The 144,179-nt window shown below is 42.9% G+C and overlaps 1 non-coding gene across 1 annotated transcript; it reads left to right on the forward strand.

Moving 5' to 3' along the window:
• Nucleotides 1-17,386: 17,386 nt before the first annotated feature.
• On the forward strand, nt 17,387-17,453 carry TRNAP-UGG (transfer RNA proline (anticodon UGG)). Its single transcript has one exon. It is a non-coding gene; the product is annotated as a tRNA-Pro (tRNA).
• The last annotated feature ends 126,726 nt before the right edge of the window (nt 17,454-144,179 follow it).

The following is a 144,179-nucleotide window of genomic DNA, read 5'->3' on the forward strand; positions in this document are numbered from 1 at the left end:
GGGGGAAATATTTTTTTTTCAATGTGGAAGTTTTCCAGGTATCATTGTCACTGCCAATTTCCACGAAAGTAGTTCCTGGCAATCCCCTGGTTTGAATCGGCAATGTTCATTCCCAGAACTTCCCCCCTTCCCCTCCCCCGCCTCTAAAGCAACGTTTGATTTCCCACTTCCCAACGGTTGGGTGGGTGTTCAATGAAACACCCTCCCCCCAAAAAATCACCATTTGATTGCACATGCTCCAAGAAAAGAGCACGATAGCATTGGACGTCTGATCGCTCAACAACAGGATGAGTCGCATTTTGGATGCTCGTCTGATCGGCTCCGCATTGAATCAATATTCAGTGGTTCAAATCTGAGTGCTACACACCTGCTTTTAATGTGATGTGTGATCACACCCTAACTTCTAAACTGGCAGAACCAGCGCCAAACAAGTTTACTGCTGCCAGATTTATTCTATGCAATGAATTATGTATTTTAAATATTTTAACTTAATTAACTGGTTTTTATTTTTAATTTCTTTAATTGTTAAATTTTAAAGTTTTATCCTTTGTTAAATATGTGAAATGTTGTTAGCCGCCCTGAGCCGCCTAGGCGGGGAGGGCGGGATATAAATGTAAATATAAATAAATAAATAAATAAATAAATAAATAAACTTGTTTTATGAAGCTGTTATAGATACTGAATGTATGCCTTACCTGTTGGCTCTGGTGTCTCCTGCTAGACCCAATGAGCTTGTTTGCTTCTTAGCTCTGGCAAATCTGAGAATGCCTTGGATTTTTTTGAAGTACAGAATAAAGGAATATACTTCAGGCGGAGCAAAAAATTTTCACATCATTTTTCTATAGGGATGGTTTTTTAAATAGTGGATAGCTAACTCTCTGAGTGGTTGAGGGAAGATGCTCTGAATCAGTGACTGATTTATGAGAGACACTAAGGGAACATTGATGTTGTCTTTACATGATTTTAGCAGCAAGGATGGGCAAGGATCCAGAGTACAAGTAGTAGCCTTCATGGATCCCAGGACCTAGTCAACTTCCATCATGGAAACTGAGTCAATATGGTTTATTTGTAACAATATTAATGTTCAACACTATATTATAGTATGCATTAATGTATTCATTATGCTGATGTGGGTGGGTGGGTACTGGCTTAATTAGGTTCACTTAGGGTGCATTCACACTACTGTGAAGAATAGCAAAAATCCACACTACTGTGTAAGAATAGCAAAAATCCAGTTGCAAAACACATTATTTAGTGAAGTGTGAACACACCCATGGATTTTTTTTACACACTATTTTTTATTCTTACACACTACTGTGTAAGAATAGCAAAAATCCAGTTGCAAAACACATTATTTAGTGTAGTGTGAACACACCCATGGATATTTTTTTCTTGCCATCATTGACTCTTTTCAAATGAAGATGATTACTTCTTGGTTGCTCTTCTAGTAGGATGCCCCCCCATTACTATATTTATAATTATACGTCTACTTTTTCATTTTTGTAAAACAAAGACATTTCAGTAACATCCAGCTTTTTAAAAAAGAGCTTATCGATGCTGGGAATAGGCTTATAAAACAATAACAAAAGTCATTTTTTTCCAGTAATGTCTACAATAATTGCATTTTGATTAAAATTTCCATCTAATATTGTGAAATAGTCTAACTTTGTGAGCAGATTTTTAAAGAAAGTTGGGTAGAAATTATTTAAATAAAGGGGAGGGAGCCTTGCTGACTAGTGGGTCTTTGTAGCCCAGTGGTCTAGCTAAATTTCTATTCATTTATTCATAATAAGATGTGTCTTAGCAATATTAAAGCTTTCAAGGCTTGTGAGTAACTTGCCTCTACCATCAAAGTAGAATAGAATAGAATTTAAAGCAAATTCATTACAGTTTCATAACTTTGCTGAAATTCATGACTTTATAACCACAATGGAAGTGGTTCATTGTGGCAATCACTCCTGGAGAGAAACACTACTTCATTATGTTCAAGTCAAAGATTCGATTTCATTCTCTCAAAGATGCCCCAAGTTAACTAATACCCAGCTCAAGACATTGCCTGCTGGATCATATTGTTTAATTTTAAGGGCCATTGATCTTGACAGAATGTCTTTTAAGAAGAAACTACTAAAGTGGGCACTGTTGTGCTATATTTCAGTAAAAGACAATTTAACTGCAGGGCTGCCATTGGCATCCAGACTCCCAGTGTGGAAATTGTAATTGTTTAGAGTATGTGCACAACTTGGACTACAGCTTTAAAGTGTAGTAGAAAAGTAGATTAGCTTGTGCAATAAAAACTCTTTTTTACTGTTAATCAGGCATCAAGACATATTGCATGTATGCTGTCAGTCACCATAGGTCTTGAACTGGTGTCCCTTTTTTTCTGCACATGGGAACTTAGTGGTCTGCCCTGGACTGGTGGCACCTGTGTTCAGGAGACCTCTTTAGGCTTGTACTGGTAATGATTTGTTTTACATTTTCTTCACTGATAGCCCATCTGGTTCACTAGGACTCAAGTTGAAGCATCAGCATTTCTGATGGATACACAGATTGGAAATCAGCTCTTAAATAAATGATCCCTGTTGAGGCAGTACAATAACAGTTTCCTGGTCCACTGTCTCAATTGTTCCAGGTTTATTGCAGATTTTTTGTCATATCATAGCTTTTTAAGGGTGCACAAAGTTCTGTCTGCTGACTCCAAAGCTATTCCCAGTATTCAGTTGGATATTCACAATCCCTTGTATGTGTAGGTTCTCTCATTTTTTTGAATGGGACCAGATCTGATTTTGTACTTCCATTTCTTTGCAAATGGCAGGGCTTTTTGTAGCAGGAACTTCTTTGCATATTAGGCCACACCCCCACGATGTAGCCAATCCTCCTGGAGCTTACAGTAGGTCCTGTACTAAGAGCCCTGTAAGACCCTGGAGGATTGGCTACGTCAGGGATGTGTGGCCTAACATGCAAAGGAGTTCCTGCTACAAAAAAAGCTCTGGATGGGTTCAAGCTGTTCCATTTAAATGAAAGGAAGCTGCTGTGGATGATCAAGCTATGTGCATGTGTCATTGTTTTCTACTAGAAAGGAGTTTCCTCAGGCTCTTGAGTGTGACTGGAGAGTTGCCTGCTACCGTGCAAAACTAACCAAGAGACAGACATTTCTCCAGTGAATTGGGCAGGTAGATAGTTTTATTGCAGTTTATTCTCTTAATTAATTGGGGCTGAGATACAACTTAGCAATTCATTCATGGCTATTCTTACCATTTTGATATTTTATAACAAAAATTAATACAATAATTAATAATATTTTATTAAGAATACATATGTGTATCATGAGTTTTGTTAAAGGGTGGGGATCAAAAGTAAATGGAATGAAATTTCCAGTGGAATGAAATGGAGGATTAGAAAGAGATGTGTTTCTAACCCTCTGAAGCATATGATTAAAGTCTATGTGCTAAAAGCTTCGGATGAAACTAGGGGAGGTATTGAGGTCATTTTATATTGCTTGTGTAGGAAATGATTTCTGTAAGTGGCATGGAAAATGCATAACTGCTAGAATATACTTTATTATTTTTATAATATTACAATGACTTAAAAGAATATCTAGATATCTGTAGTGCAGGTGGTATGTAACTATAGAAAACAAGTGAACACATGTTTATTTGCCATTTGCTGGCACTGATTCAAGAAATTAATATCCGAGTGACCTTAATGCATTGCATTTTAGGTTATGGATATTTTTCATCCATCCACTTGGTTTTCTTTGATAGTTGTTAAGCCATTATGGTTTCAGATTGGTTTCAGCTGGGGTAATAGGAAAGGAAGAGAAAAGGAAAAAAATGTCCATTTAAGATAACAATTTTCTGTGATGGCATAGCAAGTATTCTGTCTTTATGTGTTTTACAAATCTTTTTATAAGTAAGAAGACTACAGGTGAATCTAAACATTGCGCCTCCTGAAGTCCAAACACTGCAATATTCATATTTTGCAAAATGGATTGTGTCAAATCTTAATCACAAAATTCAATAAATGTTTTAGAATCAAAAACCACATGGACACATGAAGAGGAAGGAGGGTCAATGAGAATCTGGGAAAGAATGTCATACAAAATAGAAAAAGTTTCTTCCCCCTGGTGGAAGACAGCAATAGAAGGGGACAGACAGATCTCCCTTGAGAAAAATTCCACAATTTTGGTGCTGTGACATTATCAAATTGCTGCTGTCTAGTATCAGATGGCAGGGGCACCTTATCTAGGACCTTTGAATATAACCATAGTGGTCAGGTAAGTTCTTGCGGGAGTAGGGAGTCCTTAAGTAAACCTGGTCCTAAGCCATATAGGACTTTACAGGTCAATAACACCATTCTGGATTGGGCCCCAAAGCAAATGGGACAAGATTGGAGTGATATAGTTTATGATCCACTCCAATAAGAAGTCTGGCTGCAGCATTCTGCATCAAATGTTGCCTGCAGAAACTCTTGAAAGGCAACCCCATGCAGAATGCACTGCAGTAGTCTAATCCTGGTGTTACTCGTTCATGTACAACAGTGACACCATTTTTTTGCTCAGGAAAGGCCACAACTAGCTCACCAGGTGAAGCTGGTGAAAGGCCCTCTTGGTCACCTCTGCCACCAGCTTTTCAAGCAAAAGGTCCTGTCCAGAAGAACCCCCAAGCTACAAACCTATTCCTTTAGAAGGAATGCAACCCTGTCCAGAACAATATCTGAGTCAAGCCTTTGTCCACTAGTAGCACCTCTGTTTCATCAGGATTAGGTCCAAGCTTCAGCTGGTAAAATCATTGTGAAAAGCAGGATGCTGGAATAGACTGACCCCTTGTCATGATCTGAGGCCTAGTGCAGCCTAGAAGGCAGGGAGAAGCCTGCATAGGAGTTGCTAGTGGGCCTACATCTCCCAGGATTCCTTCTGTCCCTCTGATTGGTTGGCAGAGTTTTGGAGGGAAAACTAGCCAAGAAGGGGGTGGAACCTGGGAGGAACGCATGAAAGGCCTGATTGGAAAGGAAGGCTGTTATCTTTGGAAAGGTTGCAGACAGAGGAGAACTCTCTGGAAAAGCTGTGACAGGAGGGTGCCCTCATCCCAATTAGAGGGTGAGTTTTTGGCATTAGTAGCAGGGAATGTCCAGTTAGTTGCACCAGGGCTGTTTATTTCTTTGCACCAATCTTTACTGTTTCTTTATTGACTATTGCACTAAATGTTTTACAACCCACTTATTGCTTTGAGCGCTTTAGAATAAATTTCTTGTTATTGTTAAACTGCCTGGGTCCTCATGTCTTTTTGCAGTTAAAAGGTTTTGCTAAAAAAATGAAGTCATATGGGTTGGGTGGGTGCTGTGGGCCCCCAGACAGACCCTTACAGAGTGGTGGCAACCATTAGAAGGTCCTTTCTGGTCCCCTGCAGTGTGACACCCCTGATGAAATCTATCAGGGCCCCTCTTACAAATTCAGTTACTGTTAATAAATTATTTATCAGTACCTGTTGTGGACTTTTTCTTTTGTTTCACTCACTGCTGCATATCACATATTGTGAAACGCTGAGTGCTCCTGCCAAAAGAAGTCAAATGTTGACAGTTACATGATACAGTAGAAAATGCTGTCGACTGTCAAGATCTACATGTTAAGATACTGCCAAATGTTAGTTTGTACTGCAGATCAGGGGTCAGATATATACTAGTAAAAATCAAATCAAACACTATCAAATGTTAACTGTGCCTGCAAATTACTGTTGCATGTTAGCTGTTAAGTTCTATCAGATGTCATCAACAAATTAACTTCATGTGTCCAGAGATGTCTTATTCTGTTAATAAAATCCAAATATTGGCACATCCAGAGAATAGTTGCTGCCCATATTCTTGAGTGTAGGAGAGCAAATTTATGTTAAATTCTAATGGAGGCTCATTTTGCTTTAAGGCTACAATTGTATAATGAAGTTTGCCACCTTTCAGAGATTCATTCAAATAGCCCTCATGCTTTGTGTTTTCATAAAATTAAAGAGAACACAAAAATATTATCTTTGTGAATGATGATTATTAGATGGATAGACTTCAGACATAAATGCTTAAGAATGATCAACTTTATATTACTTGTTATCCATGTGTTTTAGTAAAAGATAAACAATTTAGTAAATAATTTAGTAGTTCTAGTTTTTTTAAATGAACTACAGTTTGGAGCCAAGATGATAAGTACGTTATCTGGCAATCCCCTGTGGAAATGGGTTTACTGGAGCTATACCATAGAAGGTTTAGGGAAATGCTCTCTGAAGTCATTTTGAATTAGCAGCTAATGAGGATCTTTCTTTGCTAGCCGTTTTGGAGCTGGTGCAGCTGGAAGAAAATCAACAGGAAGGGGAACTCATTTAGTTTATCGTTAAGTCTGACACTGATAGATTATTTCTAGATACCATAGTAGCTTCTGTAACTGCATAATGCAGAATAGATATCATTAGTAGATCTATGGCACAATCCTGAGGGCTGCTGTGGTGTCAGCAAGCAGCTGCTGACACAAAAGCAAGCACTGCTGGTCTATTACCTATGGATGTTCTGTGGGGGAAATAATAACATGTGACTCTCCACAAGACGCAGACAGAATAGCAAACACACAGGAGCCCATAGGAACTCTAGCGACACCCATCAATCAGATAATGGCAGCTGATGAGTGGCACACATTGAAACAGCCAATCACTGCTTGCTGATCCCTCCACTGGCCCTGGTTGCCACCCTGCACCATACACGTATGGAGAACCAATGGACAGGGAGGGAAAACCCAGCAACAACATGACCTCAACAGAGGCATGTGACCAGAGCACTCCCAGTCCATAGGGGACAGCACATATGCAGCAGACAGCACACCCACTTTACTGGAAATGTGCCCTATTGCAGGGGTGGCCAACGGTAGCTCTCCAAATGTTTTTTTGCCTACAACTCCCATCAGCCCCAGCCATTGGCCATGCTGGCTGGGTCTGATGGGAGTTGTAGGCAAAAAACATCTGGAGAGCTACCGCTGGCTACCCCTACCCTATTGCGTGATATGGGGCATGGTGCCAGGTGCCTCCCCCATATGCAGACACTGCTGGCCTCAGCTGTGGGAGCCAGCATTGTCAGGGCAGTTCCTAGGCTGTTGTGAGAGGTACAGGGAAGGATTCTGAAGCTAGGGCTGCTGGATTCTTGCCTCAGATGACCTGTCAGTTCATGGTCTCCCCTTCAATTGGAATCTCCAGAGGTGGGCTACCTATTAGGATTCTGAAATGAGACACAACCACACAGCATAGACTTTGCTCTTCCCTTTAGGTGTTAGTGCTAAGTGCTCCCTCAGCAGTGCTAAGTGCCTCTCTGTGCCTCTCCCATCTTTAAAATATGGCACTCCAGGTGTGCATGGCAGAGTTCTTTGAGGCAGTCCCATGCCACATGCTCTACTTACCAAACATGAGGTATCTTGTCTGGGTTTATAAAGTGCAGGGGAGGGCTGTGGTAGTGTGTGGAGGAAGAGGTTTGGCCATTGCTAGGTGGGGTTGTGGAGACTGATTGTAGCTGCAGTTAGCATTCTGTGCTCTGCATGGGCTTTTGGATGGAGTAGCATCTGTGGCGGGTGCTTGACCTTTTCTGTTGTATGGGCACTGATGAGCTATGCTATGGATTTTGATGGCACAACTTTCCACTGGATCTGAGGGGCATTCCTGGGCTGACACAGCTTAGGGAGTTAGCTCCTGTGAGCCGCCCTGAGCCCGCCTTTGGCGGGGGAGGGCGGGATATAAAAATAAATTTATCTTATCTTATCTTATCCTGCTGTGTCACTGAATCTACCCCTTTCCCTGCCAGCACTGCTCTGCAATGTTTTCGTTTCATTTATTTATTTAAAATCTTTTATTCTGCCTTTCCATCCAAACAGGGTCCGCAAGGTGGCAAACAAAAACGTTTAAACATTTAAGCAATTTAAAATAGTTAAAATTATAAAAGTCAATTTAAAAACACAAATACACATCACTAGGGGGTATGCCAGATGAAACAAAAAGATCGTCATCTGCTGGGAAAAGACACTAATAGAGGGAGACAGACAAATCTCCTGGGGGGATGCTGTTCAAAGTTCTGGTGCCACAACAGTAAAGACCCCTTCTCAGGTCTAGCCTCAGATGGTAGGGGCAACTGAAGCAGGTCCCCAAGGTGGCCCCTAAGGTCTACTGGTCCCAGGCTGTATAGGGCTTTAAAGGTCAATACCAGCATCTTTAATTGAACCTAAAAGCAAATTGGAAGCCAGTGTAGGTGGAACAAGACTGGAGTGATATGGTCCCTGTGACCCACTCTAGTCAGCATTCTGTACAAACTGTAGCTTCCAGACAGTCTTCAAGGTCAGCCCCACATAAAGCACATAGTAATCTAATGCCCAAGCTGGGGCAGAGTGCCTGTAGGGCATTCTACCAGCACATCTTGGATATATAGTCATATATCCTGGAGATATCTAGTAGGCTCCCTGTGACCTTTCACCATACCCTCCATATTGTGCTGTCAGTTTATTTATTTATTTATTCTTCGCATTTATATCCCGCCCTCCCCGCCAAAGCAGGCTCAGGGCGGCTAACAACAATTAAACACCAAACAATAAAACAGTGAGCAAACAATTAAAATTGACAATCAATTACTAGTTAAACAATTGAAAACAGTGTAAATTAATTAAAACATTTTTTGGTGCTAGAGTTGGTACCATACATTCAGCGATGTTGGTCATCTACTTATACTGTAGTTCACTAAAGGCAAGTTGAAATAGAGCTGTTTTGCAGGACTTGCGGAACTGGGCAAGGTCCCGCAAGGCCCTTACATCTTCTGGGAGTTGGTTCCACCAGTGGGGGGCAGCAATTGAGAAGGCTCTTTCTCTGGTAGCCTTCAGTCTCACCTCCCTCGGCCCAGGGATTGACAGTAAATTCTGCGATCCAGATCTAAGTACCCTCTGGGGAACATGTGGGGAGAGACGGTCCCTAAGGTAGACAGGTCCTCGGCCATATAGGGCTTTAAACCAGCACCTTGTAGCGAATCAGAATACTATTGGCAGCCAGTGCAGTTGCCGCAGCCCTGGCTGTATGTGCTCCCGTATAGAGAGACCCAATAACAGCCTGGCTGCCACGTTCTGCACCAATTGCAGTTTCCAGATCCGAGACATGGGCAGCCCCATGTAGAGGGCATTGCAGTAGTCTAGTCTCGAGGTGACCATTGCATGGATCACAGTTGCTAAGTTGCTGTGCTCCAGGAAGGGGACCAACTGTCGTGCCCGCCTAAGGTGGGAAAAGGTGGATTTTGCAGTGGCGGCTATCTTGGCCTCCATAGCCGATGTGGGCTCCAGTAGAACCCCCAAGCTTCTGACTTTGGACACCGATATCAGTGGTGCTCCATCAAAAGCTGGTAGAGGGATTTCCCTTCCCAGACTACCATGACTCAGACAAAGGACCTCTGTCTTCATCGGATTCAGCTTCAGACGACTCAGCCTGAGCCACCCTGCTGTTTGCTGTTTATGTTTGCTGTTGAATCAAGGTATCACTGTGAATGTTGTTGGCAAAAAAAACCCAGTAGTCTGTGAACCTGATATACATATATGTTATCAGTTAATAATTAGTGTTCTAATATATCAGTTCTAATACTAAGACTAAACAAAATTCTCCTAGGTTGATGACACTGCCAAATAATATTTTGAACATGAAACACTGATGGCTAATTCTGAGATATGAATTGTATACCAAAAGCATCTTTAACAGACATTTGTCTGTTGCTAAACACCCCAGGAAGGAGATTTCATCCAGAATTTTTCCATACTATTATGCTTCCATGAGGCAGCTTAGTTATCAAGCTTTTTTGGGGGAGGGGTGTGTGTGTCTGTTCTGAACATCCTTTGCTCCCTCTAGTGGTTGAATCAATATTACATCATATTATGTCCAACATATAAGACAAAACATGCATGAAACAGAATCCCCTCTTCTCCTAAGCAACAGACACACAAGCAAGGAAAATGAGAATGTGGAAAAGCTCAATAGACTAAGCTGTACATGAAAGCTCATACCTTGAATAAAACATTGTTGGTTTTAAAGGTGCCACTGGACTCAAACTTTGTTCTGCTTCCTCAGACCAACATGGCTATCCACTTGAATCAATCATATTTAGGAAAGTCAATGGGCTTTCCCCTGTTTGCGTTGGATAGCGTTGAATCTGAAGGTGCTATTGTTATGCTGCAACGTAGCCTAACAGAAGTGGGAGGTTTATTCCGCCCCCTACGTGGAGCTTTTTTCTTTGGCTGCAAATGTAATTTTGAAACTTTGTTTTGTCTGAATCATTAAATATTTGCTGTACTGAATACTGGGATAAATGGGATTAAATGTAAATGTAATGGAGTCAAATGTTGAAAACTTCAATCCTATGTCGGTTTGGAGGAAACATTGACTACAATAAATAGATATACCTATGGTCATATGGTAGCCACTTTAATACAAAAGGGTAGATTTTATTTATAACTAGGAATTACTGGATGATTTAATACTTATAAATGTGATGTGCCTCTTAAATGTATTGCATAAATAAGTCAGAACCGCAAAACAAACATATTACACTAATAACCGCATTCCATGAGTTGATGCCTTCATATAATATTTCACAATTAGTAAAATTAATAAATGATTTTATAATTCTTTTTGTATTTCTCTCTATTAAACCACTGCATAGAATTGATTTCCACTTTACAGGCCCTGAGGATACTGGCTGTGAGCAAATAACCCAGATGGAGTTGGGCAAATTCATCAAAGGACAGTGGGACTGAAGCCAAGTTCAGTTGTGCTCAGATGAATATGCATCATGATGAAATTGGCTGCACACACATAAGATGCCTTACAGCACAGAGCACCTTTGCTAGATCAGGGCCAGTGTGCTTTGCAAATTAGTAATCACTTTAGACAATGGGCCACGTTTATATACTGCTATATGTTTATTTAACTATATTTAATAACATTTATTTATTTAATCAGATTTGTATTCCACCCTCCCCTTACAGGCTCAGAGCATGGGGTTTTTTCTCTACTCTATGCATGTTTGGAATTTGCAGAACCTGTGCAGAATATGTGATACTATTTTACAACAATCCTAACTTGAAACAGTCTCATCTTGTTTGTTATTGTGTGTTTAAAGAACTAGCTGCCTGAGACCTAACCTATTTTGTTGCTGGGCTTTCCAGCATAAAATCGAATCTAATTCATTGCTGGCCTAGAGATTTCTTCTTTTGTTTGCAGAATCTTCCAATAATGAGTAAGTAAATCTGTACGTATATGTCATGCACAAAAGTGCCATTTTTATATTTTGCTCAACACTTACTACTGGCAACCTCCCCTCCCAGTGTAAATCAAAAGTTAGCAGGTCCCCCCCCCCATACTAGAAGAAAACAGTGATTGTAAGTGGATTTTTTTTTAAGTACATAGTGTTGAATTTATTGTTTTATAGCGTACTTGTAGCTGTTAAACTGTATTAGTGTGCCAGATAAGGGTTGCTTACTAGGCAGACTCTACACAGTTCCCTAGGGCATCAGAAGGGCAGGGGGCACCAGGGGCAGCAAGACACAACCCTGAGTGGTGCCCACAGGCCAGGCACTGCTGCCTAGAGCCTTCTCACCTGGCCTGCCTTCTCTCACCCCTGCTCCTGCCCCCATCTCCATGATGGAGGGAGGGACTGCAGGCAGCTCTGCTACTGCCAGGCTTTCCCACTGGCCAAGGTCACAGGGCAATTGGTGACTCCTTGTCTTTCACCCAGTTCTGACATGGCAGCTTGGGCCACACCTGAGTCCATGTACACCCATTGCTTGCAGCTTCAGCAGCTTTGGCATGGTGGCTTGAAGTGTATCCAGGCTACAGTGGGGGGCACAAACAGTGAGAGGCAGGGTGTTCAGCCATCAGTGTTCAGCCTATGACACTGAAATCCACTGGCCTTGTGCCTAGCTCTGAGTTAGACTGTGAGCACCACTTTTATTCCAGTGGTTTTCAGACTTAATGCCTGGGCAAAACAGCATCCACATATCCCAGGATAATCATAGGGTGAATGTAGAAACGGTGAAAAAACCCAAGATAAAAACAGGGTTGAACTTGAGTACAGTGTAGAATGTCAGTTTGGGGACAGGGTTGACCCAGGATTAAAGTCTAGTGTAGAAAGGGTTTATATAGTGGTAAATAGACTTGTCTGCCATTGCCACCACTTTCATTGAGGAATGGCTCTGCAGGGACTCCCGAGGTTCTTAAGGTTACTTTCCATGGCAATCACAATAATGCTGCATGTAAACAGGCCCTCAGAACTCCTCACCCCCAGGAAATATTTGGACCTATCTGGTTTTAAATGCAAAGTAATGTATACCACCCATGTTGCTTTTCTATCTCAAAGACACGTCAGTAACTAAGAAGCAGAATAGCAGTTGTTAGCAGGATTTTGTATGTATTAATCCCTCTACATCTCCAAGACTTAGCATACAATTTCTTGTGTTAAGTGGTAACTATGGAAACAGTAATTTTATTGGAAATAGAGCAGTGAAATATAAAGTACCATACCATAACAGAACCTAGCAGCCATCTCCACCTTGTATTTTTTCTTCTCATCAACATCCAAATTTTCATAGTGGGTTAAAAACATCTGAAAGGGTCCAGTCACAATTTGCAGGTCAATGAATATGCAGTGTGAATTCTAGCACTAGGCTACTGGTGTGTTCCTTTTTGCTTTCTCCTTGATTTGTGGGGCTGTAAACAACTTCAGGCTGTCATGGAAAGGTAAGCTCTTCTAAGCAAGGATTGAGTTAAGTGGTGCTTAAATATAAATGAGTTTCACCTGGAGAGTGAACAATCTCTGAGATCAGCATTTAGTAATATAATTGACTGGCTTTCATAGCAAATAACTTGGATGTGGCAGTGCATTCATTCTGGCTGCTGCTGGTGCCTTGAAAGTACTGCCACTTCACTGCATTTTGTATTTCTCCTTGATCGCATAAAGAAAATGCCTGCCTGAGGGACAATCTGTAGTTTGTTGACTCAGACAGGTTTTTCACATTTATCAGCATTTGTAAATTACAGATCTAAAAAACTATCTCCATGAAAAAAATGTATTGATGTTTGTGAGACATTGGAAATTCTAAGAGACCAATTCCCATGTGTAGCTGTGCATGAGATGAGACTCAATTCCTAAACCTGGAGCAAGCAGATCCTTGTTCCTTTCTCCAGTACTGAAAGTTTAAACACGTGAACACATGAAGGTGCCTTGTATTTACTCTGCTCACATGTCACCATCAACACAAGTACATCTTGCATGGGGATCCGGGTGATCCTAGGTGAGGTATAAATATTGTATATAAAGTAACGATAATAATAAATACATGCATCTGTTTGTAAGAAAGAATCAACATATGTTCACTTTTAAAATGAAACGGGAAACCATTACCTGGATAAATGTGTGTTTTAAATCACTAGTTGAGCTCTACTTGAGAATTTCTAAATGCACATATAAAGAAACTTGTGTATACTGCACGTGGATTGTATGTGTGTTCACTATAACTTATGAACAGGGCCAGGGGCGTAGTCTTTTCAATTTTCCAAGGGGGGGGGGCTAGGGCCCAGCCAGAGGCATTTGATCCAGTGACATCATAGGGAGGAGCCAGTGACATCACAGGGAGGGGCCTCCATTATCACGACCTATGAATTTATGGAGAAGCTCCCTCCCCATAAATTTAGGGAGCACCCCCCCAACAATGCCCATGGACCGGGCCAAACCCAGGAAAAGGTGGGAGTTGGCCAGTGGTTATAGTGGTATCTCAGAGGTCTCTTGATTTGTCCTGTTTTTGAAATTCACTTTTAGAATAGTCACTTTAAGATCTGCAGATATACATATCATGTAGAATTGGATCCCTTGGTCTAATGTTTTTGAAACTTGGGTGGTGTTTTGAAGAGAGGCACCAGATGCTATGCTGAAAATTTGGTGCCTCTACCTCAAAAACCAGCCTCCCCAGAGCTCCAGATGCCCACAGATCAATTCACCATTATACCCTATGGGAATCGATCTCCATGGGGAAGAATGGAGTGTCCAGCAGACATTTCCCTTCCCTCTGCTGTTTTCTGATGACCCTGAAGCAGGGAAAGGGTCTCCAAACTGAGGGATCCCCTGACCCCAACTGGGGATTGGCAACCCTATGCCTAGGTGGTGAACAATTGTCAATACACACCTACTTGACCAAGTCTTTAAGAGTGTAGTCATTTTGATAAGAAAAAAGGCTTGCTGGGGCCATTAATTTTCAAAAGGATCTGGTTCAGCATCCACTTAAATGAATGTAAACAATCATGGGCTTGAAGAAGACACAAAATATCTATCTGCCAAAAGAACCCCCAAATACTATAGCAATATGTATGCAACATAGTAATACAGTGTTCTTCCTCCCCCCTCCAATCATTAACTAGTTGAACAAAGTTTGAGTCCAGTAACACCTTTAAGACAAAGTTTTATTCTATTTATTCTATTTTAGCTCAATTAGCATTTCTAAGAAGCTGAGGTTGTAAAGTCATTAATACTACTAACTTCTTTGCAGCTCAGAGGGGAAATCACACATGGACTCTACCACCCTATTCATGCCTTTGAAGATAATGATCTCTCCTCCTTGAAAATTTAAATTGGAAACCTCCAAGTCCTGTGTTGGTTGCCCAAAGGGGGCTTAGCCCCCACTGGGAAAATCCAGGAGGGGCTCAAGCCTAGGAGCTCCCACATAGTTTATGCCTATGAACAGGGCTACGAAGTCAATACATGGATCTGTCAAAGTGAGTACTGTTTATTCAGACTCACAGCAGCTCTCCAGGGACTCGGGTAGAGTCATTCCATATCTCCTACTTCCAAAACCCTTTTTGGCTAGAGATTCTAGTGACTGAATCTGGGACCTTCTGTATGCAAAGCAGATGCTCTAGCACTGAGTCACAATTCCACCCTATATGTTGCCCCCTTTAATGCTAAGATAGAAGACTCATGGCATGAAAAGTGAGTATGAAGAGGAGTTGCCAGTCAACTGTTGTGCCCCATCCAAAGGCTGGTAAAGATTCCATAGACTTCCAGGGTTGGAAAATGCCGAGCTGAACTGCTTCTCAGAAGGGGAGCAGGCTGGAACTTCTGTTCGGGGTAGTGGAAGGCATTCTAATGCCTACTGCCTACTCTTCTCAGTCAGAGATCAGTCCAAGATATGCAGAAGAAGAAGAAGAAGATATTGGATTTCTATCCCGCCCTCCACTCTGAAGAGTCTCAGAGCGGCTCACAATCTCCTTTACCTTCCTCCCCCACAACAGACACCCTGTGAGGTGGGTGGGGCTGGAGAGGGCTCTCACAGCAGCTGCCCTTTCAAGGACAACCTCTGCCAGAGCTATGGCTGACCCAAGGCCATCTCAGCAGGTGCAAGTGGAGGAGTGGGGAATCAAACCCGGTTCTCCCAGATAAGAGTCCGCACACTTAACCACTACACCAAACTGGCTCTCTGCACAGGAAACTTTGAGGAGATTTATCTTGGCTAAAAGAGAGTCCCGGGGGGGGGGGGGGGGCTCCTTTGAGAGATCTCCAGAGATGAGGTGCATTTTCATCATCTGCAGAAGTTTCCAGAGTCATTTATTTGACATAAGCTCAACAGGATCCTAATCTTTTTTGATACTGCTAAACATCTAAAGCTATACAAGACTGGAGTTGATCCAGATAACTACAGAAAAGGTACAGATTGCTATCTTTCATTCTGGGACTAATTAAAGTTAAACAAAATAAAATCAGAAGGTGGGAAATTGAAATCTAGAAAGCTTGGAAGAAGAAGGGGCGAAGGGGGCGCCTGAACATAGAAGCTATTGAGATTTACAAACACCAGCACAACTTTAACAGAAAGGAAGAAGGCATTTCCATCCATCATTCTTGGTATCCAGCTCTGCAAAACACCCTACAGACTATAGATTGCAGAAATTCACAGAACAACCAGTACATTCCACAGAACAATCAGCACAGTCAACAACCATCTTCCTTATTTTCACACCCCTTCCAACCCTCCCAGCAATTAACACAGAAAAATGGTCACATTCAACAGCCAGTTTCCTTATCACTACCCTTCCAGGAAGCCCCACCAAACAATGGGCACATCCACAAACCTATTGCCCTTTCACCACACCCCCTCCAGCCTAGAAATAGCAGCTCTCCAGCAGCCCTGGCCTCACTCAATGCACAGCAGCCAAGAAGGCCAGAGCGCCTCCTCCGGCTGCAACGCCACTGAGGATGTTCTCCGCAGCCGAGAACGAAACGTCTGGAAGAAAAACTTTCTCCAGTAGAACACGGCACTTGAGCCCAAAAGATTCTACAAACCCTAATGATATTTTAGAAGCCTCTAGAGGAAAAAGGAAAATTTTTTTTAAAAGTGAGGCAGAAAGTCACAACCGCCATTTTGGAAAAAATAAAAACTTTAAAAATTAATATCTGAGCCCAGGAGGCTCTGAGGACAGCAAAATTGGGCTAATTGAAAAGAGCAAGCCTCACTCTTTTAAATCTGATAGTTGAAATTTAATTTGGTGAGGTCAAAATTTTCGGTGTTTTTACATGTCAGACCATAAACAAACCCGTGCAAGGACTGCTTCACTGGAGAAAATGCAGGTCCAATTAGATGCAATGGAAGCCAGGATAATGAAAGAGATGAAGGAGATGATAACTGCTTCCAAAAAAGAAATTAGAAAAGATATTGAAGAGCTAAAAAAAGATATAGAGGATCTCAGAAATGAGACTGTGGTGACATCAAAAAAAGTGCAAGAGGTGGAAGGGAGAGTGAAAGTACATGATTCCACCTTGTTAAAAATACAAGAAAAAGTGGCAATTCATGACTGCAAATTGATGGAGACCCAGATACGTCTGAGAGGAGTACCTGAGGATGAAGAAACTGATTTGAAAGAATATATAATAAAAATAATAGCAGAATTTTTGGAGGAAGATCCTGAAGGGACTAGAAACTGATTGACATGTTGTGGAGTACTAAAGATTTAGGCCTTATAACAAAGAAAATAGAGATTCTACCTAAAATAGCGGCTGATCATAACCCAATAATGTGGATTACAAAATTGTCTAAAAAGTCAAGAAGATGGAGATTGAATGAAGATTTACTACAGAATAAAGAAATAGGACATCTCTAGAAAATGAAACTAAAGCTTTATTCCAAATAAAAGATTGTGAAAGACAGTAAACAATTTAATAAATGGCAAAGGAAAATTTCAGAGTTTGTGTGGGCTGGGAAGAAACCAAGGATCAAAATGAAAATCTTAATAGATGCAAAAGAGAGAGGAGGATTCCAATTACCAGATTTAAAATTATATCATGAAGCAGTTATATCATGAGGAAGGACGGTGGCTCAGTGGTAGAGCATCTGCTTTGGAAGCAGAAGGTCCCAGGTTCAATCCCTGACATCTCCAAAAAAGGCTCCAGGCAAATAGGTGTGAAAAACCTCAGCTTGAGACCCTGGAGAGCCGCTGCCAGTCTGAGAAGACAATACTGACTTTGATGGACCAAGGGTCTGATTCAGTATAAGGCAGCTCCATATGTTCAGTTTGCTTAGTTTGGATAAAAGAATGGGTGACGCTGTTAAACTAAAAACTTTTAGTGTTGGAAGGTCATGGAAATAAATTTGGCTTGCACGCTTATATGTACTATGGGGAAAAAAGATGGATGGTTTTTTCTCTCACCATTATATAAGAAATAATTTGCTCAATACTTGGATGAAATATTAGAAGTATGGAGATGAGAGAAAACCGTTATGGATAGTGCCAGCAGAAGTAATAAAAATAACAGCTGATACGGGTGAAGAAAAGTGGTTGTCATACAATCAACTATTAAAAATACAAAATGGCAAAATAGAATTGAAAACTGCTGAAGAGTTGAATAATAAATATGATTGGTTACAAATGCAACAAATAAAGAGCTTGGTGGAAAATGATATTAAAATTGAGGGAATAAGAAGAAAGCAAACAGAAATGGAAAAAGTTCTGCTTGGAGACAATGAAAAATTAATTTCAAAATTATATAAATTACTTTTAAAATGGTCTACAGAAGATGAAGTAGTGAAATCTCAAATAATTAAGTGAGCAATTAATGTAAATAAAGAAATACAGATGGAAACTTGGGAATATTTGTGGAAGAATTCTATAAAGCTTTCGATGTGTCATAGTATTAAAGAGAACTGTTTTAAAATGATGTACAGATGGTATATGACTCCTAAAAAGTTGGCAAAGATGAACAATAAGATTCCAGATAGATGTTGGAAACGTAAAAAAACATGAAGGTTCTTTCTAACATATGTGGTGGACTTGTGAAAGAGCAAAAAAGTATTGGCAGATGATTCAACAATAAATTTCTAGGATCTTGGGATATGAATTTAAGAAAGTTGCAGAGACTTTTCTGTTGGGATTACAAATGGAAAAATTTCCAAAAGAAGATAGAACTATAATCTGGTACTTGCTTTCAGTTGCTAGGACACTATATGCGCAGTTGTGGAAGCAAGAAAAAATACCAGAAAAATGGGATTGGATGGTAAAAGTGGAGTGAAATGGACAAATTAACAAGAATTTTAAGAGACTATGACTTCGAAGTTTTTAAGATGGAGTGGAAAAAGTTTAGAAGATATGTAGAAAAAGAGTGGACATTAGACAATTTTTGATAATGATTGAGTTTTAGAAGGAAAAGAATATTAATCTTTGTTTTTATTAGTTAAGGGTACCTTTAAATGTTAGTATTTTAAGTAAATAACACCGGCGGGGTCAAGTAACGGGGGAGGGGTGGTTAGAAAGTAATATATGAGATAGATAAAAAGAAGTTATTGATGCAAGAAATAGATATTGTTACCATATGTTACTAAATAAAATTGTTTTAAACACGCAAAAAAAGACTCCATAGTTCACAAAATCTGTAGTAGAAGGATTTCAGAAGAAAGCAGGATGGAACGGCTAAGTTTTACATTCTAGCCATTTTGCTTCATCCCCTTTACCTGAACATAATTCCACAATTCATGGTGGGACAAAGACCTCTGTTTCCAACATAGCTGTTGTAAAAGGGAGTAATCAATCAGTCAGTACACTTTGCCAGTTCAGCACTTGAAAATCTTCCTTTGGACCAGTTAAGAAATTAGTTCCATCAAAAGTAAATATTTTTGGTAAAAGATATGCACTCTAATATCAGAAAAGTTCTTAGAATACTTCTTACCCAAACAAGAATTGTTCAATCAAGTTACTAACTTCCAATTTATTGTAAAGCTCCAGGGATATGTCAGAAGCCAATAATAAAAAATGAGATCTTGCCTAACATTACACTTGGGTATATTTTCCAAACCGATCAATGATTACTCAAAAAGCTGGTTCAATAAAATGCAGCTGCTACTTTTTTTTGTATGTTTATAATCATCTGCATGGAAAGATTTCCAGTATGTCACTGCATAGTTCCCCTTTCACTTGCAGTTGTGGATGGTCCCATAATATATATATTATGGTATAACAATATATAAGAACATAAGAAAAGCCATGTTGGATCAGGCCAACGGCCCATCCAGTCCAACACTCTGTGTCACACAGTGGCAAAAAAATTTATATATACACACACACACTGTGGCTAATAGCCACTGATGGACCTGTGCTCCATATTTTTATCTAAACCCCTCTTGAAGGTGGCTATACTTGTGGCCGCCACCACCTCCTGTGGCAGTGAATTCCACATGTTAATCACCCTTTGGATGAAGAATACTTCCTTTTATCCGTTTTAACCTGTCTGCTCAGCAATTTCATCGAATGCCCACGAGTTCTTGTATTGTGAGAAAGGGAGAAAAGTACTTCTTTCTCTACTTTCTCCATCCCATGCATTATCTTGTAAACCTCTATCATGTCACCCCACAGTTGACGTTTCTCCTAGCTAAAGAGTCTCAAGCATTTCAACCTTTCTTTATAGGGAAAGTGCTCCAGCCCTTTAATCATTCTAGTTGCCCTTTTCTGGACTTTCTCTAATGCTATAATATCCTTTTTGAGGTGCTGCGACCAGAACTGCACACAGTACTCCAAATGAGACTGCACCATCGATTTATACAGGGGCATTATGATACTGGCTGATTTGTTTTCAATTCCCTTCCTAATAATTCCCAGCATATATATTATGGTAATTGGAAAAAAGCCCACAGGAAAAAAGCTTACAGAAAAACCACACGGTCATAAATGCTCACAGGAGAAAAGCCTACATGGAAAAATGCCCACATGAAAAGAAGCCCGATGGAAAAAATACCATGTAAAGCACCATAGATAGTTATATTTTTGGATAACCATTCACCTCCATTTATGAGAATGAACAGGTATTATCAGGCCTCATTTTGGGCAGGAGCTCACAGGAGCAGAGCTCTGGAACCTCCAAATATTATTGTGCTCTTTCTTTCTTACCCCTCCCCCCCAAAAAATACTTGCTTCTTGCTGAACTCTTAAGATTTGACAAGCTTTCTAATATTCCCCCCCACAAAAAATGGAGAAATAACGAAAACATATAAAGCAGACAGATGGAAATCTTCCTCATGCCACTGTGGCCACATAGGAGAAAGTAATTTTAAAAGTATGATGGGAGTAAGATTTTATTATGACCATTATAATTCAAGAAGCATTTTAAGGTAGATGCTGAACTGATATAATGTAGTACACCTACTGGTGATGTCATGGGTGTGTGGCATATGCAAATGAGTTATGTAAATGTGCTAATGAGCTCTGGCACCTATTTTTCTATGAAATGACCCCTGGGTGTCACCTATACTTTATGTTGTTATTTTATGATTAAAATATGTCATATTCACATGCAACAATTTGTTTTGTGATTGTATCAAGTATAATTAAATACATGGTTGGCGCGTAGGGCACCACCTTGCCTATGGGGTGCCACTGGGTGCCCCCTTCCCCTGTCACAACACTCTTGGCTTCCAGGGTCACAGATCCAGGAAGCTGAGAGCGGCAGCGCGGCGCATCGGCACGTGCTCTCCTCTCAGCTGGGCTTCCCTCACAAGGGAGAACATGCCCCACCCAGCTGCTCTTGCCTTCAAAGTGAAAGCAGACAGGTGGGGTATCAGCACAGCTTCTCTGAACCAGGCTTCCCTTACAACTTGTTCATAAATGATTTGGAGTTGGGAGTAAGCAGTGAAGTGACTAAGTTTGCGAACGACACTAAATTGTTCAGGGTGGTGAGAACCAGAGAGGATTGTGAGGCACTCCAAAGAGATCTGTTGAGGCTGGGTGAGTGGGTGTCAACATGGCAAATGAGGTTCAATGTGGCCAAGTGCAAAGTAATCCACATTGGGGCCAAAAACCCTAACTATAAATACAACTTGATGGGGTGTGAGCTGGAGGAGACTGACTAAGAGAGAGATCTTGGTGTCATGGTATATAACTCACTGAAAATGTTGAGACAGTGTGCAACTGCAGTAAAAAAAGACCAGTGCTATGCTGGGAATTACTAGGAAGGGAATTGAAAACAAATCAGCCAGTATCATAATGCCCCTGTAGAAATCAATGGTGTGACCTCATTTGGGGTACTGTGTACAATTCTGGTCACCGCACCTCAAAAAAGATATTATAGCATTAGAAAAAGTGCAGAAAAGAGCAACTAGAGTGATTAAAGGGTTGGAACATTTTCCCTATGAAGAAAGGTTGAAACGCTTTGGGCTCTTTATCTTGGAGAAACGTCGACTGCGGAGTGACATGATAGAGGTTTACAAGCTTATGCATGGGACAGAGAAGGTAGAGAAAGAAGTATTTTTCTCTCTTTCTCACAATATGAGAACGCATGGACATTCAATGAAATTGCAAAGCAGTTGGGTTAGAATTGGTAAAAGGAAGTACTTCTTCACCCAAAGGGTGATTGCCACATGGAATTCACTGCCACAGGAGGTGGTGGCAGCTACAAGCATAGCCAGCTTCAAGAAGGGATTGGATAAACATATGGAGCAGAGGTCCATCAGTGGCTATTAGCCACAGTGTATTGTTGGATCTCTCTGTCTGGGGCAGCGATGCTCTGTATTCTTGGTGCTTGGGGTGGGCACAGTGGAATGGCTTCTAGTGTCCTGGCCCCACTGGTGGACCTCCTGATGGCACTTGGGTTTTTTGGTCACTGTGTGACAGAATGTTGGACTGGATGGGCCATTGGCTTGATCCAACATGGCTTCTCTTATGTTCCTATGTTCAGGCCTGGCTTGGCTGGAGCCCAACCAGCCCTCCTTCCATTCCACTGCACCTGCTCTCCCTGCGAGCGGGAGTGCAGTGGTGGGGCAGGTATGGGTGGGGGCACTGGAGGCCCTAGTGCTGGGCCTGATTAAGGAATAATTTTGCTATGTTATTAGTATATTTGATGGACTGCAGAGGGACATGGCTTGCCACAAACTAATGCACAGGCAGGTCACTTAGAGCTGAAAAAGAGGAAATATGAGGTACTACATGACATGGCTGCCATGTCTGTGCAGCAATATGAGCAGGTGGAAGATAAACTTAATTACTTAAGGAGACTGGTTAATTTGCAATGAAGAATTATATCTGAGTTATTGTTGTTCTTAAATAATTGTTGCTTTGACTATTAGGGTTAAGTAGTCTTTTGTCATGGTCACTGGGTGTGCTTACAAATAGAATGTTAAGTATTTTATTTGATTGGCTTCATGCCTATGGGGCAAGTTTAGGGGTGCTAAACCCCCCCTCCCAGTATTTTTGTTTTGGGTGTATTGAACCAACCCCTCCCCAGATATTTCCCAATATTCCCAAATCTCAATACCAATATGGTATTTGGATTCAGGAAATATTTGGGAAACCTGATTCCCTTCCAGCTCCATTATACCCTCTGGGACTCTCAGGGGCGCTGCTTTTTGAGGTAGAGGCACAAGATTTGCAGCATAGCCGCTGGTGTCCCTACTCCCCCTCCAAGTTTTTAAAAGATTGGATGAGGGGGTCCAGTTCTATTAACCCTTCAAAAAAGGTGCCCCTATCCCCCATTGTTTTCCATGGAGGAAGAAAAGTCAGCTAAAGAGACGATTGTCTCTTTAAATGCCTTCTGAATTCGCTTACCAAGTCATACTGCCACTACCGTGGGAGCAGCGCAGCTTGGAAAAGGCATGTAAAGACAGTATCTTTAAATGCCTTCTGAGTTCACTCACTGAGTTTTGCTACCACACAACGGAGAAGGCATTTTAAGGAGACCTCTTTAAATGCCTTCTCCTAGCGATGCTGCCACCGCCATGTTGATGGCATGACTCAATGAGTAAACTTAGAAGGCATTTAAGGAGACCATGATCTCTTCAAATGCCTTCTCCAAGCTGAACCCAAATAAAAGATAAATAATATTGGCTTTTATTCGGGCTCAGCTATATCAAGAGCCAAAATGAAACTCTCATTTCTTTTTGGTTAAAAATTCCCAAAATGTTGGTAAGGTATTTTTTTCAGGGTTTTTGTCAGATAAACTGAATGCACATCCCTTAGTTCTTCTAGAAAGGTAGGGAGATCAAGAAAATCATCAACAGTGTTTGTTCTTGTTTTCCAGAAATTATTTTCTTTTCCATTGACTCTTTGGTCTACCTTAAAATCTAATCAGAACCAAATATTTTGCCCATTTTGTGGAGAAGTAGATATTAATGTTGCTTTTTGCCAAACTCAGAATGTTACATATGGTTTTAAGATGTGTGTTTAATTCAGAACCCTGTGTGAGCAGAAGTTTTATTATGCTATTCTTACAAAAAAAGAGGAAAGAAAGTGTGCATAATTCAGTTCCTGCCTGCCTGTGGCTGTTGACCTATAGTGTTCATGTCATATGATCCATTGTATGTATTATCTCATTCCTCTGACAGTGAGAACCGGGTTGTTAGCCCAGTTTAAGTATCTGAACCAAACCAATGGCCCCATTTAGTCACTTCTGTATCTCATAGGACACTCTTGTGACCACTTTGTATTCTTCACAAGTTCTCTTCCTATCTAAAGTTACAATATTTTCTTTTGGTTTAACAATGTCTGCTATTCAAATTGCTATCCTGCCTGAAGATTATGAATGACCACTTTTCCTGTTGTCTAGTATCATCATTTCTTCTCTCATTAATCACAACTGTAGAAGTCATACTGATTGTTTCAGATTCATCTGAAGTGAATTTAAACCACTGTAGCTATACTTATAAATAAAACAGAAGAATGTAAGAAGCAGGCTTTGAGTTTAATTGACAGAAGATTTATTGTACTTGCACATGGAGATTCCTCCATCCAGATTATGAGCATGGTGGAAGGGAGCTCAAGTCCCTACTCCTTCACAGCAGGAGCAGGTTATTCAGTCCAGGTAACTATCTGAACAGGGAAAAGCATCACTAATATGTATTTTTTGAAAGATGGGGAAGAAACTAAGCATATAACATCAATGCATACTGTAAAGACTGCTTTCTCTATTGTTTGTTCAAACTGAATCCATGGTATTTGCATATCAGAGATTCATGTGCACTGTGTTCCAACATAAGAATTCTGTGAACCAGTACCTTTGAAGAGTCACTAGCTCCATCACAAAAAAATGTATATTTATTTCTATATCATCTTTACCCTTGAAAGTACTTCCATCTTGGCTGGATTAAGCTTCAGTTTGTTCAAATTCATGCCTCTCTCTGTCTCCAGTTCAGGATTTCCTTGGAATCAGAATGAAAGGAGATAAAAAGTTGAAAGTTATCAGACATGATGATTCCAAATCTTTGGATGATCGTTCACATTGGTGTAGTGGTTAAGAGAAGCAGACTCTAATCTGGAGAACTGGGTTTGATTCTCCACTTCTCCACATGAAGCCTGCTGGGTGATCCTGGGTCAGTCACAATTCTCTCAAAGCTCTCTCAGCCCCACCTACCTCACAGGTTGTCTGTTGTGGGGAGAGGAAGGGAAGGTGACCGTAAGCCTCTCCAAGACTCCTTGAGTAGTGAAGAGCAGGGTATAAAACCTCCTCTTCCTCCTCCTCCTCCTTTTCTTCTCTAGTAAAGATCGTGAGAGACCAAACAGAACAGTGTACTACTTCTTTACCAAGGACAAAGAAATTGAATAATCCATGACTGAACTATACTAAACAACAAGGGACAGAACCATTGCAAAGCAGATTCTTCTAATCATTCCATGACTAGGCTCTGTTGTGGATGGCCCAAACAAGTCTGATTTTGCCAGATCTTGGAAGCTAAGCAGGATTGGCCCTGGTTAATATTTGGATAGTGGAATATCAAGGAATTCCAGGGTCCCTACAAAGAGGCAGGCAATGGCAAACCACCTCTGGCAAACCACCATAACTTGGCTGTGACTTGATAGCATTTTCTATCAACACCACCATGACTAGGCAATCCAGAAGAATACAACAATCAGATGCACAGAGGTTCAGAAGAACCAAAAGGGTATTTACTCCTCCTGTCAGCTGGCATAGGTCATCTGTCAAGTTAATCAAGGCAATTTCTGCTCCATACCCAGGTTGAACATTGATCTAGTAGGCTCTACCCCACTAAAATAAGTACAATGATTTCTATGTTAATCTTGGTGCCCAGGACTTTTCTTGCAACAGTAACTTAGAAAATTGATTTTGATAAAGCAGCATCAGAAAGTCAATTCTGTTCTTTCAGTTATAACTTCCCTGGTATTTTCTTACTTTTGAACTGAATGGTGTGTGCCTGTATACATACTAAACTTAGAACATTAATTATTCCATCCCTCAGTGTTCAACACATTTTGTACTGCAAATGTAGACCTGACAAAGGATATTTCACTGAATATAGCTTTTGACAGATCACCCTGCTGTTTCTCTTGAGTCAATACAGATTCTCAAACCTGTATCAGCGAACGAAGTTAATTATGTACTAGGCAGGGATTTTTAATAGGACCCAGAAGACTTACATTTCTTGGAAATTAGATACCTCTTAAAATCTCTGCTTTTGTTCTTCATAGCCATGAGTGATAGATCAGAAATATGTCTTGAAATATGAGCAGTATTCTGGGCAGTAACAATTTAGAACTTTCAGAATCTCAGTACCTGAAAGTCTTTCTTTTAAAACCATTTTCAGTTTCCAGTGAAGTTCCGTAACAGTGCAACACTATTTAAATAGCACTTCCATTCATCCCAAACCTTTGATTTTCTGAATGCTATTAATGTCACATGAGCAACAGAACTCGATGTGGCTGCTGTATTGTGAAGTAACAGTGTTCTCTACACGTTGTCAATCATCAGGTTCCCCCTGACTTTGATGGTGCAACTTCTTACCAATCTTACCAATCTTTAGGAAAATCTGAAACTGCTGTAAAAAGTAAAATGAGAATGCATCTTGCATTGCTGGTTATTATATAAACCAGGAGAGACAATATTCTGTATCTTGGGAATGGGATTTCTGGATTCAGGGGCGAGGCTGCTACTCAGTTGCATGTATTTGCAGGTAGAAGGACACAGGTTCAATCTCTGGTAACTCCAGTTAAAGGATCAGGTAGCATTAGATGTGAAAAACTTCTCTTCCTTGAGACCCTGGAAAGTCACTACCAATCAATACAGAGATCTAGAATGAATTACAGTAATCAAGTCTGGAAGTTACTGAAGTTCAGATCAGACCTGTCCAGTAGGAATTATCTCCACATAAATTGCAAATGAAACAATGCCCCCTCCTGTTTCTCAAGAGCAGATCTGTTTCCAAAAGTACTTTTAGGCTTTAGTCATTATAATCAGTCAACTATCACCATTAAATCTAATCCTCCAAAACAGCCAGACTCCCAGTTACTTCTTCTGTATTGTTTGGATTAAATTTCAGCTTTATGATATATAAAGTGATGCATACTAGAGGAAAAATTCTAATTTTTATTATTTATAGATAAAGTCTGAACTGCGGATAGATCAGAAATACCAGTTTTGCTCACATCATCTATACCACTCTAAACTTTTTTGCTGGTTTGTCCATCTAATCGCTAAACTGTCCATGAAAGTTCACTATCTTCCATTCTAACAGTACAAGGCTGCTTTTGAAACATGCATATTTTCACATAGCCTCCTTGAGTTCTACTTTTCCTTGCAGCTCCAGTCAACAAAAATATCATCTATCTTCCATCCATCCATCCATCCATCCATCCATCCATCCATCCATCCATCCATCCATCATCCATCTATCCTTTGTTTAAAAAATACTACTGTCCGGTGTACAACTTAGCAACATGACTGGCAATCTATATGGACTGGCAGCATTTTCATGCATCCACAGTTTTGAATGTAGAAAATGTTCAGAAAGCTTTCAAGTCATTCAGTGCTGAACTAAATATACTGTGCAATCAACTCAGGACTGATCAACATACACTGGAAGATTAAACACATTCACAGTGAAATTCATGGCATCCCTAGCCTGAATTTACACTGACTGACTAGGAAACAGATCTTTGTGTCTTGATAGGTAGTACAATGAAAATGTCAGCTCGGTGTGTGGCAGATTCAGGCTGACAAAGGAAGGTACGTCTTCACATAACACATAATTTATGACATTTTCTGCTACAAGATGTGGTAATAGTCACCAGCTTAAATGGATTTTAAAAGCAACTAGACAAATTTATAGAGGTCAGATTAGAGCTATTAGTCATGTTGACTAAATGAAAGTTCCATGTTCAATGGCCTCTGACTAGGGACTAAAGTCTGATGAATTTTGGCCAGTTTATGGTTCATGAACTGAAGTTCATGGTAGGTCAACTTTTCACAAGCAGTTTGTGGAGGTTCCTGCTGGTTTGTGAATGGGTACATTTCCAGACAAACTGTCTCTGCTCAAAAGCTATGTTTACCAAACTTCAAAGCAACAGGGGAAGAACTCTACAGCCTTGGAAACACTGTTGTCAGTTCAAACTAGTTATGCCAGTTTCAAAAGCCACCCCCTTTGCTAGGGTACCTTTCTTGCACAGAGCTGTCAAAATCCCACTCCCTTTGCTTGATTTATGATTCTGTGTTTTGAGATCTGTCCTTTTCAGTTTGGAATCCCAGTGGCACTGGGTTCTGCTGGGCATTCTGCATATTGTAACTGGTTGTGCTGGGCTTGCAATATCCCTCCTTCCCCCACCCACACACATACACCTGCTTGGATTTCTTGTGATGCTGCTTTGAGATCAGTGCTTTCAAGTTTTCAGTGTCACAGTGGAATTGGGTTCTGCTGGGCATTCTGTACACTAAATTGGTTGCACTGGACTTGAAAAAAATGCCCTCCAGTTTTTACTTCAGGGATTCTCTGGTTTGACGTTAGTCCTTTTTTTACTTGCATTGTTACAGTGGCACTGGGTTCTGCTGGACATTCTGTACACTGAACTAGTTGTGCTGGGCTTATAACGCCCCTTTCTTTGATCATGATTCTGTACTTCTCATGTCCTGTTCAGCTGGCTTTGTCACAATGGCCCTGGGTTCTGTTTGACATGAGTACATTGGACTGGTTCTACTGGACTTGCACTGCCCCATGCTTGGAGAGGGATTTTGTGCTTGACATCAATCCTGTTGAGCTGGCATTGCCACATTGGTACTAGGTTCTGCTGGCCACTCTGTGATTGCACTAGTGCTGCTCATTATTCTACATTGTACTAGTTCTGCTGGACTTGCAGAAATGCCCTCCTTGCTTGGATTGTGATTCAGCTGGCATTGGCACATTGGTGCTGGGTTCTGCTGGGTTCTAGTACATCACAGTGGTTTTGCTGGGCTTGCAACCCCCCCCCCTTGCTTGGAATGTGATTCTGTGCTAGACATCAATCCTGTTGAGCTGGCATTGCCAACTGGCACTAGGTTCTGATGGGCACTAGAATAATGTACTAGTTCTGCTGAACTTTGAATAATGCCTCACCACTTTCAGTTTCTACTGTAGAGATTCTCTGGTTTGACCTTAGCCCTGTTAGGTTTGCACTGCTGCAGTGGCACTAGTTCTGCTGGGCTGGTTCTGTTTGCACTGGTTCTGCTGAGTTGTGATGTCTAGCACAGAATCACACTCCAAGCAAGGGTGGGGGTGTTGCAAACCCAGCAGAGCCAGTGCAATGTACTAGAGTTTTGCAATCTGCCACCCTTCAGTTTCTACTGCAGAGATTATCTGGGACTTTGATACTGTTCTGCTGGGCTTCTATTGTCCTTGCTTCCTCCCCCCCCCCCAATTATCCCTTCCATTGGAAACCATGGTGGATGGGGCACCTTCTTGGGGCTGTAACCCAGACCCCATAAATCCAATCCTCACCAAACTTGGAGAACAGGTAGAAGAGAGTCAGCTGTAGATCCCCTGTGAGTTTTTAGAACACCAGGACCCATTCTACTGTATCACAGACCTCATAAACCAAACTGATTTGTTTGACTCTTTAAAGTTTGTGATTGTTTGTGACCACAGACCAGGCATGCCATAAACCATGGCACAAACCAAATGAACCACCTTTCCCCAGTTCAAGCTCATACCTACCTCTGACTAACCTGTTGCTAGGGAAGAAAGAGAAAGTTAGAAAAAAGAGGAAGACTCTGGTCTCTAATGCTTCTGAGCCAGCCATTGTAGGAAACAGGATTAAGCTCTACATGGACCACTGCTCTGATCCAGTCAAGGTTTTTCTTATATTCTTATTTGATTCTCTTGGTATATATCTTTCTAAGCATATTGATGAATTTGCTGTTATTAAAAGTTATTCTGTAGCAGAATAGCAGATTCTATCACAGACTCACGGTATGCCTGTGACTGTGTTAAGTAACAGCAGTTGCATCAGTTGAATTCTGTACCAGACAAACTACTTCTGCTGATGTAGTGTGAGTGGCTTATTAGGTCCTTGCTATTCTGATAATCAACAGATATACCAATCCTTTAGTTCACAAGCAAAGAGTAGAGTATACTGTGGAAGATGGCAATGCAGCATAATAGGTTTAAATTATTATGCAAGAGATAAGAAAAATCATTAGCAATTACATGTTTTCAAGCAGTCATTCTAGCATGTACCTCTTTGCATTGTCAATTAATTGACTGAAAACGTTTTAGTGATATAAGGAGACAGGAAGTGCTTATGTTGTCTGAGAAGTTGTTTTGTAAAATGAATTGCAATAGAAACAGACAATTTCATTGCAAACCCTACCAATAACTCTGCTTAAACATGAGTTTATCAATTTATCATATTGTGGATAGGCCAAGCCTTTAGTCATTAGTGAGTCAAAATGAATAGGACATCAATATGCTTCTTGTAGTGTAAATACTGTATATGTATTTATTTCTGATTGTTTTTAAAAATTCATCTGGTAAAACAGCACTTTGAATTGAGCCAGAGAAAAAACTAGAAGCCAGTCCAACTTGTATGGGAACCAATGCCAGATGTCCATGTCAGAAGTCATATTTTGGAAGACCGTACCCCACAACCTATTTTATCTGGGTTCATCAAAAATAGTCGGTGGAACAAAGCTACAATTACTCTAGATTAAGTATCATAAATTGCAACCAGAATGAATAAACCAAGTGCTAATTATAAGCTTTTGGGAGGAGCAGCTTTTTTGTTGTTGTTGCTGCTGCTTTAACCGGGTAATCATATCATCATGCAGACTGATTCATCTCCTGCTTTAGTCCCCCAAATGCAGCATCTGAGAGTTAGGGCACTCTCCAGAATAATGCTGAGTAGAATATGCAGATCTGCTGCTGGGCAGCTATACTAGAATCACAAGCAGTCCAGCCAGTGCAATGCAGGAGGCATGATCTTTTGAAGTCTTCCCAACCATGGCTGTTGCCTGAAACCAGTTTCTGTGACAGTGATTCATGCTTCTTTCTTTTTTTAATTGTGCAGCTGGTTGAGGAGGACAGTTTGGTTTCCAACACAGTGTCACATTTAGGGATGGGCACAAACTTCATTTTGCGGTTCAGTTCATGGTTCATGGCTGAACCATGATCTGAAGCACAAATCAATATAAACCGGGAGGTTGGTTCATGAAAGGCTTCCTTCTCCCCACAGCTTTTCGCTCCCTGCTGCTCAGCTGTTTTTGTGAAGATCTCGCTGCACTCAGCTCCTTTGCACAAAGAGCTCCCTGCTGCTCAGCTGTTTTAAACCCTTGCTTTCTGCTCTTCACAAACTGCATCAAAATTTGTGAAAGTTTGTGGTGGATCTTCAGTTTTAAGCACTGCTTCTGAAACCATGAATCAGCCGGTTCATGCCCATCCCTAGTTACTTTATTTAGATCCAGTCCATCCATGTTATAACTTCTGACCCCAGAAAGTATTTGCCTTTAGTCAATAGGTTACTTGCATGCACCTCTCCCTCAACGCACTGGTAAACAGGCAGTCCAATCCTAACATACACGGTGCCTGGCCATGGCATAAGTCAGGTGCCGCTTGTCGAGTCCCAAAGGGGATTGGCACACTCAGGCATAGGGGCAGAGGGGGGGGGGAGAAGTGTAAGGTGACTGCATGTTGGACAATTGCCATGGCAACCCTGCTGGAGCACGTGGACGAGGCGGATGCAGGAGGAGGGGAGAAGCAGCCTAGGCCCCCCAGATTGGCACGGTGCCGTGGCAGATGACAGTCAGAGGTGGGAAGAGGCAGCGCTTTCCCCACCCTGCCTCCTGACAGAGACCTGAGCCAATCATGGCCAGACAGTCACAGTCAAGGGAGAGAAGTCCCACCAATGTGGCGAGGGGAAAGGAGTCGGGCTGGGCATGCATGCAAGAGAGACAGAGAAGCCTGGCTTGCTGCCACAGTGGGGATGCGGGGAGGAAAGGGGAACTGCAGAGCTGTAGGATTGGTCAGTCCCGCGGCCTCACCCACTGTCAAAGACTCATGCTAATGGCAAGCAGGCGAGCAAAGCCATGAGCCGCCCTTCTCCCAGTCATAAACACACAGGGAAAACATAGTGCAGGAGTCTGCAGTCGGGGAAACCAGGCAAAATGTGTGCCTAGGAAAGAGGAGACAGGGTCGCGGCTTGCCCAAGTCCCACTGGGAAGCGCTTCCCAGCACGGACACAGAGTCTTACTGCCCCCACCCTTGTGGGGAACCCCACCCTTGTGAGGAATCCCCATAAGGGGGGGTGGTAAGACTCTGTGTCCATTGGCAACAGAACATAGAGTGTGAGGCGCCAGCCAGGTGCCCAGTGTATGTCCTCCCCCCACACTCTCCTCTACTCTGTGCCATGGGATATAGGGGGGTAAAGACCCCTGGGCTCCCCTGTCCATTCTCTCGCAGAGGTGGCTCATAGACTCAGCCCCTCCCCACGAAGCATGCAAGCCTGCCCTCCGAGACAGGTCCTTGGGGAACCCACTGACAGAGGGAACACTTCACATGGCACACTTGGAAGGGGGTGGGGCACGGGGAACGTGCAGCAGACACCATGCACGCAAGACAAAAATGGCACATCTCAAGACTTTATTGGTCAGGAACCGAGTGCAACAGTTACCTAGGAACAACTCAGTATTGCCAGGTGCGAGGCTTCACTCTGAGAGGAAGGTGAGAATAGCTGATGTAGAGGGGGGAAAGAAGCGCCCCACACAGAAGCCTCTCTGTCACATTCCCACCTGCAAAACAGAAACAGAGATCAAAAACAGCTGAAGGGGCAGCAGCTGTGGCGTGCGGCTGTGTTCTGCTGAGGGAATCTCTTAAAGGGACAGGCCCTAACCCACTTTCTAACAGGCATCAGAGCAGCTGCCAGACCCCCCCTCTCCCCGGTGCCCTGCCAGGGGTGGGAACGAGGCAGAGGGCAGACCGAGGGGGGGCCTCCAATGACATGTGGGGGGAGTGGCAAGCGCCCCTGTTTGGACTTGCAGCCTGGATCAAGTACTGAAGACACTGTCACTGTGAATGAGGGGGGGAGGAGGCGAGTTTGGAGCATGTGCTCACACTTACCCATCGGTGCGCGACCAGGTCTGCACACCGAGCTTTGGGAGGTCGGAAACCTTTTCAGATTTGGAAATAAGAGGTTAGCCACAGAGGAGAGACCTTGCTCCCCTCCTCACAAGCCAAAGAGCCTGCCCTATACTGTCTAAGTGACCTCACTGTGCAGTGTCCTTCACCAAAGTGCCCCCCTCACTCTAAGTATGCACGGCAGAGAGCTCCCTGGAAGAGCCCCATGCTGCCTGCCTGGCCCTACCTAAAGAGTGTGTGGGGCAGGACCGGCAGCCTTTGTAGGAAGGGGGGCTATAATTGGGTGCTAGACAGGGGGCTCACCCTGTCCAGGGCATGCAGGGATTGGTTTACCATCTTGTCAGCTTCCTGAGAGGTTCTTAGGCTGTGCCAGGAGCATTGGAAACCTTTGTTTTTGGGACACATGGGTCTCTATGGGATCCACCACGATGTACCTCGCTGTAACTTTACGCCTCTCACAGGAGGTGTGCCCGGGGTGAAAGGTCTTAGGAAGCTGCCTAATGCCAGCCATGCCCCATTGTGCATGGGCATACCTTCCTATGCCCCAGTTGTGCCGCTGGATGGGCAGGGTGCCATTCCGCTGGTGGCCTGGGACAGACACAATCTTTAAGAGTGTTAAACCCTTCTAAGACCATTGATTTCAATGTAGACAGTTGGGATATAAAGATTCTGGTAAAATAATAAATAAATATAAAATGTATTTATCAATTCAAAGATGAGCAAAATTGGCTTTAGAACTTCAAATATACTTTTAAAAGTTTAAATCTTAACTCTTGGTGAATTTTAGGCAAGTCTGCCAATTTTCAGTTTGCCAAATTAAATTGTTAGCTATTTGGCAAAGTGGTTGCTTTGATCATACAGCAGCTGATTGTTCTTTCTCTAATGTTGTCAAACTAATTCGCAGAACATTAAGAGGCAAGTAACAATTAATGGATGACTCCATTCTCATCATGAAGTCACCTCTGACTGTCCATTCCAATATCTATTTGGGATTGAGATTCAGCTATGTTAAATAGCTCCTCCAGTGTTGGGAACTATTCCATATTTGAAGTAAACAAAACAAGATGAAAGCATCAGGTAGTTTAGTATGCTGTGAAACAGCATATAATTTTTTGAGTCAGAAGTGGCAATCTGCAGTCATCATGTCAAAAATAAATTTTGAAAAGAGTTTTAAAGATGGAAAAATGGAGCTTTGGGTGACAATAGCACTATAGGAACCATAATGGCTTCAAGAAATCATGATCCAGCTGTTAGGCAACTTTTTTTAATAATTGTTCAATTTATATAGTTTTCCCTCATTTTCATTTGGTGGCACAAATCTGGTATCATGTTCTGATGATACTGTCATGGGATCACTTTAGATGGAGAACATTTCCTATACAGAAAATAAATATGATTGCTGCAGAATGCATGCATATCTTTTTTACAGTCAATGCACAGAGAACACACAGTAGCTGTGATGTCTAAGCAAGTTACTCCGTTGTTCCATTCCTCAGCTAAGCACCATATTCTGCAGAAACAACATGCACAGGTAGTTTCAGAAGGTATCCATGTTGGTCTGCAGTAGAACAGCTAGACTGGAATCCAATAGAACATTATAGAAACCAACAAGATTTTCATTCAAAGCTCCCTTCATCAGACATGAATAGGAATGAAGATCCTTGAGTTTACCAATACTGCTGAAGGCTTGGAATACTACTAGTCTCTAATTATGACTTTCACTGGCTACAGTAGAAGGTGAACATTTCATGTTCAGGACCTCTTTTTGTAAATTGGACAAAATCTGGCCAGGAAAAAAAAATTCTGCTTTCTTTTTCTTCTCCCCCTCCCCACTTTTATACTAATATGTGCATGTTTGCACTGTTTTTGGACACCTCCGCTTGCATTAGCACATACTTTCCTCTAGGTGGTGCCTAGAATGCTATTAATAGCAAATTAAAATATAGTATGGATTTAGGACTCCATAAGGAATTTGAACCCAGTTGTGCTTCTGCTGATATGAAGAGGGGTTTTTTTTTATTTGTGGAAGGGATAGCTTTGTTTTCCAAAGTCAGCTATGAATGGGTGGGATTTGGATTGCCAGGTCCAACTCAGAAAATATCTGGGGACTTTGGGGGTGGAGCTGAGAGACTTTGGGGTGGAGACAGGAGACTTTCCCATTCCCTAAAATAAATAAAAATACAGCACTGCAGTTCCCCTGAATAGTCTTCATTTCCTCATCCCCCTTCATTTCCTCATCCCTCATCCAACAGCTAAACTTCCACTAAATGAAAGTGAACACACTCTCACAAAACAGCCAAAATAAGCACAGGTAACAAGTACACACTTTTGTGATCTCTCTGCAGCAATTTACTCACATTGCTGAATATAACTAACTGCTGTATTTCAGCCAACTTCTTCAGACTAATAGGAAAATGAAAGAACAGCTTAGGGTGTAGAGTTTTCCTCCAAACAGAGGAACTGAGAACAATGTGGCTCTGTTTGTTTGCCCCACTCCCCTGCAGCTTTCCTCTTGAGAGATTTAAAGGCACACATACATTCAGAAACACAAGCAGTTGAAAACCTCTTCTAAACCTTGAGGTTTGAAGGTGCATTGTGGCTGTTGGGATGGGGCTTCCCCCACCAGACAGTTGGCTGCTGGCAGGGGGGAGCCTGAAAAAAAAAAAAAACAGGGAATCCCCTGCCTGGGTCTGGGGACAGGCAAGCCTAGGTGAGATGATTACAAATAATTCTGTTAGATCAGAACCTCTAGGTATAGGTATTATTAATCCACTGATCTGAAACATGTGCTTCACTACCTTTAATTGGTTGTTTGTTTGTTTTAGATAGGAAGGGTATTTTGGTTTTGGAAGATTTAGAAATTCAATTGCCATACCAACTGTTATGAAAAATGCCTATTCTGTTTTAGAGCTGACTTCCCCTTTTGGTCAGCACAACAACCCTGTGATGTAGATTAGGTTGAAAGTCTGTGAGTGGTCTGAACTCACAGTGTGGACCAAAGCAGGAGGCAAGCAACCTCAGCAGTGTATAATAACACAGAGTTCAGCCTGCAAAGCAGCCATTTTCTCCAGGGAAGCTGATCTCTGCCATCTGGAGAGCAGTTGTAATTCTATCTCCAGCCCTCACCTGGCAATGGTTCTCCAGGAGGAAGTGGCTGGTTTGGAGGGTGGAATCTATGGCATTGTACCTGTCTGAGGCCCCACCTCTCCTCAAACCCCACCCTTTCCATTATCCACCCCTCAAATCTCCAGGAATTTCCCAACCTTTAGTTGGCACGCCTATCTCCTTTCCAGCAGCAGTAACAATGTTCTGGATCACAGTTGTAATTTTCAGTGATCTCTAGCCCTCACCTGAAGAGTGACAACAATGGTTCCCCATGAGGAAGTGCCTGGTCTGGAGGGTGGAGTCTATGGCATTGTATCTGTCTGAGATCCCACCCTTCCTCAAAACCCACCCTCTCCATGCTCTACCCCTCAAATCTCCAGGAATATTCCAATGTGGAGTTGGCAACCCTGTGTTCTTCCAAGCAGCAGTAGCAGTGTTATTACACAGGTCCAGGGGTTTGGGCTGGGTGTTGATGAGTCAGTCAGGACACCTGTTCAACTGTCTGCAGTCTCCATTAACTGATTTTTACCTCAGAACACAGAACCACCGAGCAATCAAAAGAGAGGGGTGTCCTTCAACTGTCTGGAGTCTGTATTAACTGATCTCCACCTCAGAGCACAGAGCTCCACACCTGACCAACCTGGGGGGGGGGGGGGGAGGGCAGGAGAGAAGCAGGCTGATAGGCACACAGCAAAGCTTTACCAGTTTGGTGTAGTGGTTAAGTGTGTGGACACTTATCTGGGAGAACCAGGTTTAATTCCCCGCTCCTCTACTTGCAGCTGCTGGAATGGCCTTGGGTCAGCCATAGCTCTCGTATGAATTGTTCTTGAAAGGGCAGCTGCTAAAGAGCTCTCTCAGCCCCACCTGCCTCACAGGGTGTCTGTTGTTGGGGGAGGTAAAGGAGATTGTGACCACTCTGAGATTCAGAGTATAGGGTGGGATTTAAATCCAATATCATCATCTTCTTCTTCTTCTTCTTCTTCTTCTTCTTCTTCTTCTTCTTCTTCTTCTTCTTCTTCTTCTTCTTCTTCTTCTTCTTCTTCTTCTTCTTCTTCTTCTTCTTCTTCTTCTTCTTCTTCTTCTTCTTCTTCTTCTTCTTCCCCCATTGGGAAAACACAGTTTACTCCTTTTCACCAATTTAGGGGTCAAATTTCTAAAAAAAACCACCTTCTTAGTGGGCATTGATGTCATGGAAGGAATGCACTCCCCAAGTTTCAGGTTTCTAGGTCCAGGGGTTTGGGCTGGGTGCTGATGATTTATCAGGACACTGCTCTCTCTCTCTCTCTTTTATATATATATAGGTACGTATAAAAAGGTTATATATATATAGGCACCTATAAAAAGGTAAAAAGGTAATATATATATAGGTACCTATAAAAAGGTAAAAAAGTAAAGGTAGTCCCCTGTGCAAGCACCAGTCGTTTTCAACTGTGGGGTGATGTTGCATCATGACATTTTCACAGCAGACTTTTTATGGGGTGGTTTGCCATTGCCTTCCCCAGTCATCTACACTTTTCACCCAGCAAGTTGGGTACTGATTTTACCAACCTCAGAAGGATGGAAGGCTGAGTCAACCTTGAGCTGACTACTTAAACCCAGCTTCCGCCAGGATCAAACTCAGGTCGTGAGAACTCAGACTGCAGTACTGCAGCTTTACCACTCTGCACCATGGGGCTCCTCATATATATATATATATATATATGTTCATACTAAACATATATATAAACTTTGCTTTGTGATGGTTATTGATATACTGTTTTCACTACATGGAACAATTTTCACTCTTCATTGGAAAGAGTAGCTTTGTTTTCTTTTTTATTGAAAATTTGCAATAACAGTGGTAGAAAATTAAGAAGGTCAGAAGACCTGGTTGCTAAGGAAACCTCTGTAGAATAAAGCCAGATGAAAAGAGGTAGGAATGTTGATTAGAACTAATTTAGCAAAGTACGTATACTAATTGTCTTTGATTTGAAGACATTGATTCTTTCTCCTCAGTCTATAAGGATGTAAAAGAAATGCTAATCTTCACCAGTTCAACTCAAGTAAATATGTTTAAAGTTGGATCTTTTGTGCAGCAGAATGTAAGCACTGAAAATGTTCAACCTCAGCAGAAGTTTGAATGAAAGCATATTTCTGTTTTATTTCTATCATCTGGATTTTTTATTATCTGTCTTTGTCTTTTTTATTCTCTGGTATTTTTACATTCTTTCTCTATTTTTGTTGTTTTGGTGACATGAGATGTCATTATAATGTTCCATATGTGCTCTGTTTGGAGTTCGTACTAATATTTTATTGGTGATACGTAACAGTTTGTTTTAGCGGTCCACTCTTACATGTTAGATTAATGGCTCAGAATGTGTGGCTCAGAATGTGTGGCTGATGTTTTTTTCAATAGGAAGGAGGAAGGGGTGTGCCATGATTAATTCAAATCTTTTGATGCCTAAAAGAGAATTGGCTGATTTCTTTTTAAAAAGATAAAAAGAAGAATGGCATGGAAATGTTCATTGTGGGCAGGTGGGGGACTCAATTTGCAATTATATCCACTGACACTTGGATGTAAAACAGGAACATTCCTTTTATGCTCCACTTATTTTCAGATGAACAGTTCCCCTCCCCACCCAGTAGTTTTTCATAGGGATGGAAACTAGAAGAAGAAGAAGAAATTGGATTTATACCCCGCCCTTCACTCTGAATCTCAGAGTCTCAGAGTGGCTAACAGTCTTCTTTACTTATTAGGGTTTGTAGAATCTTTCGGGATCAAATGCCGTGTTCTACTGGAGAAAGTTTTCCTTCCAGATGTTTCGTTCTCAGCTGCAAAGAACATCCTCAGTGGCGTTGCAGCCGGAGCAGGCGCTCAGACCTTCTTGGTTGCTGTGCATTGAGTGGGGCCAGGGCTGCTGGAGAGCTGCTATTTCTAGGCTGGAGGGGGTGTGATGAAAGGGCAATTGGTTTGTGGATGAGCCCATTGTTTGGTGGGGCTTCCTGGAAGGGTAGTGATAAGGAAACTGGCTGTTGAATGTGACCATTGTTCCGTGTTAATTGCTGGGAGGGTTGGAAGGGGTTTGAAGATAAAGAAGATGGTTGTTGACTGTGCTGATTGTTCTGTGAAATTCCACAGAACAATCAGCACAGTCAACAACCATCTTCCTTATCTTCAAACCCCTTCCAACCCTCCCAGCAATTTACACGGAACAATGGTCACATTCAACAGCCAGTTTCCTTATCACTACCCTTCCAGGAAGCCCCACCAAACAATGGGCTCATCCACAAACCAATTGCCCTTTCATCACACCCCCTCCAGCCTAGAAATAGCAGCTCTCCAGCAGCCCTGGCCCCACTCAATGCACAGCAGCCAAGAAGGTCTGAGCGCCTGCTCCGGCTGCAACGCCACTGAGGATGTTCTCCGCAGCTGAGAACGAAACGTCTGGAAGGAAAACTTTCTCCAGTAGAACACGGCACTTGATCACGAAAGATTCTACAAACCGTAATGATGTTACCAGCCGTGAAAACCTGAAATCTTTGATAGTCTTCTTTACCTTTCTCCTCCACAATAGACACCTTGTGAGATCAGTTGGGCTGAGAGAGCTGTCACAGAAGCCGCCCTTTCAAGGACAGCTCTGCAAGAGCTGCAGTTGATCCAAGGCTATTCCAGCAGCTGTAAGTAGAGGAATGGGGAATCAAACCCAGTTCTCCCATATAAGAGTCCGTGCACTTAACCACTACACCAAACTGGCTCTCTGAAATCTGAATCATGCAGATACATCTCATGCCAGATTGCTACTCTTTGGGTGCGGTCACACTTACCATTAAATCCATCTTTAACGCGTCTCTATTATAATCCATTGCACCAATTCCCCAATCAGACAACAGTTGGGTTCCCATGCTATCCCGTGTTGATCCCGTCACTGGTCGATCAGAGCACTCTACCGGACCTCTTTTCAAGAGACAGCGATCCGCATTAGTGCAGGCGCAGTGATGCCCGCTATCACTGTTTGGTTTCGTTAAGAGGAAGTAGAATCAGCATTTCAGCACATGCGCGTTTGCACTGGCTACTCCGTTTGCACTACTTTTTCAGAATGAGCGCTTCGCATGCTGCAAAAAGTGCAGGATTGCAAAGCAGCTCACATCCATAGTTCATGTAGTTAACATTTATTTTCAAAATTGAGTTTTATTTCCGTAAATAAGGTCAAATAAGCGATTTATCGAGCCAACATTTGCTCGATCGTTCAATTGCTCAATGATATCCCTTGTGTGCTTTTGGCGGGAAGCGCTGGTGCGCTTCCGACGAGTCGCCACCGATGGCGCGTTCAAACACAGAAAATCTGCTCAGGAACCATTTTAAGTGTTCTGTTCTGGATTTAAAGCAGTATCAAAGTAATCCACAATCAAGGTGCATCAGCACGGGACTTGCACGAGCTAACCACCATTCGCAGATGCTAACATATGGACAACCACTGAAAATCCGACATGCTTCCGAACTCCACTCATGCCAGTAACGGGATATAATGAACGTCTGACCTCACCCATGCTGAGGTTTTTATGAGGTAACATATGAAAATGTGTCCTTATTTATTATCACCAAAACATCACCAAATGATCTAGTGTTGTTGTTGGGAGACATACTGCAGTTTAAGAGACAAAGGAAGTGTATTGCATAAAGCTGTTCATTATTTAGTCTAGATTATAAAACCTGGGAATATTGTACTCAGTGTTGCAAATTTTAAACATGAACACACAAATGCCTTATATTGAATCAGACCCTTGGTACATCAAGGTAATTATTGTCTATGCAGACTAGTAGCAGTTTTCCAAGCTGTTAGGCAGAGGACTTTCACGTCACCAACTATCTAGTCCCTTTAGCTGGTGATAATGAGGACTGTCTGATCCTGCATGGAGCAGGGGGTTGGATTTGATGTTCTGTATGGCCCCTTCCAACTCTTTGATTCTGTGACTGAACCTGAGACTTTCTACATGCCAAGCAGATTCTCTTTAACAACTACACTACATTATCTTTCATAGGGTGGCTATTGTTGAACAATATCCAACAGCTGGATCTGAGTGAGTGATGTAAATCCCATAGTATCAGCTTCTCCAGTGGTTGACACCAGGCCTAGCCATAATGAGTCTTCCTCAAAGGGGTTATACAGTCCTAGTGTATTTTTTTTAATGTCAGGTTTTTCTGCAAACCTGGGGCTTTTCTCAGGCTTGTAGAAAGATCTTTCAGAAAGATTTTTCTGTTCTTGTCTGTTTATGGCTCCACTTTCTGAATTTAAGTTTTCACAGATTTTTGCCATGTTGAGAATTAGAACTAAGAAACAACTCACATAAAGACATTCATACACACTATTTCATCTATATCCAAAATGAGATATTTTAATATATAACCATTGATATCAAGATAAAACCTCTTGTTATTACACACTGTCCTGTTCCAATAAACAATACATTTGAATGAGTTTTCTAGTTCCTGTTCTCCCACTGGCTATTTTGCATTCAATGATAAATGAAATACCAGCCATAAGCAACAAGTTCAAAAGGAAGTATGAATATCCTATATTAAGGCTAAGATCACATAACAATTAAAAAACAGAGATAACTATGTTTAAAGCAGATACTGCAGTCTCTGTTTAAATTGCATAGGAAAGGCATCCCTATGAAACAGAAGCTGCTCTCTTTTACAAGATGCCCTTTGAGAAAAAAAAAATTGGTTGACTGAAATGATGTGCCTTGGTTTTGATTGTTCCTTGAGGTTTTTTATCCACAGGCAATAGGACAGGCTGTTGGTAGACTTCTGGGCAGTTAACAAAGCACTCACGAAGCAAAGTTTTCTCTCTGAGCTTGCTCGGCAGTTTCTGGATCTGCTAGGCCAATATCTTTTTAAAATTCTTTGACCTTGCATGCCCAGATGTTATCCCATTTATCAAATGGCCCCATCAATCTATCTATGAAGTGTGTGATTCTGTCAGTTTTCTTGCTGATATATGAATCTTCATCTGAAAAGATTGTTTCCTACACTTTTGCCCAACCTTCTTACAAAAATATAGCAGCTTACATATGGGTTCCAGGTGATCTTGACTCTGGACCAACTCTTTAACAGGAGCTGTTTACCCAATCTGACATCATATTGATACTTTAGTTACAAGGTACTTATTAGTTTTGCATGTTTCAGGCATAACATGGTGGGTGGGAGGAAACACCAAGGACTATTCTTTATGTACACCTTCCTGAATGCATTCCTGTGATATTTAAGCAAGCATAGCTAAATCATGTTCATGTCAACAAAGTATCATTACAACTAGCATCATCAACTGACCATGCATGTAAAGAATTTAAGAAGAGCCCTGCTGGATCAGTACAATGTGGCCAGGCAGTTTCTCTGTATATAGAGACTGAGGGTTCCCCTGATGTTGCCTCCTGGCACTGGGATTTAGAGGTTTACTGCCTATGAATGTGAAGGTGACCTATCCTCCATTAATCTGTCTAATCCCCCTTTAAAGCCATCTATACCTGTGGCCATCACTACATCCTCTGGCAGTGAATTCCACATTTTAATCACTCATTGTATAAAGAACTGTTTCCTTTTGTCCATCTAAGTCATGGTGTACCACCAATTCATTGTATGCCCCCAAGTTCTAGTATTTTGGGAAAGAGAGAGAAAAGTTATCTCATTCTACTCTCTCTAATCTGTGAATAATTTTGTAAACCTCAGTTGTGTCCCCTAGTAGTCATCTTTTCAGCTAATCTGCAAAATCCCAGACTCTTCAGCCTTACTGCACAGGAAGGGTGCTCCATTCCCCAATCATCTTGGTTGTTCTCTTCTGTACTTTTTTCCAGCTCTGCACTGTCACAGGTTGGCTGCAGCTTCAATGTATGAAAATATCCATTTGTATGTCAATGATAAGAGTACTGTAGTGTGGTAAAGTTCTTTATAATTTCAGAATGCTGAAGAATTCCTTAGTTACTTTGGCTTTCAATAGAGATGCCACAAATTTTGTGCCAAATATACTGTTTTCAACAGCCACACTCACTTGTGTCATGAGCACTGGATTTCCTCCCCTTGCTATCATTCCAACAGCTGTGTTTAGGATTTCTCTGAGTCAAGGAAGAGGAGATTGGATTTGTACTCCGCTCTTCACTCTGAGTCTCAGAGCAATTTACAATTTCCTTTGCCTTCCTCTCCTCATAACAGACACCCTGTAAGGTAGGTGGGGCTGAGTGAGCTCTTTTGAGAACTACTCTGAGAGAACTGTGACTGACTCAAGGTCACTCTGCAGCTGCATGTAGAGGGGTGGGGAATCAAGCCCACTTCTCCCAGATTAGAGTACATGTACTTAACCACTACACTAAATTTGCTGTTACTGTGTTGTACTGTTTGAATAAACAGAAAGCAACCTGTTGAACAGGTTTGAACTGCTCAGAAACTGCCAGCCTGCTCACTGCAAAATTGACTCTGAGCTCAAGTACAGCAATAAGAACCTGAGATGCAATAGCCAGTGTTCAAGTATACTTAGTTTTTAGTTGACTGATAAAGCCCCCCAAAATCTAACTAGATAAATAGAGATCTACAATTACTGCAGAATGGGAGAAACAGATTATATTATGCAAATAAATGTTATCCATATTATGAATATGTTCAAAATTGTACTGATGTTCCTTAAGTGCTCAAATGGGCTCTAGAAAGAGACTCTAGGTGAGTGCCCCCCCATCCTTGTTGTCTTCCCACCCACCCAAGTGAAGGCATTCACTCTCCCCCCTACTTCCAGGAGAGCTCATCTCTGCCATCTGGGGAGTAGTTGTAATTCTAAGTGATATCTAGCCCAAACCTGGAGATGGGAAAAAGTGGTTCCTCCAGAGGAAATGGCTGGTTTAGAGGCTGGAGTCTATGGCATTGTATCCCACCCTTTACTACCCAAAGTGGTCTCAGCCCTCCTCAAACCCTACTGTCTCCAGGCTCCAACCCTCAAATCTCAGGGAATTTCCCAACCTAGTGTTGGCAACTGCTAAGTCACATTGGCTGTCATAGGGGGCTGTTGCTAAAAGGAGCAAGCAGCCAGGCCTAGTTAAGGCATGCCAGTCAGGTGACATCAAGTCACCCAGAGGGTACTGCAAGGTAGTCAACCTCTAGGTGAAGCCTGATGATCTCTTGGGATCACAACTGAACTCCAAACAACAGATCTCTCTCCCCCTGGAGAAAATAACTGCTTTGGAGACTCTGTAGCATTATATTCTGCTGAGGGCAATATTGGTTGCCTAGCAATATCCTCTGGCTTTCAGCTTCCCCAGTGGGGAGGAGGGAGGGAGTGACAGGAAAGAGGCAGCCTCTGAGGAAATGCTTCATGAGGCCACATTAGAGCGGCAGCCCTTTCTGAGGCCAGTTGACAGAGGGGACACTGAGAAGCATTAGAGATGTGTCTGTCTCTGAGGTAAGACAGTTTGGGCAATTTGTTCAGTGTTCCTGGGCCTGCAGTAGGCAGGGGACAGGGGAGTCAGCCAATGGAAACCCAGAGGTGGTGATTGATGCATGATGGGCCTGTATAAATAAAGTTACTTGTAAAATTGAGGAGGAGGAGGAAGAGGAGGCGATTGGATGTATACCTCACCCTTTATTACCCAAAGGGGTCTTAGAGCAGCTTACAATCTCCTTCTCCTTCCCTTTCAAACAGTAGACACCCTGTGAGGTAGGGGGAGCTGAGAGAGCTCTCACAGAAACTGCTCTTCAGAAGAACAGCTCTGTCAGAACTTGTGACTGACTCAAGGTCACATCAGCAGGTGCATGTGAAGGAGTGGGGAATCTAACCCAGTTCTCCCAGATCTGTGGGTTTGTGCACTTAACCACTTAAGTCTGTGCACTTAACCACTACACCAAACTGGCTCACTCTGAGAGATTTAAGATGCACTCTGAGCATACTTCAAGGATGCCTTACATATTCTCTGATTCAAAATTTAGACAGTTTATAACCAAAGCCCTTTTAATACTAAAAAGATAACAGAACTAAAAACAACAACAAAAACATTAATATGGTGTCTGGTGAGACTGATGGGATTAGGATATTTGACTGATTTGTCATTACTTTTAAGCACAACATGATTTTAAGGCTACTATATAAAATTTATAGGCACAAAATGTCCATATGGTCTGCTATTTTTAATTAATGTACTAATATATTTCCGTGATTCATTAAGAGCTTAGTAATTTTTGGTACCTAAGAAAAATTTCAGAAAACTCCCTCAAGGAGTATCTTATGCAGGGCTTTTTTTGAGCAGGGACACGCAAGAACACAGTTCCAGCTGGCTTGGCATCAGGGTGTGTGGCCTAATATGCAAATAGGTTCTATAAAAAAAAACCCTGATCTTGTTGGTGTTGGAAATTATTTAAACTTTCCCAGAGTTTAAATGGACCACTGGATCACAAAAGAGTTGAGAGATCTTTAATATTTAAAAATATATTTTATTTCTAAATGGGTAGTGACATCGGGATGAAAATAATAACACTATAGACTACATTCTCTAAGCTATCACTAACAAGGTGTTACTCAGTCAGCTCACTCCAGATCCTAACAGAACTGTCAACTGCTCTTCTTTAACCGTCATTTTTCAAGCCTCTGCTTAACATTCCATCAGCTCTAGTCTGATTGACAGGTAAACATATTTAACACTATAATGGCTGAACTTTAGATATTGCCGAGACATACAATATACATATTCAAAACTCCAACACCCCTTCTCAATGTCTAACGTGCAAGTCATTATACATTCAGCAATTATTGCTATTCATTGTTCGCTGTTTCAGTTACATATATAAAATTTAACATTTCCGGTAAACATTTAAATCTTGTATGAGATAATGGCTTGGTGAGAATATCAGCCACCATTTCTTCTGTACGATAGTATTCTATTTCAGTCAGCCCCTTCTGGAGTAGATCACTCACTAGATCACAATTCATGCCAATAGATCTGCTTCTGGCTTTAGCTTGGTCTTTAGGTACCAGTGGTGTAACTTCTGTAGACATAGACTGGGAGACACCTTCTGAAAATGAAGCTATATTGCTGTGTGGTACAGGGATCTGTTTCACTCCATTCCGAATTTCTCCCTGGATCAGTTGTTGCTTCAGTAGTTAAATTTCTTTCTTCAGTTTAGCATTTTCTACATGAAGCTTCTTTTCCTCCCTCAAAGATGTGTGCAAGATGGCTTTTTCTTTTAGAAGAGCAACTGGTTGCTTAAGGTATTCGATATCTTGATCTGTTTCTGCTTCCTTCTGCTATAATCTGTTCACAACTGCATTGTTGCTAGCCATTTTGGGTTCTTTTATAGATTGCACAATTTCACAGTATCCATATTTCTTTGGTGGTTGCTCTTTAATGCTCCTTTCTGATCGTCTGAGAGTTGGTGAGGATTCCGCTGCTTCCTGATGTATAGCTCCCTGCTTCCCCTTCTGGCTTAGTAGTGTCTTCAGAAGGTAGACCTGCAAGATCTTCTTCGTGGTCTCTGTGCAGTCACACTGATGGGAGAAGGCGCCGGCGCCGATCACGATCGGTAACTTCAAAGCCATGGATTTCCGCGCCCCCGTCCCAGTGCGCATGCGCAGACACTCCCCTACCCTGCGCATGCCCACCAGGACAGGAGCGGACATCCCGCCAGTTCTCTTCTGACCGCTGCTGAGATCAGTCGATCCTCGCTACGGTCGGTGGATTTCTTCATTGCTTGCTGGATTACTATTGCTATCTACTTCGTTTCTTTACTTCGTGAGTGGGGAGAAGTAGGGCGTTTGTTATTTTTCCCAATTCCAGTGTTCCCTTTCCCTTCCCCCCCCTTCCTCTCTCCCCCTCGCCCCGCGCCTTCCGCGTATGGAAAAGCGCTGGGGATTTTTCAAAAGGTGCAGGACGTGTGGTAGTAAAATCGCCCCTCCGGACGGCCACACACTGTGCCTATTGTGCCTGGGAGAAACGCATAAACCGGACTCGTGTATCCATTGCGCAAAATTCTCCAGGCAGACGAGGAAGAATCGGGCGGCTCGCCTTGCTGCAGCCTTGATGGAACAAGCGCTGTCTCCTCGTAAAATGGCAGCGTCATCAGAAAGCACGCCAAAGTCTTCGGTGTCGATGGTCGATACTGACAAGACCTCGCCCGACGCCGATCGCCCCCTAAAGAGAGCGGGCTCGGCTTCGAGATCGGATGCCTCCACACCGCCTAAAAGACTTAAGGAAGCCAAGGGAGCTTCTTCGGAGCCGAAGAAGAACAAGAAAGGGGATAAGCTGAAACATGCAAAACCCACTTCTCGCTCCTCACCGACATCTCCACCGGAACTGACAGACCTCATCATTCCGCCACTAAAACTCCTGGCCTCTCCCTGTCATCGACAGAGCCCACCGATGCTGCAGTCGATGTCGACGCAAATTGCGATCTCGTCCGACTCCGACCGCGACCTCGATCTCGCCCAACGTTCGGGGAGAGAGGAGAGTCCTTCGGACATTGTGCACGTCGACAGGGGCAGCTCGCAGGACCGTTCAGACAAGGTCCAGAGAGATCGCCCCCGAAGCCCTTATAGAGTCTCCCCCCTTGTCCTCAGACGTGAACCTGAGCGCAGAGACCGTTCGCGCAGCTCGCATCGAGACAGCTCCTGGAGTCCTCGGCACCAACGGGACCTGCGGGTATCGGGAGACAGGTCACCTGAAAACCGCTCTCCCAGAAGGCACCACGACAACTCCCCAGGGCGACGGGCGCCATCTTCGATGCCATGGGACCAGCGCCAATGGCAATATTTGTATGGTTCCTGCCCGATGCCGTCAATGTTTCCTTGGTTTCCCCCTAGACAGTCGGAATGGGACCAGCATTCGGAAGCGTCTTGCCGATCGAGAACGTCATACCGACCACAGAAGCGTGCTCCGTCGGCATCGGTATCGAAGCCATCGGTGGAAGAGCCTCCCAAAAAGAAGCCATCTCCTCCACCTCCGGTCCAGCGACGTACAACTCCGGACCCGGGTCGGGACCGACCCTCGCACCTCTCCGAACAATCGGAATCCCCCGAAGCCTCACCGAGGTCGTCGGGAGAATCGGCACTGGAGGAACGGGCACCATCCTCTCCGGAAGAGCGCTCCCCTTCCAATAAGGTCGGAGAGGACCAACCTATCTCCCCATCAGAAGACTTAAAGTCTTATGGGGATCTAATCAGAAGGATGGCACAGTCCTTATCCCTTTCCACGGTGCAGCCACAGCCCGTTATTACGGACAGCGTATTCGACATCGTGCAAAGGGATACCTCGTCAGCAATTGCTCTTCCTCTGACAACGGTACTATTGCACACAGCTAAAACATCATGGGACAAGCCTGCGTCGACACCTATATCCTCACGCAGGAATTCAGGAATCGACAGCGGACTTCTTATTTAACCACCCCAAGCCTAACTCTGTTGTTGTGGCATCGTCGTCCAAGGCAAGGAAGACACATGCTACCCCCCCCCCCCCCCCCAGATAAGGAAGGCAAGAAGCTGGACGGCCTGGGCCAACGAGTCTACTCGGCTGGGGCGCTGGGCCTGAAGGTCGCCAACTACGCCGCATGCATGGGGCGTTACCAATACGCCCTATGGGATCAGCTGTCCACACTGTTGCCGGATCTTCCAGATCGGACCAAGAATGCTATCCGAAAGCTCCAAAACGAGGGCATGACGCTGGCTAAACAACAGTTGAATTCAGCTAGACACGCTGGCGACATCGGAGCAAAGACCCTCACCACGGTGGTCACACTACGAAGGCATTCGTGGCTCAGATCCACAGCGTTGCAGGCGGATACCCAGGCATATATCGAAGATCTGCCATTTGATGGGAAGGGACTGTTCAGCTCAAACACTGACACAGTCTTGCAAGAATTGGATAAAAGCATCCGCACTTCCAGAAACCTCGGGGTCCCAGCTACGTCCAGACAACAGAGCAAACGCCCGTGGTCAAGGCCTTGGAGTAAGAAGCCCTTCCCCAAACAGTCTGGGGAACAGCAGTGGAGACCTAAGACCACAACTCCCTTCACTAAGCCACAGTACGGCAATAAGTCCAAGTACTCCCCAACCTCTTCACAGTCCTCTCGACAGAAGGGGAGTAGGCAGCCCAAACAGGGCCTTTGACTGTGTTTCCCTATGTTTCCCCCACCCTTCCTCGCCTTCGGACCGCACCCGACTCTGGCCCTTCCGCCAGGCGTGGTCTATGATAACAACAGACCAGTGGGTGCTATCTATAGTCCGGCTGGGCTATCTCATAGAGTTTCAGAGAGAGCCAGAGGCTCCGACCTTCGTGTACACCACTCCATCACCACCTCTCCAAGACGAGGTGAGTGCCCTGCTTCAAAAGGAGGCCATAGAACCGGTCCCGTCAGACCAACTGAAACTGGGGTTCTACTCCCGCTATTTTGCAGTCCCAAAAAGGGATGGGGGCCTACGTCCCATCATGGATCTTCGCGGCCTCAACCTATTCATACCGCACCAGAAATTTCGGATGACGTCACTACCCAACATACTTCCGCTGTTGAACCCGGGGGACTGGATGGCCACCCTAGACTTGCAGGATGCTTATTTCCATATAAGCATCCACCCATCCCACAGGAAATTCCTCCGGTTCGCCATTGGGACTATGCACTACCAGTACAGGGCCCTACCATTCGGCCTGTCAACGGCCCCCAGGGTGTTCACAAAGATGATGGTAGTGGTAGCGGCTCATCTGAGACTTCAGGGCATAGCCGTATACCCGTACATCGACGACTGGCTTCTGGTGGCCGAGTCGGAAGCCACACTCCTGCAACATATTTCCATCACTCTGTCCCTCCTACAGGAGCTGGGGTTGAAGGTGAACATAAAGAAATCGTGCCTCCAGCCCTCTCAAAGGGTTCAATTCATAGGGGCAGTCTTAGACACGCAGCTCTGCAGAGCCTTTCTGCCCATCAACAGAGCAAGGGACATTATGGACCTCGTGCAGACGTTCCTAGAGAGCCAATCGGTCTCCGCCCTCCAGATACAGCGGTTGTTGGGCCTGATGGCGTCTACGACGGCAGTATTAACCTTTGCCAGGTTCCATATGCGAATCCTTCAGTTGTGGTTCCTGAAGGTCTTCAGGTGCGGCCGGGATTCTCCGCTTCGCAGATTCTCCATGCCGGAGGATGTTCTGGAGACTCTGAAATGGTGGCAGCTCGAGAGCAACCTGGTGGAGGGCGCCCCCTTTTACAGGCCACGTCCGAAGATAACTCTGACTTCGGATGCGTCCCTATGGGGATGGGGCGCGCATGCGAATGGTTTATGTGTGGGACCATCTGCAGTACCACATCAACTTCCTAGAGCTCTTGGCGATCCATCACGCCATCATTTCCTTCCGACCCCTGCTGGCAAGCCAGACAGTTGCGGTCCTAACGGACAATACGACGGCACTAGCCTATGTCAATCGGCAGGGAGGCACGGTATCGCGGAAGCTCTGCCTACTGGCTTTGCCCATCTGGGAGATCTGCAGAGAGATGGGCACACACTTGATGGCGGCTCATCTGCCGGGAGACCAAAACGGATGTGCGGACTTCCTCAGTCGGGGGGTGCTTCCATACACGAGTGGGAGCTCAATTGGACCTTCTTGCAACATGTTTTCCAGAGGTGGGGGACGCTGGAAATCGACGTCTTTGCCACCCGCGACAACAGGAAATGCAAGAGGTTCTGTTGTCGAGGGGGAAGGGACCCGCTGTCATTAGGGGACGGACTCCTGTTGCTTTGGGACAGTCGCCACCTCTACATGTTTCCTCCGATCCCTCTCATCACTCGGGTGGTACAGAAAATATACAGAGAACACCCGAGAGGGGTCTTGGTCACCCCGTGGTGGCCCAGGCAACACTGGTTCGCTCCCATCCTGAGGCTGTCTGAGGGCATCTTCCACCACTTTCCCTCGGCACCGGACTTGCTGCTCTCCCAGCAGGGGGCTGGTAGTCCACCACGATGTTCCTCACCTAAAACTGACGGCATGGAGGCTCGGGTGAACGCGCTCTTGGCTAGGGCTCAGCATGTGATTCTTAACTGCAGACGGGAGTCTACAAGAAGGTCGTACGAGTATAAATGGTCTCGATTTGAGCAGTTCGTCCTAGGAACTGGGGTGAATCCAAGGGAGGCGGGCCTTCCCAGCATTCTAGACTTCCTCCTTACCCTCTTGGACAAGGGGCTAGCGGTGTCCTCTGTGCGAGTTTACCTGGCGGCCATTTCGGCTAACCATGAGCGCATAGAGGGTTGCTCTGTATTCACCCACCCTACTACAAAGAACTTCCTAAAAGGCCTGCTGCGGCTGTACCCCCCTGTCCGGAGTCCAACTCCGTCATGGGACCTGCCGGGGGTTCTGGAGGCCCTCATGGGGAAACCCTTTGAGCCTATGGCCACGTGTTCGTTACAATTACTTTCTTGGAAAACAGCGTTCCTCGTGGCTATCACCTCGGCCCGGAGGGTTGGAGAATCGGCAGCCCTACGCTGTGATGACCCCTACCTTCAGTTTAGACCGGACGGGGTATGGCTACGCCCAGATGTGACTTTCCTACCTAAGGTAGTCTCCTCTTTCCATCTGAACAGGGACATTTGCCTACCAGTTTACTTCCCGAATCCGTCCACGGATGCAGAAAGACAGCTTCATGCTCTGGATGTAAAAAGAGCGCTCTCCTTTTATTTGCACAGAGTGAGACCGTCTCGTAAGGACCCACGGCTCTTCGTTTCCTATGCCTCAGCCTCTCTGGGGCAGAGGGTTTCTTCGCAGAGACTGTCAAAGTGGCTGACAGAGACTATTAGACTGTGCTATCTGTTGCAGAAGCGTCCTCTACCAGGCCCGATTAAGGCACACTCCACGAGGGCGATGGCCACTTCAGCGGCATTCATGAAAGGGGTGCCGTTACAAGATATCTGCAAGGCGGCCACCTGGTCCTCCCCGCATACGTTCATCAAGCACTATGCGCTGGACCTTCGGTGGAGACGTGGTTCGTCCGTGGGCCGTGCAGTTCTGCAGTCGCTGACCCGTTGACGGACCGTGCAACCCTCCTCCAGGTAGGCTGCTAGCTTGCTATTCTCCCATCAGTGTGATGCACAGAGACCACGAAGAAGATAAACAGGTTTCCTACCTGTAACTGATGATCTTCGAGTGGTCATCTGTGCAGTCACACTACCCGCCCACCTTCCCCACTGCTGCTGGTCCGTCTCGGGGGCTCATGCAGCGGTCAGAAGGAACTGGCGGGATGTCCGCTCCTGTCCTGGTGGGCATGCGCAGGGTAGGGGAGTGTCTGCGCATGTGCACCGGGACGGGGGCGCGGAAATCCACGGCTTTGAAGTTACCGATCGTGATCGGCGCCGGCACCTTCTCCCATCAGTGTGACTGCACAGATGACCCCTCGAAGATCATCAGTTACAGGTAGGAAACCTGTTTTTTCACAGTGGTCACTACAGTAACCAAGCAAACCAGTCCTCAGGAGCGGTCTTAGAAACCTCATGATCAGATACACAGAATAAACTTGGCAAATTACTGTCATCAACAAACACCACATTGCAAATCTTAACTGTGCAGGTTTGTGGATCATAAATCCTGTAGCCTTTCCCTCCAGTGGGGTATCCAATTACAAATCCAACTTGAGCTCTGGCATCAAGCTTTCCTCTGTTCTCTTTAGGAACATGTGCATTAGCTTTGGAACCAAAAAACTTTGATGTGCTTAAGTCCAGACTTCTTGCCAAACCAAGCTTGAAATTGAATGACATTTGTTGGTTTTGAAGGTATTCTATTGTGCAGGTACACTGCTGTATTCACAGCTTCAGCCCATAAACCTTTAGGCAGTCCAGAATACATTAACATAGCTCTGGTCATTTCCTGCAAAACACGATTAAGTCTCTTTGAATACCTGTTCTGTTGAGGGCTGTGTGGAACAGTCACTTTATGTTCAACCCCTTCAGCTTCCAAAAACCTTTTATATTCAGCATTGCAATATTCACCACCTCCATCAGTTAACAAACTTTCTGATGTGCACCCAAATTTGTTTTTAACTAGAGTCACATAGGACTTGAATTTATCAAGGGTCTCATCCTTGCTCTTAAGCATGTAAACAATGCTGGACTTTGACTTGCTTTCTGTAAAGGTTCCAAATTATTTATTTTGTCCATTAGAGAGCGACAGAGGACCTATTAGATGACTATAAACAGTTCCCAAAATTTATGTGTATCAGACCTCCCAGTGTAGCTGGGTGCAGTTCCTTTTGCTTTGAGACAGGTATCACACCTTTCTTTAGACTTCTCACAATTCACAACAGCAATTCCACATTCCTTTAGCAACTTTTCAACACTGCATGCTGCGATGAGCAAATTTCATATGCCATGCATAAAGACAGTTTTTGTGATCACATTGGTTGCTGCTAGTTTGATGAACTGACTCTTTACTAACATCAACAACATTTGAGTCTTCAGTAAGATCGTCAACATAATGAAAGCCATTTCTCTTTGTCACCTTAAAATCAATACAAGAAGCTTTCCTATGATTTTGCTTTCATCAACAACATCAAGCAACACTGCATGCTTGGTCTTCATAAACTGTTTACTTGATCAGCTGCTCCAGGTGCAAAAACAACATTTTCCAGCTTAGCATTTATTAATTTTCCTTTAGCAGTAAATAACTTGAGTCTTACTTTCCCAGTGCCTAATACTTTTAATGGTTCTTTGTTAGCACCTAATAGTTCAGACTTTTTATTTAGATCTAGTTCAGAAAACTTTTCTCTGTATTTACAAATATGCACTGAAGATCCACTATCAATAGGGAACAATCTTGTATCATCAATATCATTACTGTTATCATAAATCCTGAGACCATAATCATCATTATGATTGCTACTGAAGATTCCAGACCTGACCAATTTGGCCAACTATTGACCGGTGTCAAACCTGCCCTTTTTGGGTAAGATTATAGAAAGGACAGTGGTGACACGGTTACAGCGCTTCCATACTGGACCCATTCCAGTTCAGCTTCTGCCCAGGCCATGGGACGGAGATGGTATTGGTTGCCCTCATGGATGACCTCCTGAGACATCTGGATCAAGGCGGCTTGACAGTACTGCTCCTATTAGACCTGTTGGCTGCATTTGATACAGTCAACTGCCAGCTGCTGTCCAGCCGTCTTGCTGATGTGGGGATACAGGGGTCTGCCTTACAGTGGCTTTCCTCTTTTCTCCAAGGTGGGAGACAAAGGGTGATGATTTGGGAAATGTTGTCCCAGAGACACCCACTTATTTGTGGGGTGCCCCAGGGGGCAGTTCTTTCCCCAATGTTGTTTAATATCAATATGCGCCCCATCACCCTGATGGTCAGGAGGTATGGACTGAGTTGTCATCAATATGTGGATGACACCCAACTCTATCTATTGATCGGTGGCCAGTCTGGCTGCACCCTAGAGAACTTGGACCTGGCACTGCAAGCTGTGGTATCATGGCTCAGGCTGAGCAGGCTACAGCTGAATCCAATGAAGATGGAGGTTCTCTAAGTCGCAGTGGCCCAGGAAGGGTGATCCCTTTACCAGCCTTCGAAGGGACACCACTGATGCCAGCGTCAAGGGTTAAGAGCTTGGGAGTGCTTCTGGAGTCCTCCTTAACTATGGAGGCCCAAGTAGCAGCCACTGCCAGAGCTGCTTTTTTCCACCTTTGGTGAACACAGCAGCTGGTCCCATACCTTGAGTGTGGTGACTTAGCAATGGTGATCCATGCCTCGGTCACTTTGAGAATTGATTACTGTAACGCTCTCTACATGGGGCTGCCTTTGACTCAGATTTGGAAGCTGCAGCTGGTGCAGAATGCTGCAGCCAGGCTACTAATGGGGCTTCCCTGGCAAGAACACATTCAGCCTGTGCTGAGAGCGCTGCAGTGGCTGCCTATTGCGTACCGAATCCATTTCAAGGTCCTGGTATTAACCTTCAAAGCCCTATATGGCCTAGGACCTACTTATCTGCAGGACTGCCTTGCCCCACATGTTCCCCAGAAAGCATTTTGATCAAGCTCTCAAAATCTTTTGGCTGTCCCTGGGCTAAAAGAGGCTAGGCTTAATTCCACAAAAGCAAGAGCCTTCTTGGTTGCAACCCCAATACTCTGGAATACCCTCCCAGAAGCCATCAGGACCCTGCGGGACTTATCACAGTTCCTGCAAAACTGAACTGTTTTGGATGGCATATGACATCTAATGGGAGACGGCTGCCACCACATCTGGATCTATTGCGCTTTAGTACTAACTGCCTGGGATCTCTATGCGTTGAGAAAGGAAAATATTATATGATCTGCCTGAAGTATCACCATTGCAATTATTTGATTGTTTTATTGTTTTAATATTGCTTATTGTTTATTGTGTATTTCATGTTGTTAGCCACCTTGAGTCTGCATAGAATGGGTGGGATATAAATATAACATAAGTAAGTAAATAAATAAATAAAACAGACATTGCATTAGATAGTTCACTTTTCTTAGACTCACATGATGCTGAATCCTCTCTCAGGGTACTTAGGAGTCCATCTAGAGTCAAATTTTCTTGCTGTCTTAGAACCATTGTTAGAGGTGCATAGCTTTGTGGCAATTCCTGTAAAATTGTTGTAATTATGTCTTTTTCAGGAATAATTTCCCCCAGTTCCTTTAACTGGCTTTGGATGCTCAGAAGCTTTTTCAGTTGCCCTAGCATAGGCTCACACTCTTTAATTTCAAATGCAAATATTTGGCCTTTTAGAGCATAAATTGTACTTGTGGGCCTTTTCATACTTTAGTTTCAAGCAATTAATCATTTCTGTGGCTGTTTTAAATGTGTGTAGATCTGGAATCTCATATGGGGTAACTGACTCCATTATTAATGCTTTTGCTAGGCCATCCAGTCTCTTAAAAACAGATTTCTGAGAGTCTTGGACTGGGCAATCTTCTGTTAATGTGTCTTCAACCCCATATATCTGAAGAAACAAATACCAATAGATATAATTATGTGGGGTCAGCTCAGGCAATAAATATGGAAATACCCCATTTTAAACAAATATTTTGCTGGACTGAAACAGTGAGTGACTCCCATCTTTTTTTTGGTCATTAATTTTTTTTTTAATTTTCATCATGTCTATTGTCTTTGGGAAATCCTCCATTTCATTCTTATGGCATTCTCATTACATTTTTATGCTCTATTCAATTTTAAACCATGTTTATACCATTGATATGCAACTGACACAACAGGTTTTCAAAGTAGGAGTCAAGTATCACCTTTAAGACCAACAAAGTTTTATTCAGGATGTAAGTTTTCATGTTGAATCCTTACCTTACTCTTCCATGGCAGTTTGTTTGGTGACCCTGGACCCAGTCACACATTCTCAACCTAACTTACCTGACAGAGTTTTTGTAGGTCCAAGGTGGGGAAAAAAGAGATGTATAAATAAATGAATTAATAAATAGTGCTGTTGTGACAGTGCGGTCTTAAGCAAAGTTGACATCAATGGAAAGGTGTCACTCTGCTGAAAACTGTACTGTGACCTTGGCATTATACTTTACACTTTTTAATGACTTTCTTTTATAAACTGGAATTTCTTAACAAAGCAAAATTATCCACTGGCACCTGAAGAAGAAAAGTATGAGGCAAATCACTCATCATTGAAGCATCGTGTGTGTCTATTTAACTTCTGCTTGTAGAAATAAGCTCAGTAGATGGTGGCACACTTAAATGATTGTTTTCTTGTGCTGATTCTGTCACTAGGCTGAAGGAGCAATCAATAGGACAGGCTGCTAAGATTCAGAACAAGTGAGCCCTCTTATTGATGTTCCTTTCTTTCTTTTTAGTCTATTTAGGGATATGCTAGTGTTGCTATATGCCCTGTTAATCTCATTCATTCTTCAGTCTAGTTTATAAAACCTGAGAATATTGTGCACAGTACAGTAAATTTCGTACATGGACACATGAAGCTGGTCAGTCAAGGTCAATATTGTCTGCTCAGACTGGCAGAAGCTCTGCAAGGTCCCAAGCAAATGTCTTTCACATTACCTACTGCCTGGTGCTTTTCACTGCTAAGGACTGAACCTGGGACTTTTTCCATGCCAAGCAGATGTTCTTCCACTGAGCCATAGCCCCTCTTGCAAACACCTGTTTTTTAAAAAGAAAATTCAAAGTATCACATAGATTGGACCAATCATGTACTGCTGGAAGATAGTGGTTCTCAATCCCATAGGGGGGGAGAGGACATGCATAGTTAGACACGCTTATGACACACATCCCAGTATAGCAGCTTATGCTACTTAAGCACCTCATGCAAATGTAGCTAATTGACCGAGTGAGTCTTTTCTTGTTTAATTTTCAAGCATTATAGGGGAAAATATACTGGAAAAGATACCTTTTGCTCTCACTTGCTAAGTAAGACTTTGCATGAATCACAATTAGCCTACAGAGTTTTTAAAAAAAGAAACACCAGAAGGTCTGTCTTCAGGAAGCAGTAAAGGGTAGTTTTTAAGGAGAATACATATCCTTCCAAACTCTTTTGCAAAATAGCTTAATTGAAGAAGTCAAACTAGATATCAGGGAGAATGAAGGTGTGCACATAATACATTTTGGAGGCTCATGCATTTTATTGTCCTCCTTTGCAGAGACATAGTGTAATCAATAAAAGTGGCAGGTGGACAGTAGCTAGTGGGGGTGGGAGAACTAGGTGTACAATGGCATTTGAGTTGCTCTAACACACTCCCCACTGGCACAAACGGGACTTGCGCCATTCTACACAATCCTCAGTGCACACCTGTCCCTGCCTGCCAGTGAAGCGGCAGCCCGCCCAGCCAGCAGCACAACTGGGGTGTAGGAAGCTACGCCAGCGCACGAGGGGGCAGCCCTAGGGGTGTGGCCTGCATTAGGTGGCTTCCTAAGACATTTCAGCCCGGGCATGCCCCCTGCAAGAGGCGTATAGTTACAGTGAGGCAAATGCTGCCAAATCCCATAGAGCCCCATGTATCCCGGAAGCCAAGCTTGCTGTTGCTCCTGGTGCAGCCCCAGAACTTCTTAGGGAGCCAACTAAATGGAGCACCGATCCCCACACGCCCTGGATGAGACAACCCTCCTGTCCAGCACCCAATCACAACCCCCCCTCCTACAAAGGCTTCTGGTCCTGCCCCACATGCTCTTTAGCCGGCCCCAGAGATCGAGGGTATTGAATGTGCCCGTCTGGCATGGGAGGTTGGAGAGGGGTTGGCGATTTGGCTGGTGTATCGTCTGCCTAACGCACCAGCCAACGCCTTACCGTCTCTGATCGAGGCTGCAACAGGCTGGGCATTGGAGTACCCAAGGCTGGTGATCCTGGGTGACTTCAACGTCCATGCTGATGACTCGGCCTCTAGTCAGGTGACGGACCTAGTGTCATCTATGGCGACACTGGGACTCTCTCAGTTTGTTACATACCCCACCCACCAGGCGAGGCACATGTTAGACTTGATCTTTGCGGCCGGGATTATGGTGGACGATATAACTGCAGAAGCGGTGCCATGGTCGGACCACTTTGCCCTCAGGGCTCGTGTTGATGCTCCACTCCAAACCTGTTTAGGCGGCGAGCTTATTATGGCTTGCCCGCGGAGTCAGATGGACCCGGAACGGTTCCAAATAGCTCTACGGGATCCCTGGCGATTCTCTCGATGACCTGGTTGATGCCTGGCATGGCCGGCTCTCCACAGCCTTTGATGAGATCGCACCTCGACGCCCTCTGCGACCTCGCATTAAGCTGGTCCCGTGGTATACCCCAGAATTGTGCCAGCGGAAACAAGGACTCAGACGGCTAGAGAGGCAATGGCGGTGTACTCGGGACAAAGCGACTAGAACATCTTATAGAGAGTTTATGAGGTCCTATGAGATGGCAGTCAAAGCCACAAAGAAAATATACTTTGCAGCTAAGATTGCGTCTGCAAATTCGCGCCTGGCACAATTGTTTAGGACAATTCGGAATCTCACAACACTGCCACAAGGCAGGCCAAATGTTAAGGATTTAGAGATAGGCTGTGAGGCTTTTGCGAAATTTTTTGCAGACAAGGTCATGTTGCTCCGCCACGACTTCCCTGCCACATTAGATACAGTATGTGAACTTGAGGCTCTGTGCCTGTCTTCCGGTTTGACCCTGGATCGCTTTGACACACTCAGCTTGGAGGAAGTTGACAGAATCCTCTCTACTACTGTACGTCTAAGTACTTGTGATCTGGACCCATGTCCATCCTGGCTAATTAAAGCTTGCCAGAGAGAGCTAAGATGTCCTATACGGGACATCATAAATAAATCGCTCTCAGAGGGCCTCTTTCCAACATCCCCTAGAGGCTGTGGTCCTCTGCCTCTTGAAAAAGGCTACATCAGACCTGACCGAATTGGCGCATTACTGGCCAGTCTCAAATCTGCCCTTTTTGGGCAAAATTATAGAGAGGGCAGTGGCGTTGCAGTTGCAGAGTTTTCTGGATGATGCTTCCACCTTAGATCCATTCCAGTCCGGCTTCCACCCGGGCCATGGGACAGAGACAATACTTGTCACCCTCAAGGATGATCTCCAGCGGCATCTTGATCAAGGTGGTTCGGCAGTACTGTTGCTGTTAGACCTATCGGCCGCGTTCGATATGGTCGACCACCAGTTGCTGACCCACCATCTCGCCGATGCAGGGATTCAGGGGCTGGCCTAGCAGTGGCTTTCCTCTTTCCTTGAGTGTCAGGGACAAAGGGTGGTGATTTGGGGGAGAACTATCCCAGAGACACCTACTTAATTGTGGGGTGCCTCAGAGAGCAGTCCTCTCCCCGATGTTGTTTAACATCTACATGCGCCCCCTTGCCCAGATTGCCTGGAGATATGGCCTGCATTGTCACCAGTATGCTGATGACACCCAGCTCTATCTATTGATGGACGACCGGACTGATGATGTCCCTAAAAATCTGGACCTGGCGCTGCAAGCCGTGGTAGGTTGGCTTAGGCTGAGTGGGTTGAAGTTAAATCCAGCAAAGACAGAGGTCCTTTGCCTGGGCCGTGGCGGTCTGGGAGGGGTAATTCCCCTACCGGCTTTTGATGGTGTGCCACTAGAAGCAGTGTGCAGGGTCAAGAGCTTGGAGGTGCTACTGGAGTCTTCTCTGACAATGGAAGCCCAGATAGCCACTGCTAAATCTGCCTTTTTTCATCTTAGGTGGGCGAGGCAGTTGGCTCCCTTCCTGGAGCGTGACGACCTAGCAACAGTGATACATGCAACGGTCACCTCGAGGTTAGACTGCTGTAATGCCCTCTACATGGGGCTGCCCCTGTGCCGAACTCGGAAACTGCAGCTAGTGCAGAGCACGGCAGCCAGGCTGTTAATGGGACTCCCTAGGTGGGAACATATATAGCCTGTGCTGCGGGAACTGCATTGGTTGCCAATTGTGTACCGAGTTTGTTACAAGGTGCCGGTTATTACCTTTAAAGCCCTATATGACCGAGGACCTGCCTACCTTAGAGACCGTCTCTCCCCATATGTTCCCCTGAGAGTACTGCGATCTAGCTCACAAAATCTGCTGAAAATCCCTGGGCCAAAGGAGGCCAAACTAAAAGCGACAAGGGAGTGGACCTTCTCGGTAACAGCACCCCAATGGTGGAACCAGTTACCAGAGGAGGTACAGGCCCTATGGAGCCTTAATCAGTTCCGTCGAGCTTGTAAAACCGTCCTCTTTCAGCTGGCCTTTTCAGGTGGAACCATTGCACCATCACCATAAAAACTATGTTTATATGCATATCAAGACTATAGCACCATCTTATGTTATATTGTAATTTTAAACTATTAATTTAGATGTTGTTTATATGTAATTGTATTTTAATTGCTAATTGCTTTGAATTTTATTGTTGCATCATGGTACAATGTACTATGTCATGTAAGCCGCCCTGAGCCTGCTTCGGCGGGAAGGGCGGGATATAAATTAAAATTTATTATTATTATTATTTAGGTAGGATAGGGTATGTGGCATGGGGCTCTGCCAGGGAAGTCTCTGCTATATGGACTTACAGCAAGGGCAGGGCACTTTGGTGAAGGATACTGCACAGTGAAGGTGCTTAGACAGTACAGGGCAGGCTCTTTGTCTTGTGAAGAGGGGAGTGAGGTCCCTCCTCTGTGGTTAACCACTTGTTTCCAAGTCTGAACAGGTGGCAGCCTCCCAAAGCTCGGCATCCAGAGGTGGTCACACATGGATGGGTAAGTAAATATGACTGCATGACCCAAACTTGCCCCCCTCCCCTTGTTCACAGATTGACAGCATCTCTGGCACTTGACATGGACTACAAGCCCAGAGAGGGGCACTTGCCGCTGCCCCCACATGTTGCTTGAGCTCCCCCCCTCACTTGGGCATGCTGCAACTCAACCTGCTCTTTCCAGGATACACATTTTGCCTGGTTTCCCTGATTGCAGACTCCTGCACCATGTTTTCCCTGTTTGTTTATGGCTCGCAGGAGGGAGTACATGACTACACTCACCTGCTTGCCATTGGCATGGGTCTCTACCAGTGGGTGGCCACAGCCACGAGACCGGCCAATCTTGCAGCTCTGCACTTCCCCTTTCCTCCCCCACCCCCACCTCACATTGGTGGGACTTCTCTCCTTTGACTTGGGCCATTTGCCCATGATTGGCTCTGTTCTCTATTAGGGGGCAGGGTGGGACAGGTGATCAGCCTCTCTTGGGCTGCCTCTTTCCACCCCCAACTGTCATCTGCCACTGCTTCTGCACCAACACTTGCCAATCTGGGGGGGGGGGGGTTGGGCTGACCCTCCCCTCCTGCTGTGTCCACCTCACCCGTGTGCCAGGAGTCCGCACTCCAATAGAGTTGCCATGGCGACTGCCCAACATGCAGTGACTTATACCTCTTCCCCCCCTCCGCTGGAGCGTGCCAAAGCCCATAGGAAGTCAGTGAGCAGTGGCCAGGTGCCACAGAAGTCAGTATTGGGCTGCCTGCGTGCCCTGACTTACATGACCTGGTCTAGCCCAATCATTAGATCCTGAAAGCTAAGCAAGGTTGGGCCTGGTCAGTATTTGGAAGAGGAAACAACAAGGAATACCAGGGTCATGATGTGGGAGCAGGCAATGGCAAATCAACTCCTGCCTTGAAAAAACCCACTGAATCATCATAAATCAGCTGTGATTAGATGGCAAAAATACCAGAGAGAGAAATCACCAGGGAGCCAAGAAAATTGCCACTAAGGAGCAGTAGCAGCATTTCTGTTGAAATCAAACCTCTTGTATGTGCTTTTTTTTTTACGTGTTTAATCTTTTTATTTTCTCCAAAAAACCAAATACAAAAGTAACAAACAAACAAATGAAAACAAAACAAAACAAATTAAGATGGAGAGTGCAGCTTCCATAAATGACAATAATACACAACCATATATCCTTTTCACAATTATTTTTGATCCCTCTTCACTTTACATACTATCTTCCTAACCTCTTAACTGGCATCACTCTCTATAATAATCCACATATTTACATTATTTATATTTACATCATCAATCATGAACCATTCTATACTTCATATTAATTCTGATTATGATATCTTTAACAAAGAATCTCTCTGTCTTTTCCCTTCCTCTTTTTTTTGGGGGGGGGGGGAATTGAGATCATTTGTATAGACTAGGAATAGTTTTAATCTTCGCTTCCTCGTCAGCCATGGAGTTTCTCTTGGCTTTGGAAGACTTTTGTTGATGCACATAGAAGTGGGCACGATGGCCTCCATCTTGATTTAGGTCTAGATGCCTGGTCAGTGGTTTTGATTTGAATACCACGAAATAACTCTTACCACTTCCAAAATTTCTAAGACCTGTCATTCTGGTTCCCTTCCTACTGTGCTTCAGCTTAATTTACAACAACCAGGACAGGAAAACTGTATTAAATTAAAATATAATACATATGTGGAGATTTTATATTAAAAAGGCTGAACTGAAAGACTCCTCCTACACATTTTTGTTGAAATAGAACATTCTTAATGGGAACTGCAGGGCATTCATCATAGAAGCACATGAAAACCCCACTGCAGGAACATAATTTTAACTTATGATGTATGCAGTGAAAAAAGTGGCTTGATAGGCTGAAAACTTAACTTAGTGTATGATTGCTTTCTACACAAAGAACCTTTTTATTGGCCTACACATCATGCTGCCAGGCAATAGCTCTTTTACCCCACTGAGGAGAATCACAATTGCCGAAGATTAAATGAGCTACCTAATTTTTTTTTGGGGGGGGGTGGATTTAAAGGGGACACAATGCACAGGAGAGGCATGCAGGAATATGAGAAGGTGGAGAAAGGATATTTAATGCCTAACAAAATAAGAACCTAAAATGCTACAAAATTGAAAAAAGAATTTCCTCCAAATAAAACAAAGATAGGAAACCTTAAAAAACAAAAGATGCGGATGCTCTTTCCTGTCTGCAAAAGAAGTATTAGAGGCTTGAAGGTGCAGTCCCTACAAACCAAAACAGGCATCATGTGATAAATCCATGATCAGATCTTTCAGTGTTTTTAGAAGGTGAGTAACAGCTGTATGGAGCCCTGATTTGGGTCAGTATTGTGATACAGGGAGAACCTTCTTCCCCAATGTGTTTCTATTAAAGCCACCTTCCTTGTAGTTATTAGCTATGGCTAGGTGGGAAAGGCAGGCACTCTCTTTGTACAGTTTTATTTTAATTTCCTTTATAAGAATTACTTTGGTGGAGTTGCATACAACCTTTCTACCTTAGTAAGACATCCAACAGGGCCCACCATTTTAAAACTATAAAGTCTATGTAATAAATACTAGTCCTACCGCACTGCAATGTACAATAATTGCTATTGATGTAATCTTGCAGAGGCTTCCACAAGAAAATATACTTTTCATTTCTTTCAAAAGACCTACAGTGATGGGTGTCAATCTAGCTTCCCGGAGAGGGAGGTTCAGGGCTTGGAAAAAGCAACTTGAACAAGCCCTTCACAAGTCTTTGCCAATCAGACATTGTGGGTTCCAGCCTAAAGGCCTTAGTCAAAGATTGATGGGAAAATGTAGCCTTTTAAGTGTTTTGTGCCCAAACCATTTAAAGCTTTAAAGGTCAAAGCCAACAACTTCAAGTTTTTTGCTCTGCACCCCTCCCCCAGGGCCGTAGCCAGAAAATCTTGGATGGAGGGGCCCAGGCAATAAAACTTCAGGTGAGGGGGCCCAAAAAGCCACCAAAGGGGGGAGGAGGAGGGGCCACCGCGAGAAACACTCTGGCGTTAATAGGAGCCACTATAGCCACTAGGCCCGTAGCCAGAAAAAAGTTTGGTGGGGGGGGCCCAGCAAATAAAGTTTAGGTGGGGGGCATAAAACACTGCTGCAGCTGCTGCTGCCCCCTCCTCTTCTGGAGCTCTGTGCACACCACTCCCCCAGCAGCACCTCTTCCTCCCTCCCTTCACATTTTTAAGGCTCAGGGAAGGGGCGGTGAAGCACTGCTTCAGGCTGTTTAAAAGCCACACACACACCCCACTGATCATCTGATCGGCAGGAAAACCAGTGTAGAAGGCTGGCCGCTCGGCTCCTATGCCCTTCTGGCGCACTCACGATCAACGCTGGGGACAGCAGCAACAAGCAACTCATGGAAAAAGCGGCACCACCCTTGCCTCCTTGCCCCCAGTGCTGATTGTGAACGCGCCAGAGGGGCATGGGAGCCGAGTGGACAGGAAGGGAAACAATATTGCTGCAACACTACAATGCTACTTGTAGTACACACCTGAAATTGATGTAACTGCATCAGGACAATGATCTAGGATTCTAAAGTATCATAGTGACATGGTGACATCACTTCTGGGTATGCACCATAAGTGCAAAGGTCTGCCTTTTGCAACTTGTAGCTATTTCTCTGAGGGGATAGGGTGAATAAAAACCTGATCCCCAGCTGCTCCCCTAATCAGCTATGAGTTGTCTTATGACCAACAGGGAGCTGCAAACTTGTTTGGCAGCTGTTTGAGTTTCTCAGTGTAATCCAAACATATCCCTGATCATCTCATGGTCTAATCATGAGCATCAAGCAAGATAAATTTGTCTGACAAAGAGATTTACTCAGAAATTCGTGGCATCCTAAATTGCCTCTCTATTGACTTTGTTGCCTAAGGCAGTAAAGTAAGCCACAAACACCCATACCTTGTATTCTCCTTTGAATACGGGTGATGGGGGGAACTACTATCACTTACTCAAAAAGGGTGGGATCCAAACATCTACAAGGGCAAGGGGAATAACATGTATTTACCTTGTTCTGCCATTTTACCAGGTACTGATCCTGCCTCACAACTAAGTTAAACTCAGTGGCATTGTACTTACTTCCATCTCTTATCATATTTAATGTGCAGTTTGCGTTTATCAAGTCTTGGAGAAGAGAGTACTAAAAGCTGTACTTTAATGGTAGAGTTCATGCTTTGTGGTCCCAAAGGTCCCAAATTCAATTCCCAATTAAAATGATCTGAGTTAGCCTAGCTAGGAAATAGCTTGTAAAACTGCTGCCAGCTGGAGTAGATTCAACTGAGTTAAGCAGCCTGACTTATTACAGAGTGGCTTCACATGTTCATGAGTTGGGGCCTCCAGGCACCACATCACTTTCAAAGATACAGTCTTTGATTTCACAAACCACACATATTCTTAAGAACATTAACAGTCTCTTTGAAGTGTGTTCCAAGTAGGATGACTGAAATACACATCTCCATCATATCTATATCTGTCTGGGGATGGATCACAGGGCATTTTACATTAATAATGATGATGCCTTGTCAGACATCCCCGGCACATGGTGTCCCATTTACTTTATTTATACCCATCTTATAGTTGTTGCTTTCTCTGTGCAAGCACTAATAAAGTGCTCAATTTGGCTCTATTACCATACTTCTCACATTGCTCTTGAACAACTCACTGTCCTTTCTTGTCAAGTAACTGAAATGGTGCAGTGCCGCAGAAAAAGCCTATCTTTGCCAGAAAGCTGCACCCAGGTACATGTTCAAAATGCATTTGGCAGAGAAGTTCATTGAATTGTCTCAATACAAAAAACAACACAGCAATGTTTCCTTGATGCTAGAACAGGATATAATGTCAAACCATAAGTGAATTTGCACCTTTAACACCTCCAGACTAAAAAACTCTGTGACCTCAATCAGGATGTAGTTGCTGAAAAATTCCTGCTCATCTGCTAAAGGGAGGAGAAGGTGGCTGTGGTGGAGGGCAGAAGCGGTAAATCTGTTTTGCAGCACTGAGAATTTGGACTGACACTTAAAGCTTCATAAGATTAGGACATGTTAGTTGAAGAACTTGCAAGATTTTGGGCAGAACGTGAACAGAGTTGTAAAATATGGTCACTCAGGTGTATGAAGGAGGTTTTCATCATATGAATATGATGAAAACAAACTAACATGAGACAGAGAAAAGAGAAAGAGATCCATCAAAGCCCTTTGTAGCAGTTTAATTAGATACAGTCACCACAAATAGTTATAAGGGTGTTTTATTTATTTTTTTAAAAAGATTATTTTGTTGTTCAGTTGCACAGTCGAGTCTGACTCTTTGCGACCCCATGGACAAAGTCACTCCAGGCGCTCCTGTCTTCCACCATCCTCCAAAGTATGCTCAAATTCGTGTTTGTTACATCAGTAACACTGTCCAGCCATCTCATCTTTTGCCTTCTGTCTTTCCCAGCATCAGGATCTTCTCCAGTGAGTGCTCCCTTCTCATTTGGTGGCCAAAGTATTTGAGCTCAAAGCGCAAAAAAGATTCTAGTAAAAGGTAAAGGTAGTCCCCTGTGCAAGCAGAGTTGTTACTGACCCATGGGGTGATGTCACATCACATTTTCTTGGCAGACTTTTTACGGGGTGGTTTGCCATTGCCTTCCCCAGTCATCTACACTTTACCCCCAGAAAGCTGGGTACTCTTTTTCCAACCTCAGAAAGATGGAAGGTTGAGTCAACCTTGAGCCAGCTACCTGAACCCAGCTTCCGCCAGGATCAAACTCAGCTTGTGAGCAGAGCTTGGACTACAACACTGCAGCTTACCACTCTGTGCCACGGGGCCCTGGAATAAAAAATGGAATGGGGGTCTGTATGTTACAAGAAACCATAAGATCTCTCTTCCTCGAACTTTTATGTGACATGTGTAGATGTCCCATAATATCTTGGGGCCTATGTATGAAGCAAACCATAATCTCAATGTGGTATTCTGTTCTCTTCAAATACAAGAATAAGTCTAAAGGGGGGAGGGGATTTCAATCTGGTAATGTCATATCTAGACCATTACCTGATGGGGGTTTAGACTAGTAAGAGGAGATGTTAAAATATTTTAAATAAATAACCTGAATAAATGCTGTTATTTTCCAGTTAGCTAATTAATTGTTCTCTTCTATCACAGCTTTGGTAAAAAGATGCAGTTAGAAGTAGGAAAATACCATAAATATGAACAGAATAACATCTCAAGTGGGCATTATTGACTGAGATTGAAAGTTGAAAGAAACACAAGTGCAGATGGCTTTTCTATGGTTATAAAAGTATAGTATAACCAACATGTTTGTAGACACTTGTAATGAGGAACCTACTTCCTTCTAAGGTGTCTCTTCCTTCTAAGGTGATAGAAACAAGTCGCCCAAAGTGACCTGAGCTGTATCACAGGTTATTGCAGTTGATTATCCATGTCAGTATCATTAGTCATCGTGATATGAACTATTTTTTGCAAACAAGTCTGAACATATGCATGCATGATACGTTCTCCCAGTAAAATAATCTTTCTAATCTTCCTTTTGGAGTTCACTTCTTTATTCCCTTCTGACCTCAACAGCAAGTTAATTATTGGAGGTGCTCATTTCTATCTGCATTGGAACGTGGATAGATGCCTCTGTTTGAACTGTGTAGTATAAATTAAATTTATATAGGTTGAGCTACACATGCATATACACTGAAATGCAGATGCAAATCCAAACATTTATTACTTTTCAAAAACAGACATATGAAATGTAAACTTCCTGTGTCTTTACTCACAACATTAATAAATAAAACATTGTTTGGAGACTGCAAACACTAGTTACAGCTTTTTTTCTTCCACTGCAAATAGTTGGTTACCAGCCTACTCTGTAGCCAAGTTAAATATTAGATCTTAACACCAACAACAAAAAAGCATGCACGTATAAGCATTCTAAGTTAACTGATTTGTGGATCAAAGAAAGACGTGATGACATGGCATTTTTATAGGAAGGCTTTAGAAGTAATTAGTGAATACTCTGCAAATGATGCTAAACTAGCTGAACTGAAAATGCAACATATGGCTTACTGTAAGCATGCAAAATATTATTCTCATGCATTTAATTGGTTGGATAGTTTTATTCTGTCCAGTAACCTAACAATTAAATTGTGTAGTTTATGACAAAACATTTTTTGTATGAATGTTTAAAACGGACAGATTAGTAAACTTGTTTAATACAAGTATTATTATTGTAACTTCTCATCATTCAGAAATTGGGCTCAATAATACAGTCCTCCACTATGAAATTTCTAGCTCCAAAATATTCAGTAGATCCTAAGAAGGAGCTCTCCGTTCTTTATTCCCATCACAATGACTTCCTGCTTAATATCAGCTTCCTCAATATAATGCCAGAGGCACCCACTCACTGACAGCACATTTCTATGAGAAACTGATCCAGCCCCCATGCTGCCAGTAAAATACCTATTCACTTTAATGGGCCTCCAGTCAGACTTCAAATGTCTAGACCTGATCAGCTGTGACTCAAAAGGGGTTTCACACTATTCTGTTAACAACTGTGTCAAATGAAACTCCATTTGAGTGCAGCTTAATAGACTCATTTCAGCTATAAACTTCAGTTGATAGAAGTGGGCTTTGTTCTGAGTAAATCTTTCTCGTTTGGCTATTAAAAAACCCAACATTCTCCCTCCAGTAATGTTGTGTCGGTAAAACTTGCAAGTACTGCACAGTTCAGTAACAGAAGAAAGTACCGCTAGCATGTATAAATTGCATGAATAATCTACTCCTAATATGTAAATTAGGTGCCCTAGGCATGGAAGAAAGAGATGTCTGCATGCAACAGTGTGGAGCCTGGAACTGTAATACATGTTTCTGGTATTAAAGCAGGCCTCACAGAAGGGATTGCATGGAATGGCATGCCATCCAGTTTTTTTTTCCAGGCAGACTCAAAGTGTGAAAACTAACATAGGATGGAGAATGGTTACACCAATATTGTGAACATTCACAAAGAAAAATGTTTAACTCTTACACCCAGGGCTTTTTTTGAGCAGGAAGGCACAGGAACTCAGTTCTGGCTGGATTACCAGCAGGGGGTGTGGCCTAATATGCAAATGAGTTCCTGCTGGGCTTTCTGTACAAAAAAGCCCTGCGCAAAACTATGGTGACATCAGAGGGTGTGGCCTACTATGCAAATGAGTTTCTGCTGGGCTTTTTCTGCAAAAAAAAGGTCCTGGGCAATTCTAGGCATGGCAAGGCAAGGAAGGAAGGAAGGAAAAGATCTGATGGGCTTGCCCTGTCCCAGAAATACACAATCATGTAACAAAGTAGGAGTTAAGTAGCACCTTTAAGACCAACAAAGATTTAAAACTAATGAAGTTTTATTTAAAGCTTACAAAGAATGTAAGCTTTTGTATGCATGCATACTTCTTCAAGCACACAACAAGAATGTCTGGAAGTGTTTGAACATATGAAAAGTCTAAAATTTGGCCACATGGATGAATAATTTCAACTACATTTATAGTGACTCGCTATTTAGTAATGACTGCCTGCAATGATTTCAAAGTGTAAATACTTAACTCAAGTGTGCTAGCAGTTTACACAGTAATTACGTACCTAAGAGTGATAAACAGATCACAGACAATATTGGTCTAATTTGAAACAAATTCCTCGCACTTTTTTTCTTTTACTCTAAGCACTAGATCAGAGTATTAGAACATACATACAGTGCCGTTCTATGCAGTTACTTCAATCCAAGGCCATCGTCATCAGTGGGCTTAGATTGCAATAACTGCATAGAATTATAGTGATATTGATGGAGCATTTCCATATCTGTTTTTGTAAATATATACAAATCAGTAAATTAAACTGTATCAGATCTGGAAAGGGGGTGTGGCTCAGTAGAAGAACATCTTGGCACGCAGAAGGTCCAAGATTCTATTTTCAGCACCTCCAATTAAAACGATCATGAAAGACCTCTGCCTGAGACTCTGGAGAAGTTCTGCTGTCAGAGTACATAGGCCAGTGGTTTGATTCGGCATATGTTCTTTCATGTGTTGTATATTTATCTGAAGCTAGAAAATAAAGTCTTCTGTCAGGAGTAGGTCAGGGCCATTGGGGGATTGTATCTAAATCAATACCTAGGGTGTGTATTCTCCAATCCAGAGATCTCTGAGCTATCATGAGTGAAGTATAACACATAAAAGGTGGGATAACAGCCTCCATTTTCCTGTGCAGGAAATTTATGCAGAAAGCCTGGTCCCAAGTTGTTAGATGTCAATCTGGAGAGGATTCCTTCCTCCCAGATTAATTCCTCCACTCACAGAGAATCAAACCTTAATAACTGCAGGCAGCAGTTAACATATAGCACTCTTCCAGGTATGATATTCATCCTGTTAACTAAGCTACCTGTTTGAAATATTTTAAACGTTCCTTGAATTAAAGTTCGCAGAAATTTTTCTACCTCCTTTTACATGGAATACAAGGTAAATCTTTGGAATTCTACCTTGTCTCGTTAAAGTTCAAGGTAGGAATTTCTTCTCCCTGTCCCTTGGAAAAGAGCCTCAGGGAGTGACTTTGCTGCATGGGCCCATCCACCCAGGCTTTTGCAGCAGTCATATTGTCCTTTTCTGATGTGCCTGTTACCTTTTGGAATTTCTTCCTTCAAGAAAGAACCATGGTATGATCTCTAATATCCTTTCAAAGACACAGAAAACCTATTTCAGTGAACTTTTTGAAGCTGATTTATTGGTATTTTATATATTCAGCTGTGCCTTTTTAGTTAGATTTCAGTAATGCCTTAGAGACCAATAAACGTTTCAGAGTATAACACTTCCCATTGTTTAATTGTCAGATTTCTGGTTTTAGGTTTGTAGATATGTAAATATGTTGACTAGGCATGAACCTAAAATACCTGGTTTGGTTTGGGGTTCAGGGCAGCCCCCAAACTGAACCAAGCCAAAAGCCCCCACTCAAACCAAGCTGGTCTGGCAAATTCAGTTCCCCTTTTCTTCTGGCTGTGGCTTGGGAAAAAAGAGGAATCACCCAAAAAGAATTAAATGTCTGGCAGTTATTTAACCCATCCATTTCACTTCCACTCTGCTTTGAAGGGGGAGGGGAGAGAAAATGATGGGTTTAATAGCTTGTAGCCATTTACACCTAACAGATGATGGGTGGACCCACCCCATTGTTATGTTTAAACAGCTCACAGCCATTTTAATCTGACAGCAGGATGCCATCAGCTATTAGGTTTAAATGGCTGGCAACCATTTCAACCTAACAGCTCAGTTGCAGACTCTGTGCCACTCATCTGTTAGTTTTAAATGGCCCTGAACAGCTGAAGTCGACAAAACTCTGCTAAATGTTTGGGAAGGCAACTTCCCCGAACATTGGTTCAGGGACTTTGAACTGGCAGAAGTTCATGCTGAATTTTGGCTTGTGAACCAGTTTATGCCCATTCCTATTATTGACAGTAAATATCATTGAGTGTATATTTTACTAAAGGGCAATATACCATTTTTCCCCCTTTAAAAATGTTCAGTAAGGTTGCCAGGTTTTTTTTTGTTGTTGTTGCTTTGGGTCTAGTCCCAGCAAAAGCAAAGGGTAATGAGGTTTTGTTTCCCTTTTCTCCTGTTACTTCTAGGTGAGTTTCTGAATAAGTTCTGCCCCCAGTCTTACCAAAGCTGTTGGACCCACAAGCCATTGGCTGTTTACCAGATGTACTCTGGGTACAGCCCCCACCTTGACTCATGCTGTTGTTCTGCAAGATATTATTTAGGAACTAAGAATTGTCCTTATTGATTTTGATATTATCATAGCTACTTGATCTGTCCTTTACTTTTTATATATAACAATTCCAGAAAAGTTGTAGGGGGCAGTGTTTTTACCAGCTTACTACTATCTTTACATAGGTCGTTTTCGCACTCACCTTCCGCCGGCGCAACCCCCCTCTTCACCGCGCAGGATCTGCGCGGATTTCGCACTAAACGCTGCGGAGCAGCCAGAAAAGCCGGAAGCTCCCGGCGCAAAAGCCGCTCAAACTGAAACCGCCAAAAAGCAGTTTGGCGTTTGCGCGGCTTTTGCGACGGGAGCTTCTGGCTTTTCTGGCTGCTCCGCAGCGTTTAGTGCGAAATCCGCGCAGATTCTGCGCGGTGAAGAGGGGGGTCGCGCCGGCGGAAGGTGAGTGCGAAAACGACCATAGTGATATTTTCCCCATAAAAATTATATTCTATATTTTGAAATGGGAGAAGAAGAAGACTGATTTATACCCGGCCCTTCTCTCTGAATCAGAGACAATCTCCTATATCTTCTTCCCCCACAACAGACACGCTGTGAGGTAGGTGGGACTGAGAGGGCTCTCACAGCAGCTGCCCTTTCAAGGACAACTCCTGCGATAGCTATGACTAACCCAAGGCCATTCCAGCAGCTGCAAGTGGAGGAGTGGGGAATCAAACCCAGTTTTCCCAGATAAGAGTCCACACACTTAACTGGTACTGGTACTTTTGTTTGACAGAAAAACAAGTATGTGTTGCATGATTTGTATATGTTTTAAAATATAGGTGATATTTTTCTATGGCTTAGTAAACAGAATGAAGTGACAGGTGAACTGTATTTTCTATGGTACCCGTAGTTTTTTTTTTTTTAAAAACCATCCTCAAAAGTAACAAACCCTACCACATGGGAGACAAATGCTCTAGGTCAGACCTCTTACTTGTCCATTTGCAAGTTGTGGTATTCTACACCTCCCCCCCCCCCCCCGATACCTAGGATAGCATTCCAAATTTGCATTCCAAAATTTGCTCCCTTGCCAGCATCCTCCTCTCTTCATTTTGCTCCATGTGTGGGCCAGCTTTAATATGCCAAAGCCTAATCTACTCTTCTATGATATCAGAAATGCCTGTTCAATTTCAAGAAACAGCTTATTTTCCCCAGTTTTATACCATGATGTGAAGGACCTGTCAGTAGAGCAGTCATTTGCCAATACTACATAGATTTAAAAATGGAGGAGTTGCTTGGATGGTGCTAAAAAAACTGACAGTTAAGGAGTCATTGGTTTTCAGCCTTGTTGAATTTATCTAAGAGTGGCTAACTATCTTGGGAAAGACCCAGAAAATGCTGTCTAACCATGCATGCCAATCTATACATAATAGATGGTTACCATTTATCTGGTATTTGGTATTACAACCTACTGCATTCTTATTGCACATTAGATTTCTTCCTGGAACAATCTTTTCCATCAGTGCTTGTTATTTCCTGGTAAGATGCTTTCCCCGGTGAGGCTAAACAACTATGTCTGCTGCTAGGAACACAATGTCACAGAGTTTGTTGGGCTGTGTTGAGAGGTTTGAATAATCCATTATGTTCCAAAGTTCTTGCAGAAGGGGCATCAGTTCCTATTATGGCCTAATAAGGGTGTGGGGAAGGTTAGCAGGAGATAAGACATTCTAGTTGACACTGTCACTGAACTATAGGGAAAGTATAAGAGATAAATTAAGGGGCCACCATATCCACTGTGGTCCTTTCATAACTGTGAATGTATAGGATTTATTTTAAAAAGTATTAACCACATGGAAAAAATCATTAGTCAGATGGCAAGGTAGCAAAAGGAAGGACAGATGTAATTTACTTTTGAATCTTCTAAAAGATAGTAATTAGTCTGGTCAAATGCACTTAGCATTTTAAAGGACAACTTGTGTGCATGTTTAATTATGAGGTGTAAAGAGTGAGTGTCCTGCCTAATACTCTACTTGATGTTTTAATTATAGATATCTGTAGGCTGTGGTGCTAATGCAGGCTTCCCCCACCCTTCAATGGAGTTGTGCCAGGATTACCAGGATCCAGATGGCACTTTAGACTGACTCAATACAGTGAAAATACTTACTAGTAATAGCAAGAAAGAAACCCTCTTCCATGGACTTCATCTTTGTTCAAACTCAGCTATTTAAGAAACATTTGGAAAATGGGTTTCTGTTTCTCAGCAACTCATGGAAGATTCAGCTGCTGAGCAGTAGTGTCCCCTTGAGGCCAGTCCAGGAGGATAATGAGATGGCACTCCAACCTGTCAACTGACATAGCAATGTAAGTAATGAAATGTATTTGTACAGGAGGAAAAAATCTATTCCAAGGTATGTTAACAAGCCTGGTTTGACTATAGGCATGCAAGCAAAATTCAGGCATTTGGCAAAGGATTCTGGGTGAGAGGAGAGGTTGGCAGGCCTCCATTTCCAAATGCTTGTTCTGTTTACAAGTATGAGAAGACATCTTTACCTCTCTTATTTGAAAAAAGGAACACAAAGGGAGCTTCATTCATGATTTTTAAAGCAAATAAAGAAAATTATGCCCATTATTTTAACTTGGACTTGTGTGCTCAATGCACATACTTGAAAGTCTATGTCATTTTAAGAGAATTCTCACTAGGGTGTAAGCACAGCAAGGAGTACACTACAGGAAATTGCCTTCACACAGTGGAGCAGCTCTCAGATTTTACAAGGCAAATTTAAACAAGTAGAAGGAATCTGTCCTGCTCTGTTGGCCCTCCCATCTCCACATTTAATTATAAATCCTGCTGACCTATTAGCTCTTCAGAACAAAAAATCCAACATACAAATGTGTGGCAACAGGGAAGAGGAAGCCTTTGGGAACCAAACCATGTTTTACTGGTTACTGTATAGGCTGAACGAGTGAATTGTCATTAAAAAGAAGAACACGGAGTACTCATCATTTCATTTCATTTATTTTATTTATTAGGAAACGTAATTACCGCATATCTGTGATTCTAGATAAGAAATAAATGGAAAGCCATGCATATTGTTAAGTAAATGGAAGATGATTCTAAAGGCAAGTGTTTTTTGTGCGTTTGCAATAAAAAAGGCCAACGCCATGCTGGGAATTATTAGGAAGGGAATTGAAAACAAATCAGCCAGTATCATAATGCCCCTGTATAAATCGATGGTGCGGTCTCATTTGGAGTACTGTGTGCAGTTCTGGTCGCCGCACCTCAAAAAGGATATTATAGCATTGGAGAAAGTTCAGAAAAGGGCAACTAGAATGATTAAAGGGCTGGAACACCTTCCCTATGAAGAAAGGTTGAAACGCTTGGGACTCTTTAGCTTGGAGAAACGTCGACTGAGGGGTGACATGATAGAGGTTTACAAGATAATGCATGGGATGGAGAAAGTAGAGAAAGAAGTACTTTTCTCCCTTTCTCACAATACGAGAACTCGTGGGCATTCGATGAAATTGCTGAGCAGACAGGTTAAAACGGATAAAAGGAAGTACTTCTTCACCCAAAGGGTGATTAACATGTGGAATTCACTGCCACAGGAGGTGGTGGCGGCCACAAGCATGGCCACCTTCAAGAGGGGGTTAGATAAAAATATGGAGCAGAGGTCCATCAGTGGCTATTAGCCACAGTGTGTATGTGTGTGTGTGTGTGTGTGTGTGTGTGTGTGTATATATATTTGGCCGCTGTGTGACACAGAATGTTGGACTGGATGGGCCATTGGCCTGATCTAACATGGCTTCTCTTATGTTCTTATGTTCAAGTGTTTCTGATTATTGTCTCTAAAGCACCATTAGGAATCTCCTTTATCCTGGCCATGTGACAATGAAACCCAAGCTAGCTTGCTCTTTCTTTCTTTCTTTCTTTCTTTCTTTCTTTCTTTCTTTCTTTCTTTCTTTCTTTCTTTCTTTCTTTCTTTCTTTCTTTCTTTCTTTCTTTCTTTCTTTCTTTCTTTCTTTCTTTCTTTCAAGACAGCTTAAAATAATAATTCCAACATCTCGAATTAAACCAAAAGGTAAAATAACAAGTCCCAAATCCCTCCTACTCTCCCCTTAAAAGATGCCTGCTGTTCAAACACCCTCAAATACACTGGCAAACAAACTTTTTTCAGTAGTTCCTGAATATCTCCAAGCAAGGATCACATTTCACAAGAGCCAGAGCCACAGTGGAAAATGCTCAGTATCTGGTTGATGCCAGAAAGGCTACACTAAGTGGTGGTATAGTCAACAGATAATTGTAGCTGGTGCACAGGAAGATATGAAAGGAGAGAGTCCTTCAAATATGTGTGTTCCAGGACATGAAGGGCTTTAAAAATCATAATCAGCACTTTGAATTGAACTTGGAAACATACGTAGCCAATGAAGCTGTCTCTAAAATGGGCAACATGTTCCCAGTGGCTAGTCCCTGACAGCAGTTCAGCTGCCACATTCTAGACCAGTTGTCATTTCTGGGTTGCCATCAAGGGCAGCCCCTTGCTGAGTAATCCAACCATGAGGTTACATAAGCATGGATCAGCATGAACAGATCAGATGAATCTAGGTAATGAGAAAGCTGGTAAATAAGATGTGGCTGATAGAAGGTGCTCCTGGCCACCATGTCAGCCAAGGCAGGATTTATGAGCTGCCCCAAGTTTTGCTCTGAAAAAGACATCTCTATCTAGGAAAAGTGCATTCAGTACCTCTAAAATATCAGCCTTCCCATCCAGCATTACTTCTGTCTTATCTGATTGTTCTACCTTAGCCACCTGACCACAGCCTCAAAACACTTGTTCAGAACTAAGACAGATGCATCTGGGGGCTTGAATAATGAAATATGGAGCTGGGCAGTGGGGATAAGCTGCTTACTGGTGACACCCCACCCCAAAGCTCTAAACAATCTTACTTCTGCTCAAAAAATCTTCATTGACAAGGGATGAGGTGGTCAATTACAGGCCAGTCTCCAATTATATATATATATATATATATATTTAATATATATTAAAGAGCATGGCTGAGATAACAGAACCCTGTGGAACTCCACATAACATATTCCACCCAATTGATTCTGCACCTCTGGTGGAGACTCTGTTGTATCCAGTCGACAAAAAAGAGCAAAGCCACTAAAGGGCTATGCTCTTAATACCAGCTCCATATTCAAGCTGTTGGATAAGAATGGAGAGGTCAAATTTATCAGAGGCCACTGAGAGGTCCAATAGTATTGATAGGGAAGATTGTCCCATGTCCATCTCAATATGAAATTAAGCCTGAAGCCAGGCTGAAATGGGTCAAGGGCAGCTGTATCATTTGGGAAACCCTGGTGCTACTCTGCCACCGCATGGTCACAGGGGTGTCAAACATGTGGCCTGGGGGTCGAATCAGGCCCCTGGAAGGCTCCTATCAGGACCCCATGTAACTGGCTGTCATCTGCTTCCTTCTCCCTATATCTTGCTTCCTTCTGCATAACAGCTTGCTTTGCAAGGTTTGCTCAACTGCACAGGAGCTACTGAGCAAAACCTCTATTTTCTCAATTAGCTGAGGCTCCTCCCTTGGGAAGCAAGGGGGGGAGAGGCAGAACTTGTTTTTTCAGGCTCTCTCAATCACACAGCAGAGCTACTGAGCCAAGCCTCTTTTCCTTCTATTGTCTGAGGCCCCTCCCCCTCCTCAAACCCTGGGGAAAGAAGGAAAGAGCCGCAGCTTCATTTGCCCATTTCCCTGGATCCCATGGGAGAAATACAAAGAAAGCACCTTTAAGAGCAATGAGTGCTAATGTTTTAAGCATGTTTTAAATTTTATAAAAATATATATTTAATTGTGTTTGTCTGTGTCCTGTATATCTCTGTTGCCTAATCTTAAATAGGTACACACATGGCCCGGCCCAACATGGCCCAGCCCAATCTGACATGGCTCGGCTCAACAAGGCCTCATTTATGTCAGACCCAGCCTTCATAACAAATGAGTTTGACACCCTTGGTCTAGCACCTTCCCTAGAAAAAGTAAATTGGAGACTGTCTGTAACTGACCACCTCATACCTAGTCAATGAAGATTTTTTTGAGCGAAGTCTAATAACTGCCTCGTTTAAAGGCCTAGAGAGAGCCCCCTCAGTCATGGAGAAGATTTTCACTAATTGCTTGAATACCTTTTCCCAGAAGATTTTAGAAGCCATGATAGGCATGAGTTCAGAGCACAAGTGGTAGCCCTCACACTTCCAAGGACCCTGTCAACATCCAGAGGCATAATCAGTCTGAAACTATCTATAATAAAAGGACAAACGGGCACTTCTGACACCTCAGCTACTGGATCTGCCTTCACTCTGGCCTCTTGGGGGAAAGCCGACAGGAGATGGAATCTTGGGGGAAAGCCGACAGGAGATGGAATGTCTCTGGTTCGGGAGGACTCGTCTCAAAGAGATGAAGGGTTGGCTTCTATTTTTCTACCGAGTAACGGATCAGAGTTGTCCACTGTGATGGTGACAAACAGTATGGACTGTCTGCTAGAGTCTCGAGGCGGCAGGAGAGAGGTGGCGGGCCTAGCTTGCTTGGGAAATTATAAATGTTTGTATGCAAATGCTAGAAGTGTCTGAAGTAAAATTGGTGAATTGGAATGTTTAGTGTTGGGAGAAAACATAGACATTGTGGGAATTTCAGAAACTTGGTGGAATGAGGAGAATCAGTGGGACACGGTGATTCCTGGATATAAGTTATATCGGAAGGATAGGGAGGGAAGGGTTGGAGGTGGGGTGGCTCTGTATGTCAGAGAGGATATACGGTCCAGTAAGACTGAGGTCAGAGAATTAGATTCCCTTTTAGAAATGCTTTGGGTTGAAATAGAGGGCCCAAAAGGAAATTTAACTATGGGAGTTTGTTATCGCCCACCAAATCAAAAGAGAGAGGACGATTATAATATGATGGAGGGATTAAAGATAGCGGCTAAACGTAAAAACTGTGTCGTAATAGGTGATTTTAACTACCCGCAGATTGATTGGGTCAATATGTGTTCTGGTCGAGAGAAAGAGATTGAGTTTCTTGATGCTCTCAATGACTGTGCTATGGAGCAGATGGTCTCAGAACCTACCAGGGGTGGGGTGATCCTGGATCTGGTCCTAAGTAATGCCCAAGACTTGGTGAGAGACGTAAAAGTGATTGCGCCGCTTGGGAACAGTGACCATAATGTTATTGATTTCACCATTTGTATAAATAGGGAGTTGCCCAAAAAGACCGCCACAACCACATTTAACTTTAAAAGGGGTAAATTCTCTGAGATGAGGAGGCATGTGAGGAGGAAACTGAAAGGAAAGGTAAATACGGTCAAAACCCTTGGGGAAGCTTGGAGACTATTTAAAACTATAATCCTAGAAGCTCAGATAAAATACATACCACAAGTTAGGAAAGGCACAAACAGGTATAAGAAGAGGCCAGCATGGTTAACAAACAAAGTAATGGAAGCTGTAAAAGGTAAGAAGGACTCCTTTAAGTGGTGGAAAACCAGTCCAAGTGAGATTAATAAAAGGGAACACAGGCAGTGGCAAATCAAATGCAAGACTGTGATCAGGCAGGCAAAAAGGGACTATGAGGAGCATATTGCAAAAAACATAAAGACCAACAATAAAAATTTCTTCAAATATATTAGAAGTAGGAAACCAGCCAGGGAAGCAGTGGGGCCCTTGGATGACCATGGGGTAAAAGGATTACTGAAGGAGGATGGGGAAATGGCTGAGAAGCTGAACGCATTTTTTGCCTCCGTCTTCACCGTGGAAGATGAGAAGTGTTTGCCCGCCCCAGAACCACTAATATTGGAAGGGGTGTTGAAAGACCTGAGTCAGATTGAGGTGACAAAAGAGGAGGTCCTACAACTGATAGACAAATTAAAAACTAATAAGTCACCGGGTCCGGATGGCATACATCCGAGAGTTCTGAAAGAACTCAAAGTTGAACTTGTGGATCTTCTAACAAAAATCTGTAATCTTTCATTGAAATCTGCCTCCGTTCCTGAGGACTGGAAGGTAGCAAATGTCACCCCCATCTTTAAAAAGGGTTCCAGAGGAGATCCGGGAAATTACAGGCCAGTCAGTCTGACTTCAATACCGGGAAAGTTGGTAGAAACCATTCTCAAGGACAGAATGAGTAGGCACATTGATGAACACGGGTTATTGAGGAAGACTCAGCATGGGTTCTGCAAGGGAAGATCTTGCCTCACTAACCTGTTACATTTCTTTGAGGGGGTGAACAAACATGTGGACAAAGGAGACCCGATAGATGTTGTTTACCTTGACTTCCAGAAAGCTTTTGATAAAGTTCCTCATCAAAGGCTCCTTAGAAAGCTTGAGAGTCATGGAGTAAAAGGACAGGTCCTCTTGTGGATCAAAAACTGGCTGAGTAATAGGAAGCAGAGAGTGAGTATAAATGGGCAGTCTTCGCAGTGGAGGACGGTAAGCAGTGGGGTGCCGCAGGGCTCGGTACTGGGTCCCATCCTCTTTAACTTGTTCATAAACGATTTAGAGTTGGGAGTGAGCAGTGAAGTGGCCAAATTTGCGGATGACACTAAATTGTTCAGGGTGGTGAGAACCAGAGAGGATTGTGAGGAACTCCAAAGGGATCTGTTGAGGCTGGGTGAGTGGGCGTCAACGTGGCAGATGCGGTTCAATGTGGCCAAGTGCAAAGTAATGCACATTGGGGCCAAGAATCCCAGCTACAAATACAAGTTGATGGGGTGTGAACTGGCAGAGACAGACCAAGAGAGAGATCTTGGGGTCATGGTAGATAATTCACTGAAAATGTCAAGACAGTGTGCGTTTGCAATAAAAAAGGCCAACGCCATGCTGGGAATTATTAGGAAGGGAATTGAAAACAAATCAGCCAGTATCATAATGCCTCTGTATAAATCGATGGTGCGGTCTCATTTGGAGTACTGTGTGCAGTTCTGGTCGCCGCACCTCAAAAAGGATATTATAGCATTGGAGAAAGTTCAGAAAAGGGCAACTAAAATGATTAAAGGGCTGGAACACCTTCCCTATGAAGAAAGGTTGAAACGCTTAGGGCTCTTTAGCTTGGAGAAACGTCGACTGAGGGGTGACATGATAGAAGTTTACAAGATAATGCATGGGATGGAGAAAGTAGAGAAAGAAGTACTTTTTTCCCTTTCTCACAATACAAGAACTCGTGGGCATTCGATGAAATTGCTGAGCAGACAGGTTAAAACGGATAAAAGGAAGTACTTCTTCACCCAAAGGGTGATTAACATGTGGAATTCACTGCCACAGGAGGTGGTGGCGTCCACAAGCATAGCCACCTTCAAGAAGGGGTTAGATAAAAATATGGAGCAGAGGTCCATCAGTGGCTATTAGCCACAGTGTGTGTGTGTGTGTATGTATGTATATATATATATATATATATATATATATATATTTGGCCGCTGTGTGACACAGAATGTTGGACTGGATGGGCCATTGGCCTGATCTAACATGGCTTCTCTTATGTTCTTATCACAGCTGAAAGCCAAATTTTCATTGCCTGCAGGATTAGATTTAGGTGTTATCTAGTCATGTACCACTTCGAACAACTGAGCTGGACAAAGGACTGTTACTGCAATGGTGGCAGAGAAACCGTTGGCGCCTTCACCACCACCTTATAGGCCTGAACATGGGATTTATGTCATGTTCTGTTTGATTTATTCCAATTCTTCTACAATGTTACTCTAGTAGTCTTTAAATCTGCTGCATGTGCCCAGATCCCTGGTAATCCAAGGAGCTGGAGGCCTCACAAAGCACAGAAGAGGATGCCAAGGATCAACTCTGTTTATGGCCCCAGTCAGCCCATCATTCCATGTGACTGCAAGGACCTCCACAAAATCACCAGAGAAGATCTCAAAATCTTCCATAGCCACTAGGAAACCAGCAGGATCCATTAATCTCTGATGGAGAACCATCAAATTGGTCCACCACCACTGCAGCAAGGAGGCAGCAAGCTCAACTATACCTTCAGAAGATAGTGATCTACAGGCCTGGCACATCCATTAAGTAGCAGTAGGTGGCTGCCTAGAAGTGCAAGCCTTGGGGAGGGTGCCTATTTTGGTCCTCCCTCCTACCCTTGCCTCCAAGCCAAAGGAAATATGCTGGCACAACCCACACCTGTGTGCTGGCCAGCCACTGTGGCTCTGCCTCCTGTCTGTGCTTCCAGTACAGACATGGGAGGTGGAGCCACGGTGGCTGGCTGGCACACACGCTCTGAGGCTCAGGCACCAGGCCGCTGCAGTCGCACTTGCATGGGGGAGGGGGGAGAGAAAGGTAGGACAGTGGTGGAGCCTTGCCTGGGGTGCCGGCCTTACATTGGCACCCTAGCACCGCTGCTGGTGATCTGACACTACAAGGGCTGTGTTTAAGCATCCCTAATCACAGGCTCAATTTGTACAAGGTGAAGTAAAATCAAAATAGTAGGAATAAGAAATTCAGACTTATCCCTGGATTATAGAAGATGGATGTAAAATTTGGGAAAGTTAGAGTGCACATGACAGTGGCAGCTGCTGCTCTGTGATATCAAAGCACTTCTTCCATCCAATTTTTAATCTACTAAACTCAGTAGTGACTTCTCTGAGATTTGAGCTGCTGTGACTTTAAATCTAGAGATCTTTTACCACAAACCTCATAGTTCAGGGGTGGCCAAAGGTAGCTCTCCAGATGTTTTTTTGCCTACAACTCCCATGAGCCCCAGCCAGCATGGCCAATGGCTGGGGCTATGGGAGTTGTAGGCAAAACATCTGGAGAGCTACCCTTGGCCACCCCTGACATAGTTATATGACAAATTACATCTTGCTTTTGTAAGAAATTTATTTTTTAATTTCGTCAAGAATGCCTTAACTATTGAGCGTCTGCAGTGGTTCTAGAACATTCTGTGTGGATTTTCATATATCAATTAGGAAAGATGAGTAATGCCAGGGCTTTTTCTGTAGCAGGACCTCCTTTGCATATTAGGCCACAAACCCCTGATGTAGCCAATCTTCCAAGAATTTACAGGGTCTACTGTAAGCTCTTGGAGGATTGGCTACATCAGAGATTAATGGATCCTACTGGTTTCCTAGTGGCTATGGAAGATTTTGAGATCCTCTCTGGTGATTTTGTGGAGGTCCTTGCAGTCACATGGAATGATGGGCTGACTGGGGCCATAAAAGAAGTTCCTGCTACAGAAAAAGCCCTGAGTAATGCATTGTGGAAATATGCAGATTCACATTTACTCCTTATCTACATGGTTATATTTCCACAAGGCCTGTCCTGATATGTATTCCTCTGCTGTAAAATACAGCTAGCAGTTTATTATATCTGTCGCGAAACATCCTTCATTATTTATAGAGATTGTACTTGTAAAGATGAATAGCTTCTATTTGTTCTAGAAGCAATAATAAAGTGATAATACTTTCCTTTAATAAACAGCTTCTCTTTTTACCAGTAGCCTACTACTTACTCTTCTAATTCTTTGGCTTCCTATGTAAGAACAAGCCGATTGGCTGACACAGGTAAAGGATGGCTTTTTTGTTCAGTTCCATTGTCCTCTCTAATGTTGTTTTTGGCCACAGACAAAGCCACATTTAAATGGATGACTTAATTTGGAAAACAAAAACAAGTTGCATGGGTATTCATGAACTTTACAGATGTTGTCTTGTTCCTGCATTCTTTTTTGATTCACACAGCCCCCAAAGAGGGGGGGATACCTTTTCCAAGGATGGCTGGTTAGAATTTTTGTTAGTGTGTCCCAAATGACCCCGGCTGGGACAACAACCTTGAAGACTAGGTGACCAAAACACTTAACGGTCAGCTGAACATGTTGTTGGAAGAGAAGCCACTGCCCCACCACAGAACCACTGTGGGAAGCTTAGGAGCCTCCCCCCAAAGCTGCCAAGTGAGGCCATGACCCCGGGCAGCTTGCAGACCCATTGTCTCACCATGGGAGGAAAATGGGGTGGCATGGTGCCAGGAGAGCCCAGCTGACCCCCAACTGCTGGCAGCAGCAGCACAGCAAAGTGCATCAGCCCCTCCAAGGCTTTGGCAGGCTCTGTGGGCCTGTCGTGAAGAGGGAGAAGGACACACCAGCAAGGAACAGCAAGACATGAGGTGTGGCTGTCCCATAAGCTCTGCCCCAGCATCTGAGCCAATGAAGGGGAGCAGGGCTGCAGAGGGAAGCTGGGGGGAGGGGACTTGGGGGGCCAGGAGGGATATAAAGGGAAATGGCCCAGAAGAAGATTGATGAGGAGAAGGCTGTAGATCACAACAGCACACAGAGAGAGCAGGAGTGAGAGAGCTGATCACTACCCAGCTAAAGGGCAAGAGCCAAGAAGGATGACATAATCCAGCCTTCCACCAGGTCTGAGACCTCTGGCTGCACCCTCAGGGCCAAACATCAGGGGTGAGAGCAACAGCAACCCCAGGAGTGGGGCCACCAGTAGAGGTGGGGCATGACATAGTGATACAACATGAGTTTGAAGAATTATTTATACAACTTTCAATCAAAAGTTCATCCAGCTATATAAAAAACATGATGGAATTGGGAAAATCTATGGGATACAGTCATTCCTGGGCATAAAGTCTATAGGCAGAACTGGGAGGGATGGGTTGGTGGACATGTTGTGTTGTACTTCTGTGACAGACTACACTTTAAAATCTTAGAAGTGCTATGTAAACAGGTAATGAACTGTGAAGGGTTAATTCCTCACAAATCCAGAGAATTTTGAGTGACAGGCTGCTCAAAGGAATTTGATTGGTTAGCATCAGTTGAGCAGAGAAAGGTTTGAGAACTGAATGCTGAGAAGAAGTCTGAATTCAGCCCTGACAGAGAAGAGTCTAGTACTGATGAGTCTTGAGTCTAGCCCTGACAAAGAAGGGTTTAGTGCTCACAGGGTTTGTGCTTAGCCTTGACTGAGAGCAAACACCAATGGAGAACTGGGGAGGCTGAAAGGAAAAGTGGGCAAATCTAGGACTTTTTTTGAGCAGAAACGCACAGGATACAGTTCCAGCTGGCTTGGCACCAGGGGTATGGCCAGGCCTCGGATTCAGTGGGAGCTTACAGGAGCACAGCTCCTGAATCTTTTTGAGAGTTCCTCCTCCTCCTTCTGAGAGTTCCACCTCCTTGTCCATTGAATAGTATGTGCAGCTGCATAACAATCCCTGGATGAGCTCCACCACCTTTTTTTCTACAAAATGACCCCTGGGTATGGCCTAATATGCAAATGAGTCCTGCTGGGCTTTTTCTACAAGAAGAATCCCAGAAGAATCACATTCAGGCCAGAAAAAGGAATAGATCTAGTGAGAGAGGAAATTCCCTACCCAGTAGGAAAAGGGAGCATTGAGGAGTGATCCTTGGTTAGATGTGTTTTGAAACTGCATTATAAATCCTGAAAAAGCAGTTTTTAAAAAACCTCAAAAAAGTACTGGTGTGCTTAGTGAAGGAGTTTGGGTACTGGACAGAGTATCCCTGCCTTCTGGAAGAGAGCCAAATACACTCAAGAAAGCACATTGGAACATTTAGGAAACACTGAAACAAAAGCCTCTCACTTTAAAGAGTCTATGTAACTGTGGGAAACTTAAGAAACTCTCAATTGCTTAAAACATATGAACTGCTTATATTGATTTACCTGAAATTTCTTTATTGAGTTACATCAGACCTTCTACTACTGATTTCACCTGACCTTTCCTCTCTATGTTGGATAAAATATTTTTATTTTTGAACTTTACAAAGCCTCTTGAGTGCCATTCCAGAAATTTCAGTTAAAGAGAGAGACCTTGTCCCTTCCCTCAAGTTCCTGGGTTGAGCCAGCAGCAAAATATCATACAGTGATAGGTGGGGGAGCCACTGTTTTTCACAAAAGAAGAAAATAAATAAATAAAGACTTCTTAGTCAGAAAAGGAGAGAAAAACTAAGGGAACATCTTGCCTCTCAGGAATCAAAGTGGGCAAGGTCATCATAACTTAGGTCATAGAATCAAATGAGTTAGAAATCATCAGGGACTTAACTCCCCAACAGAAGTTATATGGGTGGAAATACTGGTACTTAAGGGTTACTTAAAACTAGGAGTATACTATCACCAACCTGATCAGACCCTTGAGGCTGATCTTAAGATGGAGAAGAAAATAAGGGAGGTGACTAAAGCAAATAATGTCATTATACTGGGAGACTTCAACTACCCTCACATTGAATGGATAAACAATGTGCTCAGGTCATGCTGTAGAGTTTCCTAGACATCACAAATGACTGCGCTGGAACAGTTGGTCACAGCACCAGCTAGAGAGGTAGTAATCTTGGACTTGGTTCTGAGTTTATCTCAACAGTTGGTGAGAGATGTCGAGGCTTTTGCACCAGTTGGGAACAATGACCACAATGTTATTAAATTCAGCATTCAGGTAAATGGAAAGTTACCCCTAAAGTCCAAAATGGGAACATTTTGATTTCAAAAGAGGAAACTTTACAAAAATGAAGGGAATAGTTAAAAGGAGACTGAAAGGGAAACTTAAGAAAGTCAAATCCCTAGTGGATGCTTGGAAGCCATATAAAATCACACTGAATGAAGCCTGGATAGAATGTATTCCACAGTTTAGGAAAAGTACTGCAAAGTCTAAAAGAAGGCCTGCATGGTTAACAATGCAAGTCAAGGAGGCTATAAAAAGTAAAGAGGCTTCTTTTAAAAAGTGGAAAGTCTCCCTCAATGAATTGAACATAAGGGATTACAGGCTCTGCCAAAAGAAATTTAAGTCAATAATTAGGCATGCAAAAAGAGATTTTGCAGAGCAGGCTGCTTAAAGCATCAAGACAAACTATATATATATATATATATATATATATATATATATATATGGGGGTGGTGGGGGGTGGGCTCCCTCTGGGAATCCTACCCCCCCAGGGAAAGTGCATGCGCAATACATAGCCTCTCCTCTCCCGGTGTAGTGAACGCCGCGTGGTCACTGTCTGGATATGCCTGGCAGATGGTCACTGCAATGGCCTCTCCTGCATTACTGCATCCGTAGCAACACCTTCTCGCTGGTCCCCCCCCCGTTTTCACAGAGTTTGCTACGTCATGGTGCGACCGAATTGTCCTGCGGTATAACCGGATGGGCAGGCTGGGCCCACCAACTTCGTCAGCCTAAGAGAAGGAAAACTCTAACATCAAACCCGGGCAGATAGAGCTCGTTAATGTAACACCTACCACCTGGAGGACTCACTGCCGGCGTCCCGGCTTACTGGGCCATGGCAGATGACCCCCAGGTGAAAGGGTGGAGCCAGTACCGCGCACACTGCGCTTCACCTAAAAAATTCCTCTGCGCAGGCCTGAAGGGCATATCCACACACACAACCCACAACGCATCAAGTCCTGCAGCGATAGGCAAGGGGCGAAACGGCAGGTGGAAGGTGCCACTGGAAGCCGCAGTCCCGATCCTGCATGTAGGCGGTTCAGGATATTGGTCGCCTGATGCTAACCCGGAGACGAAAGCATCTTTCGGCAGCACCCTGAACGACCAAGCAGCCTTATCTAGGGACAGCACTGCTTGCTCCACACGGAGAGGGGCCTAGAAAAGGTGGCCTAAACAAAGCTCGTCTCCCCCACCCCAGTTGGCTAGCCGCGGTCAACGGGCATCCTTACTTGCGGTCGAAAAATAACAACAAAGAAAAGGCATGCACCTGCCTCACAAAGTGTGCAAAGACTAAAGCTTGCGTGTTGGAACATCAGAACCATGCTTGACACAGTAGGCAGTGGTCGCCCTGAACGACGCTCTGCTCTAGTTGCCCACGAACTTCTCAGGTTGAATATCGACATAGCAGCTCTCAGTGAGGTCCGTTTCCCTGAGGAAGGTAGTCTTCAAGAACACGGTGCTGGCTATACCCTCTACTGGTCGGGTAAGTCAAAGGCTGAGAGCCGCCTTTCTGGCGTTGGCTTCATGGTCAGGAACTCCATTGCCTCCAAACTCGAAAACCTTCCAACAGGTCACTCAGATCGCATCATGTCCATGCGCCTCCCACTTCAAAACAAGCAGCATGCAACACTCTTTAGTGTGTATGCCCCAACCCTTCAAGCAGATCCTGCAGAAAAGAACAAGTTCTATGCTGATCTACGCAACCTCGTACGGAAGACCCCTACAGAGGACAAGGTGATCATCCTTGGCGACTTCAATGCCAGAGTAGGTAAAGACTCGGAAGCCTGGAAAGGAGTACTTGGCAAACACGGCATTGGCAACTGCAATGACAACGGGCGCCTCCTGCTAGAATTCTGCATGGAGCACCAGCTCACCATCACCAACACTATCTTCCAGCAGAAGAACAGTCTGAAGACAACCTGGATGCACCCACGGTCCAAGCATTGGCACCTTATCGACTACATTCTGGTGCGCCAGAGAGACCTTGGAGATGTCTTACACACCCGAGTAATGCCCAGCGCAGAATGTCATACGGATCATCGTCTTGTACGCTGCAATCTCCGTCTTCACTTTAAACCCACACCCAGGAGAGGAGGTATCCCTCGGAGGAAGTTTCAGGTTGGCAGCCTCCAGTCAGCCGAAGTTAAAGCTGCCTTCCAGGCAAAACTCCAGTCAAGAATTGAGGACCTCAGTTGCCCCACAGACCCTTCTCCAGAAGCACTCTGGGAACACCTAAAAACTACCGTCCTGCAGATCTCTGAAGAAGTCCTCGGGTTCTCCACAAGGAAGAACAAGGACTGGTTTGATGAGAACAATCAAGAGATCCAAGAATTACTGGCAAAAAAGAGATCTGCCTACCAAGCACATCTTGCTCAGCCCTCCTGTCCCGGGAAAAAAGCAACCTTTCGCGCTGCATGTAGCAACCTCCAGCGCAAGCTTCGAGACATTCAGAACGAGTGGTGGACCAAGCTTGCAGAGAGAACCCAGCTGTGTGCAGACACTGGTGATTTAAGAGGGTTCTACGAAGCCCTGAAGGCAGTATATGGTCCATCATATCAGGCTCAGAGTCCCTTGCATAGTGCAGACGTCCAAGTGCTCCTCACAGACAAGGCATCCATACTGAACCGGTGGTCGGAGTATTTTCAGGTTCTCTTCAGTGCCAACCGCGTAGTTCAAGATTCAGCAATCCACCTCACCCCACTTCAACCGGTGAAAACAGAGTTGGATGAGATCCCCACCCTAGAAGAGACTGTTAAAGCCATCAAGCAACTGAAAAGTGGCAAGGCAGCAGGAGTTGATGGAATTCCACCAGAGATCTGGAAGCATGGGGGCACAGTACTACATAGCTCACTTCACAAAGTACTTGTCACCTGCTGGGAACAAGGCAAATTACCACAGGACTTTCGCGATGCAATCATCATCACCCTATACAAGAACAAAGGGGAAAAGTCAGACTGCTCCAACTACCGGGGGATAACCCTGCTCTCCATCGCAGGCAAAATCCTTGCCAGAATACTCCTGAACAGACTGGTGCCCACCATTGCAGAAGAACTCCTCCCAGAGAGCCAGTGCGGCTTCAGAGCTAACAGGAGCACCACCGACATGGTATTTGTTCTCAGGCAGCTCCAAGAGAAATGCAGGGAACAGAACAAGGGTCTGTATGTGACTTTTGTCGACCTTACCAAAGCTTTCGATACCGTTAGCAGGAAAGGCCTGTGGCAAATCTTGGAACGTTTAGGATGTCCCCCAAGGTTCCTCAACATGATCATCCAGCTACACGAAGACCAGCGAGGCCAAGTCAGACACTGCAACGACCTCTCGGAGCCCTTCCCAATAGGCACAGGTGTAAAGCAAGGCTGCGTTCTCGCGCCAACTCTCTTTACGATCTTCTTTAGCATGATGCTTCAAAGAGCCGCAGTAGATCTAGATAAGGACGATGGTGTCTACATCCGCTATCGCACCGATGGCAGCCTGTTCAACCTGAGGCGACTAAAGGCACACTCCAAGACAATGGAAAAACTCATCCGAGAGCTACTGTTTGCTGATGATGCTGCACTCGTCTCCCACTCGGTATCAGCTCTGCAGCATATGACGTCCTGCTTTGCAGAGGCTGCCAAGCTATTCGGCCTAGAAGTTAGTCTGAAGAAGACAGAAGTTCTCCACCAGCCTGCACCCCAGGAAGATTATCACCCTCCCTGCATCACTGTGGGTGAATCAGTTCTGAAGACAGTCCAGCAGTTCAGCTACCTGGGGTGCATCATCTCCTCAGATGCCAAGATCGACAAGGAGATTGACAACAGACTGGCAAAGGCAAACCGTGCATTTGGCCGACTGCACAAAAGAGTGTGGAGCAACAAGCATCTGAAAAAAGGCACAAAGATCAATGTTTACAAAGCGGTTGTGATGACAACCCTCATCTATGGCTCCGAATCGTGGGTTTTATACCGTCATCACCTGCGACTCCTTGAGCGCTTTCATCAGCGCTGCCTTCGCACCATCCTCAACATCCACTGGAGTGACTTTGTGACCAACACTGAAGTCCTCAAGCGGGCAGAGGTTACCAGCATCGAGGCACTGCTGTTGAAGACGCAGCTGCGCTGGGCGGGGCATATTTCTAGGATGGAAAACCACCGCCTTCCCAAGATTGCCCTGTATGGCGAACTCTCCACCGGCCATCGAAATAGAGGGGCACCAAAGAAGAGGTACAAGGACTCCTTGAAGAAATCCCTTAGCACCTGTCACATCAACCATCACCAGTGGTCTGACCTAGCCTCAGATCGCAAAGCATGGAGGCACACCATCCACCAGGCTGTCTCTTCCTTTGAGAACACACGCATAGCTGGTCTTGAGGACAAACGGAGACTGAGGAAGAATCGCACTGCTACAGGACCAACCCTAAATCAGACTTTTCCCTGCAGCCGCTGTGGCCGGACCTGCCTGTCCCACATTGGTCTTGTCAGCCACCAGCGAGCCTGCAGCAAACGTGGTCTATTGCACCCTTCTTAAATCTTCGTTCGCGAAGCCAAGCCGAGAGAGAGAGAGAGATATATATATATTGATTTCAAAAGAGGAAACTTTACAGAAACTTTACAGAAACTCCATATATATATGGAGCAGGAAACCAGCCAGAAAAGCAGTTGGACCTTTGGATGACAAAGGAAAAAAAAAAAAAAGATTGCTAAAGGAAGATGGCAGAGATGTTCAGTGAATTGTTTGCTTCTGTGTACACCAAGGAAATTTTGTCTGAAGAACTAAGTCAAATTGAGGTGACCAGAGATAAAGTTGTAGACCTACTGAGGAAATTAAAAACTGATAAGTCTCCAAGTCCTGATGGACATACACCTGAAAGTTCATGGGGAACTCAAAGGTGAAATAATTGATCTACTAGTCTGTATATGTAACTGTGGGAGTCAGCTTGAGAAGGTGACCACTATGAAATTTTTCCTGTCACCTCCACCCAGTACACCAAAGAAAACTGTCAGAAAATAAACTAAGCACCAAATGTTTTCAAATTCAAAACCAAAAAGTTATTTATTGGATTACAAAAGGCAAGGAAGAGAGTGAAAATAATATTAATTGGTTTGATTAAAAACAAATCAGTTGGCAGGCAGGTGTTTAACAAAATAATCAGTCTCTAATCGCCAGAGATTGGATAGGCTAAATTAATATCAACAAGCAGGCTTAAGAAAAATAAAAACACTATAAAACTGGCAGAAGATTTATACAACTAACTAGCAGGTAGTCTTTAAAACAGGCAGACAGTGCTTACTTAGCACTAGTAACACTCTCTGTGCAGAGATGGATATACCCCTAAACTTGGGCTTCCCAACCCCCAAATTAAAAAAGAATGGTCACACACTCTGCCATTCATGTGGAGGATTTCTGACTTTTGCCAGATAAATTCCCTCACAGACACTCCTTCACTAGCATACAGCTCACACCTTTTGAGTGCTATTACCAAGCCCCTCAATCCTGTGTGTCTCCGTCCCACCCAAGCTATTTTCCCTGTCTGTATCCTGGGATTTCCTCTCAGCCATAAGAATCTGTGTGTGTTGGTGTTCTTAATTGAACAGGAGTCTGCTTTGATGTGCTGACAGGGCTCCTCAGCAGAGCCTTCTCCTCTACTTCCAGTCAGAGAGTTTCTTCCAATAACTTTCTCACTCTCCTACAGAACTCCAAAACCAGTTCTGCCTCTCAAGGAACTCAGCCCGCAGGCTGTCTCAGCCCCTTCCCAGTTGATTTTCACAGCTGTTTTCCTCAGTCCCCAGACTGAACTAGCACCAGAGCTATCTCCCAGCTCTGAACTGTTTCAGTACGCAAGCAGAACTAACTCTGTGAGGCATTTTTTTCCTCACTCTGCAAGCATTCTTGAATTTGATACATTTTGTAACCATGGCTGCTGCTCAGCCAATCAATGCAAGCTGTTATTAAATTCAGCCATTGTACCAGAAGACTGGAGCGTAACAAATGTTACATCATTTTTTAAAAAGGAATCCAGGGGGAAGCCAGGAAATTTCAGACCAGTTAGCCTAATGCTTGCCCCAGGCAAATTAGTAGAAATTGAAATCAAAGACAGAATGGAGAAACAAAGTCTGCTGAGTGAAAATCAGCATGGCTTCTGCAAAGGGAAGTCCTGCCTCACTAACCTTTTAGAGTTCTTTGAGAAAGTGAACGAGCATGCAGACAAAGGTAACCTGGTAGACATTATATATTTGGACTTTCAAAAGGCTTTTGACAAGATACATCACCAAAGTAGGGTTGCCAAGTTCAATTCAAGAAATATCTGGGGACTTTGGGGGTGGAGCCAGGAGACATTGGGGTAGAGCCATAAGCAAAGTTGTGACAAGCACAACTGAACTCCAAAGGAAGTTTTGGCCATCATATTTAAGGGGACCACATACCTTTTTAATGCCTTCCCTACATTAGAAATAATGAAGGATAGGGGCACCTTCTTTTGGGGCTCATAGAATTGGATCCTCTGGTCCAATCTTTTTGAAACTTGGAGAGCATTTTGAGGAGACTCATCAGATGCTACGCGTAAACTTTGGTACCTCTACCTCAAAAAACCCACCCCTCCAGGGCCCCAGACACCCCAGGATTAATTCTCCATTATACCCTATGGTCCAGCAGACATTTCCTTCCCCTCCCATTTCTGATTACCTTGAAGCTCTGGAGGGCCTCCAAACCAGGGATCCCCCACCTGGGGATTGGCACCTCTACTCACGAGTTGCTGAACTTTCAAGTTTTTCACAGTAACACAGGGCAACCAAAGGTTCAAGTTTACCTTCACACTATGCAATCAACCTCTGCAAGGATTGTGCAACAAACAGAGGATCTGGGCTCCTTTCACAGCCATGTTGTTCTGCCTCCTCCCCCACTCCATTCTCCTTCAGACTTAAAGATGCAGACACACCATCCAAAGAGGAAGGCTTTCTCAAGTAGAGACTGAAGCCTCTGGAAGGGGAAAGGCACATGATGGCTGGGCTTCCACCCACCGGCCAGTTGACTCGGGGCGGGAAGGAGCCTGGGAAAGCGGGAGAACCCCCGCTGGGATCTGGGGATTGGCAAGCCTACACCAAAGACTCCTGAGTAAACTTAGTAGTCATGCGTTCTCCTATGGATTAAAAAGTGATAAAATGACAGGAAGCAAGGAGTAGGAATCAATGGATAGTTCTCACAATGGAATGAAGTAAGCAATGGAATTCCACATGGATTGGTATTGGGGCCAGTACCATTTAATTGATTCATAAATGATCTGGAACTAGTGGTGAAGAGTGTAGTGGCCAGGTTTGCAGATGTCACTCAATTGTTCAGGATGGTGAAAACCAAGGCTGATTGTGACCTCCACAAACTGGGTGAGTGGGCAACAATGTGGCAAATGAAGTTTGATGTTGGTAAGTGTAGGGTGATGCACAATGGGACAAAAAATCTGTTTATTTAACTCCTTCTGTACCATGTTATAAAGCACTGCTCAAACTGGAACCCTGGTATACACCAGTAAGTGCCCCCCCACACACACAATAAAGATTGCCCATAACTGCATGTGTTTGATCTGACATGTGAAGGGAATGCTCCAAGTGTGACGAGCCCTACACATGCAGCCCATTTGGATAACAAAAGCATCCTTGGGATCACAGTTCCTATGCAATTGTTAATCTAATTAAAGTTATTGTGTGCCTATAAAACAGATCAGTTAGTTGGACTCAGTTTGGTGGGTCAAAAGTTAGACAGTCCTACTGTACAAGTTTGTGTCTCTAGTTCTAGGTACTGGACTTCTAACTTCATGTACACAGCATATTATGACATATTATGACATACAGACAGAACTATGGCAGCTGGCTTTTTCTTAGACTTGTCAAATTTAGTATTTGTTTGCAGAAGGACTCTTAAAATTAACAATGCCTGGATTAATAGAAACAACCATGTATCAACTCACCACAATGGGCACGTGACTGCAGCTGCCAAGGGTAGAATTTTTTTTTACCATGGCCCAGTTTGACTTAACTGCTAGTTCATTCCTTGAACATAAACAAATGACAGAGAGAAGGGGATTCGGGGTTATTGCTCCTAGGAACTGTTCAGATAAACAGGCCCTCAAGTGTATACAAAACCAGCTGCAGTGCGAAGAGGTCACATCAAACTGCTCCCTGTGGCAGCTGTCTTCATGCCACAAGTCATTTGTGAGACTCACTGCATCAAACAACTTTCTTCATGCTGCCACAAGTGTTTTTGGTGAAAGGGAAAGGTCTGTGAGAGAATAAAGGACTTGTAAATTCTATGTTCCACTGCCACTAACCATGAACAGCTTGCTACACAGAGACAGCTGCCATGGGGAAAAATTTAAACAAACTGCTGGCTAGCTCATGGATACCAGCCCTAAATCTCTCAAGCTTTTGCTGAGGGAGAAGCCAGCTGGGGAGGAATCAGAAATTGTAAAAAGCAAGGGGGAAAAACACCTTTTCCTGGGCCTCAACTTCTTAATTCACCATCTTTTCAAAAAACAAGGAAGCATGAATGAAATGCACAAATTAAAATGTTAACATATAATGGATTGTGACTTAAAAAATGCAGAGGTGGGAATCCAATTACTAAGGCTTTGGAGGAGATTAGGCACATATGTCAGTCTTTTTCTTTCCAGCAGAAGGTAGGGTACCCTATAAATTTTAAACTTCAATCACCAGGATTTAATTATAAGATACCTCATACAGAATACATTGCATAGTTGTTTCAGAAGGGTTTTTAGCATCTAGTAATTTAGCCAATTCACGAAGGGGTGCCTGGCATGCTTTCCTGAGACACTGGGCAATAAGTCGCTATGTTTAAATGTTACACCTGTACTATTTTCTATGAAATATGTTCAATATGAATACAGATAACTGCAGGGCTTTCTTTGTGCAGGAACGCACAGGAACAAAGTTCCGACTGGCATGGCATCAGGGGATGTGGCTAGTATGCAAATGAATTGCTGGTGGGCCTTTTCTACAAAAAAACCCTATATGAAACAATGGTGAAATCAGGGGGTGTGGCCTAAAATGCAAATGAGTTCCTGCTGGGCTTTTTCTACCAAAAAAGCCCTGGATAACTGAATGAAGAAATTATTAATTTCCCGAGTTTCAAACAAAGGTTCACAATAATTAATCTCATTTCTTTTTATTATTAAAACAGAAAATATAATATTTAGTAGTACTGATCTGACAGAAATATTTTTACATAGAGAGCACATTACTTGGTTAGGTACACAGCTGGATCCACAGAAAAATCTATTATTGCCACCTCATACAGATTTCTTTCTTGAAGCAAAAGGAAGTTTAATTTTCTTGCAGGAAAATGAAGTAATTAGGATACCAGGTGAAATATTCTGGGATTGACCACAGGTCCTGTGCTATGTATGAAGGCATCCAATATTTTCATTGTAAGCATCAGTGTTTGAAGATTGCTTTTGACCTTTCCAAAACTGTAAATGTTTTCAAGTAAATGTAGTGGTGAACACAAACACTTTACACTAAGCCCTCTAAAGGAGCCAAACTGTAGGTCCACTTAGAAGCAAGTCTCATGATACTCAATATGGCTTACTTCAAGGAAAGTGTCCCCAGAATAAAGCCCAGGTTATCCTGTGTTTTTACCTTATTCTAAAGCAGTTTTCATAACCTGCTTTCTTTCCTCTGTAGTTCTTAGAAGGAGTACTTCCAGCAGAGGAGCCTCCAAAAGTATTCCAACCAGGATAAACCAAGGAGAAAAGGGAAAACACAACTAGCACTTAAAAAGATAATGAGGTCAGAAACAAAACAATAAGGCAGTACAAGCAACATGAAAGGAAAAGGGTCATAGGACTAAAGTTGAGATGGATAAAATTTCAGATAAAATTTGATTATATTGTGTTCTGATATGATTCTTATGCATTTAGTCAGAGGAAGTGCCTTCTATTCTTAGAAGTGATTTTTTCCTGCTTATCCAATTATATAAATTTATTGTCAAATTATTTTCTTTTAGGGCTGTCTTCCAAGAAAGCCCCTTTCCTTGTTCATAATTCTCATCAAAAGAATCATTTTAATTGGGGTGCCCCTCATGAACTTTTAAACATTTTTTTAAAAAATTTGTTTCCATTAAGAGGTTCCAGAACTACATTCTACCATGTTTCCCCAGAAAAAAGCCCTGTTTTTTTAATTGTATGTCCCATCTTGATCACAGATGTGCACAAGGCTGTTGACTCATCATACAAGCAATGGTTGCTCTTCAACTTTGTCATCTATTATAAAGCCAAGATGTGCCTCTTTTATCTTCTTTTTAAATAAAATGTTGAGTACATCTCCAAACACCTGAGATCGCATTATTAGAGTTCTTCTAGTCTGTCAGAGGCCAAACAGGTCTTTGCACAGTAAATTCAGGTCAAACTCAGAGTCTGGACTTCTTCTGGTTCAGAGGTCAGGTTTGTGGATTGGATTAACACATGCATGGGAGGAACCCTAAAATGATCATGTAAATATAAGCCTTTAAGATTTTCTGTTGTATTATCTTAGTAGTTTTGTTCCCATTTCTGCATGGCCACTTCCCATAACTTTCTGATTTGTCAGAAAAGACAACATAGGAGAGGCATATGAAGTGGTTGCTCTCCATATCAGCAATACCCCCAAGAAGAAAATGTTTTTCAAAAGTAGTGGATTCACGTGGCATGACATCAAAGGAAACCCAGAAGCATTGTCACATAGCTCTAGGAATCACCAGTTTTACCATAGAGATTCCAGCAATTCCAACAGTTAAATTACATCCCTTCCAGTTTTCCCCAGAAATTATGTCCTAGGTAACACAACATACGCAGTTCCCACCAAATTGGTGCCACTAGGCTCCCAGCAGTTGCTGGTCATGGTTTTAGTAATCTTACCGATTTTATTGAGATCCAGATATACATTCATTTGCCCTAGAGGACCACTGATGGCCCAGGTTCCTAGGGATTCCTTCTCTGAATGATTTTGCAACTGTAAATCAGGAAATCTGGACACTATCTTTATTGACTAAGAAGCATGAACTTGCTAGAGATAAATGGATCGCAGTATACATTCATAAGTGGGAACATGTCCTGAAACAAGAAGCAATTACAAAGCTTTTGGCTGATACCAATCCATGGCCTTTTTTTAGCAGGAACGCACAGGAATGCAGTTCCAGCTGGCTTGGCACCAGGGGGTGTGGCCTAATATGCAAATGCATCCCTGCTGGGCTTTTTTTAGAAAGACCTTTGTAATTAATATTTCTGGTGGTTTGGTTATCTTCTGTATTATTGGATTGTATTATTCTGTACCATTGAACTATTGAACTTCTTTGCTTATGACCTGTTGATCTGTGAACATGATGTATATATAAAGTATATATATAAAGTAACAAGCACATTTAAGTCCCAGCTAGCACCTTGGGGGCTTCATGGTTTAGACCCTTCACCAGCAACAGTAATTTGTATCAGTTGACCAATTGTGTTTTCCCTCATTGTGGTCAATTTTCACTAGGAAGCAATGGGTAAGTTAAAGTTCACTGTTTGTGCTGCCCAGCTGAGTCTTCTGCAGCACTAGCTTCTAGAGCCACGGGGGCCTCTCAGCTTGGCTTGTTCTGAAGCCATTTTTGCTTCCCATTCTGTTCCTGATAATCAGGTTTAATATTGCTTAATCATTAAAAATTCTATGTGCATATTATGTACTATCAAGTTGCTTCAGATTTATGGGGAGTCAGGGATTCCAGCCTTGCTCAGGTCTTGCAAACTGAAGGCTGTGCCTTCCTTTATTGAGTCAATCCATTTCATGCTGGGTCTTTTTTTCCTGTTGCCTTCAGCTTTTCCTAGCATCATTCTTTTCCAGTGACTCTTGTCTTCTCATGATGCAAAGTACGATAACCTCAGTTTAATCATTTTAGCTTCTAAGAAGAATTCAAGCTTGATTTTGTAGCAGGAGGTCTCCGCGTTATCAATTAAAACCGGATCAGAGACAGAGGAGGCCTGAGGCGAAATCAGGAAAACAGCTTTCTTTATTACATACGTACGTACGGGCCCAGACAAAGGTGGGAGTCTGAGCAAAGGACACAGTGAAAGACAAGCCTTTTATATCATTTTCAACAAGCATTACATAGCTGCAATACATAGGTCACCTGGTTACATGTGACCGCAAACTACTAAACATGAACTGAAAACATGAACTGATGGTTACTGGTTACAAATCAGTGGTGTTACTGGTTACAAATCAGTGGTTCCAGGTCCGGTACATTACATGCAGCAGCATAGGAGAGTACGGGACTTTCCAAGCAGGCATGGAAAACAGTCCGTTGGTATTACAGTTTCCTATTGATTGGTATTACAGTTCCCTATTGGTAAAGCGGGGTGCTTTCCTCGGCCATAAACCACTAGTTCAGCTACTGAAGCCTATATGGTAAGGCCCCTACTGATGCGTATGCAGTAATTTACCAGTAGATAGCTTCTTGGCTAGAGGCCTGTCTCTGCCTTGGTTACAATAAGCCTTTTCTGCCTGTCTTATTGATCCTACTTTTGTTAGCCCCAACTCCCTTTGTATTGACATAGATATAGCCCCCAAACACATCCTAATATTTACTTTTTGGCCTGCTGCCACAATTTGATCTAGAATTCATTTGACTTTTCTTTAGTGGTCCATGAAATCAGTAAAAGTCTCTCCCAACACCACATTTCAAATGAATCAACTTTCTTCCTGTCAGCTTTCTTCTTTGTCTAACTTTCACTCCCACGCATAGTAATGGGAAATACTATAATATGAATTTTCTTGAGGTTGGTCACTATTAAGAAATAGAAACTTAGAATTAGGCTGATTTTAAAATTATAGATGAATTCCTATGCTCAGTCTTTGAAAAAAATAATTGTGTGGTAACAGTTACAAAACTGAATCTCTAGTTTTTATATTACCTAATATTGAATATCCTTTTTTGCAGCATTCATATTCCAAAAGAGAGTGGTCAAATCTATGGCTATAGACCATATCTATACTCAATTCTGTATATATTTAATTAATTTATATCCCAACTTTCTCCCCAGTGGGACTTAGGGTAGTTTACTTAATTCTCCTTTCTTCCATTATGCTCTCACAATACCAATGTGAGGTAGGTTTGTTGAAAGTTTGTGAATGAGCCAAAGTCACCCAGCAAGCTTCTGTGGCAGAATGAGGATTTAAACTTGGGTGTCTCAAATCGTGGTTGAACACTCTAGCCACTTTGCTATGCAAGAATTGGTTTCTGATGTACATCTCTTTTGCTGTATGTTCAAGAGATTTGTGGGATTTGGGTCATCGCTTGATCCAACAACAAGAAGAACCAACTGTGAGTACGGTAGGCTCCCTGCACCTTCTTTTCTGTTTGGAAAAATAAATCAATGAGCAGATACCCTTTTTCCTTTCCCCACTACTCATCTCTTTGATAAGCAGAATGGAAGGCTCCGCAGATCTTGACTGCTGATTTCAAAGGTGTCTCAACAGAGGCAAATGTGGCTGGTCAGCAAAAGAGATTTGGAAAATTCCTTATCTAACTAAAATGGTAATTTAATGTGAATTGCTTCCATTTAAATAATCAGAAGGTTCTTGTTCTCAGTAATTTGGATCTCCAAGAGAAAAGGGGCAATTATATTACTACCTGTTCATCTGACTTGGAAATAGCATTGATGTTTTTGAACACTATAATCTTACATCACTAATGAAAGTATAAATACCCTCTAAATTGTATCCATCAATAATTTAAACACATAGATCCCCCCACACAAATGCATAGTTTGCAGAGAGAAAGAAAAAAGTGGACTAGACAAGGATTGTTGATTCAAGTTTGAGTCTCCAGCCCAGTATTTGCTAGTTTCAAGCAGTAACATTTCCTTTAAGCTATTGTTGTTCTCATGGTAATGGAGCATGAAAAGTTTTAAGGATTCAAGCAGCTCTTTAAAAAGGTAGATAGATTTTTCAAGAAAAAAAACACCCACACAATCCTCTCTCTCCAAAACAACATGGATTTTCTGGTTTTTGACCTGTTGCCTATAGCAACAAATCCAAAAGTAAGCCTCTGTGATGTCAGATGGTGTATTGGTCGCTTGTGTGCTTGAGAAATGCTGCGGTGCGATCAAATAGGGGATCATAATCTCAGGCGGCAAGCATGTAGGTCATAGCCTGAAATCTGATGAAAAGATGACCATTATTCCATGCAGCTGACACAAAGTTTTGTGATTCTGGTATCTACTATCAACATAACAGCACCACTGCACAATACTCCTCCTTGTACAGAGCCACCAAATGCCAGAGATAAAATATTTTCTAAAGAACATTGAGTATATGCATGTATTAATATCTTAGTTCAAGACTTCCATGCAACCCTTTGCAGCTGTTTCTCCCCCTGATGTCAGCCAGCACTCATTTAATGCTGGAAAACAAGTTCCATCTTTATAACATTGGGTAGAAAAACTCTCAGGTTCTTCAATGAAAAAAGTATATGTGGTATGGGTAATTTTGTAAAAACCTTCTCAAAAATTTGAAGGTTTTTGTTTTGTTTTTTTATTTTTTAAAAAGTCATATTTTTTACTGCTGTCAATATAGTAATGTACACAATATTGCAAGGCAGAAAAACACCTTAAAACATGATTTGGGAAGAAGCAGATGCACAAGGATGATATGTTGTCCATGAGGGGAAAATGAAGCAAAGAGCATAAAGGGCTGTTGTTTTTTTACAGTACCCATTAGGAAACAGCTTGTAGGGTGCACAATCAGGCTGCGATCAGATGAGCACTTTGATCTGTTGTTGCTGCTTCTCCCCAATGGATTTAAAGTGCTCACCCAGACAGCAACATCTATCTCCCATCCTGCAGTTATCAGCACCCCACCTGTGCTCACCCCAGACTTCCCTGACACCACAGAAAATCCAGCATTTATGTATCCTACTGGTTTCACAGTGCTTCTATGGATGTGTGATTGCTCTTGTGTCAAGAAACTGTTTGGGAAGTCAGATTGCGGACTTCCTGTTTTGCCACCTTTTTTTCTGTGTTACCAACATACACATAAGCAGACATACACTTCAAGCAGTACTTGTGAGTTTCTTTGCCCCCCCCCCCCCGCTGAACTGGAGAGAGCTCCCACCTAAGGATGAGGCTTATCTCTTTCATTCCCTCCCTGCTGGCTTCGAAAGTACAGTTTAAAAAACACTTCCTCATCCTGAACTACAAATCCCAGAAGCCTCCTCCAGCAATCCCACTGGCCACCAGCTGCTGCCATCCTGCTAGGAGTCTGAAGCACTGTTTCTCATAAGCACCTGTGCATATGCCCAGAAGACAAATTATTAATAAAAACTGCCCCCGCCCCACCTGTGGCTGCCATGTCTGATCAACATAACAGCATAACATGTCTGATCAAACATGGGGTGAACTCGTGGTTAAAGTGGGAATGTTTGATCAAAACTCTTCACTTAAAAGAAACCCAGATAAAGTAGAGGCAGCTCCAGAGTGCGGTAAGCTTGATGTCTGACTGCAGCCTTAATCTTAACTCTGTTGAGTGTTAGTACAGGCATTCATCTATTCCCAGCTAGCTAAAACAGCAGCCCATGTGGTGGTGTGAAATGCATACCAGCAGCCACTGTGGTATGCAAGGCATGGAAGATGAATGACGGGATTTTTGCACTGCAGGTGCTGCAATACTCCACCTGCCTGTAGTGTTTTGTTCTAAACACGCTTAGGCTGATACAGGACAATAGGTAAGGCAAAAACAGTTAGTTTGTCCCACCTGCAAAATTTTTGAAAGCAAGCTTTTTAATTTGTAACTTTTGTGCTTCCATTTAAACAACTAGAACTTATGTTTAGAATATGAACTTATTTAGTTCAATTTCTCTTGAATTACTTTGATGGTGATCATAGCAGGGTGGTCAGTAACTAGAAGTTTTTGAATTTAAACATAATGGCTCTTATCCATCTTACTTCTTTCTGAAGTGAACAATATGTACTTATGGATCCACTGCAAGAGTTCAAGGAAGGAATATAAATGAAGGGCAAAAGGGTTTTAGAAGGCTCTGTTGCTTAGAAGGAAATTACTGATTTCCCATTCATTTCTTTGATGCCCACCTGAAAATGGAGCAGTCCTACTTAGTGAGGAAGACAATCTGTGTTTCTGAATTGACAGAGCTGCTGGTTCATGTTGACACTGGCAGTGTGCATTGCTGCAGGACACACCTTGCACTCCCTCCATTGTAGTAAAGGGCTGCCCTTCTTTTTTCAACTACTGCTTAGGAAAGGTGACTACAGTTACAGTACAGTGCCTTCCATTCCAGACCATCACTTCTGCAGTCCCTAAGCTTCAGTCTAACTGTGAGGAGATGTCTCAAAGTATCACCACATAGGGAATTGTCAACAGGCAGGTTTAGGAACAATGAAAAGAGCAAGGAGGTGCATCGTGGTGCAGTTTTGCTTGAAGTTCATATTAAAGTTAGGTGACAACAGTTACTAGACTATTAGTTTTTTTTTTTTCAGGAGAAGAACTCCATTTTGTGTTTTTCTCTTTTTTTGCTGTTACATAGTCCTCATGACAATCACAAGTAGCTTTATTTTCCACCTTATTTTAAAACGTGTTAATTATGTCATTTAAAAAAAAAAACCTGTTTAATATGTCATGAGAAATTAATCCATCTACACAGGGGCTCTTCCACTAGAATCCTTGAAAGGAAAATGCATTGCATGGAAATTTACTTCTATAAAAGAAGTTCATACAAAAAAGCCAGAAAAAATAAAGCAGATAAAAGCCTGTGAACCAAAGTACTATGGATTATATCTTAGACCACTACTCATCTAAGCATGGAGCCTTCCTTCAGCACAAGAAGCCTTCTGGAGGAAGAGCCTCTTTTGCCAGAGCAAAGGCTCATACTTAGCTGGCCCGAGTAGTAAGATACAGCCCTGTGTTATGAAATAACAGGATTCACTTTCACATAAAAGTATGTAAACGTGTAGTTGTTCTCAGGCCTCATTTTGGACAGGAGCTCACAGAAGTGGAACTCCGGAACCTTGAAATTTTACTGTGCTTTCTTTCTCCCCCCCACCAAAAAACCCCCCAACCTTGCTTCTGGACTCCATTATCCCCCTGTGATAATTTTGCTGAACTCTTAAGATTTGACAAACTTTCTAATATTTCCCCCCACAAAAAATGGGAAAATAACCAAAACATATAAAACAGACAGATGGAAATTTTCATCATGCCACTGACCACATAGGAGAAAGTAATGTAAAAAATATGATGGGACAGGAGTAAGGTTTTATTATGACAATTCTAATTCAAGAAACATTTTAAGGTAGATGTTGAACTGATATAATTAGAACACCTTCCAGGCTGTGTGGCATATGCAAATGAGTTGTGCTAATGAGCTCCGGCACCTCTTTTCTATTAAATGACCCCTGGTTGTTCTAAATATCTGATCAGAAGCCAGTCTACTGACCCATTTCAATGTAATACTAGCAGGCTCAATAGTACCATATAATGATATAAACTGACATTTGATGTTTAATATTTACAAGCAGATGACCCAAAAGGACTTGTAGGGGGTATCTTATTTCCCCCTCCCCCATGATTTCATCTTTCCCTTCCCTGAAGGTCCCCATAGCCTCTCTCATTTTCCTGCTTCATTTTCTCTTCACCAACCAACCAACCAATCTAAATTTATCTTTTCCCCTGTCTTCAGCTTTCCCTCCATCCCTCCCCTCTGGCAGACTGTACCCAGGAAAACTATAGCCCAGTTGTGCTGTGCTAGCTGCCAGACCAGGCCCATTTTTGGGCCCAGCTGTACAGTAAGAACTCTCAGAAACTTAATTTAATTTAATTTTTGGATTTATATCTCATCCTATCCTGCAAGCAGCCTCAGGGCAGCTTACAACAGTAAAACAACAGAGTTGAAATAATATAATAAAAACAAACATTACAAAACAGGAGCAGCACAGTAAACAATCTTATAGACATAGGCGGCAAAACCACCTAACAGCATGTGGCTGATGGCTAACAGCGTAATTTAACACCATAATGGTGAAATGCTGGGAGAAGTGATGACTTTCAAAGGATGCCTGCTGGATTAATTAAAAGCCTGGCAGAAGAGCTCCGACTTACAGGCCCTGTGAAACCTTGATAAGTTTCACAGGGCCTGGATCTCCAGCAGGAGCTCATTCCACCAGGCAGGGGCCTAGATCAAAAGGCCCTGGCCCAGCCAGGCATCCTTAGGACCAAGGCCAACCCTAGACTGCCTAGTGCCCTATGCAAGGCTAATTTCTCCCCCCACCCCGCTGCACTGATAATGTCACCGTCACATGGGGGTGTCCAATTATGCGCCCCCAGAATACTGGTGCCTGAGGCAATTGCCTAGTTTGCCTAGTGGTAGGGCCAGCCCTGCTTAGGACCAGGGATTATGAGAAGATGTTGAGCAGCAGACCTCAGAACCCAGGGGAGGGGGTTCATATGGGGAGAGGCAGTCCCTAAGACATGCAGGCCCCTGATGATAAAGGGCCTTAAAGGTAAGGACCAACACCTTGAACTGAATCCGGTACTTGAGAGGTAGCCAGTGCAGTTCACGCAGCACTGTATGCACCCGCACCCGCGTAGGCCTCAATGCCAACAACTGGGCTGCTGCGTTCTGCACCTGCTGGAGTTTCCGGATCAGGGTCAAGGGAAGCCCCATGTAGAGAAAGTTACAATAGTCTAATCTGGAGGTGACTTTTGCATGAACCACTGTGGCTAGATCATGGGAGGTAAGGTAGGGGATCAACTGCCAGGCCCACCTCAGATTGTCAAGCATTAGATCTCAAAATAACCATTCATTGATTTTGAAACAAAGTATTGGTTTATTGATAATCCATTGTGCTCGGGTAAACACCAGATTGGAAGTGATACAGTGTAACTCAAGAATACTAATTTTAAGGGGGCACATCAAAGGTATCTTAGGAATTCTAACATAGGCGGGTGAAACTAACACTCTAGCTACTTTATCTGTTCTTGCAGCATCCTGGGTCCAGGTTTAACCCTGGGAAAGTGTCCCAGGAGACCTTATCTTCAAAGCGGACATTCCTGCATCTGCTACTAGTGAGAACTAAAGAATAGGTTATATGGCTTTGATGTGCAGTACACTAGAATAACAGTTAAAAATACAGTTTTACAAAGAAAAAAATCACAAGCTTGACACAGATGGAAAAAGGCGGCCCTTGCAGTGTCAGTGACCTGTGCCTCCATAGATAAAGAGGCATCCAGGAACACCCCCAGATTATTCACCTATGTCGATGGTGTCAATTGCATGACCTCAAAGGGTGGGGATCTGATCCCATTCCCCACCCCCTTCTGATCCAGAAACAGGACTTCTGTCTTTGATGGATTCAATTTCAGCCAGCTCTGATGCAACCAACAAGCCATGGCCTGCAATACCTCACCCAGTTCTTCAGGGGTAGAGTCCGGGCATCCGTCCGGATAGAGCTGGGTGTCATCAGCATATTGGTAACAACCCAGTCAATATCTTTGGACCATCTGGGTGAGGGGGGCGCATATAGATATTAAATAGCATTGGGGAAAGGATTGCCCCCTGTGGCACTCCACATTCTAGTGGGTTCCGCTGGGACAATTCCCCCCCTGAGAGCCACCCTCTGTCCTTGACCATGGAAAAAGGAGGTCAGTCACTGCAAGGTTAATCCCTGAATCTGTGTGTTGGTGAGGCGGTAGGCCAGCACCTCATTATTGACCGTATTGAATGCTGCTGACAGATCTAACAATGTCAGCAGCACTGAATGGCCACAATCTAGATGCCTCTGGAAATCACCTACTTAGGTGACCGACACCATCTCTGTCCCATGGGTGGGGTGAAAGCCAGACTGGAAGGGGTCCAGGGCATCAGTTTCCTGAAAGAAAGCCTGGAGCTGCATTGCCACCACCACCTCCACTACCTTGCCCAGGAATGGTAGATTCAATATTGAGCAGTAGTTTGTGAGGCCCGTAGGGTCCAAGGATGATTTCTTCAGGAGAGGGCAAACTACTGCCTCTTTCAAAGCCCCTGGGAATGTCCCTGATAACAGGGAAGCATTGATAATCTCCCTCAGGGGAATCCCTACCTCAACACCACTGGCTTTTACCAGCCATGATAGGCAGGTGGTCAGTTTCACAGCCACCAGGAACTTGTCAACCTCCTCCTGAGAGTGCAGGCTGAATTGGTCCAAGACCAGACCCAGAGATGGGCAAGGGGCCTCCAGTTCACATATTGTATCAAATGTAGCTGGGAGGTTGTGGCAGAGTAATGAAATTTTATCTGCATAAATGATTCATGAAACCCTCACAGCCAATAGCCTATTCTCTAGCATTTGGAATGCACTGAGGCAAAGAGACCAGATACCGAATTAATCTAAATAATTGTGCGTGATTTTGCAGATGCAATGGAGGACACATAGAACTCCTTCTTTGCAGCCTTCATAGCTATCTCGTAGGTCTGAACAAAGGACCTACAGGATACTCCCAAAGCTTCATAATGAGCTCTTCATCACACTCTCTCTAGCTGTCTCAGCTCTCACTTCATCTGCCTAAACTCCACAGAATACCAAGGGGTTGAGTGATCATGAGGGCGAAGAGAACACCGGGGGGGGGGGGGGGCGACCATGTTGATGGGTGCTGAAAGATGTTCATGCCAGTCTTCCACTAAACCATCTAACGGGCCACCAGGGGAAATTGGATCCCCTGGTGGCCCGTTACCTGGTTTAGTGGAAGACTGGCATGAACATCTTTCAGCACCCATCAACATGGTCGCCCCCCCCCCCCCCCGGTGTTCTCTTCGCCCTCACAAACTGAAGTCCTTTCTACGGCCTCACATTATCATACCCACCTGAACAGAGAAGCTATTGAGATTTACAAACACCAGCACAACTTTAACAGAAAGAAAGAAGGCATTTCCATCCACCAATCTTGGTATCCAGCTCTGCAAAACACCCTACAGACTATAAATCGCAGAAATTCACAGAACAATCAGCACATTCCACAGAACAATCAGCACAATCAACAACCATCTTCCTTTTCTTCACACCCCTTCCAACTTTCCCAGCAATTAACACAAAACAATGGTCACATTCAACAGCCAGTTTCCTTATCATTACCCTTCCAGGAAGCCCCACCAAACAATGGGCACACCCACAAACCTATTTCCCTTTTACCACACCCCCTCCAGCCTAGAAATAACAGCTCTCCAGCAGCCCTGGCCTCACTCAATGCACAGCAGCCAAGAAGGTCAGAGCGCCTGCTCCGGCTGCAACGCCACTGAGGATGTTCTCCGCAGCCGAGAACGAAACGTCTGGAAGAAAAACTTTCTCCAGTAGAACACGTCACTTGAGCCTGAAAGATTCTACAAACCCTAATATAACTCCTATAAGAGAGCCTGATAAACAAAGCACATAGGCCTGGCATTCTGATCCTTGTCTGAAAGAACAGGGTAGCTATACTGATATAATTTAATTCTGTACGATATAGTTATTTAACACTGGAGTATAAAGGGCTTCTTTAAAAAAAAAAAAAAAAAGGTAGTCCCCTGTGCAAGCACCAGTCGTTTCCGACTCTGGGGTGACGTTGCTTTCACAACGTTTTCCTGGCAGACCTTTTATGGGGTGGTTTGCCATTACCTTCCCCAGTCATCTACACTTTCCTCCCAGCAAGCTGGGTACTCATTTTACTGACCTCAGAAGGATGGAAGGCTGAGTCAACCTGAGCTGGTTGCCTGAAACCAGCTTCCATCGGGATCGCACTCAGGTCATGAGCAGAAAGTTCAGACTGCAGTACTGCAGCTTTACCATTCTGCGCCACGGGGCTCTTAGCAAAGATTTATTCACACTTTCCTTCTATACAGGTCATTCCTGTTGGGCTTTCTGTTTATTTTTGTCCCAAGCAGATGCTTTCCAAAGAGGGCTCAGTGTTAAAGCATCGGCTTTCCAGACAGAACAATCAAGGTTCATTTTCTGGTGCCTCCAGTTTAAAGAATCTGGTTATAGCTGGGCACTGTACAAGAAATCTGCCTGAGACTATGGAGACTCATTGCCAAGTACAATAAACAGTATTGACCTTAATATAGCAATGGCCTAAGTCAATGTAATGTTTTTGTGCATTTATTTATCATGGCAACTCATTTCTGCTCAATAAGGGAAGAAGCACTTTGACTTCCTTCCCTGGTTTCCTTTTTACTTTATTTAAACTAATGTTTCTCCTGAAATTTTGAAAATTTAAGGCCTGTGCTGCTGCTGTTGCAGTGCTCTCAGGATTTTGCTTGGTTTGACCTTTGTGGGTTTTAAAGTGAGCAGAGCTGTGTTCTGTGTGCTGATAAAGGAAATAAAGGGAAACAACCTACTCGGCAATATAGCCCACATAAGCTGATGCTTTTGTGTCTGTGCTTCTCAAACACTATTGAGCAGGAAGGAGCTGACTTGGCAGTTGTATTCTTTCTGCCAGTTTTCAGCATTTCTTCCACATCCTTCCCACTAGCAGTCTGGTGCTCATACAGCTATTCAGTAAATACACAGTAATTATTCCACTGTGCTTTGGTGATGATGAATGCAAGTGTTAATGCAGACCAATATGCAAATCTGTACAGGAAACAGAGATTCATTTTTTTTGTCTCTCTTTCTTTTTGCATGATGACAGCTGGTGATACACCTAGTATGAAAGCAAAAAAAAAAAAAAGCTTATTTTTTCTAGGGTGGCTCGAACTCCATATTTTCCTATTGCTTCTGTGCTTTGAACAAGAGATCATATGCACAAGCATTGCTGAGTCTCTAAAGATAATTTTTTTATTGTTTTTGATTTTTTTATATAGTTTGCAAAACAATTACACAACACAGACTTTTAACCAAATGTTAAGAAATTGGGGGGGGGGATTACTGGGTTGTACTTAATTTGGCCTTTTGGTACTTGATACTTAAACTGAATGGCTTTAAAATGTATGTGTCCTTGCTTTCAATACTAAAAATAAGTGATGAATTCCCTTGTATTTTGTATGCTGAAGTAAAGAAGAAAATAGATGCCTGGAGTTGACACCTCCATCCCTGCAACTGTCTGGTTGGTGTACCGTCCGCCTAACGCACCAACCAGCACCTTACCATCACTATTGGAGGCAGTGGCGGGCTGGGCGTTGAGGTTCCCGAAGCTTATGGTCCTGGGTGACTTCAACGTCCACGCCGATGACACGGCCTCCACTCAGGCGATGGACCTAGTGTCTTCCATGGCGACACTGGGGCTCTCTCAACTTGTTACGACTCCCACGCATCAAGCTGGTCACACACTAGACCTGATCTTTGCGTCCGGGATTTCGGTGAGCGATATCGCGGTAGAAGCGGTACCATGGTCGGATCACCTAGCCCTTAAGGCCCGTGTGGGGACGCCACACCAACCCTGTATGGGCGGAGAGCCTATTTTGGCTTGCCCCCGGGGCCTGATGGACCCGGAACGGTTCCAAACGGCCCTGGGGGATCCTTGGCCCACTAGCAATTCCCTCGATGGCCTTGTGGAAATCTGGCAAGACCGACTAACCAGGGCCATCGACAAAATAGCACCCCGGCGCCCTCTGCGCCCTCGTACGAGACTGGCGCCATGGTACACCTCAGAACTGCGCCAGCTCAAACAAGGGCTCAGACGACTAGAGAGGCAGTGGAGACATACTCGGGACGAAGCAATGAGAACATCCTACAGAACGTTTATGAAGTCTTATGAGATGGCAGTCAAGGTTGCAAAGAAAAACTACTTTGCAACCAAGATTGCATCCGCAGATTCACGCCCAGCACAATTGTTTAGAATAATTGGGGATCTTATAACATTGCCACAAGGCAAACCAAACATTAGGGAATTGGAGATCGGCTGTGAGGCATTTGCGAAATATTTTGCGGATAAAATCTCACTGCTCCGCCAAGACCTGCCTACCACCTTGGAAACAGTGAGTGAAATTGAGGCTCCGTGCCTGTCTTCGGGCTTGGCCCTGGATCACTTCGATCCGCTCAACCTGGAGGAAGTCGATGGGATCCTCTCCGCTGCTCGCCCAACAACATGCGATTTGGATCCTTGCCCCTCTTGGCTGATTAAATCTTGCCAGAGGGAGCTTAGATATCCTTTACGGGACATCATAAATAGATCCCTCGTAGAGGGGCACTTCCCAACGCCTTTGAAAGAGGCGTTGGTTCACCCTCTCTTAAAAAAAAGTACAGCAGACCCGGCCGAATTGGCAAACTACCGTCCGGTGTCTAACTTACCATTTCTAGGTAAAATTATTGAGAGGGCAGTGGCGTTGCAGCTACAGAGGTTCCTAGATGACGCTTCCGTTCTTGACCCGTGCCAGTCTGGGTTCCGACCGGGCCATGGGACGGAGACAGTGCTGGTCGCCTTGGTAGATGACCTCCAGCGGCATCTGGATCGGGGCGGCGCTGCGGTACTGATGTTATTAGACCTGTCGGCGGCATTTGATACAGTCGACCACCAGTTGCTAAAGCGCCGCCTCGCCGACATAGGGGTTGGGGGGTTGGCCTTACAATGGCTTTCCTCCTTCCTCTCTGATCGGGGACAAAGGGTGGCCATTGGGGGTGAGCGATCCCAGAGGCGCACACTTGATTGTGGGGTGCCTCAGGGAGCAGTTCTCTCCCCAATGTTGTTCAACATCTACATGTGCCCCCTTGCCCAGATTGTCCGGAGGTTTGGGCTGGGTTGCCATCAATATGCGGATGACACCCAGCTCTATCTGCTAATGGATGGCCGGCCTGGCTCCGCCCCGGGGAACCTGGATAGGGCCTTACAGGCTGTGGCGACGTGGCTCAGATTGAGTGGGTTGAAGTTGAATCCAGTGAAGACAGAGGTCCTTTGTGTGGGTCGTGGCGCTCGGGGAGGGGAAATAGCTCTCCCAACTTTCGATGGCGCACCATTGGAACCAGCGCGCCAGGTAAAAAGTCTGGGTGTTTTACTGGAGCCTTCATTATCAATGGAGGCCCAGATAGCAGCCACTGCCAAGTCAGCATTCTTCCATCTGAAGCGGGCAAGGCAGTTGGCCCCCTTCCTGGAGCGCCGGGACCTCGCAACAGTGATCCATGCAACGGTCACCTCAAGATTGGACTACTGTAATGCCCTCTACTTGGGGCTACCTCTGTGCCGGACTCGGAAGTTACAGCTGGTGCAGAACGCGTCGGCCAGGCTACTGTTAGGGCTCTCGAAATGGGAGCACATACGGCCGGGGCTGCGCGGACTGCACTGGCTACCAATTATCTACCGAGTCCAGTACAAAGTGTTGGTTATCACCTTTAAAGCCCTATATGGCCGAGGACCAGCCTACCTAAGGGACCGTCTCTCCCCATATGAACCCCAGAGGGCACTGAGGTCAGTGGGTAAAAACAAAATGACCATCCTGGGCCGAGAGAGGTCAAACTCCAACATACTAGAGTACGGGCCTTTTCAGCGGCTGCACCGGCATTGTGGAACCAGCTTCCGGAGGAGGTGCGGGCCCTGCGGGACCTCGGCCAGTTCCGCAGGGCCTACAAGACCGCCCTTTTTAGGCAAGCCTATAATGACACTGACTGCTGAGTTGCTTGGTGTAAGAACCGCCATCCATAAGACTACCTAAACTGGCAGAACCAGCGCCATAACAGCTCTATCGCTGCCAGATATACTCATATATATTTAGTCTAATGAAAATCATGTATTTTAATTTAACTGACTGGTTTTTATGTTTAATTTTAATTGTTAAATTTAAAGTTTTATTATTTATGTTAATGTGTAAGTTGTTGTTAGCCGCCCTGAGCCGCCTAGGCGGGGAGGGCGGGATAGAAATAAAAGTTATTATTATTATTATTATTATTATTATTATTATTATTATTATTATTAATTATTATTATTATTATTATTATTATTACCCCAGAGAACTGTAAGCCTAACTGAATGTGTGCTGAGCCAGCAAACCCAAGGCAGGGGAAGTGGCCTGTCAGGTCACAGCAGGATGTGCCCTTGATGGAGCCTACTCAGGAGTCAGACAGTTTTAAGAGCCTAGCTGGCTCTCAGGGGCAAGCTTAGCTTACAGAAGCTAACCAGCTAGGTTCCTACTAGAGATGACCCTGGCATTGAAACCCAGGGGAGCTCTGACAAAAGAGCAGAGAGAGGAGGAGGCACTAATTTTCTTAGAAGAGGTTGGGCAGAGCAACCTGCTCTGTAAAGAAGTCCAGGAGGAAGTGCCAGTGAGCTCGCCAATCCAAGGCAAGTATCCATTGGCTCAAGGGTCTGTCACTCCACAGGACTGGGTTGGGGAGTAAGGATTGACTGTGCCCAGGGTTGGCTGTCTCTTGGGGAGGCATTTAAAAGGCATGCCCAGAGGCAGCTGGGGAGGAAGAGCCTGGCCCATTTTCTGGTAAGCAGGAATAGGCAGAACAAAATGTGAAAATTGGGTGAAGAGAAACCCCTTCCTCTCGCTGTGTTTTGAGGTTTTTTTCTAGGGTATTTGCCCAGCTAAGATCAACCCTGGAGAGTGAGCCCTGACTCTGACCTGACCCCAGCCAAACCTGACAACAGTGTAAATATTTATTTTTTTTTAAAAAAAAACTAATAGACACCATAAGTTTTAAACAAGACAATGTAATGTAGAGGTCAGTGGTGTGCTGACAAAACTTGCACATAGAACTTCAAATAGAAAGCATGTAGCAAAAAAAACATAAATAGAAGACAGTTCAAAAGCAGTCTTTCCAATCACAAAGGAGTGACAATAGTCCAGTATTTAGTTCATGGAACTAAAAGAAGCCCTTCCATATACAAACCCCCCCCTGACAACAGAGCAATGAAAAAAACATGAATTTGAAGCATGCTTGTCCACTTATGTGCCAAATCTGGATAGAATTTTGGGCTTTTGTCTCACATCACTACAACTCTTGCAGCCATGCCTGAATGTTTTCTGAAAAAAACTGGAATTGTAACCCATTCAAGGCCCTGGAAATGTGGTAAGTTAAGACTACCAAATAAGTACGGGCATAGTCCACAGCTCTGTGGCAGCATACAGTATTGTGTGCTTTCCCAGAAATATAAGACTAGGAGAGTCCAGGGTGGGCTGTTTCCCACTAGTTATTATGACTAACTCAGTTGCAGTTTGTGCCAGCAGTTGTCACCAAAGTGAAAATATCAGTGGACAGACCTATTTGTGAACCTTGTTCTTACTGATACAAAAAAAAAAGGTGTTCTACCAGCACAAGTGATCTATCAGCTATTTGAGATCCTGCCTTGCTTTCCTTAGGACTAATATCGGAATCACCTTTGGTAATATCATTACAATTACTCATTCATTCTGCTATGGATGCAACTGCATAAAATGTTTGAGTATATGTGCCTAGATATTTTTATTGCCATACAAATGAAGATAGTGGCCAACTGGTAATAAAATGGATGGCGTTTTCTCTTCAGAGAATTCATTGCTATAATTCTGTAAAGTACTTAATTAGAAGATATCTGAGCAATGTTTATAGAACACCATTTATTTAAATTATCCATGTGCATTCAAATTATCCACTGTGCTTAGAGTTTGTACTTCCTGGCTGTACAGGGCTTGCCACAGTGTGTGCTTAATTAGTACAAGGAAAAAGGGGATAGGAAAGTAAATTTACAGGACAAAACTATCATATTTTATTAGCAAAATGCCTCTGCATTTCTATTGAATTAGAAAATGTTAGAATGGATATGATAAACTTTACCCAAACACATGCAAGCTTCAGAATTATTTATATGCTCCATTAATTGGTCCATGTGCTCCAATGTGTGAGAAAGTAAAATTAGAACATGCTACTTAGAAAATGAAATATTATCAAATTTAAATATTTCTTCCTCATTCCTCTCACCTGTGTTCCTTCCCACCTTTTGTGGGCATAAAGCTTCTACTTTTGCTGTATGGCAGCTGAAGTAGAACAGACAATTAGAAAAGATACAGCTGGAGACACAGAAGCTGCAGCCTCACTTAATGTATATAAAACTGCAGGCACCATCTCAGGAGATTACCTGGCTTTTCCCTACAGCAGTGTAATACCCCCCTTGACACTTTCAGGTGACACTTTATTTGACACTTTCAGGTGAGGTTTAGTCAAGCGTAGTTCTTAAGATAAAATGCCAATTCCATCATCTTTTTAAACTTATTTTCCCCCCTCCCTCCCACACTTTTAAAATACATATTTTCAACATTACACATGCATAAATGATGCTTATCTTGCTCAGTTGCAGGGTGGCACCTGCAGAGGACTTTCTTCAGATGAACAAAATTGTCCTGGTAAATGAAGGAGGAGAGGTGATCCTGCGGATGTCCATGCCCATCTAGGGCTTTGTCTGAGATAGCCAGTATCTTGAACTGAACCAGTTAACTGATGGGCAGTCAATCTGAGTAACTGCAGAAGGGGTGTAATATGCATGCTTTTCGTCCTAATGAAGGAGTGGTATGAACTGGAGGCTCTAATTGACTTCAAAGGCACTCACCTATATTGTATATTCCAATAGTCTAATCTTGGTGTTACCATGACATAGATGTAGGTGGCTGAATCAGCAAAGACAATGTAGAGAGGTCATCTTTGGGGCTACATACAGGGGGAAGAAAGCATTTATTGCAGCCACATTAAATTGCTTCTCCAGCTGTAATGCTGGGTCTAGTAAATTGTAGATTCTTTAAATGAATCAATAAGAGACAACTGAACCCCATCAAAATGCATTATATTTAGAAAGAAAGGACAATAGGACTTGGGGGATTCAACTACTTTACTGTAGACAGGTTGTTTTAATTGAGAAGATAGTAACAAAAATAAGATGCAACTTATGGATATTGATATTTATGTTTCTTTTAAAAAAATATTCAAACCTTTCTTCAAACATTGTTGCCACTTATTGGTAGTGGTGGATCAATGCATGGCCAGGAATGAAAAGCACACACCCTTGTCCTTCAAGTTCCAGGCCTCGTAGAAAGGTAAGTTTCAGTCTGATGTGACACAGAGATTCACAGGCATTCTGTAGTTAGAGTATATTAATTATTGGTGTAAGGCAGGGGTGGGGAACGTCCGGCCCAAGGGCCATTTACGACCCTCGAGATCACTTGGTCTGGCCCTCGGAGATTGCTGGGCCAAGCCGAGTCATGTGGCAGCCTCCCTGGGGCCTGACTGGCTGGCGAGGATCATGGGACCCAACTGTGCTGTGCAGCAGATCCCTGGGGCCCGGCTGGCTGGCAGGAATCATGGGACACAGCCACACTGCCCGAGGGCCTCCCTGGGGCCTGGCTGGCTAGCCAGAATCAATGTGGGGCCTGGAAAAGTCACTGTCACAGTTCAGGTACGTTTCCCCCTCATTTCTTTATTTCCCTTTCTTTCCATTTCTTCTGCCCATTTCTTTATTTCCCTTTAGTCCCCTTTCTCCCCCCCTTTATTTTCCTTTCTTCACCTTTCTTCCCCCATTTCTTTATTTCCCATTCTTTCCATTTCTTCTACCCATTTATTTATTTCTCTTTCTTTTCATTTCTTCCCCATATTTCTTTATTTCTCCTTCCTTCCTTCCTTCCTTCCTTCCTTCCTTCCTTCCTTCCTTCCTTCCTTCCTTCCTTCCTTCCTTCCTTCCTTCCTTTCCTCCCTACCTCCTGGGCATTGTGAAGGACAGCTGCTGGGGTATGTGAGTGCTTTTAAAGGTCTGCTGGGAGCAGCTACAGTTTCCATATGAAGGGAGGGAGGGAGGTGGCAGGGGTGGGGGTGGGAGCCAGCTACCACCAGTTCAATTTGCACTTGCTTATCCCAGATGGAGTGGCCTAATATGCTAACATGTGTGTGACCTAATATGCTAATATTAGGGGATGTGGTCTAATATGCTAATGAGCTCCTGCTTGGCTTTTTGTACAAAAAAAGCCCTGGACCTAGGCATTTGCTTAAGGCAGCAGGCCGGGGGTGTCTGTGTGAGTATACCAAATTAGGTTCTTTCCACATGACTTCAAATAGAAAAACAATTATTTGCATTAATTTTTGCTGCCTGAATTGTTCTCCTTTGGTGGAGCACTGTTTTTTAAGTTGATAATTTTGTTTGGCCTGCGAATGATGTTAAAAATATCCAAATGGTACTTGGCAGAAAAAGGGTTCTCCACCCCTGGTGTAAGGTCATGGACAGAGTCCTCACTGATTAGGGGTTTGCATTATAAAATTCCAGAACCAAATAAATATGTGGAAATTGCTATTTCAGGTTGTTACTGTCATTTTCCAGAACAGTAATGCAGGAAATTCACAAATACCTCCCCCTTTCACAGAATCAGGATTACTGTCAGAGGGCCATCTAGCCTCTGTTAAAAACTTCAAAAAAAGAGCCCACCACCTCCCAAGGAAGCTTGTTCCACTGAGGACCCACTCTAACTGTCAGGAAGTTCTTCCTAATGTTTAGCTGAAAATTCTATTGATTGCATTTCAACCCATCAGTTCTGGTCTGACCTTCTGGGGCAACAGAAAACTCTGCACCATCCTCTATGTGACAGTTCCTCAAGTACTTGAAGATGGTTATCATATCACCTCTCACTCTCAGTTGTCTCCTTTCCAGGCTAAGCATACCCAGCTCCTTCAACTTTTCATTGTAGGACTTGGTCCCCAGATCCCTCCATCTTTGTTGCCCTCCTCTGGACACGTTCCAGCTTGTCTATATCCTTTTTAAATTGTGGTGCCCAATGGATCCCTGTATCCCAGATATTAAAATCCTGTCCTAGAACATTGCAAGCTGGAAGAGCAAGTACAGTGATCCTGAGTTTGGGTTGTTTCTTAGGGGATTTGATGTTATTTTACTGCAAGAAACTTGGGCTCATTATGAGATTAATTTAGAGGGTTACAGATCTTACTCTATTCCAGTTTACAAGGTTAATTGCTACGGACGTCATCAAGTAGGCATGGCATTACTTTGTTCCTGTAAATCCAAATTAAAGGCAGTCCCTTATAAAGTTCATGAGTGGAATATACAAGCTTGCCTTCTGAAAGGACTAGAAAACCCTTTAATTATAATTAATGTTTACCTCCCTCCTTGTGGGATGATAGAAATGTGGCCCCATTACTGGGACAGTTTGATAGAAATACTTGAGGAATTAGAACAAAAATTCCCAATCATGGAATTTTTATTGGCAGGTGATTTTAATGCCAGGCTAGGGCCAAATGGTCTCCCTCTTGCCAAAAATGTGGGATTTGACCTTGATAACAGCTTCCCTAACTGCCTATTTAGATCTATATACTCTAAGGATCCACATATTAATCAAGCAGGAATTCATCTTGCTCAACTATGCCTCAGGTTCAATTTAATGATACTTAACAGATCTCCTCCCTTTGATTCATCTGGGAAATTCACCTATGCCTCAAGGTGAGGCTCTACTGTTGTTGATTATTTCCTAATTTCCCCCAGGACTTTGGGATCTAGTGAGAGATTTCTCAATAGAGGATCGCATAGAAAGTAACCATTTCCCTTAGGCTCTAACAATCAAGCCTACCCCCCACATATGATGGTAAGGATTGCCAGATTTCTGAACCATGTAGTCAGTCAGGAAGGATGCCCAGAGCTTACTGGTCAAGTAAAATGGCGCTTGAGGTAGCTGGTTCCCTTAACGTTAATTCTCTAGTTAATTTCCTAGTATGCACCCAGAGTATGGATGCTGTAGAGGAGCTTCATGGTAATGAAATCATTGTGGCACAACTCTCCGATGTTATAAGGTGACGGCCCAGTCAACAACAGTGAGAGAAGGAGAGTAGTTGGTTTGTAGTTGGTTTGACCATGAATGTTATCAGATGAAGTCGAACTGCATGCTGTATGCCAAAAATATAGGGAGCTGGAATCAGCAAGTCTACCCAAAGAAAATCCATTTAGTTAAATTGTATAAAAGTAAGCAAAAAGATTTTAACCAAAAATGTAGGGAGACCCTAATACAGGTGTTGCACACACCATCAGTGCCAATAGTTGAGTCCCCAGCCCAATTCAGGAGACTCAACAGCCAGAGGTCCAAGTGGGTTGATCCAGAGATTCCTTTATTACCACCGGTGGTAGGAAGAAAATCCACACTCTTTCTGTACCAACATCCTTCCTGCCTTTTTTCCTCCGCTTTTCTTTACAAAACATAGCATATTTATACAATTTCTGATAAAGCAGATTTGGTTGATTGGTTACAAAAGTCTTTGCTCTCAGGTTTTAGCCTTTTCCTATTGGCTTAAAGAAACCCATCTCTATGAGGGTGAGATAATTCCTTGGGGATTTCTTTGTTCTGTACTCTCAATCTTCTGCCTTCCTGGTATCTAGCATCTGGACGGAACTCTGTGGTTAGTTGTTCCTCTAAGAATGTGCAGATGGACAAGGGATATTGTGCAAGTTCTTTGTTTTAGATCTTTGGCTTGGTTCCAGAAAATGTGTCAGTAAGCAAAATCTCTACTGCATGGGCATGATGGTTCTTTTAGGCTAGGGGGTCTTTCCTGAGGTAGGGAGAAAATCTTTCCTTATCACAGGATGTTTACAGAATATACTCTGATAACATATTCTTGTCAGAGAAATGTGCTTTGTGATATTCAATGACCTTTCTTTCTTTGTTCTCAAAAGGCTTCATGCTAAGACCTCTATGGGCCTATGTTCCATTAGAGAAGTGCAACTCCATATTAAGGCAGGTTCTATAGCTAGTGCAAATATGTTCTGTGATTAGGATTAGTGCAAATCTATCTGGCACTCTGTGCATGTTCTAGTACAAATCTGAATTTGCATTCTACACAGACAACTGTGAATAATGGCTCTAGAAAATTTTGGTCTCTGATTTCTGACTCCTGGGATATGAAAAGTGTTGCTGATTATCCAATTTCCACAAATGTTTGGTTTGATTAGTTTACTAAGGTTTTTCAGGGGGATGGGACTAGTTCAATAGACAAATCCACCCTTAGTTTTAATGATTGCCCAGATTGGCCACCAGTGCAGATAGAGGAGATAGAATCCCTTATTAAGAACATTAAACAAGGGAAAGCACTAGGACCTGATGCAATTCTTCCTGAAATGATTAAGGAATTTTCAGATTGGTGGCTTTGTTTCCAGCTGCCCTATTTACTGTGATTGATAAAGGTAAAGGTAGCCCCTTTGCAAGCACCAGTCGTCTCTGACTCTGGGGTGACATTGCTTTCACGTTTTCACGGCAGACTTTTTATGGGGTGGTTTGCCATTGCCTTCCCCAGTCATCTACACTCCCCCCCGCCCCCCCCCCCCCAGCAAGCTGGGTACTCATTTTACTGACCTTGGAAGGATGGAAGGCTGAGTCAACCTGAGCCAGCTACCTGAAACCAGCTTCCACCAGGATTGAACTCAGGTCGTGAGCAGAGAGTTCAGACTGCAGTGCTGCAGCTTTACCACTCTGTGTCACGGGGCTCATTGCTGTGTTTGATAGGACAGGTTTAATGCCAGAAATTTGGACATATGCTATAATTGTCCCAATATTTAAAAAAGGAGACCGACAGACTCCGAGTAACTATAGACTGATCAGTCTTCTATCTGTGGTCAGGAAATTGTATGCTCAACACCTGACAAATAAAATCAGATTCCGGATGCTAGAGCAGCAAATCTTGGGCCCAGAATAAGCAAAATTCTGCCCTGGGAAATCAACTTTAGATCATTGTGCTGTGTTAAGTCTCATGAATAAATATAGAAAAAAGGAAAAGGAAAGGTCCCCTGTGCAAGCACCGGTCATTTCCAACTCTGAGGTGACGTTGCTTTCACAACATTTTCACAGCAGACTTTTTACGGGGTGGTTTTGCCATTGCCTTCCCCAGTCATCTACACTTTCCCCCCAGCAAGCTGAGTACTCATTTTACCAATCTCAGAAGGATGGAAGGCTGAGTCAACCTCGAGCCAGATACTTGAAAACCCAGCTACCCCCAGGGATCAAACTCAGGCCATGAGCAGAGCTTAGGACTGCAGTACTGCAGCTTTAACACTCTGTGCCATGGGGCTCTATACAAAAAAAAGAGGCCCTAAATTGCATGCAGCTTTCCTGGCTCTTAAAGGAGACTTTGACTCTGTCCCTAGAGATCTTCTGTGGATGAAACTCAGGGACTTATGGATAGATGAAAGACTGCTTTTTTAAAAAAATTAGGAAACTGCACTTGAACACCACTTGTCAGGTAAGATACTCCAAGGAGGGAGACCTAACCCAAAAGATCTTAATAAATATAGTAAATCAAGGCTATATTCTAGCCCCTCTGTTATTCAACCTTTTTGTAAATGATCTGGATTCATTTTTGAAATCTATTGATGGCCACAGTCCAAAACTTGGGGCGATGTATATTTCACTTCTTCTCTATGCAGACGATGCCTTGCTTCTTGGAATGGAAAGGCTGGAACTGGAATGAAAAGGCTGCTAGTTCAATTTTTTGGAGTAAAAAGGGTTTTTTTTAAACCCTGGTGCAAGCACCAGTCGTTTCCAACTCTGGGTGACATTGCATCATGACATTTTCACGGCAGACTTTTTATGAGGTGGTTTGCCATTGCCTTACCCAGTCATCCACACTTTCCCCCCAGCAAGCTGGGTACTCATTTTACTGACCTCAGAAGAATGGAAGGCTGCATCAACCTTGAGCTGGCTACCTGAACCCAGCTTCCACTGGGATCAAACTCAGGTCGTGAGCAGAGCACTTCGACTGCAGTATGCAGCTTTACCATTCTGCACCACAGGGCTGCTTCCTTTTTTGGAGTACTGTGATCTAAACAAACTAACTCTAAATTTTGAAAAATCAAGAATCATTGTTTTTGGGAAAGTGTGGAAAGCCTCTAATTGGAATGTAAGAGGCAATAGGTTCCAAGTTTCAGTCTCCCCATCCTATACAGATGTATTGGATTTTTTCTACCTAAATGAATAACTTTTACATTTATCCCTGTTAAAATCCATTTTATTTGTTTTAGCCCAGTTTTCCAGCCTGTCAAGATCATCCTGTAAACTGACTCTGACTTCTACTGTATTTGCTACCCCTCCTAATTTAGCATTATCTGCAAATTAAATATGCATTCTTTTTTCCAAATCATTTATAAAGATGTTGAAAAAAACAGTAACAGGATCTAAACCACATTTTACCAACTTGCCAACAAGAATATTATGTGGAACCTATCAAAATCCTTACTGAAATAAAGATAAAATGATGTCTACAGCATTCCCCTGATCCAGCACAGCAGTAACTGGAGTTGGAGAACTGGATCAACAGATTTAATGGACAAGAATGCAATAGAAGAAAGAATGAGAGATAAAGGGCTGCATCCACCCAGATATAGGTGAAAGAAAACCCATTTGAAAAGTTTATGTTTGAGAACATGGGGTCTGCATGGACAAAAGTCATGCAGAATGCAGACTGTAATGAGAGGAATTGACCAAGACTGTAATAAGGAGGGGAATTGACCAAGATTGGGCGAAAGAGCTGGCCCAAGCCCTTTGTCTATACCTCTTGTTCAGCTTCTTTATCTTTAACATTGAACTTACAGGGGTGGCATCTTCTCTCCAGACTGTTTATGGGTACTATATCCCTGATGTTAAAAGTAGTTCAAGCACAGTTTGCAGTGAATCACAACGGTGGACTTGTTGCTGTTCAGAAGTCCATCATTTCAGTATCCCTTGGCCAAATCTAAAAATGCTGTCTGGACTAAACTGCAAGGGAAGATCATTTGGAGAATATTAAATCCAGCAAATGTGCTAAACTGTTGGAAAAACTGTGACATTCACCCAAGTTATACAACTATCTTGCATCGATGTTAGTGGCTGCTATCTAATGCTAAGATTAAGTTCAGGAGTGTTATCTTGAAGAGAGCTAGCTGCTGCAAATATCTTGCCTATCTTATCTAGGCAGTGACTACTGAAACTGGCTCCATATCTTGTTCAGAGATGCATCATTGTACCATCAGCAACAGATAAGATTTTGGCAATTTCTGAGATCTGGAAATGGTTTTTTCTAACTGAACAATGTCATTAAGAAGGCAGCTTCCACAATCCAAGGACAACCTTATTCTGTTCTAGTAATTGAGTGAAGAATGTAAGTTTATGCAACAGTTTCTTCAGATACAATGGAAATGATGTTTTATCTGCCTCCTAAGAACTGTATAAGATAAAAATATCTGCTTCATAATTTGTTTGCTATAGGTAGCATAAAAACTTGAAGATGTGAATAACATTTTAGCAACATGGTGCAATTTCTATGTAATATTCTTCTAAAAAGCATTTGGAGGAGAATAAGGAAAAATAAATCTATTACACTTTAACCTACTCTTTCAGATTGTATAAAAGACCTAAATTTAGACTCAGAGGAAAAAAGCACATAAAATCTGGTATCCTTGAACTATATAATTTCCTATTACTCTAGGATTATTTGATTTACTAGTAATAAGACCCATTGTGGGGAGAAATACAATGGGTGCTAGAAATTTTCTATGGGTGAGTTTCATGGCCGGGGGGGGGGGGGGCCTGGAGAAGGAAGGGAAAAATAGAGGGAGGCAAGGTATGTCAAGAAGGCAGGTATTGGGAAGGAAAATGGAAAAAGTGGGGGACTGTGGGGTAGGTTATCAGAGAAGGGGGTATCTTGAGAAAGAAGGGATGGGGCAAAAGAGATGGGATTAGATTGCTTTCCATCTTTCCCCCCACAACCTCTACCTAGGAAGAGGACAGTTTTTCTCCACAGTGGGGGCCAAAGCAGCTTACATCATTTTGATTTGCACAACAACCCTGTGAGGCAGGTTAGGCAGAAAGTCTGTGAGTGGTCTGAAATCACCCAGTCAGCTTCTACAGCAAGAAGCCCTACTCTGACGTGCCAACTGCCACATCACATTGGCTGTCATGAAGGTGTGTGTGTGTGACCTCAGCAGGGTATAATGACTCAGAGTCTACCATTTTCTTCAGGGGAACTGATATGTGCCTATCTGGAAAGCAGTGGTAGTTCTGGCTGATCTCCAGGTCTCACCTGGAGATTGGTGACAATGGTTCCCCATAAGGAAATGGCTGGTTTGGGTGGGGGGGGGTGGAGTCTATGGCCTTGTACCTGAGTTCTCACTCTTCACCCTCTCCAGCCTCCACCCCTCAAATCACCAAGAATTTCCCAACCTGGAGTTTGCAACCCTCTCTCCTTCCAAGCCACCCATCAAACTTCTTTTATCTGCCCCTCTGACTTCAGCTTTCCATCTCCTCCTCCTGAACGCCTGGAGCCAAGAAAAAAATGCTCCTGCCCACCCTCTTCCAGGTTCTCTGTGCTGCTTGGAGGCTGCCCTCTCAATGGAAGGCAACCTCCAAGCAGCACAGAGGACCCGGAAGGGGCTGGGCAGGGGCATGTTTTCTTGGCTCCCAGCGGCACAGAGACTCCCTGCTGCCCCTTTTGCCTGCCTGGAACCCAGGCAGGTGAAAGGGGCAGCGAGGTGATGTGCACGTGGCTGTGCAGGGATGGGGGTTCTTGCCTGGGGCGGCAGATCCCCTAGCGCTGGCCCTGCTCCCAGTCTTTCTCCACAGTTGAGACCAAAGCAGCTTACATCAGTTTTCTCTCCCCCTTTTGAGCCTCACAACCCTCTGAGGTAGGTTAGGCTGAAAGTATGTGACTGGTGCAAAATCTCTCAGTCAGCTTCCATGGTAGGAACCTGGGTCTGGCAGACCCTACCCTGAAGCACTGACTGTCACATATCAGTGGTTGTCAGTTATTGTGGGCTGAAAACATATGTAATACGTCCACTTAAATGTACTTTAGATATGATAATGTTATGAAGGCTCTGTTTCTTACATTTACTAAATAACTGCAGCACTATCCCCTTCAGTGATACATGAATGAAGTATCTAAAACATTTTTCTTTTTGATAACAAAGTTTTTATTTTGCAATATATTGAAAACATATTCTACTATCAAAATGTAAATATAGTTCATCAATATATTACACATTTTCCCACCCCACCCCCCTCCAAATTGTGACCTCCGCTGGTATACAAAACAAATTAAAAACCTTTTAAAAGTAAAAATTCCCATATATAGAATCTTAACTAAAAGTTATCATTCATTTAAGTTTATCTTAACTCCAATATGACTACTATTCTTATTCCTTTACTTAATACTTTCTACTAAACATCACTATTACACATTTGATCAGATAGCCATAATCTATTCTCCTTTGCACTTTAAAAATTCAATTATTACTTGTTAAACATTAAACATAGATTTCGTAGTCATTAACTCATCACTTAACATTATATAAATCTTAATCTTGTCTTAACTCACATGGACTTACTATATGAATTCAACTACTTATGTTTCATTCCTAAAACAATACTCAGTAATCACAGTCCTTTTTCTCTTTTAAAGTTCAGTTAATATTATCAAAAACCACTACATGGCTCTTCACCTTCCATTGTATCTCAACATAGTTTTGGAATTTATTCCAATCTTCTTTAAATTCCTCCCGGTTACAGTCTTTTAAGATTCTAGTACGTTTGTCCATTTCACTCCAATTAAGAACCTTTAAGATCCAGACCCATTTTTCTGGTATTTTATCTTGCTTCCACATTTGCGCATACAATGTCCTCGCAGCTGAAAGCAAATACCACAGCAATGTCCTGTCTTGCTTCAGAAAGCTTTCCATTTGTAATCCCAGAAAGACATCCAGTGCTCTCTTAATATTATATCTCAAGATTTTCGAAATCTCTTGTTGAATCATTATCCAAAATTGTTTTGCCGTTTCACAAGTCCACCACATATGGTAGAAAGAACCTTCATGTTTTTTACATTTCCAACACCTATCTGAAGCTTGATTGTTCTTTTTTGCTAGTTTTTAGGTGTCAAATACCACCTATACAGCATTTTAAAACAGTTCTCTTTTATATTATAACACGTTGAAATTTCTTCCATAGGTGTTCCCACGTCTCCATTTGTATTTCTTTATTAAAGTTTATTGCCCATTTAATCATTTGAGGTTTCACAACCTCCTCTTCTGTAGACCATTTCAATAGCAACTTATTAGTCCTTGAAATCAATTTTTCATTTTCACCCAACAGCATTTTTTCCATTTCCATTTTTTCAAATCTTATACCTGTACTTCTAATATCTTTTCCACCAAGCTTTTAATCTGAATCAATTGAAACCAATCAAATTTTCCTTGCAGTTCTTCAGCCGATTTCATTTCGACTTTACCTTCCTGAAATTTTAGCAGTTGTTTGTATGATATGTATTTCTCTTCTCGTGGACTTTGAGAAAATTTAATAACTTCAGTCGGCACTATCCAAAGTGCCGACAAATCAGCCAGTATCATAATGCCCCTGTATAAATCGATGGTGCGGTCTCATTTGGAGTACTGTGTGCAGTTCTGGTCGCCGCACCTCAAAAAGGATATTATAGCTTTAGAGAAGGTGCAGAGAAGGGCAACTAGAATGATTAAAGGGCTGGAGCACTTTCCCTATGAAGAAAGGTTGAAACGCTTGGGACTCTTTAGCTTGGAGAAACGTCGACTGCGGGGTGACATGATAGAGGTTTACAAGATAATGCATGGAATGGAGAAAGTAGAGAAAGAAGTACTTTTCTCCCTTTCTCACAATACAAGAACTCGTGGGCATTCAATGAAATTGCTGAGCAGACAGGTTAAAACGGATAAAAGGAAGTACTTCTTCACCCAAAGGGTGATTAACATGTGGAATTCACTGCCACAGGAGGTGGTGGCGGCCACAAGTATAGCCACCTTCAAGAGGGGTTTAGATAAAAATATGGAGCACAGGTCCATCAGTGGCTATTAGCCACAGTGTATGTGTGTATATAAAATTTTTTGCCACTGTGTGACACAGAGTGTTGGACTTGATGGGCCGTTGGCCTGATCCAACATGGCTCCTCTTATGTTCTTATGGTTTTCTCTCATCACCATATTTATTAAGAACATAAGAGAAGCCATGTTGGATCAGGCCAACGGCCCATCAAGTCCAACACTCTGTGTCACACAGTGGCAAAAAATTTTATATACACACATACACTGTGGCTAATAGCCACTGATGGACCTGTGCTCCATATTTTTCTTGAAGGTGGCTATACTTGTGGCCGCCACCACCTCCTGTGGCAGTGAATTCCACATGTTAATCACCCTTTGGGTGAAGAAGTACTTCCTTTTATCCGTTTTAACCTTTCTGCTCAGCAATTTCATCGAATGCCCACGAGTTCTTGTATTGTGAGAAAGGGAGAAAAGTACTTCTTTCTCTACTTTCTCCATCCCATGCATTATCTTGTAAACCTCTATCATGTCACCCCGCAGTCGACGTTTCTCCAAGCTAAAGAGTCCCAAGCGTTTCAACCTTTCTTCATAGGGAAAGTGCTCCAGCCCTTTAATCATTCTAGTTGCCCTTCTCTGGACTTTCTCCAATGCTATAATATCCTTTTTGAGGTGCGGCGACCAGAACTGCACACAGTACTCCAAATGAGACCGCACCATCGATTTATACAGGGGCATTATGATACTGGCTGATTTGTTTTCAATTCCCTTCCTAATAATTCCCAGCATGGCGTTAGCCTTTTTTATTGCAGACGCACACTGTCTTGACATTTTCATTTTTTTCCCATTGACATTATATTTGTCAATGGAAAAACATATTTTTTCCATGTATTCAACAAGTTCTTCCTTATATAATGGTGTGAGAAAAAACCATCCATCTTTTCTTTCCCATTATACATATATGCATGCCAACCAAAAATATTTCTTTGCCCTTCTAAAGCCAATAATATTTTATTAATCAAAGTCATCCAGTCCTTAATCCATACCAAACATACTGTATCATGATATAACATTAAATCAGATAATTGGAAGCCACCTCTTTCCTTTGCATCCGTCAAGATTTTCATCTTAATTCTTGGTTTCTTGCCTGCCCAAATAAATTTTGAGATCTTTCTTTGCGAACAATTAAATTGTTTCTTATCTCTCACAATTGGAATGGTTTGAAAAAGAAACATAATTCTTGGTAAAACATTCACTTTAATAGCAGATACCCTCCCCAACATAGATAAATTCAATTTGTTCCATTTTAGCATGTCTTCTTCAATCTTATGCCAAAGTTTCTCATAATTATTCTTATATAAATCAATGTTTCTCATCATAATTTCTACACCTAAGTACTTTACTTTTGAAACAACTTCACAACCTGTAAGCTTTTGTAGCTCTTTCTGTTTGCCTGATGACAGTAAGGATTTTCTATTTTTCTTTGTTAATATAAAAGCCTGCTAGCTCACCATACTCATTTATTTTCTTTAACAACAACGGTGCCACTTGCAAGGGATTTTCATTAATAAACATCACATCATCCGCAAAGGCCCTGTATTTATATGAAAAACCTTTCAACTTCAAACCCTCAATCTCATTATCATCATCAATTTGAGACAGCAAGACCTCTAGGGTCATTATAAACAGCAACGGAGATAGAGGGCAGCCTTGTCTTGTGCCTTTGCTAATCTTCATCTGCTCAGTCAAGTCAGCATTTACACAAAGTTCAGCTTGTTGTTCTGTGTATATTGCCTTGATCATCCTTATAAAATCATCTCCTAATTTCATTGTTTCCATCACAGCAAACATAAAGTCCCAATTAAGATTATCAAAAGCTTTTTCTGCATCAGCAAAAAATAAAGCCACCTCTTTTTTCTGGATGCTTATCATAATATTCTACAATATCTATTACAGTTCTGATATTATCTCTTATTTGCCTTCTGGGGAGAAAACCTGCTTGTTCCTCTTGAATAGAAATGTTCAAATGCTGTTTGAGTCATTCTGCTAGAATTCTAGCAAAAATCTTATAATCGTTGTTCAATAGTGAAATCGGTCTGTAGTTTTTTACATTCGTGGAATCTCTATCATCTTTTGGAATCAAAGTAATCATGGCTTCTTTCCATGTGTTTGGCACCTTCCCCTCCTGCCTTATACAGTTCATCAATTTCTGAAGTTTGGGTACTAGTAATTCTCTCAAGACTTTATAAAATTTTGCTGAAAAACCGTCAGGGCCCAGAGCTTTTCCTAATTTCATTGAATAAATTGCTGCTTCAATTTCTATTTTCTCAATTGGATCGTTTAAAATCTTTTCCATAATCTCACTTAAGGGTTGTACTTTTATTTTTCACAAGTAGGCATCAATTTTTTCTCTATTTACTTGTTGACCTTTGAATAATTTGGCGTAGAATTTGTAAAACTCCCTTTTAATTCCAGCTTGGTCCACAATTTCTTTACCCTCCAAAAAAATCTTATTTATAAACTTTTTCTCCCTTTTTTTTTCAGTTGCCAAGCCAAGTATTTCCCCGGTTTATTAGCACCTTCAAATGATTTCTGCTGTAGCCTTTTTAAATTCCATTCCACCTCTTTGTTCAATAAATGTCTCAATTGATTCTGTAAAATTGTTATCTCTTGCATTATTCCACCCCCCCCCCAGTCTTTTCTTCAAGTGGTTTTCTTTTCTGCCTATTTCTGCTTGCAAGTCTTTCAGTTGTTTTTCTTTGACTCTTTTGTCTTTATTGTTCAATGTAATTAGTAGTCCTCTCATAACAGCTTTATACACGTCCCATACAGCCTGAATATTAACCTTTTGGTCTTCATTAGCCTGGAAGAAATTGGTCTCTTTTTCAAGAGATTTCACTACTTCAGCTTTTAACAGCAGGTCTTCATTTAGTCTCCATCTTGTGCCCCACTTGTGCCTTGCTGCTGCCAAGAACAGCCTGGCAGAAGTCAGACAGACAGAGGATCAGTGCACAGTTCCGGGGCAAGAATTAAATTAAAGTGCCCCCTGAGAAATTTAAATGCCTCCCAATATTTGAAATCCTGGCTATGGGCCTGCTTGGCTCCCAAGCTCTGACAGAATTGAACTATTATACCATGCTTACAAGAGTAAAAGCAATAAATAATAATAAAATAATAAACAGCAATGATAGTATTCTGTTCCCATTTCCTGGTTAAATTTGTCTCCTGCCCTCTTTCCAGCATAGTATATGTCACTCCCAATTTTTCCATTACAATAATTAGAGGTGAGTTAGGCTATGGGACAGCAATTGGCTCAAGGCTTCCCAGTGAGCTTCATGCCTGATCAGAGGTTTTGACTTTGTTCTCTCTGGTGCAAATGAACAGTGTAACCAGCACTAGGGCCGCAGAAATCTTTTCAGGATTGCAGAATTCTATACTTCATATTCTGTTCCTCTTTTGAGATCTTTTCAGGACAGTAGAATAACATACTTCATCTCCTACAAATTCCTGGTTAATTTTTTCCTCATTTTGTGTAATGGAGAACCAGTCATTAAGACTGTCTTCTATTAGAGGATGCAATAGGGTCTTCATTCTCATCCAGAGAGGACTTCTTCCAAGCATATGAAGATGGGAAAACTCCATGGAAAATGTAGAAAATTGGTGTCCTCCAAGCATAAGAAATTTGGGTATTGGTAAGTTTCATAATGTATATGGCATTATGTACTGTATTCTGTACTGTAACTTACTTATATGTATTGCATAACATAGACTCATAGGAGGTGAAGTATGTTATTCTGCAGTTCATATGTTTTATTTAATTGTTTAAATATTTTATATGTTGAGGTTTTAATTTGAAATGCTTAAATGTTTTGATGTTTGCCAATTTGGGGACCCATTTGGGTGGAAAAGTGACATAAAAATCTTTTAGATAAAATGGTAAACTGTGGTCGGAGATGAGAAACTTAGTTTTCTTTCATTTTGCTTAATTAAAAACAAGTTTGCAGGCTTACAGGCCACAAACAGGACTGAAAATCCAGGGAAATCTTCAAAACCAAAACACACATACAATGACTATGGACAGTACATTACTTCTTGCTTTATTATATAGCTAGTGAGCAAAATATGTAGAAATTTGGAAAAAGTATATATATGGAACCAACCATGGAGCTCCCGTTCTACTTTATGGGAGCAGATTATATACCAGTATAATACCACATCCTGACTCAGATGCTTTCACTTTGCAGCACAAAGTTAGAAGAGAAGAGTTAGTTGTCATGATAGCAGTGGGACAATTTTTTAAGCGCCTCTCCCAGCTGGGAAGGTGGTCCTTGCTGTGGTTTCGAGGACTGAACCTGAAGTTAGAGCTGAGCTTTCCTGGGGTACCTGCTTGGTGGGGAGTGGGGGGGCCGCTATAAATCAGACATCCAAATCCAATATTTGCCAAACTTGGAGGGTGGGTGGAGGAGAGCCTTCTGAAGACTCTCTGTGAGTTTGGCATCTCTTACTCACAAAGGGGCTGTTCTATCACTTCCCAAACCAAATGAACCAAAACCCAGTTCAAGAAATTGAAAAAATTGTGTAAATTCATGGTTCATGCAGTCAAACCATGAACCAACACGAACCACCATTTTCCGGTTTCATGCCCATCCCTACTTCAATCTCCAGCCACTGTCTTTCTTTCAATGTTAATCTATTGAATATTAAGTGCAATCCCTAACACTGGAATATATTTCAATGTTACAGTTTTAGTGTTTATATATTACAGTTTTATCTATGCCCAAAAAAATTCCAGGGCATTTTATGCAGTTCACCCTTTGCCCATTTTATCCTCACAACACCCCTGTGAAGTACATTAGGTTTCAGTGAGCTTCATAGCTGACCAAAACTTTGGATCTGCCTGTCACATCTTACTCAGCTGTAACATCACCTCAACTATTGCACCATTGCGGCTCACTTTTAGGCTATGTGGTCTGGCAAATACCACTAATCCTTGAATTTTGTCTGCTAAATGTCTTGCTGCTCATGACTGACAAGTGTGAACATCAGCTCTGTTCCTTTCTTCACCTTCTTCTGCCTTTCACTTTCTCACCTCTTCTCATTATGTTAATGTAATAGCTTCCTCGACAATGAATCTTCATTCATAATCCTGAAAGTGTAATGGTGTTAATTTTAAAGTTGATTTAAAAAAAAAATAGAACCGTTAATGTTTCTTCTGAAGTCATCAAAACTGAATTATGGTCCAGGGAAAATGCTAGGTATGTTAAAGGCCCCTTACAGGCATAAGTGAAAGCAGTTGACAATCCAATTGCAATTATTTAGCAGCACATTGCCTAGGACACTTAAACCTATGGTGAATTATCCATGAATTATCCAAGCTAGACTTTATCCTATACAATTAAATATGCTCTTTGCCATACTCTGGTTTTATGAGGAACTGCCACCCAAAATTACTTGTTTCAAAGCAACTGCAAGTATCTCAAAATTATTCTAGTGGAAGTCAAATAGCTGTTCCAGAAAAGGACTGGGAGAGGGAATATAATATCCAAACAAAGTGAAACAACTATATACATAAAAAGGGATCTTAGGCTGAACAGTTGCTCATCTCGCTCTACTAAGAGTGTGCATTCTGAATTCCTGAGCCAAAAATATACATGAAAAATGTTGTTTTGGGTTGTTACCATGATTTTGCAGAACAGACAGTTACACAGATCTGGGATTCTTAGGAATTACAAAATGCTTCCCCAAAAATCTGTGTAGTTTTTCAGTTTGGGTTCTTACCATAAGCAGCAACTGGCATCTTGTTTATCTTCTGTTCTCTAAATTTCCCAAGAAGTAGCCAAGAAGTCATCTCTGTTATAATTACTTTTAGAATTATTTTATGTGAGCTATCAGAGAGGTTTCAATAAAATCATCTTTTCTTTCACAATACATGCTTATTGCCTCCATTTCTAGGGTTACCAGCCTCCAGGTCTGGCCTGGAGATCTCCCACTTTTACAACTGATCTCCAGTTGACAGAGATCTGCTCCCCTGAAGAAAATAGCTGCTTGGAATGGTGGTTTCTATGGCATTGTACCATGCTGAGGCCCCTCCCCTCCCCAAACCCTCCCCTTTCCAAATCCACCCCCAAAGTCTCCAGGTATTTTCCTACATGGACCTGGCAATCCTGTATTTGCCTATTGGCAATACAATGTCTGAGGATGCTTTGTTCAGAGACCTGTAGAATTAGACCCCTTAGTCCAAGGAAACAAACAGGAAGAGTCTTCAGTGGAAAAATTCAAAAAAAATATTGTCAGTCTCTTACTATAAGAGTAACAACATGAAGGCAGGTTTTTTGTTTTGTTTTTGTAGAGTAAGCCCAAGTAGGCTTCCCAATCCCCAGGTCCCAGTGGGGGATCCCCCAGTTTTACAGGCTTCCCCCGCCCACAGCCACCATGCAGCTCTAGAAACCTGCAAACAGGTCCGTTTCAAAATGTGAGTGTGTCTGTGCCTTTAAAGTTGAGAAGGAAGTATTTCATGGGAAGGATCAGCAACACAGTCCCTCAGTTTGTTTTGTTTTCATTTCAGAGCAACTAAGTGTGTGTGTGTGTGTAAGAGAGAGAGGGTTGCCAATATCAGGTTTGGAGGCCCTCCCCCCACTTTAGGGTTATCAGAAAGTGGCGGCGGGGGGGGGGGGGAGGGAAATGTCTACTGGGCAATTATTCCCTATGGAGAATGATTCCCATAGGGAAAAATGGGGAATTGATCCACAGGTATTGGGGGCTCTGGGGGGCTGTTTTTTGAGATAGAGGCACCAAATTTTCAATATAGCATCTAGTGCCTCTCCCCAAAATACCCCCTGAGTTTCAAAATGATTGGACCAGGGAGTCCAATTCTATGAGCCCCAAAAGAAGGTGCCCCTATCCTTTATTATTTCCTATGGAAGGAAGGCATTTAAAAAGGTGTGTTGTCCCTTTAAATGTGATGGCCAGAGCTCCCTTGGAGTTCAATTATGCTTGTCACACCCTTGCTCCTGGAATCTGCTAACGAGGTATCAAAATGGGAAATGTATGGTTTAAGTTTCTGAAGAGAGAAAATAACTTGGCAGAATGCCCTTTCTTTAAAGTTAATCACCAAAAGGTGAATTGAAGTTTAAAGTTCCAAAATGTTGCTTATAGCCCACAATATTTTAATATTAGCTAAGAAATCTGTTGCTTATAGTTCAGATTCTGAGAAAGTTCATAAAATAATAGTGTTGAGCATTATGGATTAAGAGAAGTTATATTCAATTAAGAGTCCCTGAATAAACAAACAACAGGAGAAGCTTTGCTAGTTAATATGATTTATTAGCACTCAAATGTGGAATAGCTTTCCTCTACTGTATGTTTCACAAGGCTTCTAAATGTTTAATACTGTGTTATATTTAATTGTTAGAGGATTATTATATTTAGCTAAAGAAGCATGAATAAGCAGCTTGATCATTTTAATCCACAAGACTCTATGATGGTAGCAAGGAATTAAAACATGTTGCAATCAGCATTATTATTTTTAACAAGCAAAGGTAAATCTTGTTACTGGAAAGTATTTTCAGCCAATTAGGCTAGGATCAGAGCCAATACCAGTACACTGGGACATTTGCCAAATAAAGATACTTCTAATAGAACAGATGTTTTTTATATATATGACTGCTGTCTAGAACCTTTGACCTAGGTGAAAATAAGTCCTCAAATTCTAACAACCAAATGGGCTAATCAAAATAATAATTAGAAGTAGAAATGATTTCGATACAAAGAGGTCCCTCAAGTGGTTAAGAAGAAAAGTGTTTTGTTTATAGTTTTTGTATACAATATAAATTTAAATATTTAGAAAAATCAAATAAAGGCTTCCTGATCAATTGGAAAATAAACAAGAATATGCATTCAAGAGAGAAAAATTAATTATTTCAGTATATGCTAGTTTGGAGCTGAGAAGTCCATATAAAAGTTTAATTTTTCTAAGAAATGGCTGCTATGGTATTAGTCTTAATTATTTTCATATATTTTGTAGGAATGCTTAATAAACGTGTTTTTATATGTCTTTATGTATGTAGAAGCAAGATTATACAATATAAGTTTTGCTTGTAATATGAATTTAAGGTTGTAAATTCATGAGAGATGGAACGTCTAGAAAAGTAGCCAATTGAAGGTAACAGAAAGGTCAGTGTCTAGAAAGATGTCATGTTTCATTTTTAATGAGGAAGTTTTGACACACTTGTGGATGAGAAGGTCAGTAAAGTTGAAAATAAGCCAGGAACATTTTGTTTGTCAAATGTAAGATTAATTAATGTTAGAGACAAAGAAAATTCAAGAGTGCATGCTTGATGATGTAAGATTAATGATGTAAAGGGAAAAAAAGATCAAGAGTATAAAAGTTTGAACATAACTGGAGCTCAGTGAACAACTGAGCTGAACCTTTGGCTGTATGTTGTTCCTTATTCAAATAAAACTTTTGTTAACTCTTTTTGCTGTCTGGATTTTGTCTGTGTGACTTTAATTGGCTAGCCACACAAGTCAAAGAACATTGGCGCCTGAGGGCATTGCTTTCATTTTTGTGCCAAGGCTGGCCAAAGCTCTGCTGCTAGGCTGATGCTTTACTATCATTTTAAGAATCAGTAGCGAGAAGTGCAGTTGTGCAGAGTCATCTACTTTTGGGTTTGTAACATTGAACCCCTTTATTCAAGCTGCGTGAAAATTAGGGGGTCATTAGATTACAGGGTGAATTGTGTTCTGCAGGGCTTTTTTGCAGAAAAATCCCAGCAGGAACTCATTTGCATAATAGGCCACACCCCCTAACAGCAAGCCAGCCAGAACTGCATTCCTGTGCATTCCTGCTCAAAAAAAGCCGTGGTGTTCTGTACAAATCTGGTGCCATTAACTTTATAAACAGCTGCCCTAGACTTTCATATACATTCCCCATTGAAAATAATGATCCAGAACTCCACAAGCATACCAATTTGAATTCAAAGCTAGTAATCTCCAGCCTGAAAATAAGCAATCATGGTACTCCCCCCCCCCACCCATTCATTTTTTTATATATGAATATATTTATTGTTTTAGTCATTTACATTGAGCTTATCCTTTTTCTCATACAGAGTATACATCTGAATCTCTATCTCCCTTTACAAGGTATTCTTGCTCGGTCCTTTTAATTTAAATGTTCTTATATCAGTCCATATTGAGGTCTTCTTGCTTCCAAATAGTACCGTCGTTCTTTAGTCTTCTCCTTCTAGGCCTTATTAAGTCCATTTTCTCTTTCACCTTCATATTCTTGTCACTTCCGAGCTTTCCTGCCCTGACGGTAGGGATGAGAATGTTTTAGTACATAGGATTTGATTTCCTATCACATTCATCAATCTATTTTTCTTCCCTAATCCCTCCCTCCCTCCCTTGCGTGCTCAACTTTCTAGCCAGGGGCACAAATTAAGAAGCTTCCACCGAATGTCCCGCCGTTGACCTTCTAGTGACCACTTTAAATATGGATACCATTTCTCCTTTATCCTTTTTGTTTTTGACCCCCATTGTTCATCACGATTAAGCATGGCTATAATGTCCGACTGAACGTATTCAAATAAATAATTATGCCAGTTTTGCTCCGTCCATTTGGTTTTATCCTTCCAGCCAAAGGCTATTACAGCCTTGCCAGCTAGCACCATTGCTTTGAATAGATCCAGCCCTTCTTTATTGATTCCGTATTTATTTAGTATGCTCCCGAACATTAAATCTAGATCTATCGTTGGTCTTATGGCAAAAAAATTATGGATATGCTCTATTACCTTTTCCCAAAAGGGTTTAACTTCTGAGCATTCCCACCACATGTGGGAATACCATCCTTTTTTCTTTCCACAGTGCCAACAGTTGGAATTCAAACCCTGGAACATATTGGCTAATGCTGCTGGTGTTCTGTACCATTTTGTGAGGAACTTTAGCTCCAGTTCTCTAAATTTATGCGTTTTGAGCTGATGTATACCTTTCTTGAGACTGTCAAATACATTATCTGCTAAGTTAGTTTCAGAGCTCCATTTTTTTTTAACTAACCCACCCATTCAGACAGTTTTTTTTTTCTTTAATGCCAGTGGCCAGTGCCATTTCCCTCTGATAAAAAATCAGTGGAGAGAAGAGCACCTGCAACAAGAGGCAACCTCTCTCTCTCTTTCTCTGGAGTTTGAGTGGTGGGCATAGTGAAGGACTGCTGCTGGGGTATGTGGGTGCCTTTAAAGATCTTCTGGGAGCAGCTGCAGTTTCTGCATGAAGGGAGGGAGGGGTGGCAGGTGTGGGAACAGCTACCACCAGTTCAGTTTGCACTTGATTATCCCTGATGGTGTAGCCTAATATGCTAATGAGTGTGACCTAATATGCTAATATTAGGGGATGTGGTCTAATATGCTAATGAGTTTCTGCTGGGCAATAAAAGTCCTGGGCCTAGGGTGTGGGTTTGTGTGCCAAATTAGTCTCTCCCCTGTGGTCAGAACTCTCTGCTCATGACCTGAGTTCGATTCCAGCGGAAGCTGGATTCAGGTAGCCGGCCCAAGGTTGACTCAGCCTTCCATCCTTCCAAGATCGGTAAAATGAGTACCCAGCTTGCTGGGGGGAAAGTGTAAAAGACTGGGGAAGGCAATGGCAAACCACCCTATAAAAAAAGTCTGCTGTGAAAACATTGTGAAAGCAACATTACCCCAGAGTTGAAAATGACTGGTGCTTGCACAGGGACATGACTTCAAATAGAAAAACAATAATTTGCATTAATTTTGCTGGCCTGAATTGTTCTCCCTCAGCTGAGCACTGTTTTTTAAGTTGATAATTTTGTATGGCCCACGAATGATGTTATAAATATCCAAATGGCCCTTGGCAGAAAAAGGTTCCCCACCCCTGGCTGAGGGCATTGACCAGATGGGGAACCCCACTGTAGTGGACAGGAGGTTGTCCTGCCCCTGAAGGGAAAGAAAGCTACTGAGCTGTTTCAACCTTATGGGAGTGTGGCTCCAATATCCCATCACCTTTCAGTGGAGGGATGGGATGAAATTTTGGAGAGGAGTACCATAGGAGGGGAGTTTGGGGGTCTGCCTTAGCAAAAGAGCAGACAGTTTGAAGGGTAGCTCAGTTTCATAGCATGGCAGAATGGTTTAGTTCTGGGAGAGAATAGAGTTCTACGTCTGGGAGAGAACAGAGTTCCCAGTTGTTAGGCCTGTCTTTGGTATTGTGCAGAACTTGTACCATTTAGACTCTTGGGAAAGGGCAGACTGGCATGCGTGGAATCCTATGTACGTGAAAAGGATTCAACCTAGTAGCTAATCAGTGAAAGCCTATTTGTACCTGAAAGATAATGAAAAATCAAATTTTGCTCTGAAGCCACAACTAGCTTCAATTTATGTGCCTCAGCCAGGTTTCTCCTTTGACCACCTGGAGACCTGTGCTGCTGATCTATTCTTTGAAACCAACCTGTAAATAAATAAATCTGTTATTTATGTATCACTCCTGCCTCAGTGATCTCAGTGTTCTCACTCACCCCAAAACTTGACAATGAACCCAAAGCCTTTGCACTTGTTACCCTAAGGACATCTTGTAACTGAGGGGAAGATTTTAAAACAAACCTAGTTCCCCAAAATAATAGGCTGTTTGGGTTCCCTCAGTTTGTAGAAAAGGCCTTTTACACTCACCTTTGCTGGAGTCCACCCTCAGCAGTTGCACGGTTTCAGGTTCCACCCGCAGGAGCTGTGGTCAGTGTCCTGGCATGCTAATACTGTGCTACCATCTGGCTCAGGGTCATCTATTGTGACTGCCTGGCTGGAATGGCTGTGTCTGAGGGGTGTAAGGTCAGAAAGTAAGCTTGTCTGGTGGATAACTATTCAGCTGCCACCTCCAGACGTGGTTCCTACCATTTCAAGTATTTCTTTGCCATCACAAGGATCTCTGTTATCAGATGGTGGGCTTCTGCCATTGCTGCTCTGGGTAAGCATGCCTGCAGGAGAAACCAGGGATATGCCCTTGTGATGGCAAGGGCCATCACTTGGAATGGCCCATGCAGCTGCTTCTCCTCCACCTGCCCTGTTGGTGAGTTGTGCTTTTGTGTGGGGTGTCCATTTCCTGAGTGTTTGTGTGAGCTGCTGGTGTGAGATGCTAAGTCCTATGTTCATGGGTCTGACCAATGTATCCCCATGCCTTGTGACTTGACAGCTGGCCTGGCTGCATGTGGAGTGGGGTTTATATTGCCTGCTGGTTACCTGCATTGGCCAGGAGGCATTGGGCAAACAGGTGCTTGGTGTGGCATACATCGGCCTCCTGTGGTCCTCAGGGCACTAGGGGTATGACAACCAATGTGTGTGGGATGTTGTTCCCTGACTCCATGGATGCCTATAGCCTGTATCGCTGCTGGGCTGGGGTGGCTTAGAGAGTCAACTACTTCTCACCATGTTCCCAGACCCACCTTTCCTCTGCCAGCACAGGGGGTTGCACCGGTGGTGCTCTGATGGGTGGAGGGAGACTGTGGCGTTGCTGCACTGGCATTGTTTGTCCCATATCCCCTGAGTCAGACAAATTGTACAAGGAAAGCAGGAGCCCCTCCTCAGCCATTCTGCAGTTACAATCCAAACTGGACCCTAATGCAGTTCCCATGGAGTTGCCACTGGAAACTCACATTTGCAATAAAGTTGCTGGTTCCTGTTGGGAACTTGTATAAAATGTAACGTGTAATTTGACCCTTAGCCTGAAAGTCACTGTTTAGAACTGGATGGAAGATCTGGCAGGGAGAGAGAGAGAACTGCTATTCATCCAGAAATCCCCCCCTGTTGGATTCTGTTGAATTCTTTATTTTAAGTTCTTTGGGGGCCTCTCCTGGGGAAAAAGTGGGATATAAATAATTGCATAAATAAATAAATATTCTTATTTAAGGTTCTGAGTGTCACACATTATGGTGATGGAAGACTTCCTATTCTTGTGACAGCTACAACGGAAGATTTTTAATGATTTCTGAATAATAAACCCAAAGGCAGACTGTTAAGCTACCTAGTTAACATTTTGTTGAACATTCAGGAACTGTGATCTTCGATTTTTTTTAAAAAACTTCCATATCAAACTAGTCATTTTAAAAAAAAAAATGTTTCAAGCATGATTCTCTATTTTTCTCCTTTTACCTCTGCCACTTTTTTAAAAAAAATCTCTGACACCAGTTCAGATATTTGCACCTATTATGTGCAATAGATGTGATCAAATTTGTCAGGGTGTCTCCTAAATGTGAAGTGTATGGTAACAGAGAAGAAGATCTCTGCATAGATCTGCAGAGAAAGTATCCAAGTATATTGAGAGTTTAAACATACACTGGAAAACTTGAGCATTTATTTTTAAACATTGCAAAAAGCTATTAAGAAGAAAGTGCAAATATTTTCTGAAGCCCTCATTACCATCCTAGTGAGAATGGATGTTAAACATAAGTTGTTATAAAGTATAAAGGCAGATCTTCTGCTCTGATTGTTTCCAAAGTGAATTTCAGGAAACCATATACTTCTCTTACACATCATCAGTGATTCCTCCGTGAAAAGACAATTTGTGATGGAGATGTTTCTCTGCAGGAGAGTTTGCCTGCCACTGGCCTACCACCAATCGTCTCCTGCTTTAAGCAGCTGCAGCACAGTTCAAAGTGTATTCTAGGCCACACTTTCAGGGAGCAAAAGTAAGGTGCAACAAACTTTGCCAGGGCTTAGGAAAGATGCAATGTATACCCTAAAATATTTATTTATTTAAAACATTTTCTAGTCACTTTTTTTTTTTTGCAGAACTCAATGCAGCTTACAGTATAAATAAAACATTATGAAAACACAATGAAAACAATTATTATAAAATCCATATATTTCACATTGCAACTCCATATATTTCACAGTTTAAAAATGCCAATCGGGACTGCAAATAATAAAAGCAAAGTCAATCAAAATGCAGCACCAAATAAAACTGTCTTCAGCTGCCTCCTGAAGTTCAACAATGAGGACTTTTACTCTGATGAGGGGACTGATGGGAGAACTTTCACTCATCAGAGGAAGGAGTGTTTGCCAGCAGTAAGATGAGGAAGACAATTTTTGTCCTCCATGGTATTTTGCAGTCTGATGATGCTTGGTGGATGGCAATAGTGTCCATTGAGAAAGTATTAATGAAACAAGAAAGACCACTAGGACCTCGTTTGAATGATTCTGGATGAATGATTTGGAATTCTTCCCTGTTTGATATTACTATGGAATATTATTACTCACATGAAGTCTTTCACAACACAGGGAAGTAACTGAAGAATATACTGTTACTATTTTATGCTGTAGACTTTTTGCACTTGATAGATAATAATTTCATTATCTTGTAATAAGATAGGAGAGTGGAATTTTGTCTAACAAATATAATAGATTATATGGTATGAATGTAGCATTTTATATGGGTATATGAGCTTGAACACAGCATTTTACCTGATGTTAGACTTTGAGGTGCTGTGAGCCCCTGTGTTCTAGTCTCTGGTTATTGGTACAGTCAGACACTTAACTATTGGAGGGAATTAGAAATATAAGTATTAAAGCAGATTTTCTGAACACTCAAAAAGAAATGTATCGAGGCATTTTATCAGGCATAGAAATAATATGGTTACAATTTAAATCAGCTTGTCAGATATTCTCCTTCAGACTTGATGCCTTAACTGAAGATGGAAGCAAGATCAGTCAAATAAAAAAATGTAGCTAGGGCACTCAATCAAATGACAGCCCTGTGATTAAATTTGACAAACAGTAATTTTTTAAAATCAAAGCTGCGAACTAGTTACCACCAAAACAAAACAAAAGTTAAAGAAGATCAGCTTGAATGGCAAGAAAATATGCATGTTGATAAATTGAATAGATAGACTGTGAAGAATGAAAGGTGATTTTGTTGGAGAGAAATGAAACAGCTCACAGGAACAGTAGCACTGGATATGGATGACAAATATAGACTGTGGCCAGAAATTACAGGTGAGCTTGAGCAAATAGTTTCTGAAATACTTTTGAATAGATCAATCAAGGAATGGGTTAAAAGAAAGAACACATGACAACAAATTAAACAAGCAAATGCTTGACAAAACTGAGGAAATGGTCAACTGCAAAGATGCATGAAAGTAACTTATGCAGAATCCATTCAGATATGCTAAATTCATCTTTTCAGAGTTTTCCTTCTAAGATACTGGGGAAAAATGGTTTGAAGAAGAAAACAAACCTTTCTGGCCAGGAACTGGAATGAAATAATTAGGACTGCCAATGAGAAGTAGGCTATTTGACGGCTATTATCTTCAAGGGAGGGACAGATTACAGCTATGTCACTTTGAACATAAGAACATAAGAGAAGCCATGTTGGATCAGCCAATGGCCCATTCAGTCCAACACTCTGTGTCACACAGTGGCCAAAAAAAGAAGGTTCACAAGTTGGGCTAGAAGCCCTTCCACTTTGCCTGCCTCCGCCCCAAGTCACCAAGAATACAGAGCATCACTTCTCCAGACAGTTCCAATAATATGCTGTGGCTAATAGCCACTGATGAACCTCTGCTCCATATTTTTATCCAAACCCCTCTTAAAGCTGGCTTGACAGCTGGCCTGGCTGCTCCATATTTTTATCCAAACCCCTCTTAAAGCTGGCTATGCTTGTAGCCACCACCACCACACGGTAATCACCCTTGGGGTGAAGAAGTCCTTCCTTTTATCCGTTCTAACCCAACTGCTCATCAATTTCATTGAATGCCCACGAGTTCTTGTATTGTGAGAAAGGGAGAAAAGTACTTCTTTCTTTACTTTCTCCATCCCATGCATAATCTTGTAAACCTCTGTCTTGTCACCCCGCAATTGACATTTCTCCAAGCTAAAGAGGCCCAAGCATTTTAACCTTTCTTCATAGGGAAAGTGTTCCAAACCTTTAATCATTCTAGTTGCCCTTTTCTGTACTTTTTCCAATACTATAATATCCTTTTTGAGGTGTGGCGACCAGAATTGTACACAGTATTCCAAATGAGACCACACCATTGATTTATATAGGGGCATTATGATACTGGCTGATTTGTTTTCAATTCCCAGCATGGCGTTGGCCTTTTTTATTGCAATCGCACACTATCTTGACATTTTCAGTGAGTTATCTACAACAACCCCAAGATCTCTCTCTTGGTCAGTGTCTGCCAGTTCACAACCCATCAACTTGTATTTGTAGCTGTGATTTTTGATCCCAATGTGCATTACTTTGCACTTGTTCACACTGAACCTCATCTTCCACCCACCCTCAACAGATCCCTTTGGAGTGCCTCACAATCCTCTCTGGTTCTTACCACCCTAAACAATTTAGTGTCATCTGCAAATTTAGCCACTTCACTGCTTACTCTCAACTCCAAATCATTAATGAACAAGTTAAAGAGCATGGGTCCCAATACTGAGCCCTGCGGCACCCCACTGCTTACCATCTTCCACTGCGAAAATTGCCCATTTATACTCACTCTCCTATTAATTAGCCAGTTTTTGATCCCCAAGAGTACTTGTCCTTTAACTCCATGATTCTCAAGCTTACTAAGGAGCCTTTGATGAGGAACTTTATCAAAAGATTTCTGGAAGTCAAGGTAAAGAACAATTGTGTGTATTGGGACACTTCTAAGAATAGGGATGAGTGGATGTTCTCTGTTATTCAGTATATTTCTAGATTCATTTATATTTTTGGCTGCAGTCCACTTTCAATTTTATAGATTATTTATTGTGTGTACATGTGTTTTTAAAACAAAATATATACAGTATTTACATGCACAATTAGGATTGCCAATCCCCAGGTGGAGGCATGGAATCTCTCAGTTTGGAGGCCCTCCCCACACTTCAGGGTCATCAGAACGCAGGGGGTGGAGGGAAATGTCTGCTGGGCACTCCATTATATTCTACGGAGATAGATTCCCATAGGGTATAATGGGGAATTGATCCATGGGTATCTGGGGCTCTGGGGGGGGTGTTATTTGAGATAAAGGCATCATATTTTCAGCATAGCATATGGTACCTCTTTTTAAAACACCCCCCCTCAAGTTTCAAAAAGATTGCACAAGGGGGTCCAGTTCTATGAGCCCCAAAAGAAATGCTCCTATCCTTCATTGTTTCCAATGCAAGGAAGGCATTTAAAATGAGTGCAGTCCCTTTAAATGTGATGGCCAGAACTCCCTCTGGAGTTCAATTATGCTTGTCCCAACCTTGCTCCTGGCTCCACCCCCAAAATCCCCAGTTATTTCTTGAATTGGACCTGGCAACTCTATGCACAATGCATATTATCTAGATACATTATAATCTCTATTTCCCCACACCCTCTGTATTTCCCACTTCCAGTTCCCTGTCATTTTACCTTATCCTGCAGTCCACTTTGGCTTCTGTCCTGCCTGCCCACTTCGTCACTCATTTACATGCCTGCTCACTTGATTTTGACCCACCCACTTGCTTATTGACCCACCTCTTCATGACCAGCAATATGACACTGGTGGGAGAATCAAGTGGGTGGGATTAGGAGTCCAATGAATTAAGTGAAGAGATGAGTGGGCAGAAGAAATCTAATCTGTTTGGCCATTTGGTCTCTACATTTTTCCACTTGAACTCTAGCTGTTAACATACACGATAGGGTTTGCCCACAATTTTGAAAAAGATATATCTGTGTATCTTTGGGTCTCCCTGGTTTGCATAATCTTAAACTGTAATCTATGCTGGCTCCATTGTGTGTTATTCACATGGGAAGCCATATGTAGCTATTAGACCTATAGGTGACAGCTAAGAATTATGTATATATGATGTTTGGGGTGACATCACATCATGATGTTTTCTTGGCAGACTTTTTATGTGGTGGTTTGCCATTGCCTTCCCCAGTCATTTACACTTTACCCCAGCAAGCTGGATACTCATTTTACCGACCTTGGAAGGATGGAAGGCTGAGTCAACCTTGAACCAGCTATTTGAACCCAACTTCCGTCAGGATATAACTCAGGTCATGAGCAGAGCTTGGACTGCAGTATTGCAGGTTAACACCCTGCACCACAGGGCTCCATGATGTGATGCCACCCCATGGGTTTGTAATGACTCATTGCTTGCACAGGGGACTACGTTTACCTTTATATGGTTTTTAAAAGTGCAGACAGTT

Source organism: Heteronotia binoei, chromosome 1 (genome assembly GCF_032191835.1).
Source record: "Heteronotia binoei isolate CCM8104 ecotype False Entrance Well chromosome 1, APGP_CSIRO_Hbin_v1, whole genome shotgun sequence".
NCBI classification, from domain to species: domain Eukaryota; kingdom Metazoa; phylum Chordata; class Lepidosauria; order Squamata; family Gekkonidae; genus Heteronotia; species Heteronotia binoei.